Here is a 144,179-nt window from a genome sequence, read left to right on the forward strand (position 1 = left end):
CAGATAAAACTGAAGTTCTTGTGCTCGGCCCCACAAATCTTAGAAACATGGTGTCAAACCAGATATTAACTCTGGATGGTATTACTTTGGCCTCCAGCAATACTGTGAGGAATTTTTGACCAGGATATGTCCTTCAATGCACATATTAAACAAATATGTAGGACCGCTTTTTTGCATTTGTGCAATATTTCTAAAATTAGAATCATCCTTTCTCAGAGTGATGCTGAAAAGCTCATTCATGCATTTATTACTTCTAGGGTGGACTATTGTAATTTGTTATTATCAGGCTGTCCTAAAAGCTCCCTGAAAAGCCTTCAGCTGATCCAAAATGCTGCAGCTAGAGTACTGACAGGAACTAGAAAGAGAGAGCAGATTTCTCCCATATTGGCTTCTCTTCATTGGCTCCCTGTTAAATCTAGAATAGAATTTAAAATCCTTCTCCTCACCTACAAGGTCTTGAATAATCAGGCCCCAGCTTATCTCAAAGACCTCATAGTACCATATCACCCCAACAGAGCGCTTCACTCTCAGACTGCTGGCTTACTTGTGGTTCCCCGAATACGTAAGAGTAGAATGGGAGGCACAGCCTTCAGCTTTCAGGCCCCTCTTCTGTGGAACCAGCTCCCAGCTTGGATTCAGGAGACAGACACCCTCTCTATTTTTAAGATTAGGCTTAAAACTTTCCTTTATGATCAAGCTTATAGTTAGGGCTGGATCAGGTGACCCTGAACCCTCCCTTAGTTATGCTGCTATACCTAGGCTGCTGGGGGGTTCCCATGATGCACTGAGTGTTTCTTTTCATTCACCTCTTTCTACTCTGTTTATACCCCACTCTGCATTTAATCATTAGTTATTATTAATCTCTGGCTCTCTTCCACAGTGTGTCCTTTGTCCTGTCTCTCTCCCCTCACCAACAATGACTGCCCCTCCCTCAATAGCTCCTCCCTTGAAACATTAGGAGAACGACTTTGCAGAGTTAAGATCTTGTAAGAGAACTATGTTGAGATAAAAGTGCATTCCACATTATCCTGTTAAGAAGTTTTTCCTTCCCACTGTTGCCAAGTGCTTGCTCATAGGCTCATAGTCGTTTTGATTGTTGGGTTTTTTATTGTAGGGTCTTTACTTTGCAATATAAAGTACTTGAGACTACTGTTGTGATTTTGTGCTATATAAGTAAAATTGAATAGAATTGAACTGAACTGAACTGAACTGAACTAAATTGAATTGAATTGAATTGAATTGAATCAAATTAAAACCAGGGCCACATGAAAAGCTCAGTTTCATCTCTTTGCCATACGGTACAGTAACAAGAATAGAGCCAAATGAAGTCTACCTTATCACAGAGGCCATAATAAAAGGCAGCTCTGGTGTTCTCCAACATCCCCAACAAACTAATTATTGTAGTTAATCATCGCCGATGATAAAAAAAAAAAAAATGAAATGAATAGCACCAAAAGCAGAAAAACACTCTGGATTAGTGATAATAAATGTTCAGCTTCAAAATGACGGGGCTTTCATATTAAATATACAGTCATCTAATTGATGCTCATTAACAATCATGGTTGCAGGTGAAGGGAGTAGTTATTACAGGAATGGTGTATTGTCACATCATGTATCTCTCCAGCTTTAATGGACTGTATTTAAGACAGAAATAATAAGATTAGCTGAAATGAGCCTCAGACTCAGACTGTATCTGCCAAATTGGCTTCCTTCCTGACCCTCCATCAGCTAACTGGAGCTTTCAAAAGGGAATGTAATTAATAGGCAGCAGTACAGCACGTTTGTCCTCCTTCGTGTGATTATCTGTCAGGAAAGATGATGTAAGTTCTCTGTGTTGATACACTGATTAATTGTTTGTGAGGACACCCTGGACTTACTGACAATTTTACTATTTTTAATGGTATGAACAAATGATTGTTGTTAGTTCAGCTTCACCCAGCTGGTGCAGCTCAATGGGAGTCATGTTTTTTTTTTTTTTTTTTACATGGGTCTGCTGTCATACAAACTGACTCCAGTATACTGACGTATACCCACACTCTGAAACTTGATATGACAAAAGCGTTTGAAAACACCACCAAAATACTATCAAACAGCAGCCTCCATGGCTGAACAAAACTGCAGTTCCTCTGCTGTGAGTCAGTCCCCATAGACTCCAATGTTAAATAAACAGAAATAAACTCGTTTACAGCCTGATACAGAACCTGCTTTGGTCTCTGTAGATAGTTTCCCCCTTCATAACAGCTGCACGGGGGGAGGGATGTTTCTATAACATTAAATTGGATTAAGGCTTAAAGTTTGCATTGTGAGGGGTGTGGCCTCTTTGACTGACAGGTGGATGGTGACACAGGCGGCTGTAGCTGCTAGCTGTCTGCTTGGCTTCACCTCAGCTAACTGGAGTCCCTGAACTGGACCTCTCGACCGTTTGTGCTGTTGGAGCCTTTTGGAGCATTTTTAATGCAGCTATCTGACCAATAATGTAATTGGGTCTCAGACCTGAGGTTTTTGAGTTTGTGGACTTCTGAGGTTTTGTTGCTTTGTTGTTCTGTTATCCCTGGTTTTGGTATCTGCTCCTATGTTTCCTTTTAAGTATGTTTAATCAAGTTTCCAGTTTTTGGTTCTTAGGTTAGTTCCTCCCTTTGTGTTCTCTCGTGTACCTGTTTCCCTGTTTACACACTTCCTGTTTTCCTGTTTACACACTTCCTGTTTTATTTTGACAGACTCCTGTTCCGCGTGTGTTGTGTTCAGTTTTGCTTCCTCCTCTCCCTGGTCCTGTAATTAGTTTCGGCTTCCCTTCCACCAGTTGCTTGTTTCCTCGTTACCTTGTGTGTCTGCTTCAGTCTTCCCTCTGTTCTTTGTCATGTGCTCCTTCAGGACTCTCTCTCATTGTAGATTGTAGATTTTAGATTTATGGTTTGGTTTCTTGTTGCTGCTGCAGTTTAGTGTGTTTAGCGAGTTCTCAGCTATAATGTTTTTCATAAATTCATCTCATCTTCTGAGTCCTTCATTGTGGGTCCATCCTCTGCATTCCACGCAGCCGTACATGACAAATAATACGGCTGAGGTGAAGTGCAGATTCTAGAAAACAATGGACGGTGCTGCGTTCAGACTTTTATAATCACTGCAGTCTGCAGTTGAATCTTTTGGAAATATAATGAAGCATATTGGTTTGCTTTCATGTTAGCGTGCCCACATTACAGGTGAGCAACAAATACCCTCAGCAGTAAGCTCAGTGTGTCATCCTCCCGGTGCTGACCGAGTTAATGGTTAACTTGCTCCAAGGGCTTTAAATTATAAATCAAATGTGGGCACTGTAATGCTCCTCTAGCTCTTGAGCTGACTGTCCTCTTTTTCCTCCACAACACAAATAATTTTGCACAGTCCATTCATCTTTTGTGTTTAGCAAATAAATAAAAAGGAAGCAAAGAAAGGAGCCGCGGATGTGTCATTCTCACTGAGGCAGATATCTTTTTAAGGCAGTGTGAACTGTTGTATAATAAAACTGGAAGATGGACTGCTGAGCCTGAGGCCAGTCACACAGCAGTGATGGAGCGAGGTGAGCTACAGCCATTGTTGGGCCAAGTGAAAAGAATGCCTCGAGGGAAACTGCACCTCTCCAACTGTAGGGGGGTTTAAGAAGCAATACTAAGTCCCCCTGCAGGTCTGTGATTAATCAGTATGATTGCTGAGGACTGTGCGGAGGAATCAGCAGCTGACGGGCCTCTTTCTCTGCTCTGGCTCTGACAGGATAAAAAAGCAGAGGAGTGAAGGTGCAGGAGAAACCAGAGCTGCGTTTGGAAATACTCAAAAACCTGGAGATCGGTATACCGTGCTTCACACGTCTCATCAGGCTAATAGGTTTTAATCATTTGTTGTACATCAACAAATAATCATTTCATCAAGTGGGGGCTACCTGCCAGATGGTGAAACAGCTTCAGAAACACAACACAAACCACTTTAAACAAATTAATGTGCAGCACATTGCACACACATAATAATAACATATAAAACTAAATATAATCTAAATTACCTGCTCTGAATGTTATCAGTCCATTAAGTGTCAGATCTACTCACTCCAATGGATGGAGGCAGAAGTGGTGTTATTTTCCATTCTGACACTTTATCAACTTAAAGCAGCTCAGAGGCCTGTACGACAAAGAAAGTCCAACATGGATTCTGTCTTCATTCATTTCTGCTGAGCTGTCATATGAAGGTGGTGATCATCTCCATAAGTAAGCTCAGAAGTACACAAAAGCAGCAGAACTTACAGCTTATAAGCAGTTACAAAGACGGGCAGGTCGACCGGGTGCAGAGCAGCGTTTTACAAACGAACAGCAGAATTTAATGTCAGAAAAATATGAAGAGGCTCAAAGAAGCACAGCTGCTGCAGACAAAGCAGCAACTGTTTATGATTAAGACACTCAAAGATCTCACTGTAGTTACAAGTGTGCATTCATGAAGGTATTCCTACAGAAAATAAGAATATATGAGCTTTATCCTTTTAGCTGCAACCCAGATGATGTTAAACTTGAAAGTTTTATATAAGCTCACAAATATGAGACTTACAGCGTGCTGTTTTAGGACCATGTCACTGTATTAAGGGTTACAGAACAATTAAAATGCTTTAAAGTGACTTGCAGTAAACAGCACAGAATGGAATAAAGTTGCTCCTGAGAATCTCTTTAACGTCGGGGTTAAACCTGAAATTATCTCACCAAACCACTGATCCTGCTGCAGAGTACAGACGTGTGGTACCAGCAGCTTTACCAAACACAGGACAATGAACGGCAGCAAACCTTTTTGAGTGAAGACTAGTGCGCGTCCCAATCCATGGAGGCGCTCTTTCACTCCTCCACACACCTCTGCAGCCACCTCCGTTGGGCCTCCTGCTCGCTCGTACGCTCTCAGAAACCGACCAACCTGCATATTGTACGCTCTGATTTTCAATTGATCTCAAATTTTCCCAACTATGCAATTTGCATTGAGCAATAAGTCATGATCTCATCCTCTCTTATTAATCTCATATGTGATTCAAGCTGTCACAAGACTTGAACACAAGTATCTGTTAGCGGCTGTCTCTCTCCCCCCTCAGCAGATGACCCCCCCTCCCTGAGCCTAGTTCTGCTGGAGGTTTCTTCCTGTTAAAAGGGAGTTTTTCCTTCCCACTGTCACCAAGTGCTGCTCATAGGGGGTCGTTTTGACTGTTGGGTTTTCTCTGTATTATTGTAGGGTCTTTACCCACAATACAAAGCGCCTTGAGGCGACAGTTTGTTGTGATTTGGCGCTATATAAATAAAATTGAATTGAATTTTCTACAGAGTTGGATATCCATTACATATTCCATGTTTCATGTATTTTTGTTTACAGTCACAACACAAACACCAGCTGTTCTGGGCTAAGACTAATACATGAACTCAACAAGGTCTTGAATAATCAGGCACCATCTTATCTCAAAGACCTCATAGTACCATATCACCCCAACAGAGCACTTCGCTCTCAGCCTGCTGGCTTACTTGTGGTTCCTCGGATACTTAAGAGTAGAATGGGAGGCAGAGCCTTCAGCTTTCAGGCCCCTCTTCTGTGGAACCAGCTTCCAGCTTGGATTCGGGAGACAGACACCCTCTCTATTTTTAAGATTAGGCTTAAAACTTTCCTTTATGATAAAGCTTATAGTTAGAGCTGGATCAGGTGACCCTGAACCATCCCTTAGTTATGCTGCTATAGGCGTAGTCTGCTGGGGGGTTCCCATAATGCACTGTTTCTCATTCACCTTATTTACTTTGTTTATACTCCACTCTGCATTTAATCATTAATTGATATTAATCTCTGGCTCTCTTCCACAGCATGTCTTTCTCTCCCCTCAGCCCAACCGGCCGCAGCAGATGACCCCCCCTCCCTGAGCCTGGTTCTGCTGGAGGTTTCTTCCTGTTAAAAGGGAGTTTTTCCTTCCCACTGTCACCAAGTGCTGCTCATATGGGGTCATTTTGACTGTTGGGTTTTCTCTGTATTATTGTAGGGTCTTTACCCACAATACAAAGCGCCTTGAGGCGACAGTTTGTTGTGATTTGGCGCTATATAAATAAAATTGAATTGAATTGAATTGAATTGAATTGAATTGAATTGAATTGAATTGAATTGAATTGAATTGAATTGAACAGCCACCCACTGGAGAAAATCCCCACCAAACACATTAAATTCTCATCCTTCTCATCAATACCAAAATACCAAAACACAGAACCACTGTCTACACTTAACTTTTAACCTCAAAGAAACAGCTTAATTACCTCTCAGATGAGGTTACTAAAATGGATACACTGGCTTCTTTGTTTCCTCCTCCCTCTTTTTTAGATCTCATGGCGTGTTCAGACTACTCTCTGGGTGCTTAGTGCTTTCTGTGGGATATTTTAGGGGACTGCATTATTAAAACACATGCTTTCTCTGTTTAATTTATGGAGGTTATACGAGGTATACACTAAATCACATGATCGTATCTCTGTGATGATGTTCTGGCACTTGATCAGCTCTTTTATTTTGAGCTCCCTGTACAGATTTCAGCCTGAGGTGCAGACTGTAGATTATTCACACGAGTCTTAGTCAGATTTTTATAAGGTGTGAAAGTGGCCACTTCACACTACATTGAAAGTGCCAGAGGTCAATGAAAATGTCTTTGGTCTATGTTTTATTCAACGACTCTATGACAGGAAGATATGCTGAAAGAAAAGGTCAGAGAAGCGCTCAGGTTTCTGCTGAGCGACGAGAAGAAACGGAGTCAGAGACGCAGCGTGACGACAAGAGAGACAAAGAGTGAGACAGAGAGAGGGAGAGATTTGCTCCAGGCAAGTCAAAATGGAGTAAAAATGGAGACAAAGGGTGAAGGCAAGAGTGGCAGTCCATTCCCATGGTGTCAGAGTGTGAGCCGGGTCCTCGAACAGAAGGAGAGAGGGAGGGATGGAAACAGGGCAGGACTGTCCAGCCTATCACTTCAATCTCTGACGCTGTTCAGTGAGAACCATCTAAAGGCCAAAGGGAGACGTCTGTACATGCTGCCAGTGACCTGCAGAACCCTCAAGCTCCTCTGACAGGTAACATCTCTGTTCTGTGGACCTTTAAAACTTTTAAAAGTCAACTTTGTGGCTTTTTGAAGAAACTTTGACAGTCATGAAATGATCAGTGTTGTGGGGACATCAACACTCTCAAAATCAATCAGACGGACTCAGCAGAAAGGAGCAGAACGACAGCGGCTCAGTTAAAGGTCGAGACGCACTCAGAAAACAGGTTATAGGGTCCAGGCTGGGCAGTAAACACTCTGCTACCAGCTGACTGTGAAGACACACCCGCGAGCATATCTGTTTATTCTGCTTTATTTGATCGTCGAAGCACCGCAGAATAATGAGGACTGATCTGGCATTCAGCCATGCAGCTAACAGGGCTGGAGCAGACTCGGCTGATAGGACCTAACGAAGGTAGACAACTGAACTGAGTCACTGATGCAGTGAGTTTCACAGACGAGCGCTGATTTGTGTCATTTCTGTGGAAGCAGGAGCACAGTCACTGTGACTTCAGAAGCAGTTTGGAGGTCAAAGAACCAACAATCAGAGCAGGAATGAGGGGTCAGCGGAAGTTATAGCTGCTGCTTCTTGTTATTGTACACTCCAGGCCGTTCTCATTCAGCTGGTGGTAAACGATGCTGTTTCTTCAAAGCCACAGGTGTGTCTCAGTCACACAGCAGGTGTTCTTTGGCTTGGGTGCCTTTGTCTGACAGTAAGAGTCGGTCTTGAAATCCTGGCTTATCCTTTAGTGTTACTTTAGTGCATTGTCATAGAGTAGTTCAGGGATGCCATTTTTTGCAGCCCAAGCCTGAAATTAGCATTGCCCCAGTCCCTCATAGTCGTGCATTAAAATTTTGGCAGTGGCACAAAATGATGATTAATTCCTGTTGATCACAGTTTGTGGGTTTCTGCTTGTCCTCTCATGTTTGAAGGACTGAACAAACTAAAAATGTCCTCAAAGGCCAACTCCAGTGTTCCCAGAGGAATTTTGTGACAATGGCTATGATGGCGTTCCACAAGGTTAAAGTGATAACCGAGAAGCTCAGGGATCATCAAATTAACATTTCAAATCTCTGGCCAGGAAACTGCCCAGATCTTAAAAAGTGAGTGGACATGCAGAAGCCCAGAAACTGTGATTAACAGAGAATGGCAGGATATGAGGAAGTAGGACGAACACTGTAAATACGCTACAGATATTTCATTGGTTTGCCAGTAAAATCTTTGGAATTCCTATGATTGTTTTTCACTATATAAAGTCCATGAAATACAAAATGTATGCACTGCCAAAATCTTTGACAATGGCCTTTGGAAAACTGCAGAAATAACCTCTGTTTGAATTAAAAGAAAGATACTCATGCTTCATTCAGCAGAGTTATCTTAAATGAATGCACTTTATTTCTGGCATTGAAACAAAAAGCAGCACAAAATACCCCCCCAAAATTCAAGATTATGAAATTGTGAGTGGCAAAAGGTTAACTCAGCTCATCCCTGCAAGACTCCATAAAACTCAATAACCCTAACCAGAGAGAGAAAATATTAAAAAGCAGGTTAAAACAAAACAAAACTGCAAGTGTGTGTGTGTGTGTGTGTGTGTGAAACAGGATGTGAGCCGTGTGATCGATAAACCTGTGTGTGATCCACCGCCATCCTAACACTGAGTCTCTGGAATAACACCCTTATCTGCTTCAGAAGTGGACTGTGGACCTGAGCCGTCTGAGTGGGATTTGGAAGTCAACACTAATGAGGCGATTCTGCTGTGATCTGTAATCTGAATATAAAGTATTGATCTCTGAATATGGATATGCAGATATCTGGTGTTTGGATATCTCTTTTTCTTGTGAAAGGGACAGTTGTTAAATTCTCACCCACCTCTGGCCTCCTTTTACATTTGCTTCCTGTTTGCTTCCACCCTTTATCCACCTACTAGAGTCGAGACTGCCTACCCCACCCGCTCACCTGCTTCCCATTCCCTCGTCTGCCCTCAGTATATGTACCTGCCATCTTCCCCGTTTTCTGCCATGTTGTCACATCATTCTTGTTCCTGATGTTTTTGCCTGTAAGCTGTATTTTTTCCATCAGTTTAATAAAAGCACTGAGCTGTTTCTGCTTCGGTTCTGCACTTGTGTTCTCCTTGTTTTCATCAGACACAGAGTCCCAGGATGTGATTTCCAATGTATCCCATGGTGTATCCAAGCAAGCACAGTGGGATGTCTTCTCAGGCATAAAACCATCCATCACACATCAGCAGGTGACAAGAAGCCATCAGCATCATGTATCATATATGTCTGCGGTCCATCAGTGCAGTGTGCACTGACACAACCCACACAGCTCCTCAGAAGTGCGCTGACCTCGTCTTGAACCTCCTCTAGACTCTGTTAATCAAATATGCTGATTTCCCTGAACAAACAGATCAATTATAGTTTGAATAGATTGATTGTTAATTAGAGCCTCTGTTTACCTGCAGCTCCTGTTGTCCTCTCTGTCCAGCTTTGTCTGCTAGAGCGCAACAACAAACACCTTCACCACCCACAGAAACAGCAGACACAAAAGACAGCTTTGGTGAATGAATCCATCTGTTTTATATTAGCTACTTAACAGCTGCAGATGGACTGAAACTGTACAGGGACACCACAAATCTATGAAGGATTTCAGTGGAGCTCATTTCCATCAGGCTAACAGCGATGTTAATGTCTGACTTCCATCAGCTTCAGCTCTCCATTGTGTGTCGCCGATTAGCAAATATTAGCATTCAAGCACAGGCTGGACCTGATTATGGGAGGACAAGGCACGGCCGGTTTCCTTTCACTTTAAATGCATTTCAAATGTAAAACAAGTAAATGATGAAAAAGAGGTGGAGGTGGTGGTGGGGGGGCACAGGCTAACTAGACTCGTGTGTGTCTGACAGTAAAACCAACCAACGACCCCGCCGGCCCCTCAGACACCAGTTAGATCGGGATTATCTTTGTCAGCACGTTAGCGTTTAGCACAAAGCATGTTGTGTGCAACCCTACGAGTTAGAATGTCACTCCTCAAACGTGGACGTGTTCATATGCTTTAAGTCACAGTATGTAAACAACATAATGATGTGTTGAATTGTGTTGCTCAGTGTCACGGTCCTGGCAGGCCTGGGTTTGTTTTTCCCTCTCTCTCACTATCACCTCTCAGGTGGAGCAGTGGGCGGGCACTTATCAAACATGCAGTATTTAAAAACGAGCTCAACCATCCACACTCCGCCAAATCGCCTCCTCCTCAGTGTTGACAGTGTGTTTCTAGTGTTTTCTCTCAACTCCTTCCTCCACCTGAAACTTCAATAATTGTCTGAAAACTTTCTTTTTTTTAAATTGGAATGTTTATTGAACCTTGTGACAAATTTAAAAAAAAAAAGGAAAATTATTTGCATATATGAGTTTTAAATTGAATCATTTTTGCTACATTTTTGTGCTATTTATTGGTCACTGTTTGTTTATTGTTTATATTAAAGAAACAAAAACATACAAAACACATTTTAAGCCATTAAAATAGGAGTTCCCTTTTTCAAACTTGGTAAAAATATCTCTGTAAAATCACTTGTGGGTTACTGATTGATGGCAGCCATTTTGGATGTCTCAGCTGACCTTCTGTGTGTGAATTGCAGAGCCCTGGTGGATTATCCATGCACTGCATGTGTCTGATTCTATAAATCAGGTTTTTCAGGGAATGATGATGTAGAAAATGTGCTTTAAATATGATACGCTTGGCATTACAGGGCTAGCCTGGCTCCAGTCTAAACTCCTCTCTGAACCTCACTTCCAAGTGGAAAGTTTCTGCATCATTCCTGCAGTCTCCTCCTGAGGGATGGCCTGGTAGCACTCCTGATGCCGAAGTGCTACCAGGCCAAATGGGACACAGGTTTTCCTCAAAGGTTCACATTCCCAGGCAGAAATGGTGTTTTTTTTTTTTTTTGGTAATTTTTCAGAAAATATGAACGATAACAAAAACGTTCCTTTCAGTCGTGGTTAGTGGTTGGATGAAGCCATTCATTACACTGGTCAACAACAAATTTGTTGTCTGTGTTTTTTCAGCTGATTTAGGATGAATCTGATGCGCTGAATCCAAAAATCACATTGGTTTTGCTCAATCAGGTCAAGTTTTTGAGCTATGGCCACATGTCGTTTTTTATGTTTTTGTTCACATGTACGCATGTGTGGAGCATTTTAGAAGAAGTAGGTGGGGTAAAATGCGATGTCGAATAATTGTTTTGATTGGAAATGATTATTTTAATGACAAGAAGTATTCAGGTCCGGTAGTTCTGGGTGATTATGTTGAAAAGGGATCAGTTTGAAGTCATAAAACCTCAAAGTCTTCCAAAAATTGGTGCGGCAAAGCATAAAGCTGGTGGATCAAAACTAAAGTTAATGGGGCAGCCACCCCACGAAGTGTATAGGAAAGTTTGCCTCTGTACCCATCGCTCACTCGACTACACTGAAGGAGAAGTTTGAAGCGGTGAAATATGTGCTGGAGAAAATTGGTTATGGTCAGCATAAGTGGTTTATTTGTGTTGACCTGAAGATGGTGAACTTTTTGTTGGGACAACAGTCTGGCTTCACCAAGTACCCATGTTTTCTGTGCATGTGGGATAGTAGGGACCGTGCTCAGCTGTGCGGGAGGAATTGGTGCCTTGCAAAGAAAGGAACATCATCAACGACCCTCTGGTGGACAGAGACAGAATACTCTTCCCACCGCTTCACATCAAGCTCGGATTAATGAAGCAGTTCACCAAGACTCTGGACAAGGATGGTGACTGTTTCACTTACTTGTGCCAGGCTTTTCCAGGATTGACCATGGAGAAGTTGAACGCTGGCATCTTTGACAATCCTCAGATCCATCAGCTCATCAGAGATCCAGAGTTCGAAAACTCAATGAATGAAGTGGAACTGGAAGCGTGGAAGGCATTTGATCTGGTAGTGAAGAACTTTCTTGGCAACAATAAGGCCGGAAACTACGCAGAACTTGTCAACAACATGCTGACCTTTCAGAAACCTGGACTGCAACATGAGCGTCAAGATGCACTACCTATTTTCACATATGGACTGGTTTCCTGAGAACCTGGGTTCAATGAGTGACGAGCAGGGGGAGAGATTCCATCAGGGCATGAAAGAGATGGAGTCCCTGCCACTGGGCATTCCAGGAGTTCGAAGAAATGGAAGTTCAAGCCCTGAAGTTTGAACAATGGTGAAGCAACATGCAATTTACGTGTACTTACCTTAATCATTGCCCACCATTCAGTTTACAGTAATCGGTGTTTCTATCAGGTAATCAATATATGTTGTTGGAAAAACATTTTTTTCTCTTAAAAACATATTTAGGATGATATGTGTTGACAAAAATCAGCTGATAATGCCACAAAAATGTAATTGATTTTGTCACAAGATCTGATTTTTTTTCAAATCAACTTAGCACAAAAACCTAACCTGATGGAGAAAAACGGATGCCATTTCCTGATTCAGCAGGGCAAAAATACCCTAAATCAGTTGTAGAAATCTAGACAGCATTCAAAAAGTAAAAAATTGTTGCCCAGTGTTGTCAAACAATTGTGTTTGACCTTTTTAGATCATAATAAACTACCCAAATGATCCTGATCAAAAGTTTACATACCTTGGAAGTTTGGCCATAATAATACATGCACAAGTTGACACAAACACACACACACACACGTTTTCCAGGGTATGTAAACACTTGAGTACTAATATCTCCAGCAAGTTCTTGATCTACTCTGTGGTCTCCCAGCTGGGCTTTCCCAGAAACCCTCCAAAGGGTCGCATCCAGGAGGAATCCATCGAGATGCATGGACCACCTCAGCCTGCTCCTTTTAACACAAACAGCAGCTCTAATTCAGCTCCAGATGTCCAAGCTCCTCACTTTATTTCTAAGGCTCCAGACACCCTGTGGAGGAACTCACTTTGGAGACTTGTATTCACTACCTTACTCTTTGAGTCACTCCCCAGATGACTGAATGGGGTGAATCAAAATCTGGTACAACACCTTCATCACTGCCAATGCTGCGCCAATGCACCGTCACTCAGCCCCACATTTGGCTGCTCCAGTCCATGCTGAAGGTCGTACTCCGATGAAGCAGACAGAACCACACTGTCTGCAAAACAACAGGGATGCTGTTCTGAGGTTCCTCACCCCAGCTATGCCTTGAGATCTGTCCAACGAGCACGATGGGAGACAACCCTGCTGGAGTCCAACACCCACTGAAAATGTCAGTTTATCATCTAGATTTCTTATTCTGCATGTCAGCATGGACCTGTGTTTTGGCTCTACAGTGAGACTCAAGCACAGCACAGCTGCTTGTAGATGGTTCATGACATAGGAGGGGGTTTCTGAAAGTCTGTTCCTTCTAAAGTGGGTGACCAATCTGCTATAACATGTTCAAATGTTCTGCTTGACATCAAGTAATGTTCTCTAATTCAATTAATATGGTATATGGTAATATGGTAAATGGTATCCACATTTTATACACTTCATCTGCATCTCCTGAAGGAAAGTCTGGTCTCATCATAAACTCCATAACAGGATCAACATAAACATGGTTTTGAGACAGAAGAAGAAACAACACATTGATGGAAACATTTTTAAATGTTTGCACATTTAAAAATCGCTGCAGATTTTCCTGCTTCTCTCTGGCTTCACATCTGAATCTGAGCCATAACTAGTCAGCTGGGAGAAGAACTCAGTTTTAGAACGAGAAGCGGCCAACACGCAGGAAACCGGGACCGAGACGTGGACAGTAAAACGATGAAATCAAGGAGAGAGATGGAGAGATCAAAGTGGATACAGTAACAGGAAGAGAGCAGAGAGGAGAGGCTGAGGGTGAGTTAAGCAGAGAGCTGCTGGCTGATAAATCTTCAGGGCTTAATTATTGTCTTCTTCACACATTGCTTTCTCTCACACATTATTCTATCCATCACAAGGACAGTACACAGCCGGGAGGATTACACAGTCATTTCTCCTCGCCTCATTCAGAATCTTTAGAGCTGTGGGGCTATAAATACCACAGAGCTGCTGCCTGCTCCACTTTCCCTGTGCCCAGTTTGAAATATAAGATAAAACAGCATTAATTATCGATAGCTCAATAATTAATTACCACCGGATAAAAAATGCTTTCTTCTCTGAGATTCTGTTAAAATCACCTGACAAACACGGCTCTGCGTCGATGAAACTGAGATGAAGAACCTGTTGTTGACGGTTAACGGCGGCTTTCATTGGCAGGTTCATGTTAGAATAAGAACACCTGCTGTACTGCCCTTTAGCATTCATTTTTTATTTCTCCCATGATTTGTATTAAAATATCTTTCTGCTTTTAGACCCCTTGGGCGAGGCTCTGAGCATGAATCACGATAGCAGCTTTGCAGCAGGTTTGGAGATAGCAGCATGTGGCTCAGACAGAAAACACACTCCATCTCAATATTCCCTGTTTACCTCGACTTTATCTTCATTACTCCGTGCAGTGTGGATTTACTGATAAGATGCACAAAAGAGATACACGGATACAATTCTGTGACAAGATACTCTGCGCTGTCTGTTCATCTCAGATGGCTCCGTGATTAGACCCTCGGTGTGTGTTTATGGGTGATTTTTCTCTGTGTGCTCGAGAACAATGAAAATTCAGCTGCTGTGCTCCAGACTCATGAAAGGGCCCCGACCCTCCTGCTGAGGAACGGTGCCCCCAGATCGAAGGAGACAAAGTCATGTCATTTGCAGTCTATGACATATTGTTTCCTGCTCAGCGTGTGTCTGTTTAATAACCAGATTGGATCTCCTCGTGTTTCTCTTGCCTCTCTCTGCAGCTGTTTGCATCTCTTTGTAGCCATTTTACTTCTCATTTTGGTCATTTAGCTTTTGTCTCTGCATTTCTTTGTGTCTCTTTGGTTTGCATCTAATTTCAGTTTGTGTGTTTCATTTTAGTTTTCATGCATCGCTCCCATCATTTATCCAGGTGTGAAGCATGGATGGAAGCAGAGGTTCTCAGATGTCCCTCTCTCTAGCCTGTGTGTGTCCAGGATCTCCTTTCTGTTGGAAAAGCCTCTCCTAGGAGGTATCCAGAAGAAATCCTGGTCAGGTGCAGAATCGCCTCAACTGGCTCCTTTCGTTGTTGAGGAGCAGAGGCTACACTGTGAGATGCTCCTGAGTGGCTTAGCCCCTCACACTCCAAAGTTAAGCCTACAGCCCCCCCAGGAGGAGGAAGCTCATTCCGGCCACATGTATCCTTTTACAACCAAACACAGATTCCAGGCTCAGAACTGGGAACATCAAAATATTACACCAAGAAAAAGGGATCATAAATATGTAATTCATCCTCAAGAGATCGTGTTCAGAGATCAGGGAATCTCAAGTCTTCATCATCTGGAAACCATGAATGGGAAAATATTTAATCTTCTTTCTTCTTCTGCCTCTGACGCACTACAGCATAACACATCCACCTGTTTACGTTCATAAGCAGCTCATTCATTGACGTGCTCGACTGCATTAAAGCATCAGACTCCTCAAAACACGTTCAATAAGCCCACGGGACTCCTGCAGGGAGCCCATATGTGTGCTGAAGTCGATGAACATGAGCTTCTGAACAGAACTTCCTGTAGCAGAGCTGCCTCTGCAGAGGGCTGCACAGACAAGCAGATATAAACAAAAACCATCTTCTGAGTGCATCTGTGGGGATGCTCCTGTTGCCTGCATGTGTGGGTGTGCACAAACATCAGGGGGATTCTTCTTTATATTAGCACATCACGAAGTGCAGCGCTACGAGGCACGAAGTGCAGAAGAAAATGTGGTAGGATGAGAAGAAGAGGGAGAGAGCTGTGAGGGGGAGGGCTTGACTGTGGAGAATCTGATTATAGGGAAAATAAAAGAACACGGATTAGGGACACAGCAAGGGGAGGAGATGTAGGCAGTGGGAGGAAGAGGGCGAGGAAGGAAATGAGTGCAACTGGACAAGACAGGAAAGGAGGGAGCAGAGGACAGACGGTGATCTGAACAGGATGAAGCAGGTGATACGAAGAGGAGGAGAAAGAAGAAGAAAATAAATGGCAATCTGGAGACGGAAGGGAAACCGAGGAAGAAAAAGTTCAAGGAGACAAAAGTGCAGAGGCACTGAGGGTGTAACAGGACAAAGGACTGCAATTCAGACACCAGAGATAGGATTACTAAAGAAAAAGAAAGCATTACTGAGCTGATAACACTTATATAACACCCAGAAAAAGAAAGTTATGTTTTAAAGAGACATGAATCAAAAGGAAAAGGAGAACATTAAAAAATGCAGTAAAGGATTTCATTAAAAATCACAACAGGGATAAATACCAGGACCAGGATGATTAAAGCAGTCAGGCTTTAATCATCTCGGTCCCACACGATGGTGCAGCAAAAGGCCCGTTCCCAACAAACGCACAGAAAGACCCATAAAGTGTGCAGCAGTGGAAACATGTCATCATATATGACCTGGAACGCTCGTTTGGAGCAGCTGCTGTTGGGCTGTGTTATGTGAGAGAAGCATAAATTAGCAAAGGGTCACAGCCAAGCAGGCCTGATGAGGGTGTCAGTAATTTATCAACACAACAGCACAGACTGAGGTGGTGCAGCTGAAAAAGAAACTCTAACATTGATGGTTGAAGTTGGAGGTGGAGTTTCAGTAAGCTCCAAACTGTTTGGGCAGGTTAAATGAAGCAGTGAGTTAGACCTAATTTAGACTTACGTGCTGAATCTGCGTAGAGCTCTACGTAAGTGATCGACGTCAAGATCGGCATTTGTGTTTGTGTGTTAATCACTGTGCAGTTGTGTCCTGGTGCCAGCCAACAGAAACAAATCACATGCCGAGACTTGTTCCCTCCTGGGTGCTCGCTCTTTGAGATGGTCAGCTTTTTTTTTTTCCTGTACAAACACGACTGTCCCTCTAGCTTTTCTGCTTCTTTGTACATTCATTCACGTCCATTCCAATAGTTTCAGCGATCTCCCTCCAGGAATTTGCTGACATTGTGAGTCCTTGTATTCAGAATTTGATTGTTTTTCTCTCACTGATAAATTCAAAAACTGCAGTACAAAGACAGCTGGAAATGCACAGGCGGAATCGATGGTGCTGAACAGGCTGATCAGAATCTTTGCGAGCTGGATCGACCTGACGTGTAGTTACATTTCCTGGGAGGTGCGCATCAAGTTACACTGTAGGTTATGGTGGAAGTCACAGTGTCACAGTGTGGGGTTCAGAGGGGTTTCTGGTTACAGTGTAGAAATCATGGTTAGTCCCTGTAGACTCCCACGTTAAAATGGACCTCTGCACCGTGCTTGCGCTGTTGGAGACTCTTGGAGCATTTTTAATGCAATTATCTGACCAATAATAAGGCTGCTGTGATTCATTTAACAAACAGACTATCCAAGAACTCTGAGCTTCACGTGACTGAAATTCTAGGATTTTATTTGCTACTGAGGACTAATAATCTCACTGTGTGATATAAGTCATGGCTGCAGATTGCACTACCCGTTTGTCCAAACATGGTCGCTTCTGGCACCAAAACGCTTTAAAAAGTGGAGTCTAAAACCAGCAGCTGACATCAGGAGTTAGTGATGGGTTTGGTGAAGTTCCTCTTTGGGAAACTGCACCTGCCAGCACCTGCACCGAATCACAGAAAAACTCTGACCCTCTTATTAATAACAAACTACGACCAGAGCAGTAAGAGAACGCTGAATGCTGCTAACAGAGGCAGGAGCAGAGCCAGAAGCTCCTGAGGCAACGTCTGCTGGTCGTATCTGCTGAGAGTTGCACAGAGAGGAGGACAGCAGGTGGAGCAGCATATCAGAGACCGCAGGTAATCATCCATCTTCGTTATGGGCTTTTCATATCTCTTTATGGACATTTTGCTTCTCTTTCTGTGGCATTTGGATATCTATCTATCTGCAAATCTATCTATCGAGAGATTTTGGCTGTGAAACAAGATCCATTTACCACCTGGCTGAATTAAAATGGGAAAAACTGATCAAAGCTCAAAAGAAAGTTATTTGCTCTTTGCACACATATAAACAGTCAGGCAGCTAAATTGGCCCAAGCTGGTGGATCATTAATGACCCCCTACTGTTTGCCCCCTCCTCAGGGCACAGGCGAGAAAACCCTGCATGCTCATCAAAGACGCCTCTTTGCCAGAGTCCCCCTGCCATCTGTCATCATGAAAACAAAGCCCGAGGAGCGTCCGATAAAGCATCCCCAAAGTTTGTGTAAAACTGAAAAGAAAGCCTTAAGATTAGGCGGCGAGGGAGAGGAGAAGATGGTGGAGGTAAAGAAACTCTGGTTGTGCGATAAGAGCAGGACATGGTGAGTCAAAGACGGGGCACAGGACTCCCCCGGACAGCCGACGGGCTCCTGTGACCATTTGATGGAGACAAATTAGACCTCAGCAGACTTCAAAAGCACCTTATTAGCTGCTTTTGTTATGTGGTGCAGCAGCTAAAGCGAGAAGAGGTCTGCAGGCAAATCTGCTCACATGGTAATTATTGTGTTAGATAATGCAGTAACATCAAAGCCAGTAGACCAAAATACACAATGTGCTGATAGAGGGTTCACTTAGAAAAACACACACATTCTTTTATGTTTCAGCACGTCACAGCTCGGTCACTGCTCCACTTTGGCTGAAAATCTTTGTCCTGCAGTTTTCACTTGTGCCCAATTTCTGGCAAATATGGCTTTTGAAAAGATGACGGATGAACCGATAGTTTAACTTGTTGAATGGCTGAGTGAGCCAGCCACCCTCCCATCAGAGGGTTAAACTTGGCCGATCATTTTCTTGGACATGTGCAGACATTTTTAGCTCTCCCTGCACATTGTGTCCTTGAAATCAGCCAAATACAATTCAGGTACATGTTTTTCATTATGTTCTGATGTCTGTCACTTTTTGGTCACACCTCAGAGGGACCTACCCTGCTTCCAGGCTTAGAGGATCTCACAAGTTATGGGTGATTTTGAGGTATTTTTGGCATAAAAATGAGTAAGATGAAGAGCAAAGAAGCCCATTTGGGAAGTAATACATGGTGGCACAATGGGTTCATCCCACCCCCACCCCCAGCTCGATGTCTCTCAGCCATCAGTAAAGGATGAGAGGAACACTTTCAAAAGTTTTACAGTCACACATCATTTCAGCCAACCAGGATGTGCTGCACGAGGAAGTGGAAGTGACAAGCGTTGGAGTAATTGATGTTAAAGTGCTTTTACTTGTTTTTCGAGCTCTTAATGGGCTCGAACCAGACTGTCCTGCTGACATTTTGGCTTGCTGACGTCGCCTCAGGTCGTCTGCTGTCCATCTGTTCGAGAGGGGAGAAAAGTTTAGTAAAGTTTAGTGTGCTGCTTTGTTTTTAAGAACGCGATTTCATGGATATTTTATCATGACACATCAGAGAGGTCAGCTCAGGAGTTTGTTTTACAAAGCTGCTTGTATCAATCATTTCTGGGACTTTGTTTTAGTGTCCTGAATTTATTTGCATGTGCAATATGAACATTTTGCACATACAACTTGTAATGTTTGGACACCTCTGGGAACCATCACAGATATAAAACAGTCACTGTAAAAGGGAAAAATCAGAAGAAGACAAGAAGAGTTAAATGTGCGGCTCACAGAGGCACTAAGTTGGTTGAAATAAATTGGATGGGGTTAATTTGTGGATGTGATGGGGTGGAGGACTGATCAGCACCCAGGATGATGCACACAGGACAAAGACAGTGAAATATTAATTGTGTAAGTCACTTTAAAGAAACAAGCTCAGCGATGATAACAAACTAAAACTATATATGACACTGCAGAGAAGCCCATTACCTACCTCCAACGTGCTGAAAATCAGAGTGATATCTGATCCAAATACCAGCTCAGTACCCTCTTAGTAAAGATGGGAATGGAGCATCGGGTCCCACTGTGAACCACTACCAAACTGTTTAATCCAAGCTTCCAATCATTCCTTTGAAAAGCCCACTCAGGAGCTATAAAGGAATCATCAATGATCACTGACCTATTGACAAATCAATGCCATATTATTCCACCAGTGCATATTCCTGCATGTCCGAGTATGCAGTGCTGTGTTGACGTGTGTAAACTGATGGTTAGCTAATGCAGCGTGTCCCTGTGAATGTGCCTCTGTTGCAGTTTCTTCAGCACCAGGAGCATCGCCTCCTCCAGTCTCAGCTCCTCCTCGAGCTGCTTAATGATGCGCTCCCTCTCAGCCAAGCTGCACAGCGGCGCGTACTCCACACATTACAAAACACAAAATACTTTCAGGTGATTTTTTAAAACTTTTTACTTTTTTTTATTTAAAAAATCTGTTTAGGATTTTGGCTGTTCTGCTATGCTGGAGCAGTTTTTGGCAGAAAGAATTCACCTGCTGTTGCTTTTCTCCTGTTTTTGATAGAGATTGTCTCTATGATCTTATTTTTGTGTCAAAGCTGATTAATTTCTTCTGTTGCAGAACAATCAAAAGTGAATTTGAATTATTTTGGCTTTAACGTCAGCAGTGTTTTGGTGATGCCTCTGGTCCCTGTCTAAAGGAATGGGGAGTGAGCCTCAACTTTATTTTCCAAAAACTGCAGGTCTCATCGGATACAAGTCATTTTTTTTTTTTTTTTTTTTGAAGTCCATCTTGAGGATGTTGTATTTTCAACCCAGCAGATCCTCCGTCACAGAGTTACGCAGTCTGTCAGAGCAGTCAGATCCTCGGAGCACCAAACTTCTCTTTTCCTGAGTCTTAATCCTCCTTCACATCCTTCCTTCATGCATCCTATTTTCCATTAAGGTGAAGAAAATGTAATTGAGAAAAGACACATTCAGTCACTGCTACTGTGTAGTCTGCGGTGGTGGGAGCTGGAGAGCCACTGGAAGTGGTTTCACAAGAGTCCCAGAAGCTGCTCAGCGTCGATTAAACGCTTGTTTTTGTGTTACCAAAAGCAGACTTTCTTGGCTCTTTGGGAGCAGAACCTTTGAACTGGCCTTCCATTACATGGAAGCACATCATGCACGTGATGTCAGGTATTAAAGACGTCAGCACTGATGGGTGGCATGAAATCAAACATCTGGTTTGAATAACCAATCAACCACTGCAGTTTGGTTTTTACCTTCTGTTTTCTAGTTCTTGTAAAAAATTCTGCTGTTTTAATAAAACATGTCATTTATATTTGTGCAGTGTCATGAGACATGAAAAAGCCTCAGTTCTGAGCAAATGTGTGGCACTGAAGCTTTGTAGAGTGGAAAACGTTGCCTTAAAGGCATCTGTGTTCTGTTTCTGTAAAACATAAAGATGTGGCCACAATTGTATTCTTTATGTTTTTATCACAGCTCTTCTGTATCTTCTAATAATGTTTTTCAGGTGTTTTCCACCAACACCTGAGCGTCCACACAGCCAGCAGCTGTCCACTAAAAAGCTCGGTCCTCCTGGTGACTGACCAGCTCAAGCAGTCACTGATAAAGTGCCTTGCTCAAGGGCATTCTCACAGGCAATGAGACCATTAATCAAGCCCATCTCTCTGTCACATTCTTCCATGTTGTTCATCAGTTTGGACCTGCTGGACATATCGCCACAGAGCACCTTCTGAACACCATCACTGCCTCCCAAAGCTGCAAAATCTTTACTGGAGTGTAACTCAGATCAAACTTTTTCACATCTGTGAGACTGCACTGTATATTTGACATGTGTGGGCCACTTTTCACGCATTTACAGCCTTGCAAAGGCCCGAACTCGCTTCTTGGCAGAGAGCAGCTGTTGTGATTGAAAAGTTTTCACACAAACAGACAAATCGTTCATTTATTCTCAGAGTCTCTGGCAGCTGTGAGCTTTTGTTTGGAGCCCTCAGTGCCAGCAAACAGACAAAGTGAAGAATGGGTTTGAAATCAGTGCCAGTTCAGCTCAGTGGGACCAGGTTTGTGTGCACCTTCATTTACATTCATTTTCCCCTGTTTGTGCTCACTATTCGTTCAGACCAGCCGCTCCACACTGCCTGGCTTTCCCGCCTTCTGGGTTGAACGTGTGCAACGGTGGTCTGAAGCCTGATGAACCCTGAATATCACACCCAATGAGTCAACTGCCATTTGTGCAACCATAGAGACTGTATATAAAAGATGGCTGTCTCGCATCACCTTTTTTTTTTTTTCTTATGCCATATTTTAAAATATCAGTGGGCTAAACTAACTTATGAAAGGACCCAGTTTCCCAGTTCAACTGTTTTCAGACCACTGAATGACCATTATAGCTGTTATACCTCCCATGGACACAGAGACACAAAAATAATTTTCATTTGTGCAAAATTAGAGGACCAGAAAATGTGGCTCATCTATTCTGAGTGATAAAAAGGCACTTAGATTATTTAAGTAACCTCATTTGCTTGTTTTAACAATTTCAAGTAACCTTCAAACTAAACTCAAACCTCAAAACCAAAATTTAACTGAAAACAAAAAATCTAAAATTTAAATTAAAACTAATGAAAACTATGATAATCCTGCCTGTTAAATCTTACAAATACTTAAAGTATCAAATACTGCAAATGCAGTGCAGTAAAAGTAGATTTCACACTGACTCTAGTGTAGAGTAGAAACACTGCAGTGGCTCCGTGCTGCTGTGTGGAAGTGAATTGCTGTCGGCGTGTTTGGAGTTCAGCCACGTGAACGTGCTCCTGTGATTGATCCTCGACTGCAGACGCAGCAAACAGACAAAGAGGAGAGAAAACAAATGTTGTCTTGCTCCAGGCTCGGCTTGACTCTAATACATGAGTCAATATTCATATCGACATCACTTTCATGTCGCCTCATTTGCTTCCCCATTTAAACTCGCATCAAACACAGAGCACTTTGGAGAGCTCAGCGTGCAGACAGAAAGAGCAGTGTGATGTGTGCATTTATTAGGTGTCAGTGATGAGAAAGAACAAAACAGGCTGTAAGGCTAATAAGAAGTCTCAGAAAGCCCAAGGTGTCAATGTGGCAATAAACAGCTTCTGCAAGTCTGAACAAAGGGGTGGAGTCACATGAGTATGTTCATAGTTTATATCCAGTTCTTACCCACAATAAAAAAATGTTTTAACAAGTAAGGAAGGACTAACAGCTGCAGGCTAGATCCTGACAAGATTCTTACAGGTTATATTTTAGTTACTGTAGTTTCACATGATAGCTTATTGCATTAATTTAACTTGTTGCTAGTGTCAGTTTAAATGAACCATTTCTGAAATTACTGACACCAACTGATGGGAAGGTAGAGCTGTGGTGTTGAGAGAAATTGCCAAGAAGGTGTTTGGTGTATCTTCTGGACAGAAGACAAGAAGACAGAAAGACTTGGTGGTGGAATGAGGAAGCACAGGAACATATTCAGAGGAAAAGGTTAGCAAAGAAAAGGTGGGATGCTCAGGGAGATGAAGAAAGTAGAAGTACGGGGAGGCTAGGCATACAGCAAAGAGAGACAGCAAAGGAAAAAGCTTGAGGTGAGTTGTATGTGAGGATGGACACTAAGGATGGAGAAAAGGATTTGTCTCAATTGGCTACAGAGAGCTCAAGCTGGAAAGAATATCCAGCAGGTTAGGGCAGTTAAAGGATGGACGTACTAACAAATGAAGAGAGTGTGCTGAGAAGTTGGAAGGAGTACTTTGAGGAGCTGATGAATGTAGTTTTCTACAGAGAGAGAGGACGGATGGAGGACAGTCTAAATCAGGAAGTGCAGAGGATTGGTAAGGAGGAAGTGAGAGCAGCTACGAAGAGGATAAAGTGTGGAAAGGCAGTTGGTCCAGATGGCATACCTGTGGAGGTATGCAGATGTCTAGAGGAGAGGGCAGTGGACTTTTTAGTCAGACTATTTAACCCTACTGATTATCACAGTCTTGGAGAGTGAGAGGAGACTTGAGAAATGGAGAAGTGCTGATAGATAAAGTTGACGAGTCATACCATGAAGATATGGGAAGGAGTTTAGCTCGGTTAAGAAGAGCAGCAGGATGGCTTCATGCTGAGAAAGACACTACAGATGAGATGTTTGCTTTGAGAGTGTTGATGAGGAAGTATAGAGATCAGAAGGACCTTCACTGTGTCTTTGTGGATCTAGAGAAAGCAGATGATTGGGTGTCTTGTTGTCTTACTGTCGTCATACCACATGTGAGGACAGCGAGACAGTGGTGAGGTGTGCGGTAGGAGTGACAGATGGGTTTATGGTGGGGATGGGATTAAATCACGGACCTGCTCTGAGCCCCTCCTTGTTTGTGGTGGTGATGGACAGGCTGACAGATGAGGTCAGGAAGGAGTCTCTGTGGACTAAAATGTTTGCAGACGACACTGTGATCTACAGTGAGAGCCTGGAGAGGTGGAGCAGAGGCGATTGCTCTAAGACTGCAAGGGAAGCTCAGCTTCCCCTAAAATGTCAAAAAATAAGTGGTCAAATATATACTGTTGTGTGTACATGTCACTGACTAAATATTCGCTACAACGCGCTCAACTTTTGTTCTGAATCAGCTTCTTATCACTGGTAACGACGCGGCTTTCCTCTCACTCGTTCCCGCAGCTTCGCAGCGCTTTAAACAGCGTGGCCGCTGAGCGTCCGCAGATTTCAATAGCGAAGCTAAGACTGCAGCGAAACGAGACGAGTCATTGGATAAATGCTGGGCTTTGTCCCGCCCATCGGACGCTCAGCGTCTCTGGGGGTCTATGGGGCAGTGGGCTGGCCTCGGCTGGCCCGGACGCTCAGCTTCTGCATGATGATTGGATGATCTGTCTGAGGCTGAATCCCTTTTTGATTGACAGCGAAATGAGCGAATCAGCGATCTTTTGGTGTAAACATCCGTGGGAGCATTTTCATTCTGTTCTGAGTTGAACAGGAGACTTTCCTAATCCTCTTAGCGGCATTTTCTTTGTTAAAAACGACTAGCGACAAATCGTGCTTCTATTTCTGGTGGGTTTTTTGTAGCTGCTTGTGTTTGGAGACTGACTTCCATCACTCTTTCTGACTTCTATCGCAGTTTCTGTCCAGCGGGTGCTGCTGTATAAATAAACTGACACATTTTATGATGTAGGCCGAAATTGAGCTTCCCCTCATTGAAAGACCAGCATCCGCCACTGAGGTGGAGGTATGCTCTGGAGACATGAAAGGAGAAGGAATGAAAGTCAATAGAAGCACGACAGAATCCATGTATGATATACATGCACGAATAAGAGGGAGGCAGGTGGAAAGGTGAATATGAAGGAGCAGAGGGAGTGGAGGTATGAGTTTGAACACCTGGGGTCAACCATCCATAACACTGTGGACAAGAGAGGTGACGAAGAGAGTGCAGGCAGGGTGGAGCGGGTGGAGACGAGGGTCAGGGTGATCTGTGACAGAAGGAGAGCAGCCAGACTGAAAGGGAAGGTTTACAGGATGGTAGTGAGACCTGCTGTGATGGATGGTTTGGAAATGGAGGCATTGACACAGACAGGAAGCCTAGCTGGAGGTGGAGGTTACAGAGCTGAAGATGTTCAGATCTTCATTGGGAGGGACCAGGATGGACAGGATTTGAAATGAGTCAGAGGGACAGCTCAGAGTCAGAGATGCGAGTCTGAGATGGTTTGGACATGAGCAGAGGATATACAGGATATACTGGAGCTGCCAGGCCGGAGGAGAAGAGGAAGACCTCAGAGAAGATTCATGGATGTCGTGAAGGAGGACATGCAGAGGGTTGGTGTGACAGAGAAGGATGCTGGATTAGGGGGAAATAGAGGCAGGTGATCCACTGTGGCGCCCCCTAAAGGCAGCAGCTGGAAGAAGAAGAAGATGAAGCTGCCTGCTACAAAGGAAAGGACACGGTGTGCATTTCACTGCTCTCTGTTTATCATAAGCACAGAAATACATTGTGGTTTAAAAACTGTTTTTAAAATGAGTTTTTGTTATCCAGGAGTTTTCATTAACTGAGCAGTAAATGTGTTCTTTTTCAACTCTACTAATTTGACTTTTGTATGCGGAGCAAAAACCTTGAACTGAATCAGCTGAATTTCTCTTGTCTTTATACACAGACCTACAACACAGTGATTCACCCTGTCACGTGTACAGACAACATGTCACAGGATTTTTTAAAGAACGGAGATCTTCCAGGGTCTCGTCTGCGTAACCACAATTAGAGTCCTTTTGAGATGATTTCTCATCATGCTCCTGGTGGAAATTTCCAAGATGAAAAGCTGTTGAATAATGGAGCAGTACCAGAAGGAGCTTTTGGCCACAGCTGCCCTCATATGGGAAGAGGTTTGCACTGGAAAGAAAACAGCAGAATGAGAACACAGCATAGAAACACCCAGTTTTATTTTAATGTAAAGGATTTGAGACAGCTCTGAGCGTGATGACCATCTTACATCAAACGATCCAGATGATGGCCGCGAGCCACGAATTATCAACCTGCTGTGATTTTACTGCGACTTTGGACGTTTGTGTGCGACACAGAAATGCTTTGAGAGGTTGTTTGATGTGAGGCCGATGTTTGTGGTAGACACACTGTGGCTCTTCTTGCTCGGGTTTTGGTATGAAAAACTTTCATTTTCCAGCCTGTGTTTTGCTGATTTGTTTCATGTATAAATGTCCTTAAAGCGTGTTTGTAGCTGAGAGGTTTTATCGTGTTGCTAACAGGCATGACTCCAGCTGCAGACTGATGCTAAACTGAAGCTACAGGGACCAGAATAACTTGGTGAGGCCGATTCAGAGAACAGAGCATAATGGCTTTCTCTTGTTCAGTCAAAAACACTGCAGGTCATCTCCAGGTAATTACTATCTTGGGAAAAATGGGGTCAGGATGGCTGTAAACTGACAATAAGAACACCTCGGGAGCTTTGATCGGTTGTTTTTTTACACTCAGCACTTGATGGAAGGAACACTCAGCTGTAAATGGTCACTTCTCACTGCTCCATGTTTTACTAAATTGCGATCTGATTGAGTGTGTACTCATGTAGGTCAAATGGTGGTCAACACTCCCCATCTACACATCACTCTCAACAAAAACTATTTATTCCAGGAAACATTTTCCACAGCCTCAGTTATCTTCTGCTTTTGTATTAAATGCCCTTGAATACTGTTTTCAGCATCTGCAAACGTCACATCACAGTACAGGACTTGAACTTTTGTGATGTTTCTGGACTTGTTGACCTTCAAATATCTTTCAAACTCTTGTTTCTCAAAAGCATGTTCTACAGCCTGAACGTGCCTGAATTTGATGCCTTATAAGTGTTATGAGTGTGCATGGGAAGATGATAAACAGTTAAAGTAGGAAAGCTTTTTTAACCTAAACTACTGAAAAGAAAAAGCTTTTCTCTAAGCTACTCCATCCTTGTCTATAGAAGCCTCTGTCTGTCTATTTTCTCCTGCTCTGGGTCATGGGGACAGCAGTAAAAGCAGAGATGTCCAGACACCTCCTCCAGTTCTTCCAGGGGGAATAATAAGACTTTTCAAGCCAGCTGAGAGATGTAATCTCTGCAGTGTGTCCCGGTTCTGCCCCCGGGCCTCCTCCTGGTTGAACAAGCTCGAAACACCTCACCTAGAAAGAGTCAGAAATCAAGAAGCACCTTAACTGGCTTTACATTCAGAGGACTAGTTTTTTTATGCGTCCCTCTTATCTGTGTGCACATATGTGTAAAAACTACAAGCAGCACAGCCCACGCACTCACAGTATTTTACAAATGTTTGTCCCCAGAGTCCGAACAGAATTAGGAAAAGGGCTTTTAAACATGCTTGTCCTGTTTCCTGGAATAACCCGCGGAATGACCTGAAACTGTCACAGCTGGTTATGATGGCGGAGTTATCGTCCATTTTAAAGAATGGAGAGAATACCTCTCTTGGTCAGTGTGACGGCTCTTGAAGTTGCTCTTATAGTGATGTGTTACTGCGTATGAATCAAATGTTTGTGCTGAATGTCAGTTTATTTATTTCTTCCTCCCAAATGACCAACCTCTTCACCCTACCTCCAAGGCTGAGCCCGCACGGTCTTCAGAGGAAGGCCAAAGGTGAGGGCTGGAACATAGATCAGCAGGGAGGGTAAGCCCACTTTAAATACTGAAGGACACATGCACAGTATAACAAGTAGTTGAAATAACAGAGATTATTTTTAACCACTACAATCACTCAAACCATTTTCTGTGACTGAATGCTGGCTCTGCGTCAGCGTTCCGTTAAGGCTCATTTACACCTGAAGCCAGCTATGAATCAGCCAATTACAAGCAAAATAAGTGTTTCTGCCCTTGAACTGTGGACTTCTTTGTCTTTTACTCCAATTCTCTGTGGTGTTTGAGAGCAGCTCAGGGTGAATTCTCCTCTGTGTGACCTCCAAACAGACAGTTCGATTAGACATGCCTGTCTCTGCTCCAGGCAGTCCAAGCAGTGAGTCATTAATAACTTCTCGGCTTAACAAGCAATCGAAAAGTTACGCTTCACTCTCAGCTGAAATGGAAATTGTTCAACAGGAATGAGTGAGTAGGTGTGTGATTGAACTGTCTGAAGGGAAGCCAGCAGTTTCTGTGGAAAACCTGCAGCTCACGTAAAAGGCACAGTCCAAAAAGTGGACAAACCGACACATTCAAGCATTTCTTATTATTTTTACTGTTTATTAAGCAAAGTTGAGTACGTCTCATCTCCTCCGCTGTTCCAGCAGGGGCTCAGAGGTCAGGTGAGCATTTTCATACACTGCTTTTTACAGCCATGGTGTCGCCCCCTGCTGGACCTTAGAGTGCAGGTTTAACACACTTCAGCACTGACTTCGCATTTCAGAAGTGTAAGCTCTGTGTCTCTGCTGTCTGTGGTGGTGCAGGGGTTAGCACTGTCGTCACAACATGAAGGTTCTGGGTTTGAATCCACCCATCAGCCGGGTTCTCCCTGTGACTGCGTGGGTTTTCTAAGCTTCCTCCTATCGTTCAAAGATATGCACGGACTTTGGTTAATTAGTGATTCTAAATTACCCATAGCTATGAATAGTGTGTGCCTCCACCTGTTGCTCAGCGATAGCTGGGATAGGCTCCACCCCCACTATGATCCTGAATTGGATAAGTAAAAGGAGACGGATGGATGGTTAAAGTGTGAAGGTGCAGATAGTTGGCTGCAGTTTCCTCAACCTGTTCATCTAAACATGACTGAAGTCATTTCTTACAGATAATCAGATTAAAGCATCAACAATGAAAATAGTGTGTGCTCATCCTGCTGTCTCTGTCAGAGTGTTAGACCATCAGACTGACGTTTTGTAAACCAGCACTTCAAAGGTCAGATTTAAGGTTAAGACTTGGTTTTAATGTGAAAGTTAGACTTGGGCTTAGTTTAGGGTTAGGATAAGGCTTTGGCATTTACAGTAGTTATGATGGTTAGACGCAAGAGGCTTGAGATTAATATGAATGAATCCCCAAACCAGTGAGAGTGTGTATGTGTGTGTGTGTGTGTGTGTGTGTGTGTGTGTGTGTGTGTGTGTGTGTGTGTGTGTGTGTGTGTGTGTGTGTGTGTCCACACAGACACTGTGCGGGAACACTTGGACCAAAACGTGACGGCCGATAATCCAGAAGACTTCAAACTCAGCTCTGCACTTCCTCAGGTGCCAGAAACACACCTGCCAGGTCTGGAGTGGATCAGATGACGGGTTGTTGAGACAGGTGAAGAACAGACAGACAGACAGACAGATAGATTATTATTCTGCTCTCCTTCACTGCAGCCTCTCGCTGACTGATTAATCATTCAATTCAATTCCTGTTTTTTATATAGCTCCAAATCACATCAGCAGTGGCCTGAAGTCATGGCGCTGCTGTTGCTGTTCACTCTGTTAGGCTCTGTTTATGTGGAACACAAACGTCTAATTCAGATCAGCCTGCTCTTTATTTGTTCTTTATTCATGCACATTGGCTTTGGATGCATTTTCCAAGAGTTCTTTGCAGAAGATGCCGGGTTTAGAATTGATTGCAGCCTCACCTTCATTTCTCTCTCTTCTTCACTCTCACACATTGTTTAGTCTGACCTTCCTCGGTCTGCACAGGCATCATTAGCTGAGGGACTCCAGCTTTGCCACACACACACTTTAAATAATTGAAACTGTTGTTGGACTCCTCGATTTTCAGACGTTGCTGTCTGGCAGGAGTTGGGAATGAGTTGCACACAATGGGTGTGTTTCTATCCTCAGGATTTTATCAGCAGTTTCAATTTGCACATAAACTCAGAGTGGAATCAATGAAAGGAAAAAAAAAGGTTTTCACACTCGGCCAAAGTTGGTCAATGAAAGAAAGTGGGAACAAACTGAAGATCTGGACAGAAAATGAGAAGAAAACTTCAGGTGTGTGTGGAGCAACGAGGAAACTGACCTTCCTCGATTCAGTTCAGTTTCCTTCAGTGTTATTTGTACAGCACCACACCACAACACCAGTCACCTCGAGGTGCTTTTAGTCTGTAAGGTAGAGATCCTACAGTAATACACATCACTCACCTGAACCAGCAGGTGTGTCTGATTTCCAGCAGCTTCTCTGGAGCTTCTCGTCTTCTTTCCATAAACTGCAGCTGCAGAGCCACCACAAGTTTTCGTTTTGTTCTTATTGTGGACACTGGACAAAACCTCACTTCCCAATTTATTTATTTCATTTTCATTTGAATTGAAGGTTATTTCTGAAGTTCAAGAAAATCAATACCCCCCCTTCCTTTTTCCCCCCTGCTTTTTCAGCTGTTAACGAGGTCATTTCTCCACCCTGATAGCAGGTTTATTTGTCCAGCCGGGGTTTTTTTCATAGCACTGAAGGTTGTTGATTGTGTGTCTGTGTAAGTGTTTAAAAGCTTGACTGCAAACAGCTCTGACACAACTAAGTTCAGGCCTTGTTGGAGTCCACCATATTTTTGTATTGTGGTGTTCAAATGTGCCAACCAATCACTTGTGGATGTGCAAGCTGACTATTCTGCCTAATCTTTACAAGCCTCAGTGGAACCTATTTTACCCTGAAAAATGCTAGTTTTTGGTTCCTCATTAAAGTTCTAACTTTAGGAGGAGAACAGCAGGGGTTATTCTACCTTCACTCCACTGCAGCTCAACATAACAAGGAGATTTGACTTTGTGTTGATATTCAACAACTGCAAATTGTTTGCAAAGCTGAATTCCAAATGAGGCAGAGCACAAAAAATCACCTCAAACAGTCCACAGGTGACGGCCTCATCCAGCCACTACCAGCGCCCAATCGCCCAACCCAATCTGTCAGTGATGAGCACCATGAGAGCTGCCGTTTGCTTTGGATTACATTTTATTTGGAGTAACACTAATGAAGAAAGTACCAACATCTTATCATATTTTACAGATTAACCTTTTAGGAAAGGTCCCGTTAAACCAACATTTCCATAAGGAGCATTAAAAGGAGATGCTGTTCATAAAACTGAGTAAACACGTGGAGATGTTATCATGGAGCTTAAACGAAGCGTGTTAATAAGAGAGGAAAAGGCTTCTGAGGCCCTCCTGTGATTTGTTAAGACCTGCAGAGGTCATGTGTGTTATTAATCAGGCGAGAATCTGACCGCTCTGTAATTTGTTAAGTAAACACTTCACTGCAATTTACCTTTAATTCCTCACCAATGCAGAGGTCATCTGATCATATCAGAGCCGTGCGCGGCTGCTTCTCATCAATGTACTTTTTTCCTGCCTCCCTCCTCTGGGTGAAGAGTTACTGAAGCAGTGCAGGAAATCACCCAGAAGCCTGTCGACAGGATCCGAGCAGCGACACGCTCCGACGTTCCACTAACACGGCAAGCGAGCCACAAAAATAACGTGACTGTCCGTGTTTAGCCGTGCAAGCCAAAGTGCTGCAGAGGAGCGCTCAGGCAGAAAACAGGTTCTTACCTGGCGTCGTTCGGCCTCCGGTCTCATATCTGTACGTTTATGAAACAGATAACGCCCGAGGATACACATGAATTTTTCAGTCTGAAACATTTTGAACTCAAACAGACGTGTCCACGTGCCTTTATGTGCTAGTTTTATAAGTAATTTATTTCTCATGTAGTCAAGGGGACTGTGTTAAATCTGCTGGCTGTTATGAGTCCCTCATTTTTTATTGACCACAGTAAATACTGTGTGTGTGTGTGTGTGTGTTTGAGAGAGAGAGAGAGCTCCGCCTTCTTGGAGAGACTGCAGTGAAGCCACAGCAGCCATATTATTGGTCACATAATTGCATTAAAAATGTTCCAAAAGGCTCCAACAGACCAAACACGGTCCAGAGGTCCAGTTCGGGGACTCCAGTTAGCTCAGGTGAATGTTGTGTGCATAATGCTAAGCACAGAGAACCAGAAGGTGAGCATCGGCAGAGCTGTTTAAAGCCTAGCAGACAGACAGACAGCAGCTACAGCCGCCTGGGTCACCATCTACCTGTCAGTCAAAGAGGCCACGACCCTAATAATGAAAACTTTATTTAAGCAATTCTTCCGGTGTTGTGCGAAATTCTGTTCCCCCGTGAAAATCTGTTCCCCCTGTGTTGGGAGCACGAACTGCAGCCGGAGAGGCGGATCGGACTGTCTTCATGGAGCTTCTGATCGATTTCTCGAGTAAAATGACACTGTAAAAGACTTGCTGGTAAATTAATTTGTTCCCATGCCATGGAGGGGGAACACAATATTTTGGATGGCTGAAATATTTCGTTCCCCCCCATGTAACTTTGGCAAATAAAAAGCAAATGTTTTCATGTTCACAGGAGCTGTTGTTCTTGATGACAGGAATAAACACTGTAAAAAATTTTACCGAGAAATTGATCAGAAGCGCTGTGAAGACTGTCGGATAGCCTCTCTGTCTGTGCTCTCCCGACACAGGGGGAACAGATTTTCATGGGGGAACAGAATTTTGCACAACAACGGGCGCTTCAGCGGCGATTGCCTGGCGTTAAAGGGCTACCATGGGAGTCTATGGGGACTGACTCACTGTGGTGCCTCTGCTGGACTGAAGAGGAACTGCAGGGTTTGATAGCACAGCATAAATATGAGTATTAAATATCTTGAGACGACTGTTTGTTGTGATTTGGTGCTATATAAATAAAAGTGAATTGAACTGAATTAAATTTAACTTACACAATAAACTACACAGTACAGAGAACATACAAGCCACGTGAATCTTTTAAAGAATAAAGATATTTCAGATATTACCAAGTAAAACCCCAAACAGAAAAACAATGTTTAAGCCAAAAACTGGCAAAAATGCAAAGAAAACAATGGACAAATTAAAGTTGTAAAAAATGTCAGCGTGAGTATCTCCTGATGAGCAGTTAAAATCTCTCCATAAGCTGCAGAGATGGGGTGACTCATCTTTATTGTGCAGCTCCTTTCACCTTTCCCCTTTTCTGCTTTCACGCACAGGAGATGAAGGCGAACAAGCAGAGCTGTAGCAGCAGAATAAACCGAATATCAAACGCTGGAATCATCAGTTTGTTTGACATTTGGAGCAGAACCGCCGCTGGACAGAAAGAAGGAGCACATGAACTGAGACAAAACTTAAAAAAAACATCAATGTGAAAAGTTTTTCCTCCCTTTGGAGCTCATCTCTAAATTAACGTATTGATCAAGCTTGTGACTTTAAATAAAAGTGTCTCAGTGTTTATGAGGAGAGCATCGGCAGGCTGCTCCACATAATTAGCAGGCTTGTCTTCCACAGACCCTGCAAGCCTCGCCGGGCTTTTATGAAGCTAATTGCTTGAGCTACAAAGGCGGCAGGCGTCACTACCCTCCAGTGGTAACCAGCTGGTGGGTTAAATGACCTGTGCATACCACACACAGACAAACACAAGGCAGTACTGACAGTCTCAGACACACCAACAGAAGCATGCGAGCAGACGTGGGCTGAGAGTGACTGTCTCCAACGATGGTTTCTCTGAGTCTGTAAAGAGAAAAAAAATCAAAGTTTCCTTCAAATCTGGTGACCTCTCACACTGAACATACACGTGTGGTTTGGTGTCTCTGTGCATGTGTGTGCATAAACTGTATGGAAAAATTCCCCCACTGAAGCCTCATGCTGAGCGTTTTTGCTGTCATCATCTTGGTGTTTTGAAACCAGACGTGACGATGAAGGCGTGGACCGAAGGATGCTGCACTCAGAGGGATCATCATCATCATCATTATTATTATAAAACCTTCACGCGGAGTTTGTAACAAAACAAAGAATGCTATTTTATGCTATTTTGTGTTTAAAGCTCTTTGAAATACTGTAGAACTGTATTTTCGCTCCTGTGTAGTAAGTCTGACATCACCGCAACAGGAAAAGCTGTGAAATTTTTCATGACCTCACTGCATCTTTCACACTCTGCAGAGCCAGAATGGACCGCTTTACCAGGCTGGTTGTGGCTCCCAGGGTGCATGTTTGCCACCCCTGATACAGACACTTAAATACTGCCTCCCTTCCGCTAAACTGCTGGCTGTGCATGAGAGGAGAATCCATCTGAACATCTAACACTCAGGAAAAAAACATTTCCCAAAATGTCAAACTGCACCTTTTATCTTCCACCTTCCACTCCCGGACCAATGAAGACCAAATACTGATGAAAAATTCAGACATGACAAGATGATTTTGGAAAAGATGATTTTGGATTATTTTTGTTTGACTCTTTGTGTTGTTCACATAAAGCTGAACTACACAGTAGAGCGTTCCTGTGCAGCGCTCAAAGCGACTCACAAACAGGCTTTTAAACTGCACTGACAGTTTGGTGTTACTCTGCTGGAGGAGGAAGTCGGCAGCCCCTCGGAGTGGGAGGAAAGTCGAAAAGGAGCGAGACCAAACCAAAGTGAAGAACAAACATGTTCCACAAAATGGAGGGCAGAAAATGTCAAGCTGGTTAGTGATGCTGCATTCCCTCTGCCAATACCAAAGTGGAGTCTGGAAAAACACTAAATCCCTCCAGAGTTCAGTGCAGCGCGGTCACACTGCTGCCTGTTAGCGCAGAGGATGCTTCCAATATCTGTGGAAAAGGATCCTCATTCTGTCATGATCACTTTTTAAATGAGTTCTTTCTTTCTGATTTCAACTTCTGCTCACCAGAAAAATCATTTACTTTACTAAAATCTGAACCAATAATTATGACACATTTTCAGTCTCACTTTAGCAGATGATGGGAAACCTCATCCCTGTTTTCTGCAGGATTTTAACTGCCTGTATTTCAGAGCAATGGGCTTTTTCACTCATTTGGAAATGCAAACCTGACCGCTGGAGATACAGAACCAGCTAAAGACAGAAAAATAAATCTGTAGTTTGGTTTAAAGCAAGAATGCATGAAAGTAGATTAAACAGTGCCGTTTGGGTTTGTTTTAAATATCAAAAATAATAATGAGACCTGATCAAATGCTGGCAGTGACTCCCACTAAAATTTTAATGTGCAAATTCAATGCAAAACTGTAAAAGCCTCTGATGAGAGCAATGGAGGAAGATGGTTTAAAGTGGACTTATTCTGCATTTTCATATTTCCTGTCATATATCTCCAGTTGTTCCAATGGTGGAATAATAATAATAATAAATTGGTAAATTGGAGTGTATGTATAGTAATCCCCGTGAGACAAAAAGGATGCTGACTGCACTACACACTCTGTTTATCACAATTTTTTCTACTGTTGGATCTGTGTGATGTCAGAGAGGAGGCACTGAGGCCCAGAATAAGATAAAGAAGGATTATTATGAACTGAATCATGCAAAGCTGCTCTAGAAGCATCCAAGAACAAAATGTGACTCTGGAAATGAGCAGAATATGTCCTCTTTCCACACATTTACCTGTTTTGACATTTACTGAGGTACCAGTGACTGTTGCTTGGTGAATGTCATCCTCTGGTTCTTTCAGGGATGTTCCAAAAAAAAATAAAAAGAGAGCCTTCGGATGACTTTTGTTGTGAAGTGGTGCCAAATAAATAAAGCTGAAGTGATGTGAACTGAATATGAATCTTTCTTGTTGGAGCTGAATGACCAACAGAACATACATGAACAGGAAAAAACAGCATCACTGATTATTCCTCTTGTTTCTGTTACTGACCCAGAGGCAGCAGGCAGCCACCACATGTAGATGTGACCCTGCATTAGTTAGTTTGCTTCCAAACATCCTGTCATTATCAACAAGAGTGTGCTCAGTGTCTCCTCCCTGATGAAGATATTATAGTCTGAATATCCTTTGAGTCGGAGATGGAAGCAGTGCAGGAATTTTAAATGATGTGTTTTGCAAACTAACTCTCTGATTCTGAACGCTGCCAGGAGCATAATAGTTGCCATTTGGTGGGTATGTTTGTTCAAAGCGCCTCAGTGTACCACGTGTGCCTACATTTGCAGCATGTATAGCCCCAGTGGGAGATGAAGCCCAAACACTGGCAGAGTTAGCGCCATGCTCCATTAATTCAGCTCCACAGGACAGCGAAAACTTTCCTACTTTTGCCATCCTAGCTGGTGGAGAGTGCAATCAGCCATCGTATCCGCCAGCAGAACACAACAAACACTGCCTCTGCCCCTTCCACCCGATCAAACAAATGCCCCTATGTGGAAAGAGAGGAGCATATGTCAAGCTGGTCTCTGATTCTGATTCCTGATGTATTAAATAAACTGCATTTTGTGCAGAGGACAGTGGATTTCGAGAACTCTGAGGCAGCAGTGGAGTTTTCTTATTTAAAGATAACTAAGTCTTCACTTATCCCATGTAAACTGACACCCATTTGCAATCCAGATATATGTCAGAAAAAGAAAGTACTGAATTTTCTGTCAGAGCATGAAAAGGATACAAATAACCTAGAGCATGCTATTGATGATGGAAACTTTATTCCATTTCAAGAACTTATATCAAAATATGGAATCAGCAACAGTAGAGTTCTGGAATATCAGCAATTGAGGTCCATCATACAGGCAAGACTTAATTTAAAGGATCTGAACTTGGAAATGCCTTTATGGGTAACAGAATTTCTAAATCTCTGTACCCCTAAATTGCTATAAAAAATATATAAGTTATTGTTAAAAATTAATGATTCAATTTCCCTCCCAACTAAAAGATACTCATTGCCTCTGGCTCTCTGGGCTCTTGCCCGTTGACCGTGGGGGCTCCGTCTCGGGTCTTCCTCCTCTGGGGTGTGCGCACAGTTGCCATCGGGATGTGTGGCCTCAGGTCTTCTGAGCTCCTGGTGGGCCATGGATGACCCGGGTCCCCTGGGTCTTTCCCCGCATGCCTCTAGATCTCGAGGCAAGGAAATCAAACCTCTGTGAAATCAAACTGTCCACTTAGGAAGCAACACTGATTGACAATCAATTTCACATGCTGTTGTGCAAATGGAATAGACAACAGGTAGAAATTATTGGCAATTAGCAAGACACACTCAATAAAGGAGTGGTTCGGCAGGTGGGGACCACAGACCACTTCTCAGTACCTATGCTTTCTGGATGATGTTTTGGTCACTTTTGAATGTTAGTGGTGCTTTCACACTCGTGGTAGCATGAGACGGACTCTACAACCCACACAAGTGGCTCAGGTAGTGCCGCTCATCCAGGATGGCACATCAATGCAAGCTGTGGCAAGAAGGTTTGCTGTGTCTGTCAGCGAAGTGTCCAGAGGCTGGAGGTGCTACCAGGAGACAGGCCGGTACACCAGGAGACGTGGAGGAGGCCGTAGAAGGGCAACAACCCAGCAGCAGAACCGCTACCTCCACCTTTGTGCAAGGAGGAACAGGAGGAGCACTGCCAGAGCCCTGCAAAATGACCTCCAGCAGGCCACAAATGTGCATGTGTCTGCACAAACGGTTAGAAACCGACTCCATGAGGATGGTATGAGGGCCTGACGTCCACAGATGGGGGTTGTGCTCACAGCCCAACAGCGTGCAGGACGCTTGGCATTTGCCAGGGAACACCAGGATTGGCAAATTCGCCACTGGCGCCCTGTGGTCTTCACAGATGAAAGCAGGTTCACACTGAGCACATGTGACAGATGTGACAGAGTCTGGAGACGCCGTGGAGAGCGATCTGCTGCCTGCAACATCCTTCAGCATGACCGGTTTGGCAGTGGGTCAGTAATGGTGTGGGGTGGCATTTCTTTGGAGGGCTGCACAGCCCTCCATGTGCTCACCAGAGGTAGCATGACTGCCATTAGGTAGCGAGATGAGATCATCAGACCCCTTGTGAGACCATATGCTGGTGCAGTTGGCCCTGGGTTCCTCCTAATGCAGGACAATGCTAGACCTCATGTGGCTGGAGTGTGTCAGCAGTTCCTGCAAAATGAAGGCAGGTCTGGGGACTGGCCCACCCGTTCCCCAGACCTGAATCCAATTGAGCACATCTGGGACAACATGTCTCACTCCATCCACCAACGTCACGTTACACCACAGACTGTCCAGGAGTTGGCGGATGCTTTAGTCCAGGTCTGGGAGGAGATCCCTCAGGAGACCATCTGCCACCTCATCGGGAGCATGCCCAGGTGTTGTGGGGAGGTCATACAGGCACGTAGAGGCCACACACAATACTGAGCCTCATTTTGACTTGTTTTAAGGACATTACATCCAAGTTGGATCACCCTGTAGTGTGTTTTTCCACTTTATTTTGTGTGTGACTCCAAATCCAGGCCTCCATTGGTAATAAATTTGATTTCCATTGATGATTTTTGTGTGATTTTGTTGTCAGCACATTCAATTTTGTACAGAACAAAGTATTAAATGAGAATATTTCATTCATTCAGATCTAGAATGTGTTATTTGAGTGTTCCCTTTATTTTTTTTGAGCAGTGTAGATATAGCGCTTGTACTGCATCCCTTCGTACGCTATGGCATCACCCAGACTTCTCTTCGGCACCGAGGGGGAAAACTCCACCCCCCCAGACCTCAATTTGTCCTTTAGCAACTTCTAGCAACTTTTGAGACAGCCGACACTCTTCTTACACAACGTTTGGAAACAGTGCCGGCTGCCAGTCACCAGATTATACACAAATATACGGGCCAGCATAGATGAAAACATGCCAGGAACATGTAGAATTAGTGTACATACCTGCTGAATAAAATCCATCTGTGGCAGGCAGAGTAGGACCTCAGAAATGCAGACTCTGGAGGGAGCCTTAAACACCAAAAAACACATGGAAAACAGAAGCTCACAGATGGACAGAAATGCACACAGCAGGAACACAATGATGACATTCCCAAAATAACAAGACACTACCAAAATAAAACAGGAAATAATATGAACAGGATAACCATACAGACTTGACACACAAGGCACTGCGGAACCAGAAATCAATATATAAACAATAATACCCAACAGGACAGGAAACTATGATGACAACAGAATCAAAAAAGAACTAAAACACAAAATTCTGGGCCCGTGGCCCAGGACCAGGACACCATCATCCAGCGTCGATGCCTCGGTCACTGATGGTCAGGTGGCAGTGCTCAATTTAGATAGTTCCAGAGGTGGGAAGTAACGAAGTACAAATACTTCGTTACTGTACTTAACTAGGTTTTTTAGGTATTTTTAGGTACTTTACTTGAGTATTTATTTTTCTGAGTACTTTTTAGTTTTACTCCCTACATTTATCTGTACTTTCTACTTCTTACATTTTCAAACAGACTCGTTACTTTTTAACACGTCAGAGAGAAGTTTGCATTTCCGGTCAGTGCGCCTTCAAACATCAAACAATCTGAGCCTAAACGGAGGAATAATAACGTATAAGAGACAATCGTACTGGCGTATCCTCCATCACCTGGGCTTATCGGATGCAAAGGGATTAAATACGCAAACCCCTATAATTAATGTATCATTTATAGCGCTATAATCAGAGGTTAGAGCGGGCCGGACCGAGTCCGTAAGTTGTGCTCGCGGGACATAAACAGCTTAGCTAGCGCTACTTTTCCTCTTTTCCAACTGACATACCCAGCTGGCTATGTTATGGATTCCTGTGGAGAGTGGAAGATGACGTGCCTGGCTGAACTGTCGATTGAGGACATGGCATATATTGGCTTATTGATGCCAGGATTTCTCCTGATTGGACTTGGGGATACCTAGTTTATCGTGAAATTTGGGAACTCTGGGCAGCTGTTCGGGCCTTGGTAAGGCTGCCTGTGAAGGATGCAGCGCAGTACAAACTCAACTCAGACTCAATATATGCTAGAACTGAATTGGAATAAATTAGATCTTGGAGGAGTGTCTTTTTCTGCACAGAGAGGAATGAACCAAGAAAATTCGGATGATTGGATTTTTCGCCATTGAGAGGTACCAGAAAGACTGTAAGGCTGTCAACAAATTAATCAGTTATGACAGCCTGTACCAAAAGTAATATCTGAAATTTGGCTCCCTGACCGGCCTTGGATAGCTGTGTATCTTATTTTTCTCCTGGATGTTATTTAAACAGATGCTCTACGCCCCCGCTTGTCCCGTCTTCTCACCTGTTTGAACTCATATCCCTAGACCAAGTTGCTGATTAACATTCCACCTCATATCAGGAACTGTTAGCTGAGGGGGATCTGGGTCGGCTCAACAGTAACCCGAACCCACTTGCCTCCGCTGGCACCATTCCATCCCCTCCGTTCCCATGCAGTATACTTGCTTACACTATGCTATGCAGAGGTTTTTTTTAACCTCATATATTGCCCTGGTATGGGACAAAGTATGAGATGCTTTATTTTTCTCCTCACTTACCCATTGTGTTCACTATGTTTCCATCTTCTTTTTACGGCAGCGCTTTTGATGGCTGCAAAGCCGCAGACACTTATCTCCCCTGTTTGCTTGATTTGTTTGTCTTCTTTTGGATGGGTGTTCTGGAACATAATTTCATTGTGTACAATGACTAATAAAGGAAACTTGAACTTGAAGTCTCTGAATAATAGCCTGGCCTGGCCTCCAGCCTGTTACATGACAAAATGCGAATTTGTGAGTGTGAGAGAAAAGACAGCATTAAAGACAGAGTCATGCCACAGCAGAACTCACGTTGTGCCTTCAGTCTGTCAGTCTGCAGGCAGACTCTGAGCTGTCCTCATTTCTCCACAAAAAAAACAGAGAACAAGGCCTCAACCAAACAATGCCCTTAATTTCTTCTCATCAGGAGGATTCCTAAACTCCTCGAGATCAGCTCTGTCTGGGGCCGGAGTCCTTTAATCAATGGGACAACAAAGCCTATTGTCTGGGTTTAATGAGAAGCCCCTTGTTCAGTTGTTGGGAGTGGATGTAATGTAAAAATGCAATCATTCAAAAACTAAGTTCAAAATAATAAAACAGTTCTTAAAACTAAAAATTGTGATTTATTTTTAATCTGCTTGCTGAGTTAAATGTTAGCAAAAAGTTGGTAGAGGAGCATGTTTCCATCAGCTCTTCTTTAACAGCACTCTGCAGGTGACTGATGGCCTGATGCTTCCCCTGCAGACAGAAATGTGTTTCCAGCCTGCTTTAAAACAGGTTTTGGTCTCTGTAGCTAATTTCTACTTCTGTGTAATACTGCAAATTGTGGTAATAATCAGATATCAAGCAAATACAGAGCCAGTATTACCAATACTTATAAAGGTAGGGGAGAGCAGTGTGTCATGATTTATGAGATGATTTATCATCATCAACTTGCAAATTCTGAACACATTTCAGTGAGCACTAAATCACTGATTTTTTTTCACTTTCCACAATAATAAGTTAACACAACAAAACACACCTTTCACCTTTTCATGCACTTTGAAACTGGCTTTTGGAGACCTGTGATGTAAATGTGTGTCTTTGAAGCACTTAGGGTCAGTCAGCTTCTTGCCTAAAAATGTGCTGTATAAATACAAAAGACTTGACAGTAAACACAAAAAAGGCTATTATACTCAGACATGATATATTCATAGTTTGTGTTTGAGGTATATTGTTTTCAGTTCCAATGAAGTCATTTCCATCTATCCATTTTCTTCAACTTATCCTTTTCTAGCCTATCCCGGCTGCTGTAGGGCGAGAGGCAGGGTACACCATGAACAGAACACCACCTGACATCAACACTGGTCTAATTACTCATATTGAAATAAGTTGAACCATTAAACAACTAAAAAAAACATGGATAAGCTCCAGGAATCAACCTGGAATATACCTGCAGAAGCAAGAGGGTGATAAGATTATTGAAGATGCTTTATAAACCCTCCTGAATGATATTCCAGAAGATTGGTGTCATGGACTTTTAGTGAAGATACCAAAGAAAGGTGACACAGTGGTCTGTAGACAGGCATAACTTTGCTATCACTCCCTTCCAAAGTATCATCCTATTCAGAATGAAGAAAGCTGTGGAAACAACACTTAGAGATGAACAAGCAGGTTTTCGACAAGAGTGACCAAATCAGTACTCTAAGAATCATCATAGAGTAGTGTATGGAATGGCAGCTTTTGATAGTGTTGATCATCAAGTTCTCTGGTGAGCTCTGTCATTATGGTGTTCCAGCAAAAAGTATCAAAATCATCCAGAAGATTTGACCTGCCAAATCATCCATGGTCGATTACTCACAGTCATTCCCAGGGACTATGGGAGTGAGACAGGGGTGCCCCCTATCATCCCTCTTTAATCCTACAAACAACCAGAGGGGGTCCAGTAGACACTCACAAGACATCTTAAAGACGTGGACTTTGCTGATGACATCTGCACTCTATCCTGTGGTCTATAAGAGTGGGACTCCACATCAATCAAAGCAAAGACTATACATGTAAATGCCAGAAACCAAAACAGAATCACTATTAGAGACACAGAAGCTGAAAGTATTGAACAGTGTACTTACCTTGGCAGTATAGCTAGATTATCTGGAGGAACTGATGAAGACATCAGAGTCAGGAAACAGAAAACACAGCAGGAATTCGCAACATTGAGAACTATATGAAAGAGCGAGGCACTGAGATTAAACACCAAATTCAGGATATTTAATACTAATCTAAAGTCGATGGCAAAGAACCAACCAGCTAACCATTTTACACAATATTAGAATCAGGCGCAGGAAATGAATATGACATATGCTCCAAAAAGACCACAACAATATTAAATGCCGATCGTTGGGATGGAACCCTGAGGGCCAAAGAAAGAGAGGTCGCCCCAAAAACATCTGGAGGCGAAACCTTGAAGCCCACTTGAGATCTGTTGGGTTGTCCTGGGGAGAGATGAAGGCCGTGTCGAAGAACAGAGTCAGATGGAGAGCCACTGTAGATGCCCACTGTCCCCCATGGGACAAAGTGGAGTAGACAGATATAGATATACTGCTGAAGAACCAACATGAGCGATGACTGAAACATCATCTTCACCACTACATGAGCTGCCTGGTTATTCTTTACCTCTGTGACAGTGGACTGTGTCTCTGTGCTGAGGGGTCTGGGTCTGTCTGAGGGATTTCCTCCTCTGTCTTCTGCGACCTCTGTCTCCTGAGGTCGCAGAATATTTCTCAAGAAGTGATTTCAGGGACTGAATTTGGGAGCGTGACAAGTTTGTTTCATCTATTTCAACTGGTGGGGTCAAATCAGATACAGGTGAAGTTGCACTCGGACCACAGTAGTACCATTCTGAACTTCACTGAGAGAGTGAGCCACAGTAATGTCACAAACTGGATTTGGCATTAGGACACCATAGTAGTCTGTTGGCACAGGAGAAGTAGGTGTGGCTGCTGACACATAGGCTGTGATAAGAGTTTCACTCATAGCTGAAACTTTGGTTGGTGCTAGCACTGAAACATTACAGCAGGCAGCCACCTCATGTCATTTAGGTAACAGGGGAATTTTCATGTCCCACAGTTGCAGCACTTTGTTTCTGAGGTCAAGAAGGGCATGGTGTCTTTGCAGAACATCCCAACCTAATATGACTGGCTGGTAAGCACCGCTGAGAACTTCAAATTCTTGTTGCCATATCTGTTTCCAAAGCCTAATCCCAATGGTTAATTGCCTAGAATTTCCAAATGTTCTCCACTGACTGAACGGGCTGGCACAGAGGATGCTGCTCTAGGCCTATTTTTTCTAAAAGCCCGATGAGAGTTTTGAAAATTTTCACTCACAAGGGAGACAAAGGAACCAGAAAGTTTCGCTGTTGGTTGGAGTTGAAGCTTGCAGACCTTTCAGCAGACTGGAAGCGAACACTGCTTCCAGTGGGTAGAGCTGCTACTCTAGAAGCTGGGACTGCATCTGTATCTGTTGCTGTCAGTGTCAGGGTGATTATACCTGGAGTATTGGGAGGATGGTTGTGGGGGGGCTACTGGCATTGATTAGGTTTATCAATGTCAGTAGCCCCCCCACAACCATCCTCCCAATACTCCAGGTATAATCACCCTGGAGTATTGGGAGGATGGTTGTGGGGGGGCTACTGGCATTGATTAGGTTTATCATATTTGTCCCACGCAGTACATCTTTGATGAACGGGGGAAGGTGAGTAAAATTCTCTCAGGTGTTATGGAAAGATAAAGGGGACGCCCTGCATGTGCTGTACTGAGCATCTGAATAAGAGGATCTATCAGGTCTTGAGTCCAAAGGTTGGACGAGGTAACTCTGTTCCTCTCGTAGCTGCTGTACTTCATGTTTCAGACTGGTAACAGTGAGTGTAAGCTCCTCGACTGCTTGAAAAAGTTTATCATCAGCAGGCTTAGGGTGAACCATAGCTACCTGCTCTGAAGATTGAACTGTGGCAGTCAGTTGCAGTGCTGCACATGCCCTCTCACAACGGCTGGTAATGCACACTGCTTCCTCAAGATCCTCTGCACCCATCTCATGTATTTTAGACTGCAAAATGGGGTCCAACCCAGCAACAAAGCGACAGAATCTTTCTCCTTCTAATGCATTGTGGTCATAGTGTGGGAAAGCTTCAAGTACAAGCGATATCTGCACTGTATGCATCCAAACTTTCACCAGGTTTACGAGGGCGAGCATTCACATATGTTTGGAAGAAGGGCAGAGAATACTTTGGTCTAAAATCTTCCCTTTCCCTTTCTCTCTCACTGAGTCATAGTCTTTCTGGGTTGATGAAGGCAGGCTGTCCCAATGCAGAAATGCTCGTGCACAAATTCACTTTCATCAGCTGACATGTTGCAAAAAAAAAAAAAAAAATCCACCTAAAAAAAAAAAAGGTAAAAAAGCACCAAAGAGTGTGAGAAAGGTTGCAAAAAATCTTCACGATTTCCAAAACTAAACGTTTTCCAGTTAATCAGCTGTTCACTAAGAGGGAAAAGTTCGGCAAAAAAAAAGTGTCGATATCTGAAGCTCGGGGGAGTATAACTCACCACATACACGAAGCCCCGAGACAGGAATCCCACCGCTGCCACCAACTGTAATGTGAGGGTTCGTTATATGCCACTGATTCTCTCTCAGCTAACACACACAGCACGATGGAGACAGATAATTTTCTCAGCAGCCTCTTTGTTTACTTCTCCACACTTGTGTATAATACAACTTCCTTGTGTGAACTTCTCGTGTGACTCACACAACCAATCAGAAGCCAGAAACTCCTAAACTTAGGTAAATGTGGGGAAACCACAGAGGTAGATTCATCACAGAATCATAACTGCACTGAAAGGTGCGTAAATAAACATCCAGACATGTACATACCAAAAACATGTAAACACTAAATATAAATGCAAATATGTATATACTTAGTTCTGTAACCACATCTCTATAAACTAACTGACGTATAAGTTTCACTCTAAACTTTACACTGATATCAATACTATCAACATTTGGATCAATCCACCCACCCCTACTAATTTCCCCCCTTCACCCAAGACTCCCTTGTAACAGAGATTTTGAATCTCAGTGGGGTCTTTCCTGGTAAAATAAAGGTTAAATAAAATAACTGTCGTGGTGTTGTCTGTCCCTCTTCCTGTTCTACATTGTAACACTTACACAGCTGTCAGTTTCCCTCCTTTGGGAGGCCTCATTAGTGTCACCTGCATTTAGTCTGCCTCACCTGTTCCCATTGAGCTAATTACCTGTGTGTGTGTGTGTGTGTGTGTGTGTGTGTGTGTGTGTGTGTGTGTGTGTGTGTGTGTGTGTGTGTGTGTGTGTGTTACTGCAGATGTCCCTGTAGATTTGGGGCTATTCTTGGATTTTGAATTTTGCTGGATTTGTTTTTTACACTGACGATCACCTGCTAAAGACCTGGGTGGGATTTTGAATTAATAATTAATCTGCCTCCTGCAGTCCCACCTCTGAGTCCCCCTCCTGTGGAGAATCTCACAATAACAACTGTAAGGGGGGGTGGGCACTCCAGTTTTGGTGAGGATTTTATTTGGATGTTTCTGAGTGCTGATTAGTGGGTCTCTGTGTCTGTGTGATGCTCCTGTACAGTCTGCAGTGCAGTTTCTCTCATCCAAATATGGTCACTTGTAGAAGCCAAAACACTAAAGTTGAGGTTTCAAAATGCAGACCACAAATCCATTCTCTTCCACTTATCCTGTTTGGGGTTGTAGGGGGGCTGGAGCCCAGCTGACATAGGCGAGGGGCAGGGTACACCTAGGGCCAACACAGAGAGACGGACAACCATTCACACCTATGGGCAATTTAGAATCAACAGTTAACCTAACCCAGTAACTGCAGGTCTTTGGATTGTGGGAGGAAACCCACACAGAGAGGCCCGGGCCAAAGTGGAATCGAATCCAGACCCAGTCACTCAAGCTTTGAGGTAGCAGCGGTAACCACCACGCCACCATGCAGCCCCGTATGGTGGTGATGTCCATCTTTTATATACAGTTGTGAAGATGGACCTTCCATTGTTATGACATCATCACCATTAAATTCTAGGTTGTGTATTTTACAGATTCAAAACTAAAGTACAGAACACCAAGAATAATTCATCTTCTCTGTAGAGACAAGGACACATTTGCACAGCAGAGGCCTAAAAGTACACTTGAAATATGAATGTAATAATCTAGTTAAAAAATGAATCCCTCAGCGCACAGATAACATGGGCTGTGTCAGAAATACATATTCAAACAGAAGATGAGAATCGCTGTGAGCAGAATGAGGCTGACATTAAAATATATTTCATTGCAGGTATCCACAGCTTGCAACAAATATCACTTTAAAATATCACGTTTCAAAGTTTTTTTTTTGTTTGTTTGTTTTTTTTATTACATTTTTGAACATCAGGGTGGGAGGATAATAAACTGAGAGATAAAATGATCATTCTTTGCTTTGTGTGCAGGCTGTTTGTCTAAATACCCGAGCAGATGTACAGAGTCTGACAGTAATGGATGTAGTTTTTGTTTTTGTGCTTGCATTGCTGCATTTGTATAATTTTATTATATTCTTATTGTTTGATCATCTGGATCATTGTGTGTCTGCTCATTATGCTCTCATGCTGAAAGAGAGATGGGGACACCCCCAGCACAGAAGAAGAAGGAGGAATCATTTAGTGGGTGACAGACGTGGAGCCATCATTACAGACAGAAACACCCACGGCTGCAATCCTGATATTTATTCAGTCATGCTTAACCCCGCACACCCCCAATATTCTGATATCAAAATCTAATTGACAAGCAGCCACACATCACTGTCTGAAATAATCATTTGCAGTTATGAGCAAAATCATAACTAAATTGTATGAATTTGGTTTTAGAGTCACTCTGTAGTGCAGTTCTTTGGGTGGTTTGTCTACATGCAGCTGCCCTATCCCAGAATGAGCTGTAGCTGTCAGATATAATTAATATCAAACACTTTATTTCATTAAAAAGTATTCAAGTGGAAAACTAGGGTGGAAGCGTATTGTACTTGCTGGCTTTGCTTCAGGTGTTGATGGGACAGTTTTTAATGTTACATCACTTTAATTATAATGCTTCACTTCAGAGAGGACCGCACGAACAGGTAACATTAATGTCAGCTCGTCATTTTTGATGCAAATGTGTTGATAGAAATAATATTTAGTAAAAAAAAGTGAGTAATCTCCTGCAGTGGAAACGGTTCTAGTGAAAAACGGCCGATGTGCTAATCAATCCATCCAGTTCATGGGGGTCACTGTGGGGCTGGAGGCAATCATGGGCTGAAAGACGGGTACATCTTGAACAGGTCACCAGTCCATCACAGAGAGATGGTTCGCACTCACATTCACACTTACAGCCAATTTAGAATCACCAATTAACCTAACGAGCATGTGTTTGGACTGTGGGAGGAAGCCGAGGAGAATATGAAAGCTCCACACAGACGACCAAAGAAAACCCCGGCCAGCTGAAGGAGTCACACCCAGGATACTGCTGTGCTACCCATGATCAGCAATCAAACCTCACCAATAAAAACTGAAATTTACCCTGAAAAATAATGAAAAGCACATTTTCTCAGTGGCCAAAATGTTGGTCATGATCCGCTGACAGAAATATTTTCATTAGCCTGTATTACATTTGTCGGAAAGCCAGTCGTGATATCTGAGCCATTTCTGTTTGCCTGTAATTAACGTGCACAGCAGGAGCTCTCATTTATTAATGAGGAAAGTGTGACACTGTACTTGCTCAGTGGAGGGGAGGGGTGGCTTGGGTTTGGCCTCAGAATACAGGAAGTTATTTGAGGTCAATGAGGAAATAAACAGCCACAACAGAAGCTGTTAGTATCAGCAAAGGAGATCAGCAGTTACACTAAATAGAAAATGCTTTTTTCTATTCTGCTATAAATTTCATAACAAGCACATAATTCTCTGCTTCCCACTTTTTGGTCTCTCAGTACATAAACCTATGCAGTGTATTCTAATGCATCACTGTAAAAACAATGAAACCAAAAATGTTTTTAAATATTTTACAATAGCTGGAAATTTCTTGGCAGTCGCTGGATCATAAATGTTTGACACCCCCCCCCCCCCCCCCCCCCCCAAAAAAAAAAAAGAAAGGAAAAAAAATTATGAGTGTTTAGATTCAGGCTTGCACCATCCACACAGATGGAGATGATGACTTGGGAAGGATGAAGTCCTGATCAGAAAAGGGTTAAAGCTGAGGAGGAGAAGACACACTGACTGATGTGAATCTTTCATCCTGCCCTGCTTTTCTGTCTCCAGCCTCTTAGTGTAGATAAATTCCCCCTAATTAATATGTAAATGTGGTGACATTTACCACAGAATTTTGTTTATTCAAGTGCTGGCGTCTAATGACTACACCCATCAAATGCTGCTTTGCGTTCTGTACACTAAGTTCTCCTCTCAGTTATATGTAAATTTCAGCGGGGCAGCAAATGAGGCGTCATGAAAATAATGTCGGCTAATGTCGACTTGTAGATTAGAGCCACTCGGTTTGTTTGTCTGCATGTTCACATCGAGCTGAGATTCAATGTGAGTGTCACATGAATGGATGAATACACACACACACACACACACACAGATCCTGCACCGCCTGCTCATGAATTCCAAATATGCACAATTATTTGGGCTTATTATACAGTGAAAGTGAAACACACCTGCTGCTTCTCTTTATTCTGCACCGAATGATGTTTATCTGCTCTCATTACTGATGGAAATCCTGTCAGCGACATTCATCTGCACCACACTGGTGATTTCGAAGGAATTCAATTTTAGGAGCACTTATATTTGAGGGGAAAACCTCTCCATGCTAGCAAACATTTATAATTTCAATTTCAAATTTTCATTCCTAGTCTGTCTGAACTGCACATTGAATGGCTGGACAGCATAGGCCACCACGGTGATACACCCCGGCAGTACAGAAAACCCAAGTTTGACAAGGCCACCATCTTTCACAGCTGTCCTATCCACAAAGCGTCGGAGCCCTACAGAGCCCTTTGAAATCACTGCCTACTGACCAATCAGTTGTCCAGAAAATTGTATTACCACTCCTGAAAAATCCCTTGGGCCTCTGCATGGAGAGCAGGAGGGTCTGAAGTCTGATCAGTCTGAAGAATAGAATTTGAAATCCTTCTCCTCACATACAAGGTCTTGAATAATCAGGCCCCATCTTATCTCAAAGACCTCATAGTCCCATATCACCCCAATAGAGCACTTCACTCTCAGCCTGCTGGCTTACTTGTGGTTCCTAGGATACTTAAGAGTAGAATGGGAGGACACCAATCTTGTGTTTGTATCCACTTGTCTCAGATCAACAATCACTCTGCGGAGACTATGCTGTAGTCACGCGAGACTTTGTGAATCTCGGCAGTATCGTTAATGGCGGCGTGACTCTATCAGCAAACATTTGCGTGATTAGCCTTTTTTTTTTCCGCCAATTTATAACTAGACAGGCTTAAAAAACTAAAAAATATAGGTAGTTTCTTAGCCTAACTTAAATTATTTTCAACAATCTGGAGGACGGTGAAGAGGACCTGGATAGTTTGCTGCGGTACATCGACGGGTGTTTTGAGCGAGTCGTCATGGGGAAAACAGACAAGACGCCGACTCCCTCCACCAGCAAAGGAACGCCGTCCACAAAAAGAAGCCGCCCAGAAGATTCCCCAGAGGCAACTTCGCCACCCACCACCAATATTGTGGACATTCTGGAGTCCATTAATAACAAATTGTCCAGCTTTGACGCCCGCTTGGCCCTGGTTGAAATCCTCCACAAGGAGTTTCAGGCCCTGCGGGAGTCAGTCGAGTTCAGCCAGCATCAGGTGGAAACACTGGCTGCTGAAAACGCTGTCCTCAGAGAGTCGGTGAATTCCCTCACCGAGGAAACGACCCGGCTCTCAGAAGAAAATAAGAAAATTAAAGAATCGATTATCGAGCTTCAGGCCCGCAGCATGAGAGAAAATCTTGTGTTTTCAGGTAGGCAGAGGAGGACCCGGAGGCTACAGTGAAGGAATTTATCCAAACTCACCTGAAGCTCCCGGAGGACGCCGTGAAGACCATCGCCTTCCATAGAGTCCACCGCCTGGGAGGGAAGCGACCCGGAGCACGCAGACCCAGACCGATCGTGGCCAAATTCGAACACTTCAAAGAAAAAGAGCTGGTGAAGAGCCGCGGCCGGGAGCTGAGAGGGACGGACTTCAGCGTCAACGACCAGTTTCCAAAGGAGATTCTGGAGCGACGCAAGGCTCTATTCCCCATCCGGAAGAAGTTCATGCAGGGAGGCTCCCGGGCTGTCATCGCCGTGGACAAACTGTATGTAAACGGACAGCTTTACCGAGACAAAAACACCACGCCATGGCTCTGCTGATCGATCAGGTGATCTGTGTCCATATTAACGTTCTTTTCTGAGTTTTTTTTTCAACCATCTAAACAGTACCATTAAATAGTCTAAATCTGTCTAAGTAGTACCATTAACGCCGACGAGTCAGCATAGTACCGTGATCGTTTGTTTGTTTGTTTGTTCTGTTTTGTTTTCCCCTCATCTAATTTCATTCTTATGTCACTTAGGTCACTTTTTACACGTCTTTTTTCTTTCTGCACTCAGCAATATGTTTACGTCACTTACAATGCTACAGTTTACTACACTAACATACAGCGCAGATGCACACACACCAACATACAGCGCACATACACACGCACACATCAATATAAAGGGCACACGCCAACATACAGAACATATGTACACACACACACACATCTTTAGTGAGCACACAACAGTCCATCAGTTAGTTTAAATATGAGCACACTCAGATTTGTCTCATGGAATGTGCACGGGGCTGGTTCGAGGGAAAAGAGACTAAAAATTTTTAATCGGTTAAAAGACTTAAAAGCAGATGTTGTTTTTCTACAGGAGACACATGTGTCCAAAACATCTGTGCTCACTCTTTCCTCTCCACAGTTCCCTCACACGTACTCAGCCTGCTATAACTCCAAACAAAGAGGTGTAGCTATACTGATTAACAAGAAGATAAACTTTAACATTAGCAACAGTACAATAGACCCTGAAGGTAGATTTATAATACTTAATTTATCTATACAGAATACAGATTTATGTATTGCTAGTATATATGGACCAAATGTTGATGACCCCTCCTTCTTTCATGCTTTGTTCACTTCACTCTCAGATCACTCTGACACCACACTTGTAATAGGTGGAGACTTCAACCTGGTACTTAATGCAGATATTGACAGGCTCAGTACAGCAGTGAGTCAGAGGAACTGGCAGTCTGCAGACATTCTTAAACAGTACATGAAGGATTTTGGTCTTTGCGATGCTTGGCGTTCACATCACCCTACTTTGAGAGATTATAGTTTTTTCTCACCAGTACACAAATCTCATTCCCGCTTAGATTACTTTTTAGTTAGCAGCTCCATAATGAGGGATATCACAGACACTCAGATTCACCCTATCACTATTAGCGATCATGCACCGGTGTCTATGTCTCTGACACAGAAAAGAGTCACACCACCAATCAGGAACTGGAGATTTAATACATCATTACTTAAAGAAGAAGATTTTATTAATTATTTCAAAAAGGAATGGTCAGCATACTTAGAATATAATGATATTCCAGGAATATCACCATGTGTTCTTTGGGAAGCAGGAAAGGCAGTAATGCGGGGCAAAATAATATCTTACTGCTCGCATAGGAAAAATAAAGAAAAAGCACTTGTGTTAGAATTAGAACAAAAAATTAAATCTTTAGAAACTGCCTATGCCGCTTCACCACAAGAACATACAATTATCAGCCTGAGGAAACTGAAACTGGAGCTAAATGAAATAATTGATAAAAGGACACAATTTATGTTGCAGAGGCTGCGTTTGGAAAACTTTGAGCATGGAAATAAATCTGGAAAATTCCTGGCCAAGCAATTAAAACTGAATAAAGAAAAAACAGCTATTTTTTCTATTAAAGACTCGACTGGTATTATTACTCATGACCCACAACAAATAAATAACTCTTTCAAAGACTTCTATGAAGCCTTATATTCACCACAGATTAACCCATCTGATACTGAAATTATAGAATTTCTTAATAATATAAATCTACCAAAACTAAATGACAGCCAGGCTGCAGCTCTGGATTTACCTCTTTCATTGTCTGAACTTAGTGAAGCCCTACAGCATCTCCCAAATAATAAAGCCCCAGGCCCAGATGGTTTTCCAGCCGAGTTTTATAAAGAATTTTGGTCTGAGCTAGCTCCCATTTTTTTCAGAATGGTAACTCAGATTCAGAATGACCACATCTTATCTCCAACCTTAAACTCTGCTAACATTAGCCTGCTTCTTAAACCAGGCAAAGACCCCACACTCCCATCCAGCTACAGGCCAATCTCTCTCATTAATGTAGATCTTAAAATAATTTGCAAAGCCCTTGCCAAAAGATTAGAAAGTATTACTCCATTTATTGTACATCCAGATCAAACAGGCTTTATCAAGGGTCGGCACTCAGCCAATAATACACGTCGACTGATAAATATAATAGACTATTGTTCTATTAACAAATTAGAGATGACAATCGTGTCTTTAGATGCAGAGAAGGCATTTGATCGGGTAAATTGGAAATTCTTACTAGCAGTTCTGCAAAAATTTGGATTCAGTTCATCCTTTATAAACTGGATCAGAACACTACACAGCTCTCCGAATGCGCGTGTTAGGACAAATGATCTCATTTCACAAAGTTTCAGTCTGCAGAGGGGCACTAGGCAGGGCTGCCCACTCTCTCCCTCTCTTTTTGTAATTTTCATTGAGCCGCTGGCAGCAGCAATCCGTCAAAATGTAAATATTAAAGGGATTCAAACTGAAAATATGGACCATAAACTTAGCCTTTATGCTGATGATGTATTACTTTTCCTTGGGAATTCACAAGGCTCTCTTTTGAAGACTATCACACTGATAGATAAGTTCTCATCTATATCTGATTACTCTATCAATTGGAGTAAATCAACAGTTTTGCCTCTGAATTGTAATTTCCAGAGAACCTCTAGGACCCCACTAAAGTCAGGAAATATTAGATATTTAGGCATAAATTTTTCCGCCAGGCTCTCAGACTTGGTACGATTAAATCATATCCCCTTATTAAAAACAATAGAGGATGATCTCACACGTTGGAACAGTTTACCTATATCACTCATGGGGAGAGTTGCTGCCATTAAAATGATGGTTTTACCAAAAATTAATTATCTATTTTCATTGATCCCTAATAAACCTACTCTTCCTTGGTTTAAGTCACTAGATTCAAACATCTCAAAATTTTTATGGAAAAACAAACCGTCAAGAATAAGCTTAAAAACTTTACAAAAGCCAAAACACAGTGGAGGTCTAGAATTACCAAACTTTTATTACTATTTCTTAAGCAGTAGATTGCAGTATATTTCAAAGTGGATCAAATCCAATTCATTAGACAACCCATGGCTGGATCTAGAACAGGCGTTTTGTGGAAAAATAAAAATCTCAGATTTACCTTTCATTAGTTCCAGTATTAAACATCATAACTGCTATAAAGTCCTTAGTATAAATACCTCTCTGACAGCCTGGTGGGAATTTTTAAAAATAACTAAGTCTTCACTCATCCCCTGTAAACTAACACCCATTTGGAACAATCCAGATATTTGTCAGAAAAAGAAAATGCTGAATTTTCCGTTATGGCGTGATAAGGGTATAAATAACTTAGAACATATTATCCAAGATGGAAATTTTATCACGTTCCAAGAACTTATATCAAAATATAGAATTGGCAACGGTAGATTTCTGGAATATCAACAAGTTAAGTCCGTCCTACAGGGAAGATTTAACCTTAATCAATTGAATCTAGAAATGCCTACTTGGGTAACAGAATTTCTTAACCTCTGTACCCCAAAATTGTTATCAAAATTATATAAATTATTAATAAAAACTGATGATTCAGTTTCCCTCCCAATTACAAAATGGGAGCGTGATCTTTCTGTCAACCTGGATCAAAATTTATGGACAGAAATATGTTTAAATATCTTCAAAATGACTAAAAGACCCCAAATACAACTTGTACAATATAAGATTCTCCATAGAACATACTACACTGGACAAAGGATGTTCCAAATGGGCCTTACACACTCAAACATATGCACCCACTGTACAAGCAATTCAGAGGATAATCATCTACACGCTCTGTGGTCTTGTGTACCAGTTCAGAGATTTTGGCAGAGGATTTGTGAAGATCTATCCACATGGTTTAGCTGTCGTATCCCAACTTCCCCCAGACTATGCATCTTAGGTGATGTCAGTGAATTAATTATGGAGTTAAATATATCACACATAGTTCTTACTGCCTTGTGCATCGCTAAGAAGATGATCCTCATGAACTGGAAGACAAAAAATAAACTATGTATTACTCAGTACAGAAATTTATTAGTAGATCATGTTAGTTTAGAGAGAATGTCTGCTTCTTCTAAAAACAAATTGGAGGAATTTGACTCTCTTTGGTTCCCACTGCTCAGCTCCATTACTTAGTGGGGGTGGTGGGCTGCGGGCTCTGCTCCTGATGTGCTTTGTGGGGGGGTGGGGGGGGACTCCGGGGGCCTGGGTAGCTGGTAGCCTCCTGAGACTGGGGTCCTGGGGCGACCTTCTGGTGATGTCTGTGTGCCTGTCCTGGTTGATGGTGGTGGGGGCTTGGATGGTGCTGCCTTCGGTCCTGGGGTGTGGGCGGGGTGCTTGGGGGGGTGGTGCCGGCCCTCGGTCGGTTGGCTGGTCTTCCCTGTATGGCTTGGGGGCTGGGATCTGGGGCCCCGGCACTGGGGCCGCGCCGGCTCCCGGTGGGCCCCCCCTGGCGCGGGGGGGGCCTCTGCTGTCCCGGCCGCGCCGCCGGGTGGGGTGGGTTGGCCTGACGTCGGGATGTCCGGTCTACGCTTTTGGGGCCCTGGGGTGCCTGCATTGCAGGGGGGTGGGGTGGGGGATGGGGCCGCGGTGGGGTGGTTGGGGGGGACTGGGCACTGCATTTCCATGCCCAGGCCAGTATGTCCTGTCGCCTGTTTGTGTCTATTGTTGAGTGAATGGGCATCTAGGAGGAGCGGGCCGCCCTCTGAAGTGGGGGCGAGGGCGCCAACCTCGGGTGCTGCAGTGCTCCGGGATGCTGTCACCGCGGCCCCGGGCTCACCTCCCCCTGCCCTGTGCTGGGGTGTGGGAGGTCGGGGTGCCTATTGAGCCAGCGGACAGCTGGCTCTCTTCTTCCAGGATTTTTCCTGGTCATATGCCCCCCCCCTCCCCCTCCCCATACACAAACACACACACACACACACACACAGAATACACATCACTCACAGATGTAGGATGGAGAGGCCACGTGGAGAGCTGCACCACCACTTGCCTCTCCGTTTTAATTGCACTTTAGTCATTATAACTCACAACACATACACACTTACAACCTGATACACATAGGACCTTTGGGGCAGGCATGTTACTCAGAGGTTGATGAGATGGGCCGCTGAGGTGGCCCCACTCGGATCCTCGTCACTGTCTGTCTCCAAATTTTATTTGCACTTTAGACATGGAGGGTTTTGGGGGGGCGGTGTGGGCAAGCACTGACGACCAACAGTTGGCGCTTGTGGCATAACTGTCCCCTCAATTTTAACTGCACCCTATACACCTCATTCACTCACAAACATTAACACATAGACCTACAAGTTGGGGAGGAGGAGGGGTGGATGGGTCATCTTACACCCCGATTTCTTGCGTCTCGCCCGGGGTAGGGGTCGGGTGGTTCCTTGGGGACCGGGCTGGTGGCGTCCTGGGGTCGCTGTTGGCCCTGGGGTGGTTTCCACTTGCCCCGCCTTCAGAGGGTGGGTAGCTATGGATGAATGTGTGTCTTTGTGTATTTGTCACCGTCTCCGTGAGTATGGGTGGGTGAGTGAATGTGTATGTATGGCATATCTGTGTGTGGGTAAGTATGTATGGGCATGTATGAGTATCTGTGTATAAATGTGTACACGGGTGTCTGGGTGTGTTTGTATGTATGGCTGGACCTGGGTCTGGGCCTTGTGCCTTGCCTCCTGGCCGCTCCTTGCTGGTTGCCTCCTCCCCCCTACCCCCCTGGGATGGGGGTGCCTCGGGGTTCCTGGGTGGGGCTGGGTGTTCTGGCGTAGGTGCTGGCCTGCCCCCCTTGGGGGTGCGGTGCGGGGCTGCGTTGGCTTCTTCGGCGTGGGGGGGGGCTCTGTGGAGGGTCGGGCGGTCCTTGGGTGCCGTGGGCCTGGGGGCCCTGCCGCCGGCCAGTGCAGGGGGCTGGCCGCTGGTGGGGGGCTGGCTTCTCATCGCCTTGGGTTCCCTGGAGCCCTCGCTCCTCGACTGGGGGGGCTCCGTCTGAGACCACCCTCTCCCGTCTGCTGGGGTAGGTGTGCGGTTGTCTTTGGACTGAGTGGCCGGGGGTCTTCCTGGCTCTTGGTGGGCTGCTGGTGGCCTGGGTTTCCGGGGGCTTTCCGTACCTGCCTCTGGCTTCTGATGGGTGGAGCTGCAGCGTTTTGCCCTCATTGGTAAGTACGTTCCATGACACAGACACAAACATGACACAGACACAAACGCCCACTCAATCACAACTCAACAAAATTGTTGGTGTGCGTAACATGCTTTGTTAGTTTTGTTTTTCACACACAAATTTATTTTTGCAAGTATTGATAGTATTTTTTTATATGTTAAAGTGATGAACTATCTGATTAATAGACTTGTGCTCTTTCCCCTTTTTTTTTTTTGCTCCCTTTCTCTCTCCCTTTTTCTTCTCTTTATTTTCCTCTTCTTCAGCCTGTCAGCTCTGGCTGTTACATAGTATGTGGAAAAATAACTCAGATAAATAAAATAAAGGGTTAAAACATCAACAAGAAGAGCCTATTGAGAACCTATAGAGCTCATCTTGAAATAGCAAATATGTTTGGCACAACAACGCATTCAGATCACAGTTCTGCTTGCAAGCTCTACCAGACATGACAGGCTTTAAAAAAAAAAAAAAAAAAAAAAAAGAGTAGAATGGGAGGCAGAGCCTTCAGCTTTCAGGCGCCTCTTCTGTGGAACCAGCTCCCAGCTTGGATTCAGGAGACAGACACCCTCTCTATTTTTAAGATTAGGCTTAAAACTTTCCTTTTTGATCAAGCTTATAGTTAGGGCTGGATCAGGTGACCCTGAACCCTCCCTTAGTTATGCTGCTATAGGCCTAGGCTGCTGGAGGGTTCCCATAATGCACTGTTTCTTTTCATTCACCTTATTTACTTTGTTTATACCCCACTCTGCATTTAATCATTAGTTATTATTAATCTCTGTCTCTCTTCCACAGTGTGTCTTTTGTCCTGTCTCCCTCCCCCCCCTCAGCAGATGACCCCCCCTCCCTGGGCCTGGTTCTGCTGGAGGTTTCTTCCTGTTAAAGGGAGTTTTTCCTTCCCACTGTCACCAAGTGCTGCTCATAGGGGGTCGTTTTGACTGTTGGGTTTTCTCTGTAATTATTGTAGGGTCTTTACCCACAATACAAAGCGCCTTGAGGCGACTGTTTGTTGTGATTTGGCGCTATATAAATAAAATTGAATTGATTCTCTGACGAGCATCAGTAAGAATCAGACTGATACAACAGTTTTATTGTTCTGTAAGCATTCACAGAAGTTCCTAAAACAGGACACTTACACTGTACTCACTGACCTCAGATCAGATTGACTGAGCCTATGTTTGAATTCTTTTATATTTAATCTTTATTCTAAGACCTTAAACAGATGCAAGTCATCAGCTGAGAGAATGAAAACTAAACTGTCAGCAGCAGGTTATGTTCAGAGTATCAGCTGGAAGCGCCACGTTTTCACTGACTCTTTCATTTACAGCATGTTTCAGTGTGATGTAGATTCTCTGCTGGGGGATGTTTTATATGTGCAGCTTGTTAAGCCGTGCTTTACTGAAACCACTGAAATGTGAGTCACACTGTCACAGGAATGTGCGTGTATTCATTTGGTGAGTTAGGAAATGTATGAATGTTGTTGTACTTGACTGTGACCTGCTGCTGAGGCTCTGCTGGAAACACAGACACACACCAAGAACACCTGTTCAATCAGTCACATTCATTTTGCTTTGATCTCTGATTTCAGCTTTAATGTTTTAATGGATGCGGTTTAAAGTTTCAGAGCTCTGATGAGCAGCTGTCATTTCAGAAATAAACAGCAGCACTGAGAGCGAATTAAAATTTGTTTTATCGTTCTGAGCCAGAAATTACCAGATTAATGATTTTCTGCAGCACTCATCTGTTGTCCTGCGTTTTACTGTTCTTTGTCGATTTTTATCACCATTTGATAACATCTGTGGTGTAGGTGGCATAGGGATCATTTTCTGTGGAAGAAAAGTCTCACGACCCATGAAACGCTCCTTTTAGATTAGGTTAGATACTGCCAGCGCCGACCCATCTGAACACAAAACTTCAAAATGAAAAACTTTTTCTTTCCCTGACAGGATCCTTAGGACAGCTCTTCATTCTGTGCGTCCTCTATGAATATTTGATGTGTTACATCACATGCTAAATAGGTAAATTATCAGAAATTATTATTATTAATAACCTTACAATGTAAAGTGCCTTGAGGTGACTGTTTGTTGCGATTTGGCACTATATAAATAAAAATTGAAATTAATAATAAATTTTAAAAAATTGTATTTTCATATTTTTGGCATTACAGTTTTTCTGTTCTCCACGTTAACAGGTAATTTTTTTTTTTTTTTTAAAAAGGAGGGGTGTCAAGAGATTAAGGAGGAAGAACTGAAGCACTGATGCGCTGGTTCAGCTCCAGTGAGCTCAATGTGAGCAAGTTTCTGATCCTTTGTAGGTCTTGATTGCAGCTTACAAAAGGTGAGATATTTAATCTGGAAAAGGATTCACAAACACACGGTTCTTTGGGGTTCTGGCTCGCTGGGACCTCTGAAGATGAGTGAAGAAACAAAGGAGATACCGACACAGTGAGGGAGATGATTAATCAGTCATTTAGTTAATGAGTGAAAACAGACAGCATCACAGGAGTCACATTTTTAGGGTCTCGTCTTTGTTGCTGCTTCTTTGGTCTGCCCCAGGTTGCCCTTGGCTGTGCACCATTATCTATATTTCTATTATGTTCTTCCATTTGCAGACCTACGGGTGATTAAACACTGGCTGTGTTCTGTTAAAATTAAACAATGTTATAAAATCCTTAAGCTTTGCATTTCAAAGCATTGCGCAGCCACATTAAACAGCAGACAAAAGCAGACACAAAAATTAATTGTGCTTTCATTTGCATTGTCAGGCAACCATGACGCTGACAAAAGTAAACGGAACAGAAAACGATGCCTGCCAGAGGCACACGAACAGTCTGCAGATGAGCTATAGAAAGCTTTGCTAAAGTGACTTTAATGGAAATGTGCTCAAACGTGCAGAAACACCTGTGACAGGGCAAATGTGAAGCCACCGAAAGACAAACTGCCTGAAACGTTGAACAAAATAAAGTCTGCCAAACAAGCTAAGTGGTTTCCGCTAATTCATAAAGCATGGCTCATAAAGCACTATGAAAGCTTTTACCTCACCATTTTGATCAGTCGCCCTTTACAGCGCGGTCACATGTAAAAAGTTTTTCCATTGCATTAAATATCCATTTTAACAACACTAATACAAGGTGTTTCATGATCCTGAGTGCTGAGAATAACAAAGGTTTCAGATTGGAAACACAACTTTTTTTAATGCCCTGAATGTTGACTGAAGTATTTACCCTTCACAGTCATGATCCACAGCGACCCTGAGGTCCAAAGCACGACAACACAAATGCAGCATTACAGGAGATGGTTTATGGGATGGAAAAATCAGGGCTGATATTTCTTGTTTTCTGTTAAAAATCTGGCCCCCTGATCTACCCGGCCAGTGAGAAAGAGGCGACAGCTTTCTGTTTCAGCTCCTTATCTGCACGACCTCGTGGCCAGTTGCACCCATACACTCCCCTCCAAAAGCAGTGAAACAGTGAGGCCAGTCCTTTATATTTTTGCTGTACACCAGTGGCCACTTTCTTCTTCAGGACGTTCCAAATGATGGTCAGTGTTGTGCTAATGCCAGCATGCAGACCTTGTGTGAAAGCTACCAAAGCGCTTCTGAAGCAGGTCCATGTGTGACCTCAGGGAGCCACGGCAGCTCTTCTGGGCTGCTTTCAGACAACAGACTGGAACGTGCTGAAACAGGCACCAGTCACCAGAAAGATATCCAGCCAGTTCAGGGGCTGGGGATTCAGACTACAAACCCAACCACAGATCTGTGACAGTGTGAAGAGATCTCTCTCCAGGTTCAAAGCTTGCAAACCAGCTGGTCCAGACAACATGGCTGGGTGCTGAAAGACCACAGAGGAGCTCAGAGATGTCCTCACAGGCATCTTCATCACCTCTGAGCCAGGCAGTTGTCCCCACATGCTTCAATGCTACAACCATAATCCTTTTTCAGTGGCTACTACCCTGACCCCCATCATCATACAGGCAAATCATGCAACAGATCAAATCCATCCTCATCAGCAACAACGATGAGATACACTACTACACTAGGAGGTGAATCGACTGGCCATCTGCTGCTCAGTCTCTTTACTTCTCTACGGGAGCTACTTCCTCCACAACCTGAGGAGAGTGAGAGCCCCTTCACGTGCACTTTCTACTGAGGCACCACTGATAGCATCCTGAACATCTGCATCACTGTGTTGTTTGGAAACTCCACCACCTCCATCTGCAGAGCCACGCGGTGCAATGTAAAAACAGCAGGTAGGATTGTTGGTGCCTCACTCCCCTCCCTCCTAAAGCTACCCCACCCACCCCTCACAGAGCTTTCTCAGGGAGAAGGTACCAGAACCTCTGTGCCTCCTCCACCAGACTGAGAAACAGCTTCATCCACCAGGCTGTCAGGATACTGAAATCCCTCCCTCTCTACTCACTCCCACACTCTGCTGTTAAAAAGACTGTCTCACTTTTACACACACACACACACACACACACGCAGACACACGCACACACGCACACACGCACACACACACACACACACACGCAGACACACACACACACGCACACACACACACACACACACACACACACACACACACACACACATGCACACACACACGCACACACACACACACACACACGGAGACACACACACACACACTGTGTCTTCCATCCAGCCTTTGCTTCACATAAAGGATTTACTGCTGCTGTTGTGTACAGAAGACAAACATTGCTGCTTTCTACACATTCAGTCACATCCTGATGATTCCTCACTGACTTTTTAATAATTCCCTTCTATAAAAATATCACGTATAAAGAACTGCAATAATGTATATAGGCTTTGATATATGTTGTGCAGTTCATGTCTATACTTTACCTAATATTTGGTTTCATACCTGAATCTCATATTCTTAAGGATCTCTGTTTTACTGAAGCTTTTTATTAATTTTAGTTGCACATTGTGGGTCAGGGGGAACATTTGTTCCTCTGTATGTCCTGTTACAGTGTCCTGTTCATGTTTCAGAACTGACGATAAAGCTGACTATGGCTTTTAGTATTTGGAGTTTGGTCTTGTGCTATGTTTGGACTTTGTTGATCTGTTGGGATTTTTACAAATAAAGGCATGTTTTTAATCATTTTGCCTGGCGAGGTGTCCCACATCACATCACCTTTGATGACAACAGATTCCAGCTTTTCTGTATGAATATGGTATTATTTACTCTCATTTAAGAAAGTGTGGGCATGCCTCATTTTGCAAATGTGCACTGGCCTCATACAGCTGATGGAGTGGGATTTGTCCGGTCACAGGAATAATTTCTTCATAAACCGGAACATTGTGTTTTTAGTTTTGTTATGCACCTCAGGACCACCGTAATGATCCACTGCCACAACAAAACTTTACAGTAGATCAGTTCACACTGCTGGAGGTGTTTACTGCTTCCAAGTATGAAGAGAAAAATGAAATCAACCCTCAGAGAGTTGATAGTGGGAGAAACACTTCATCACTCCTGCAGGTGACTTCTTCAGTCTCAGCTGGCTGCAGGGTTCCCAGCCTTGTAAACAGGACAGCTGCTTCATGACAAAAACTAGCACCACTGACTTGCAGTGAGTCACGTGATCAGTTTCATGATTATTAATGTTAACTCATTGTCATTGTGCACACAAGGTACACAACAAAACGATCATTCCAGATCACTCATCCAGAGACGAGCATCTGCTGTCACGCAGCCAGAGACCGGCGCTACCATTAAGCAATGTGGTTTAAGTGTCCTGCCCAAGGACACAACGCAGCGCAGGGACTCAAACCTGCAACCCTCTGGCTGCAAGGCGAGCACCTACCCACTGCACCAATATAATGTGCACCTTGTCATGACCACTGATCAATAGCTCTGAGTTCTGTGCACAGAGAGTTGGACTGTCTGCAGTCACGGCCTGTAAGCTGGTGACAGAAGCACTCTCAGACCTCCTCTTCAGTGATGGTCGCTCCCTTTCCCTCCCACTGAAAACGTGTCCAGATAAATCGACTTTCTGGGATTTGCTTACCTGGATTATTGAGCATCCATCAAGACATTAAATGAGCCACCTTCTAGAGCAAACACTTACACTCTATTTCCACCCATTTTACTTCCTGAATTCTTATGTAATGAAGAGTGATTTTGATGAAGAAACAATGTGTTCCAGCAGATGTTGAAGAATAAATACTGAGTCTGTTATTCTTCATAAATCAGAGGGAACGGCATTAAAACCAACAAAAGCTGCACACATTAAACAGCAAACCAGCAGAAGCATTCTTTAAAAAATGAGCCACATTTCTGACTGATCAAATTTAAGAAGGTAACTACTAAAAAGCATGTTTCTCCTTCTGTGAGCCAAACTGATCACCTCTCTAAGAAAGAGCTCAGATGCACCTTGCAGTATTATGAAATAAGTTTTCTCTTGTAGGTAATGGAAAACATATTTAAAAGATGAACATAATGGAGTTTCAAACTAGAAGAGAACATGAAGGGGCTGATCCATTATTCTAAAATGTACCCAAATCTCTCCTAGCCTTTATTCAGACTGAATTTGCATATCCAGATATATTTTGAAAAGTCTGAACAAGCTTTAAATCTTGTTGTTGGCTCAAGAAAGCCACAAAGCTGGTGTCCCAGCACACATCAGCTCACAGCTGGCCGATGGCACACGGGGGGGGGGGGGGGGGGGGGGGGGGGGGGCTGTTTAAGCTGTTGTAGCGTTCCCACAGTTGCCCCTTTTCATGCTGATTAGTGAATATCACGCTGCGGCAGGTTTTTAGGTCAAAGAAAAATATCAGTTAATAAAAAATGGAAATGGCTTTTTAATTGTGTTTTAATCGTGAGACGTGGCATCTGTAAATTGAGTCCACATTTGGGAATTTGCTTGGCAGTCAGGATGTGGCCTTTAACGTCAGACAGACCCGAGGCGGAGGCAGTTTCCAGTAACTCCCACACTGCCATTAATGGAGCACTGTGGAGAGCACCAGTCTGGACTGACGCTGAAGTAAACGGTTTGCATGTTTCAAAGCTACGTCACTGATGCCTTTGATATTACACAGAACCCCACCTGCTGAGCCGATCTGCAGCCTGATTAAGAAACACTAAACTTGAACTTCCTCCTAAGGACATTTCAGCGCTGACCATAAAAACCTTCCCAGTGCAGATTAAAAAAAATCCCATTTACTCGCCTTTAAATCCCAAGTCAGCACAAATCAATGTCACCTGCCTTGTGATTGGCTGTTTAATAAAAATTCAAGCACAGGTGAAGGTTTAGATAAAATCTATGGACCAAGATAGAAAAGTAAACGTGCAGCGTTGCCACTGCAGAAAAAGAAGACAGCAGTTCATCACAGGCTTGTGCACATATCAGCAATTCCTCTGCATAACCAGCAGGAAAATTGACTAAATCGAGTCTAGACTTTATTAGAGATAAGATCATTTCCATGCAATGTAAAATTTTTTCTGAGTTGGTTTCAAGTCTTGCATGAGATCAAAACTTCTGCAGATGTGAGGAAGAAATCTGATTTGCCTGCAGTCTGAACACAGTCCACACGATGAAGCACTTTTTATTTGCAGCATTTCCCATTAGAATGAAACCCACTTTCCAAAACAAATGATTACTTGTTCAAAAAACATTGTTATCTGCACATCAGCCAATCTGCAGTCGTACGAGTGGGAATGATCCTTCACGCTGCTTTCAAAATGTAGGACATCTATGCTTGTGTAACAGTTGGACAAAAGAAGTGAACAAACCCTGGAAAGGACACAAATGCTCACCTCTCACTGACTGGTTTCTCAAGCAGAGATAAAACACAGATTCATATGGGGAGACGATGATGCAACAGGCTGGAAACGAGGAAGACAAAAGATCTGTGCAGCTGCTGGAAGCTGAAAGGTCCTCTAAAGACTCGCCGTGCCATTAAAGTCGACTTAACGTTGAACTCTTTGAGACGAGCAATTTAGACATAAAAGCTGTCACTTCCAAAGTGACAAAGACTATTAAAATCTATTTTCCCCACTTTCTAACTTCGCTTGAGAACTTTACAGTGGAGTGAATGTGCACAGAAACCTCTCAGGATGCTGCAGTGAAAACATCCCTGATTTCAGATGCAGGTCGCGTTCACGCTGCACTGAAAACATATTTAACTCTGTCCTTCACAGGCAGCTTTTAACCCTCTCCTTTTAATGAGCCACGCTCACTTAAACAGTTATCTGTTCATGAATGACAGCAAGGACAAAATAAAACATCTCGATAGCTTCATGGATGTCAGGGTCTTTTTCACGAGTGAGGTGAGAGTGGAGCGGGAGTGTGGGATTGGTGTGGTGTCTGCAGTGATGTGGAAGCTGCACTGGTCTGTTGTGGTGAAGAGACAGCTGAACATGAAAGTGAAGGTGTCAATTTACCATTCAATCTACGTCCCTGCCCCCACCATGACCACGAGCTGTGGGTAGTGACCAAAAAAATGAGATTGTGGACACAAGTGGCAGAAGTGAGGCCCAGGCTTGGAGATAAGGTGGGGAGTTCAGACTTCCAGGAGGGGCTCAGAAAACACCACTTTTTTAGCCCTTAGATACATTTTTTTGTATACTTTGAATGTGTCTAGGAGTGCAGAAAAATTTAATTTATCTAATTCAAGATATTCTTTTTGGGTCATATTTTTCAGTCTGTTCAGTTTTCTCTATTCCCTATTATGTTTGCTCCCCCTGTGGGAGCAAATATGTCCCACAGGGGGTGAGGTACAGCAAATCCCAGACCCAGGACCATCCATACATGCACACACACACACACACACACACACACACACACACACACACACACACACACACACATACCACGGGGCACACATTTCCACTCATTAACCCATCTTCACACGCGTGGGCAAATGAGTGCCCCCAGAGCCAGCAGTCACTCCAGAGCGCAGCCAGCCCCATCCCTGACACTTTAGCTAACCACCCTCCCGGGTCCGATCGGGAGTAGAAGATTACCCCTGGAAGGAGAGAGCCAGCCAATTGGCTCAGTAAGTACCCCTATTTCCCACACCCTACCTCAGGACAGCTCCTCCTGCCACAGCAAAGCTGTTTGGCACAACAAACCGTGCAAACAATAATTTTTCATGCTTAAGCTGCTGGACAGGACAGGGTGAAAAAAAATAAATAAATAAGATAATCTTATCGCTGCTATCAAACTACAAAAATAGCCAAATGGGGTGGAGTGGAACGCTCTGCAACCTTTAGGGGGTGGGGCATGAAATGTCTCATTCACATTTAAAGAGACCGCACCAAAATGAGCTGCTCTAAGATGTTCCTCAGAACAGGGGTAAACGGGGGGTCTGTGGAGCTACAATAACGAGGAATTCAGACCAAAGCATTGCAGTTCTACTTTATATAGACCACAAGTGAATGATTTACATATGAAAAGGAAGGACTTAAAAGCACGATATGTCCCCTTTAGACGAGCCAGTTGAGGTGGTTTACGTATCTGACTAGGATGCATCCTGTGCCTCCAGACGATGTACTGGGCAATGTGCTACCGGGAGCAGACCAAGGACACAGTGGACAGATTATGTTTCTTGGTCGGTTTGGACAGCGTGTGTTGGAGAGCTGGAGGAGGTGACTGGGGAGAGGGAGGTCCATGACCTGGACCAGGGGTGGGCAACTCCAGGCCTCGAGGGCCGGTGTCCTGCAGGTTTTAGATGTGTCCCTGATCCAACACACCTGAATCAAATGGCTGAATTACCTCCTCAGTATGCAGTCAAGTTCTCCAGAGTCCTGCTAATGACTTCTATATGTGATTCAGGTGTGTTGGATCAGGGACACATCTAAAAGCTGCAGGACACTGGCCCTCGAGGCCTGGAGTTGCCCACCCCTGACCTGGACAGACACTTCAGTTACTTTGACATTGACCTTTTTGGTGCCACATCTGTGTCCAGTTCATCACTTACATCAGAATAACTTTAACACCAGCTCTCCACCTCACACTTGCCAGATTGCCACATTCTCTCATAGAGCTTAGAGCTTTCCTATAGTGTTCCTTGTGTTTTACATTACAGAGGTTTGTGTAATGTCCACAGACGTGTCATCATGTCCGCACACAGGACACAGCACAGCAACACAATCTTCACTCACCACCTGCTCAGTTTGTTAGATTAGATCTCCCTTCAACCTCGTCCACTTAGAAAATTAGGTTGATTTTTTTTCTTTATGTTTTTGGAGGAGATCCCCTGTAGACTGGTGGTCACAATGGGCCCTCCACTAAGAGGAAACAGCAGCTGTGTTAAAAACAGTCCAATAGGTGACTCTAAACGAGCGATCGGTTCCAAAGGAACCCAGGATAACTTGAAAGCAGCTAAAAGTCTCTCACACTGACTTATTTTCATGCTCAGAAGAACAACAATGGTGTGTTAAAACGGCCGTTCTGATAATGTTTCATGATGCATGAGACAAAAAGAGCAGAAAACACGATGCTGGTACCGCATCAGGTGTTACTGCGTCTGAGCCAGGCTGGATAGAGCGATGAATTATGAATGACACGAGCAAGAGGAAAAATTTAGAGCTTAATGTAACGTCAGAGGGTTCACAAACTATTCAATAAAAAATCATGTTTTAAATGAAGTAGAAATCAAAGCGAATATTCCTATGGATTTTGCAGTATACAGTCAAAGATACATGCTGTTCCTTTCTGATGATTTATTCCTGTTCTCCTCTGCATTAAAACACTGTAATTCCACAGTACGAGTGACACCTCTGTGCAGGCCTCTGTGTCTTCATTACACTGCATGACCACGAGCACTTCAATCCCGGCTTCATGTGTAAATTTGTTTCTTCAAAAATACCAACTTCAAACAGCAGGAAAAAAAAACAGGTTTGTGAGTTTTGTGGGGAAAAAAAACCCTTCAGTTTAAAAAAATTACAGCTGAGGGGGAGACTGAATATATTCAAAAGATTTCAAATTTACTGCCTCTTTTCTCAGCTGAATTAATTATCTAAGGCAGGTTTTTTTCTCTGGCTTGCCTTGAGGTTTTTGGAATATGACTGATGTTTTGTTTTTTTATCAGCAGCGACACATTGTTGTTGCAAACTTGCTGCTACAAAGCCATCTGTCAGGGTTTCAGCAGTTTACATCCTTCTTCTGCCTCTTTCTCACTTTGGTGATTAACAGCGTTTCCCTGAACCTGTTTCTGCAAACACTGAAATGAGCAGGTACCGAAGTCAGAGGCTGAAACAGCTTCGGTAAAGTTTAATGAGTTAACTGCTTTAATAATCATTTCTCATTTTTAATGTTTCAGCTTCTCAAATGTGCATTCCTGAGTACAAATATTCAAATATCTTGTGTTTCGCTACGAAATGAAAAGTTACCCCTGAGCCTGGAGGATACACTGAAGCAAAGTTGTAAAGTTTTCATTGGAAGGCTGCCATGTACACTCAGTGGACACTTTATTAGGTACACCTTGCTTGTACCATGTTAGACCCCCTTTTCCTTCAGAGCAGATTTAACTCTTCATGACTCAGATTCAACAAGGTGCTGGAAACGTTCCTCAGAGATTCTGGTCCATGTTGCATCCATGATGAGAATCTCCCGTTCCACCGCGTCCCAAAGGTGTCTGCTGGACTGAGATTGTGGCTGTGGAGACCGTACAGTGAACTCATTCTCAGTTTGAGATGACCGGAGCTTTGTGACATGGTGCATTATCCTGCCGGAAGCAGCTGTCAGACGATGGTACTTTACACTCAGGTCATAAAGGGCTGGACATGGTCAGCAACAATACTGAGGTAGGCTGAGGTGTTTAAACGATGCTCAGTTGGTACTAAAGGGCCCAAAGGGAACCTGATACAAGGCAGGATGCATCTATGCTCTCATGTCATTTACACTAAATTCCAACCTACCATCTGAACGTGAGCAGAAATGGAGACTCATCAGAGCAGGAAATGTTTCTCTGAACCTCTGCCGTTCAGTTCTGATGAGCCTGTGTGAACTGTTACCTCTGTTTTCTGTTCTTAGCTGACAAGAGCAGCACCCGTTATGACCTTCTGCTGCTGGATCCCATCTGCTCCAGTGTTTGACGTGTTGTGTGTTCAGAGATGCTCTTCTGCATACCAGGGTTGTAATAAGTGGTTATTTGAGTTACCGTTTCCTTCCTATCAGTTTGAAGCAGCCTGGCCATTCTCTTCTGACCTCAGCAGGACATTTTCTCCCAGAAAGCTGCTGCTCTTTGGATATTTCCTTGTTTTCAGACCTTCTCTATAAACCACAGAGATGGTTGTGCAGGAAAATACCAGCAGATCAGCAGTTTCTGAAACACTCAGACGAGCCCGTCTGGCACCAACAAACATGACATGTTCAGTGTCACTTACATCACTTTTCTTCCTCATTCTGATGCTCAGACTGAACTTCAGCAGGTGGTCTTGACCATGTCTGCATGCCTACATGCACTGAGTTGTTGCCATATGATTGGCTGATTAGAGATCTGCAGGAACAGGAGGTCAAGCAAGCGGGGGACATTTCTGACTGGTTCAGCACTGATCCTGCTGGACTCAGGTGGAGCAGATTGTTATGTTGTTACATGCAAAAAAACAATAATGAGCATTTTGCATTAACTGGACGACTTTTTCCTGTTTTCTCAAACAGCTAATCTTATTAAACATAGCATAATTTACATCATTTTTAAAGTGGCAGTCATCTTATATTTGAGGTTAAAAACACCCAAGGTTTTTTTATGGAGTAACTTGTATGCTGCTAAGCAAGAAAGAGTATTCAGTGTTAGTTTTATTCTAAGAAAAATAAAATGTGCCTTTGGTATGACTCAGAAAGAGAAACAGACCAGGCTAGAGTTCATTCAAGCATCCACAAAGACTCAGGTAGAGCTGTGGAACAAAAATTTCCGGGCTCATGATTTTTAAAGAGGATAAATAAAGGGAACACTCTGTGAGCTCACATTAAAACAAATGCGTCAAAACTAAGTGGGAGCATTTAATCATTCAGCAGGACAGCGGTCACTCGCATACATGCAGAGCAACTTCATTTCTTTTCAGGATGGAGAGCTGGAACTCGGCACACTTTTTGTCCACTTAAATTTGAACCTTTGGCTCCATGAAAGGGCTTTTTCTTCTTCTTTCTATATTGATGCTCAAAGTGAAGCTAAGACTTTAATGCAGTATCCCTAATTTTATTCCAAACTGAACATGCTGAACAAATAATGTGTAACTTATGCACTGTAATGCACCAGAGGTCACATTCTTTGCCTGTATCCTCACAGTCCTTAAGTCCTAAAGTTGGACCATTTGAACACCCTAAAGGAAATCTTTTAGTACAAAAACTGTAAATCTCAAAAATGTATAAGACAGTTTACCATGAACTGCATATTTATCATGTGGCTACAGCAAACCCAGTCCTGACCCTCACTCTCCCAGTGACTGTCAGACTGAGTGTGATGGGAAATGAGTTTAAAACAATGGGTAGAAAAGGGTGTGAGAGACTGAAATCAGCAAACACAACATTAGGGAGTGTGTGTGTGTGTGTGGGGGGGGGGCGTATCAGAGCTCTGGGCTTCAGCCACAGGGCCGTGTAATAACTGCAGGGGGAATTTGAATGGTTTCAAAGCCCTCTAACATCTCTGCTCAAGCCTCCTCTCACTCCATTTATCTCCCTCTGTTAAACCACCACCCTGCTCCATTTCCATTCAGCAGATTTCCACTCTTCTCCTTCCTGTCCTCTCTGCTCAGTTACGGAGAATCAGCTCCGAGGACAGTGTGCTTTAACATTAATTCAGAAAGGTGTAAATCCCACATTCTCACTGCTCCTCACATTCTGGATTTCCTACACCGTAGATGGAAAATAAGTGTAGAGACTGACTCTCTTGGTCACCGTTACTTCACATCTGGCAGCTGTAATTGTGCTCTGCAGTGTTTCTGGTGAGTTGGTGAATTCATCTGAGGTGCATTTAGTTAGAAAAAGACTGTTTGGACCTACCTGAATGACCAGTTTCTGTGAACCTGTTCACTGGAATATTTTTCTTGAAGTACCATGACCATATAAAAGATGTGCACAGCCACCATAACGTCACCCACTGGTTTTGGACTTAATGTGTTTGTTTGCTGCATTTTAGTTTTCTGGCGAAGAAGTAATGCACTCCGAATCTATCCAAAGAAGCCAACCCAGTTCCTCTACCGGGCTGTGAGCATGCTCATTTCTACTGTAAGTTTGGGCATTTTAATAGGGGGGTCTATGGGGACTGACTCACTGCCTCTGCTGGACTGCAGAGGAACTGCAGCTTTTGGGACTTCAGCGTTGGATTATTTTTCATCCTGGATGTTCCCACTTGGTCATGATTTATAATTGAATCTCACTTCCCTGTTTTCCACAGAGGTGAACACAAAAACCAGGTGTGTGTGTGTGTGTGTGTGTGTGTGTGTTGGCTGTGATTCCGATGAAGACCTGTCATTGCTGTGGTTCGTCTGTGGTGATGAATCGTATTACGAAAACGTGCATGAGGAGTTTAAAGTGGGAAAATTGTTGCACAGGAGTATTCCCACTCTCTGTCTCCACCTTCATGACTGTTGGATCTCTGGTGATTTCATACAGTTGCCCCCTCAAAGCCAGCATTGGCATATTGGAATACACATATTCCTCTAATGGCAATTTTATAAAGCATATTATATGTACACCCAATGTGCCTAACAGAGAAGAGAAAAACATGAAAACCTGTGAAGTTTTTACATTGCCTCAAGGTAGTAAAAAAAAAGCCTCACCTGGTTTACTCTGCCTGCCAAAGCTGTTTACATGGGCACATCATGCTTCAGCTTCTTGGAGCCACAGGTGAGAGCTGAGCGCCAGGTGGGAACCAAAACAGGACAAGCTCCTCCAAGAGGGGGCATGTGGGGGTTGATCAATTATTTCCGTGCAGTTTGCTTTGGATGAACGTGTTAGAGAGCAGCCTCTGGAGCGCTCAGATGTTTTAAAACTCAAACACACGTAGGGACAAACTGATTCACATCCTGTTGTCTGAGTGAAGTTTCTGAATGAACTCAGTTATTCAATCTCATTCCAAGAAGCCAGCACATATGTGTCTGAGCATCGATGGGATTTTTTAGATAAAATGAGGGGCTAAACAAAAGCTGCGCTCCTAAATTGTAGCTCACATTGCAGCCTGTGAGCTCTTATTGACACATTCTCTGTACCTTTGTCCATTTTTCTTTGTGCCTCTCTATTTCTTTCTTTCTTCCTTGCTTGCACGGAGAATTAGTGAATGTCACAGTAGCTAATGAGATGCCTCGGCTGCTGCGGGATTTCATCCCCGACTGCTCAAACAGCACCGACACCTGCTCCGATCGATTCCCACTTTCACGTCTGTCGTTAAATGAGCAGTCCAATCTCAGCCGCTTTAAAATGTTATTTTCAGTTTTGAGAAGAAAACCGAGGGATGAAAGGGTGCAGAGGAGTAGGAGGTGGGGGGAGAGAGAGCAGGAGTCACCCAGAAGAAAAGCAAATATACTTCTGAAGAAACTCACCTGATGTATTTTAAGAAAAGATTAAATCTGACTGGTGCAGCATGGCTGTCTGCACAGACACATTATTCACGACACATGCAGGGTGTGTCTTTACTCCCCTCAGGCTGCTGTCTGTTTTCATGCTTCTTTATTTTCATACGAAGAGCTCCACTTCTCTGCAGCAGCACCAGCTCCAGCCCTAGTCTGTGTTAGACATACTTTCATTTAACAGGTCGTTTTCTTAATGAGCCAGAGTCCAGCAACAACCACCTGTAGATCATAAAACTACAAACTTGCTGCTTTGCTGCTGCATGAAAAAGGCTGACCTGACTAGAGTGAAGCTTCAGAGGAAAACATATTTAATCGAACAAGACGTCATTTTTATTCTGTCAGAAATAAACTTAATTGTGAAGTGGCCAACAGCATGCTTAGACCAGATTCCACCCAGCGTGACAGGAAATCCTGTACAAATGCCAAATGTAACCAAAAAAATATCAAACACATACAGTCCTGTATGTTTGATCCATTTCGGGTATGATAATGTATTTGAGCTGCTGCTTCAGGGTCCCAGTTTTCCAGCTGCCTGATGCTTTTTCTGCCCTGTGGACGGCTAAAGAAGACTAAAACAACAGGAAATCTGAACACAGAAAAGTTAAAAACACTGTCTGAAAAAAGAAGGAAATCATTAAAAACTAATTTTTATAAATATTATTTGTCATACTTTCTGTTGTAATCTCATTTGTCTTCCTTTTCACTGGGCCTGCTGTGTTTCCTTGTCTGCTTAACCTCTTCAAATTTTTCTAATATTATTAGTTTTATATTCTTTATGGAAGTGGCTGCTCTGCAGATGGATATCTACAGATGGATATCTACAGATGAATATCTACAGATGAATATCTACAGATGAATATCTACAGATGGATATCTACAGATGAATATCTACAGATGAATATCTACAGATGGATATCTACAGATGAATATCTACAGATGAATATATACAGATGAATATCTACAGATGGATATCTACAGATGAATATATACAGATGGATATATACAGATGAATATCTACAGATGGATATCTACAGATGAATATATACAGATGAATATATACAGATGAATATATACAGATGGATATCTACAGATGGATATATACAGATGAATATCTACAGATGAATATCTACAGATGAATATATACGGATGAATATATACAGATGGATATCTACAGATGGATATATACAGATGAATATCTACAGATGGATATCTACAGATGAATATCTACAGATGAATATATACAGATGGATATCTACAGATGGATATATACAGATGAATATCTACAGATGGATATCTACAGATGAATATCTACAGATGAATATATACAGATGAATATATACAGATGGATATCTACAGATGGATATCTACAGATGGATATCTACAGATGAATATATACAGATGAATATCTACAGATGGATATATACAGATGGATATATACAGATGAATATATACAGATGAATATCTACAGATGGATATATACAGATGAATATATACAGATGAATATCTACAGATGAATATATACAGATGACTATATACAGATGGATATCTACAGATGAATATATACAGATGGATATATACAGATGAATATATACAGATGGATATATACAGATGAATATATACAGATGAATATCTACAGATGAATATATACAGATGGATATATACAGATGGATATATACAGATGGATATCTACAGATGGATATATACAGATGAATATCTACAGATGAATATCTACAGATGGATATCTACAGATGAATATATACAGATGAATATATACAGATGAATATCTACAGATGGATATCTACAGATGGATATATACAGATGAATATATACAGATGGATATATACAGATGAATATCTACAGATGAATATATACAGATGGATATATACAGATGAATATCTACAGATGAATATATACAGATGGATATATACAGATGGATATATACAGATGGATATCTACAGATGGATATATACAGATGAATATCTACAGATGAATATCTACAGATGGATATCTACAGATGAATATATACAGATGAATATATACAGATGAATATATACAGATGGATATCTACAGATGGATATATACAGATGAATATCTACAGATGAATATCTACAGATGAATATATACAGATGAATATATACAGATGGATATCTACAGATGGATATATACAGATGAATATCTACAGATGGATATCTACAGATGAATATATACAGATGGATATATACAGATGGATATCTACAGATGGATATATACAGATGAATATCTACAGATGGATATCTACAGATGAATATCTACAGATGAATATATACAGATGAATATATACAGATGGATATCTACAGATGAATATCTACAGATGAATATCTACAGATGGATATCTACAGATGAATATCTACAGATGGATATATACAGATGAATATATACAGATGGATATCTACAGATGAATATATACAGATGAATATCTACAGATGGATATATACAGATGGATATATACAGATGAATATATACAGATGAATATCTACAGATGAATATCTACAGATGGATATCTACAGATGAATATATACAGATGACTATATACAGATGGATATCTACAGATGAATATATACAGATGGATATATACAGATGAATATATACAGATGGATATATACAGATGAATATCTACAGATGAATATATACAGATGGATATATACAGATGAATATCTACAGATGAATATATACAGATGGATATATACAGATGGATATATACAGATGGATATCTACAGATGAATATCTACAGATGAATATCTACAGATGGATATCTACAGATGAATATATACAGATGAATATATACAGATGAATATCTACAGATGGATATATACAGATGGATATATACAGATGAATATATACAGATGGATATCTACAGATGAATATCTACAGATGGATATATACAGATGGATATATACAGATGGATATCTACAGATGGATATATACAGATGAATATCTACAGATGAATATATACAGATGACTATATACAGATGGATATCTACAGATGAATATATACAGATGGATATATACAGATGAATATATACAGATGGATATATACAGATGAATATCTACAGATGAATATATACAGATGGATATATACAGATGAATATCTACAGATGAATATATACAGATGGATATATACAGATGGATATATACAGATGGATATCTACAGATGAATATCTACAGATGAATATCTACAGATGGATATCTACAGATGAATATATACAGATGAATATATACAGATGAATATCTACAGATGGATATATACAGATGGATATATACAGATGAATATATACAGATGGATATATACAGATGAATATATACAGATGGATATATACAGATGGATATATACAGATGGATATCTACAGATGGATATATACAGATGGATATATACAGATGGATATCTACAGATGGATATATACAGATGGATATATACAGATGGATATCTACAGATGAATATATACAGATGGATATCTACAGATGAATATATACAGATGAATATCTACAGATGGATATCTACAGATGGATATATACAGATGAATATCTACAGATGAATATCTACAGATGGTAGGTGGCGCTGTCACTTGGTGTTGGCTCTCACTGCGGTATTGTATCACTTCCTGTTCCTGTTTCGGAGCACAGTGTTTTGCTGTCTGTTAGCTGTTATATCTGTATAACTCGATTTATCTGAATAATAACATATTTTAGTGTAATCTTCACCTACTTTAAATAGCATACTCTTTGCTGAATCACCTGTATTCACATTACTCACTTTATTTGTTTTTAGAAATTCGCTAGCTTAGCTCAGCTAGTAGCTTAGCCCTTAGCCGACTCACTACCAGCATGGCTTCTTCTCCTGTCTCTCCTGCACTTTCCTGCTCTGGGTGTCACATGTTTAGTTACTCCTCGGCCTCCTTTAGCAGTAACGGTACTTGTAATAAATGTAGTCTGTTTGTAGCTCTGGAGGCCAGGCTTTCTGAACTGGAGACTCGGCTTCGCACCCTGGAAAATCCTACATCTAGCCAGGTCCCTGTAGCGGGTGCGGACCATGGTAGCTTAGCCGCCGTTAGCTCCCCCCCAGCAGATCCCGAGCAGCAGGGAAAACAGGCCAGCTGGGTGACGGTGAGGAGGAAGCGTAGTCCTAAGCAGAAGCCCCGGGTACACCACCAACCTGTTCACGTCTCTAACCGTTTTTCTCCACTCGGCGACACACCCGCCGAGGAACAAACTCTGGTTATTGGTGACTCTGTTTTGAGAAACGTGAAGCTAGAGACACCGGCGACCATAGTCAAATGTCTTCCAGGGGCCAGAGCAGGCGACATTCATGGAAATTTGAAACTGCTGGCTAAGGCTAATCGTAGATTTGGTAAGATCGTTATTCACGTTGGCAGTAATGACACCCGGTTACGCCAATCAGAGGTCACTAAAATTAATATTGACTCGGTGTGTAACTTTGCTAAAACGATGTCGGACTCTGTAGTTTTCTCTGGGCCCCTCCCCAATCAGACCAGGAGCGACATGTTTAGCCGCATGTTCTCCTTGAATCGCTGGCTGTCTGAGTGGTGTCCAAAAAATGACGTGGGCTTCATAGATAATTGGCAAAGTTTCTGGGGAAAACCTGGTCTTGTTAGGAGAGACGGCATCCATCCCACTTTGGATGGAGCAGCTCTCATTTCTAGAAATCTGGCCAAATTTATTAACCCTCCTAAAAACTGACTACCCAGGGTTGAGACCAGGAAGCAGAGTTGCAGTCTTACACGCCTCTCTGCAGCTTCTCTCCTCCTGCCATCCCCCCAAAACCCCATCCCCATAGAGTCGGTGCCTGCTCCCAGACCACCAAAAACCAAAGCTAAAATCAGCAAAAAGCTATTTAAGCATAAAAATTCAAAAACAATAAATAATACAGCTTCATCAACTGCACCAAAAAATAAAACAATTAAATGTGGATTATTAAACATTAGGTCTCTCTCTTCCAAGTCCCTATTAGTAAATGATTTAATAATTGATCAACGTATTGATTTATTCTGCCTTACAGAAACCTGGTTACAGCAGGATGAATATGTTAGTTTAAATGAATCAACACCTCCGAGTCACAGTAACTGTCAGAATGCTCGAAGCACAGGTCGAGGAGGAGGATTAGCTGCAATCTTCAATTCCAGCTTATTAATTAATCAAAGACCCAGACAAAGTTTTCATTCTTTTGAAAGCCTGACTCTTAGTCTTGTCCATCCTAATTGGGAAAATCAAAAAGCTGTTTTATTTGTTATTATCTATCGTCCACCTGGTCCTTACTCAGAGTTTATGTCTGACTTCTCAGACTTTTTATCTGATTTAGTGCTCAGTTCAGATAAAATAATTATAGTGGGTGATTTTAACATCCATGTAGATGCTGAGAATGACAGCCTCAACACTGCATTTACTCTATTGTTAGATTCAATTGGCTTCTCTCAAAATGTAAAGGAGCCCACCCACCACTTTAATCATACTCTGGATCTTGTCCTGACATATGGCATAGAAACTGAAGACTTAACAGTATTCCCTGAAAGCCCCCTCCTGTCTGATCATTTCTTAGTAACATTTACATTTACTTTAATGGATTACACAGCAGCGGGGAATAAGTTTTATTACAGTAGAAGTCTTTCTGAAAGTGCTGTAACTAAGTTTAAGGATCTAATTCCTTCATTGTTATGCTCTTCAGTGCCATGTGCCAACACAGTGCAGAGCAGCTACCTAAACTCTGCTCCCAGTGAGGTCGATTATCTCGTCAATAGTTTTACATCCTCACTGCGTATAACTTTGGATACTGTGGCTCCTCTGAAAAGGAAAGCTTCAAATCAGAAGTGCCTGACTCCGTGGTATAATTCACAAACGCACAGCTTAAAGCAGATAACCCGAAAGCTGGAGAGGGAATGGCGTCTCACTAAATTAGAAGATGCTCATTTAGCCTGGAAAAAGAGTTTGTTGCTCTATAAAAAAGCCCTCCGTAAAGCTAGGACATCTTACTATTCATCATTAATTGAAGAAAATAAGAACAACCCCAGGTTTCTTTTCAGCACTGTAGCCAGGCTGACAAAGAGTCAGAGCTCTGTAGAGCCGAGTATTCCTTTCACTTTAACTAGTAGTGACTTCATGGATTTCTTTACAAATAAAATTTTAGACATTCGAGAAAAAAAAATTATTCATAACCATCTCAAAGATTATTCTTCATGTTCGGCTGCTTTCAGCACTGCTGGTATTTGTTTAGACTCTTTTGCTCCAGTTGATCTTTCAGAGTTAACTTCAATAGTTACTTCCTCCAAACCAGCAACATGTTTGTTAGATCCCATTCCTACTAGACTGTTCAAAGAAGTCTTTCCAATTATTGATGCTTCAATCTTAAAAATGATCAATCAGTCTTTATTAGTTGGCTATGTACCACAGACCTTCAAGGTGGCTGTAATTAAACCTCTGCTTAAAAAGCCATCACTTGACCCAGTTGTCTTAGCTAATTATAGGCCAATCTCCAACCTTCCTTTTCTCTCAAAGATTCTTGAAAGAGTAGTTGTAAAACAGCTAACTGATCATCTGCAGAGGAACGGTTTATTTGAAGAGTTTCAGTCAGGTTTCAGAATTCATCACAGTACAGAAACAGCATTAGTGAAGGTTACAAATGATCTTCTTAGAGCCTCTGACAGTGGACCCATCTCTGTTCTTGTCCTGTTGGACCTCAGTGCAGCTTTTGATACTGTTGACCATAACATTCTATTACAGAGATTAGAGCATACTATAGGTATTAAAGGTACTGCACTGCAGTGGTTTGAATCATATTTATCTCATAGACTCCAATTTGTTCATGTAAATGGGGAGTCTTCTTCACACACTAAGGTTAATTATGGAGTTCCACAGGGTTCTGTGCTAGGACCAATTTTATTTACATTATACATGCTTCCGTTAGGCAGTATTATTAGAAAGCACTGCATCAATTTTCATTGTTATGCAGATGATACTCAGCTTTACCTATCAATGAAGCCAGATGACACACATCAATTAGTTAAACTGCAGGAATGTCTTAAAGATATTAAGGCCTGGATGACCTCTAATTTCCTGCTTCTAAATTCAGATAAAACTGAAATTCTTGTTCTCGGCCCCACAAATCTTAGAAACATGGTGTCTAACCAGATACTTACTCTGGATGGCATTACTTTGGCCTCCAGTAACACTGTGAGAAATCTTGGAGTCATTTTTGACCAGGATATGTCCTTCAATGCACATATTAAACAAATATGTAGGACCGCTTTTTTGCATTTGCGCAATATTTCTAAAATTAGAAACATCCTTTCTCAGAGTGATGCTGAAAAGCTCATTCATGCATTTATTACTTCTAGGCTGGATTATTGTAATTCATTATTATCAGGCTGTCCTAAAAGCTCCCTAAAAAGCCTTCAGCTGATCCAATATGCTGCAGCTAGAGTACTGACAGGGACTAGAAAGAGAGAGCAGATTTCTCCCATATTGGCTTCTCTTCATTGGCTCCCTGTTAAATCTAGAATAGAATTTAAAATTCTTCTCCTCACATACAAGGTCTTGAATAATCAGGCACCATCTTATCTCAAAGACCTCATAGTACCATATCACCCCAACAGAGCACTTCGCTCTCAGACTGCTGGCTTACTTGTGGTTCCTAGGATACTTAAGAGTAGAATGGGAGGCAGAGCCTTCAGCTTTCAGGCGCCTCTTCTGTGGAACCAGCTTCCAGCTTGGATTCGGGAGACAGACACCCTCTCTATTTATAAGATTAGGCTTAAAACTTTCCTTTATGATAAAGCTTATAGTTAGGGCTGGATCAGGTGACCCTGAACCATCCCTTAGTTATGCTGCTATAGGCCTAGTCTGCTGGGGGGTTCACATAATGCACTGTTTCTCATTCACCTTATTTACTTTGTTTATACTCCACTCTGCATTTAATCATTAATTGATATTAATCTCTGGCTCTCTTCCACAGCATGTCTTTCTCTCCCCTCAGCCCAACCGGTCGCAGCAGATGACTGCCCCTCCCTGAGCCTGGTTCTGCTGGAGGTTTCTTCCTGTTAAAAGGGAGTTTTTCCTTTCCACTGTCGCCAAGTGCTTGCTCATAGGGGGTCGTTTTGACTGTTGGGTTTTCTCTGTATTATTGTAGGGTCTTTACCCACAATACAAAGCGCCTTGAGGCGACAGTTTGTTGTGATTTGGCGCTATATAAATAAAATTGAATTGGATATATACAGATGAATATCTACAGATGAATATATACAGATGAATATATACAGATGGATATCTACAGATGAATATATACAGATGAATATATACAGATGGATATCTACAGATGGATATATACAGATGAATATATACAGATGAATATATACAGATGGATATATACAGATGGATATCTACAGATGAATATATACAGATGGATATCTACAGATGGATATATACAGATGAATATCTACAGATGAATATATACAGATGGATATATACAGATGAATATATACAGATGGATATATACAGATGGATATATACAGATGGATATCTACAGATGAATATATACAGATGGATATCTACAGATGGATATATACAGATGGATATCTACAGATGGATATATACAGATGAATATATACAGATGGATATATACAGATGAATATCTACAGATGAATATATACAGATGGATATATACAGATGGATATCTACAGATGAATATCTACAGATGGATATCTACAGATGAATATATACAGATGGATATATACAGATGGATATATACAGATGAATATATACAGATGGATATCTACAGATGGATATATACAGATGAATATATACAGATGGATATCTACAGATGGATATATACAGATGAATATATACAGATGGATATCTACAGATGATATATACAGATGAATATCTACAGATGGATATATACAGATGAATATATACAGATGGATATCTACAGATGGATATATACAGATGAATATATACAGATGGATATCTACAGATGGATATATACAGATGAATATCTACAGATGAATATCTACAGATGAATATATACAGATGAATATCTACAGATGAATATATACAGATGAATATATACAGATGAATATCTACAGATGAATATATACAGATGGATATCTACAGATGAATATATACAGATGAATATATACAGATGAATATATACAGATGGATATCTACAGATGGATATATACAGATGAATATCTACAGATGAATATATACAGATGGATATATACAGATGGATATCTACAGATGGATATATACAGATGAATATCTACAGATGAATATCTACAGATGGATATATACAGATGAATATCTACAGATGAATATATACAGATGAATATATACAGATGGATATATACAGATGGATATATACAGATGGATATCTACAGATGGATATATACAGATGGATATATACAGATGAATATCTACAGATGAATATATACAGATGGATATCTACAGATGGATATATACAGATGAATATATACAGATGAATATCTACAGATGAATATATACAGATGGATATCTACAGATGGATATCTACAGATGGATATATACAGATGAATATATACAGATGGATATCTACAGATGAATATATACAGATGGATATATACAGATGGATATCTACAGATGGATATATACAGATGAATATCTACAAATGGATATATACAGATGGATATCTACAGATGAATATATACAGATGGATATCTACAGATGGATATATACAGATGAATATATACAGATGGATATCTACAGATGAATATATACAGATGGATTTATACAGATGGATATCTACAGATGGATATATACAGATGAATATATACAGATGGATATATACAGATAAATATCTACAGATGAATATATACAGATGGATATCTACAGATGGATATCTAGAGATGAATATCTTCAGATGGATATATACAGATGAATATATACAGATGAATATATACAGATGGATATCTACAGATGAATATCTACAGATGGATATCTACAGATGAATATATACAGATGAATATATACAGATGGATATATACAGATGAATATCTACAGATGAATATATACGGATGAATATCTACAGATGAATATATACAGATGGATATCTACAGATGAATATATACAGATGAATATATACAGATGGATATATACAGATGAATATCTACAGATGAATATCTACAGATGAATATATACAGATGGATATCTACAGATGAATATATACAGATGAATATATACAGATGGATATATACAGATGGATATATACAGATGAATATATACAGATGGATATATACAGATGAATATATACAGATGGATATCTACAGATGGATATCTAGAGATGAATATCTACAGATGGATATCTACAGATGAATATCTACAGATGAATATATACAGATGAATATATACAGATGAATATATACAGATGGATATCTACAGATGAATATATACAGATGAATATATACAGATGGATATATACAGATGAATATCTACAGATGAATATATACAGATGAATATCTACAGATGAATATATACAGATGGATATCTAGAGATGAATATCTACAGATGGATCTATACAGATGGATATCTACAGATGGATATATACAGATGAATATATACAGATGGATATCTACAGATGAATATCTACAGATGGATATATACAGATGGATATCTACAGATGAATATATACAGATGGATATCTACAGATGGATATTCCCCTACAGGAAACACTGCCCAGAGGCAGCTGCCACAGCAGAGGGTTGTACTCCAAGTGCTTCTTGTTTGGTTTTGATTTAAATGATTGTCTGAGGGTTTCCTTTTCAAAGGTGATGTTTCACAATGAGTTAATCATTAATAACATGTTGGGAAATTAATTTTACACCGTCTTTCCCCCTCCCGGGTTCGTGATGAAAGAGCAGAGATCGGACTTTCAGTTTCATTTTTAACAATTTATTAATCACCACACATATTACATAAGGTCAAAAATAATGCAGATTTTAACACAAGCATGCTTGGAGATTGCAGATTAATCTTCCCTTACCGCATTCATGCTGTTGTCTCCCCCTAAGCGCCCTGCAATCTGACTGTCTGTGCACGCCCCCGCTCTTTATGGTTCGGGGCCATAAAACCCATATAAGGATATATGTTTACCTCTCAGGCCAGCTCTGCTCGCTCAGTTATGCGACCCCCACTCTACTCCTTGCTGCACCTCTCCAACTTCTTAAGATAAACACAGTGTGCTCCCCAATAAGCCTTACATTCTTGCGTCTCGCCCGGGGTAGGGGTCGGGTGGTTCCTTGGGGACCGGGCTGGTGGCGTCCTGGGGTCGCTGTTGGCCCTGGGGTGGTTTCCACTTGCCCCGCCTTCAGAGGGTGGGTAGCTATGGATGAATGTGTGTCTTTGTGTATTTGTCACCGTCTCCGTGAGTATGGGTGGGTGAGTGAATGTGTCCATCCATCCATCCATTTTCTTCCGCTTATCCGGGGCCGGGTCGCGGGGGCAGAAGCCTAAGCAGAGAACCCCAAGCTTCCCTCTCCCCAGCCACCTCCTCCAGCTCATCCGGAGGGACCCCAAGGCGTTCCCAGGCCAGCCGAGGGCCAGCCCTCCTGCAGGCCCACCACCCGCAGGAGGTGTCGTAGGGGTCGGGTGCAATGTGTGTCGGGCGGTGGCCGAGGGCGGAGGCCCTGGCGGACCGATCCCCGGCTATCGAAACTGGCTGTTGGGACATGGAATGTCACCTCTCTGGTGGGGAAGGAGCCTGAGCTAGTGCGTGAGGTTGAGAGATACCAGCTAGACATAGTTGGGCTCACCTCAACGCATGGCCTGGGCTCTGGAACTAGTCTCCTGGAGAAGGGCTGGACTCTGTTCCAGTCTGGCGTTGCCCTCGGTGAGAGGCGGCGAGCTGGGGTGGGTATTCTTGTATCCCCCCGGCTTGCTGCCTGTACGTCGGAGTTTTCACCGGTGGACGAGAGGGTAGTTTCCCTGCGCCTTCGGGCTGGGGAACGGGTCCTGACTGTTGTTTGCGCTTATGCGCCGAATGACAGTTCAGGGTACCCACCCTTTTTGGAGTTGCTGGGTGGGGTGCTGGAGAGTGCTCCATCTGGTGACTCCATAGTCTTGCTGGGAGACTTCAACGCTCACGTGGGCAATGACAGTGAGACCTGGAGGGGCGTGATTGGGAGGAACGGCCTGCCCGATCTGAACCCGAATGGTGTTTTGTTATTGGACTTCTGTGCAAACCACAGTTTGTCCATAACAAACACCGTGTTCGAACACAAGGATGTCCATAAGTGCACATGGCACCAGGACACCCTAGGTCGCAGGTCGATGATCGATTTTGTAATCGTATCATCAGATCTGCGGCCGTATGTTCTGGACACTCGGGTGAAGAGAGGAGCTGAGCTGTCAACTGATCACCACCTGGTGGTGAGTTGGATCAGGTGGCGGGGGAAGATGCTGGACAGACCTGGCACACCTAAACGTATTGTGAGGGTGCGCTGGGAACGCCTGGCAGAAGCCCCAGTCCGGGAGATCTTCAACTCCCACCTCCGGCAGAACTTCGACAGCATTCCGAGAGAGGTTGAGGACATTGAGTCCGAATGGACCATGTTCCGCACCTCCATTGTTGAGGCTGCTGCTCAGAGCTGTGGCTGCAAGGTGGTTGGTGCCTGTCGTGGTGGTAACCCCCGAACCAGATGGTGGTCACCGGAGGTGAAGGGAGCCATCAAGCTGAAGAAAGAGTCCTATCGGGCTTGGTTAGCCTGTGGGACTCCGGAGGCAGCTGACAGGTATCGACAGGCCAAGCGGAATGCAGCTCGGGTAGTGGCCAAAGCAAAAACTCGGGTGTGGGAGGAGTTTGGTGAGGCTATGGAAAAAGACTTTCAGACGGCATCGAAGCGATTCTGGCAAACCGTCAGGCGACTCAGGAGGGGAAAGCAGTGCTTCACTCACACTGTTTATAGTGCGGGGGGGGGTGCTGCTGACTTCAACTGAGGCTATAGTCGGACGGTGGAAGGAATACTTCGAGGACCTTCTGAATCCCACTGACACGCCTTCTGTAGTGGAAGCAGAGTCTGGGGATGAGGGGGATGACTTGACCATCACTGGGGGTGAGGTCACTGAGGTAGTTAAACAACTCCTTGGTGGCAGAGCCCCTGGGGTGGACGAGATTCGCCCTGAGTTCCTGAAGGCTCTGGATGTTGTAGGGCTGTCTTGGTTGACACGCCTCTGCAACATCGCGTGGAGATCTGGGGCAGTGCCATTGGATTGGCAGACCGGGGTGGTGGTCCCCATCTTTAAGAAGGGAGACCGGAGGGTGTGCTCCAACTTTCGGGGGATCACACTCCTCAGCCTCCCCGGTAAGGTCTATGCCAGGGTGCTGGAAAGGAGGGTGCGTCCGTTAGTCGAACCTCGGATTCAGGAGGAACAATGCGGGGATCTTCGTCCTGGTCGTGGAACGCTGGACCAGCTCTTTATCCTCTCAAGGATATTCGAGTGTGCGTGGGAGTTTGCCCAACCAGTCTACATGTGCTTTGTGGACTTGGAGAAGGCATTCGACCGTGTTCCTCGGGGTGTTCTTTGGGAGGTTCTGCGGGAGTATGGGGTGTCTGGCCCATTGTTGCGGGCCATTCAGTCCTTGTACAACCACAGTGAGAGCTTGGTCCGTATAGCCGGTAATAAGTCGGATTTGTTTCCTGTGGGTGTTGGACTCCGTCAGGGCTGCCCTTTGTCACCAATTCTGTTCATAATTTTTATGGACAGAATTTCTAGGCGTAGCCAGGTGGCGGAAGGCTTCTTCCTTGGTGGCCTCAGAGTCTCATCTCTGCTTTTTGCAGATGATGCGGTTCTGTTGGCTTCATCAGGGGGGGGCCTCCAGCTCGCAGTGGAACGGTTCGCAGCCGAGTGTGAAGCGGCTGGCATGAGAATCAGCACCTCTAAGTCTGAGGCCATGGTCCTCAGCCGGAAAAGGGTGGAGTGCCATCTCCGGCTCAGGAACGAGTTCTTGCCTCAAGTGGAGGAGTTTAAGTATCTCGGGGTCTTGTTCACGAGTGAGTGAATGTGTATGTATGGCATATCTGTGTGTGGGTAAGTATGTATGGGCATGTATGAGTATCTGTGTATAAATGTGTACACGGGTGTCTGGGTGTGTTTGTATGTATGGCTGGACCTGGGTCTGGGCCTTGTGCCTTGCCTCCTGGCCGCTCCTTGCTGGTTGCCTCCTCCCCCCTACCCCCCTGGGATGGGGGTGCCTCGGGGTTCCTGGGTGGGGCTGGGTGTTCTGGCGTGGGTACTGGCCTGCCCCCCTTGGGGGTGCGGTGCGGGGCTGCGTTGGCTTCTTCGGCGTGGGGGGGGGCTCTGTGGAGGGTCGGGCGGTCCTTGGGTGCCGTGGGCCCGGGGGCCCTGCCGCCGGCCAGTGCAGGGGGCTGGCCGCTGGGATGGGGCTGGCTTCTCGTCGCCTTGGGTTCCCTGGAGCCCTCGCTCCTCGACTGGGGGGGCTCCGTCTGAGACCACCCTCTCCCGTCTGCTGGGGTAGGTGTGCGGTTGTCTTTGGACTGAGTGGCCGGGGGTCTTCCTGGCTCTTGGTGGGCTGCTGGTGGCCTGGGTTTCCGGGGGCTTTCCGTACCTGCCTCTGGCTTCTGATGGGTGGAGCTGCAGCGTTTTGTCCTCATTGGTAAGTACGTTCCATGACACAGACACAAACATGACACAGACACAAACGCCCACTCAATCACAACTCAACAAAATTGTTGGTGTGCGTAACATGCTTTGTTAGTTTTGTTTTTCACACACAAATTTATTTTTGCAAGTATTGATAGTATTTTTTTATATGTTAAAGTGATGAACTATCTGATTAATAGACTTGTGCTCTTTCCCCTTTTTTTTTTTGCTCCCTTTCTCTCTCCCTTTTTCTTCTCTTTATTTTCCTCTTCTTCAGCCTGTCAGCTCTGGCTGTTACATAGTATGTGGAAAAATAACTCAGATAAATAAAATAAAGGGTTAAAACATCAACAAGAAGAGCCTATTGAGAACCTATAGAGCTCATCTTGAAATAGCAAATATGTTTGGCACAACAACGCATTCAGATCACAGTTCTGCTTGCAAGATCTACCAGACATGACAGGCTTTAAAAAAAAAAAAAAAGAAAAGAAAAAAAAAAAAGATAAACACAGTGTGCTCCCCAATAAGCCTTACATTCCTTAAATCTGCAATAATTAATTCCCTCACACACTTTGCAGCAGTAAGTGTGGCAGAAGGACTCTGCAGTCGGTCATACATATCTTCATGCAGATGTTCCTGCCTTATTCTTGGGCTCTGCAGTTGGCTCTCATATTACATCCCAGACTTTTGGGCTGCTTTTTGATATCCCTGTAAAAAAAGTAAAAACTCAGAAACATGTCACTGGTTTCACAGTTATTTCATAATACAAACATCTTTAATTTGATCTATCACATCAGGTAAGCTAGATTAATGTTGAGTGGCTGACACACAAAATTTTTTTAGAGCAGCAGATGTGTGTTTGTTGTGTTGTTTGTGTTGCGTATGAATTGGAGCTGCAGAAACCTGCAGAGCTGTACTGAGCTATTCACGTGGACGTGTTTTGATGATGTCTGATGACATCGATGGAGCGCAGCGCTGAGAAGAAGAGACTAAATGACTCGTCTGCAGCTGTCAGTTCACATGAGACTTTGATGGCACTGAGCTGCTACCACAGCCTGCTTTTTCACGTCACTGACTCCCTTATTCTTAATTACTAATTACTTTGTTACCTTGTTTTTTAAAAACCTTTTTCATGCTCTTTTTATTTCCAGTGGAGAGCTGTGTTGATTACACACAGGACTAACTGATGGCACTGAACACGCTGGTGATATTGAATGGAATGTTACTGATTATCCCTGAGGAGCTACGGAGGCGATGACAGGGCTACAGAGCTGGAGCTAAGTCAAGAGCTAACAGAAGGAAATATAAAGCAGCCATTCCAGTTGTCATCATGGGGAATGTGAGGTCCAGGTACCCCTGAATTGTAGGCAGGTGTGGCAGGGCAGTGTGGGAAATCACTTAGAAATAAGTTATATAATAACTTGTCTTTTGCGCTCCAGTATATTTTAGTGTGGAGACTGTGGTCAGCTGACCTGCTTCGGTACTCTCATGTTCACTGCACTTTGTAGATTTAACCAACTGAATTCAATAACAGAAGCAGATGTTCTATAAGCTATGATGGCTGATTTCCAACCATCCAATTCAGTTCAATTCAATTCAATTTATATTGCATCTGCTGAGGGGGGAGAGAGACAGGACAAAAGACATGCTGTGGAAGAGAGACAGAGATTAATAATAACTAATGATTGAATGCAAACCTTTCCACACCTACACACCAGAAAAGTAATATAAAAAGTAGAATTTTTTTTTACTCTAATTAGCATCACCATCTTAACACTATCCCTGTTATGGGGGATATTCCAGCAATCGGTGTTTTCACATCATGCAACAATATAACGTTCTGCTCTTTCTTTTTATGTTCATACGTGCCAGTCAAAAGTTTGGACACACTCATTTGAATCGCAGCACGTGCCCAAACTTTTGACTGGTATGCATACAGCAGTGATTACAGATTCATGAATCAGTTCAAAACAATAGCTAATATCTGATTTAAAAACTCTCAAATGAATAAGAACATTACATATAAGCTTTAAACTTCAAATGCCACTGAGTAGTCCTTACCTTTAAATCAAACCGCTCTTCTTCTTCCTCTCCATCCTCTCTCCATCACTGAGGGACGTTCTCTCACATTCTTTTCTCTCTCTGGGAAATACAGCAGCTGCACCTTTAACTGAGTAACAAACTGCACACAAACAGTGTTTACTGATACCTGTTGGGCTGATACAAATGCTGCATTTGAAATTACCTGCCACTTAAATAAACATTAATTGCTCCTTTTCTGTGGCGCTAAATGCTGAAGTACTGTACCTTGAACACATCACAGGGATGAGAAATAAAAAGGAGATGTGTTGAGTGTGTAAGCAGGCATGGGATGTCATTATTTTCTTATTACTGAGCAATTATCTCCATGTCGTCACTGCAAGCAATGCGAGGCTGCGGCACACAAAAAATGAACTAATTTGACAGTAATATGCATTAACCTACCTGTCTGTCACATTTAACTGCACGGTAACTCAAGCTTCCGGAACACCATTCCAGATTGTTCCAGGCCACTTTCACAGCTACTTACAGTTACGAATATGCAAGTGGCCGACACTGTTACACCAGTGCAAGACATGCAGCCATGTTTCTGTGGAGGCGCACATCAGGTTACAGTGCACAGTTACAGAGGGGTTTGTGGTTACTGACGTGCCTGTAGCGTAGATCTAGTATAAATAAGTATAAGTATAAATCCCCTGTCAACATATTACTGTGACAACCTACATTGCTAATGTATACAAGTATCATACATATCATTTTAGCATCATGTATGACTATCAAGAGAGCTCTGTGAGCATAGGAGCTGAAAGAGTCAGAGGTGAAGCGGAGAGAGGTCAGTCTGTGAATTATTCTGTACAGCTCTCACCACTTCCTCTGCACTTCACTGTAATCGCTCTCCAACAGCAAAACAAAATCTCCTCTTAAGCTCTTCCTCTCCCTCACATGTGGCTGCAGAAACGCTGCGACCTCCGCCTGCCTTTGGCGTGCTGTTAGTTCCTTTTGAGTGTGGTGGCGATTCAGACCTGAGAGCTTTTTATTGACACCATTGTGCTCATTTTCAGCTGTGCTTCACAACAGCGTGAGTCTAATGTCTGCAAGTGAAGATAAAAAGCAGGAGAGTGTCAGTTAAATGTCTGAAATGTAAATTTAACTGTCACGAGAGACCGAGGGCAAAAAAGGACAAGAAAGACCTGCAGAAATGTACAAAGAGTGAATATCAGCAGGCAGAACCACACTCCATGTTGTGTTATTTAATTTGGTTTAATAAAGATAAAGTAATAAAGGTGACTCACCCCGGTTAGTCGAGTCGCTTAACCGGGGCCGTAAAAACATTAATTTATGCTTTCCAGGTGCTGCCAGGAGAGAATGTGAATGTTCAATAATGTGTGCTTCATATGCTTAAAGAGCAAACTCTGGGCTGCATTACAAAACACATTAGCTCCTGCAAATTGGCTGTAACTGGATAGAAGAGTCTTCAGCTGCTTGAATTGGCAGGAAACTCTCCCAGCTCATTCATCAGGCCAAAACAGGAGCAGCTGCGTCTTGGACAGGATCAGGAGAGCTGGGTTTACGTACGGAGGGGCTCGTTAAAAGGCTTCATGTTTATGTTTAGGATTCTGTGACAGATTTTCTTCAAAAAAGATTCAGTTTTTCCTGACACTAGATTCTCATCACCTGAACGTCACTTTGAGATGACACTGCTGTGCAGCTGTACCCACACACTCGCTTTGCAGGGAGTTCTTAGGATCGGCGAGTGAAGCAAAAGGTGAAATGGATGAAATATATTTGTATGTACAAAAATGGAAATTAAACACCCTGTTATTATGTTACCCAGCTACTTGTGTAATATGGCAGGGATGATATTAATATTGCTGTTGATTGGAGAACACTTGAAACCTCACTTCAAAGCTGTTATGATTACAAGGAAACATGTCACTTAACCCCAAACCGCAGCATACTGTTTTTATATTGTTTTTATATTGTTTTCATGTTCAGACCTTCAGGATTGAAAACATTTCCCACAGACTCCCATGTTAAAACTCTCCACCAGAAATCAACATGTTTACAGCCTGATACAGAAACTGCTTTGGTCTCTGTAGATAAACCCCCCCCTCACAGCAGCTGCACGGGGGAGGATGTTTCACACCTGTTTAAATGGGATTGAGGATTAAAGTTTGCATTATTAGGGGCGTGGTCTCTTTGATTGACAGGTGGATGGTGACACAGGCGGCTGTAGCTGCTAGCTGGAGTCACTGAACTGGACCTCTGGACCGTGTTTGTGCTGTTGGAGCCTTTTTATTATCAGACCAATAATATGTCTGCTGTGCACCTCATTGGACTAACAGACCATCCAAGAAGGCGGAGCTCCAGTTTGATGAGTGAAATTCTGGGATTTTATTTGAATGTTACTGAGCACTGATTAACAGGTATCTGTGTGTGTGTGATGCTCATATCCAGTCTGTGGATAACCTCAATAACATAACAAATAAGGTCCCTTCTGGCTCCAAAAAACATGGTGATGGCCAAAATGCTAACCTTGAGGCTTCAAAATGTGGAGTCCAGAAACCAAATGATGACATTTATATGCAGTCTCAGGTTTGGTGTTCATCCACGCTGGCTTCAGATCAGCGCAGCTGTGTGAAATAAGCAGGTGGCATCAACCAGGATCAGCGAGGACTGTGCTGGGTTTGGTTGGTGTCACTGTGTGAGAAGTAACAGCAGCCTGTGCAACATCAGAAACATGAAATGCATCAGTCTGACATGACAGTGAAGACACAGCCTCAGATTCCCTTCAGCTGAAATGTGAATCTGTGAGCAGATATAATGCATATTTTAACATTTTAGTTTGGTATGTTACAGAGAGAAGAAGATCACTGTACAAACAGATAATGGAAACGGGAAAACACCATGAGTGCCCCACCCATGTGATGGCTGTGTGTGTGTGTGTGTGTGTGTGTGTGTGTGTGTGTGTGTGTGTGTGTGTGTGTGTGTGTGTGTGTGTGTGTGTGTGTGTGTGTGTGTGTTTGTGTGCGTGCACGTTTGCACTCTGGGGCCTTTCAGTATTGACTTTATACTAATGTCTGTTTTATAGACAACATCGCAGCAGTGTTTCACAGCCACCATTACAATCATGAAAGGCAATAAGAGCAACGAGGAAACCTAAACGCATTTTTATGACACTCGTACATCTTCATAAAACACTCGGCGACAGCTTCTGCAGCCATAAAAGAAGAGAGGCAGGAGAGTAAATGACAGTCGTGAAGCTTTTAAAGGTTTATTAAATGAAAATGGACTCCCTGCTGTCGTGTTGTGCGATAACTCCCATTAAGTTGTGGATATTTGGAGGCAATCACTTTACGGCTGCTCCGGTTCACCCATTAAGTGTATGGATGTGCTGTATGTTATATGTGAACTGACGGATTGCGCTTGTTAGTGTAAATCCCATCATGCATCAGAAAGGCTCACACACCCGCCCACTAACTCACCTCATGTGTTTTTCAGAGCCTGAATGCGAGCAGATGGATTCTGGGAGTGCGGCGTGTCTGCATGTGTGTAGGAGGAAATCCTCTTTTTTTTGCCACTGTGATATCATGTTTGTGTTTGTGCATGTAGGTGTGACTTTTACAAACAGTGTAATGAATACATGAAGATTTAAAGACGGCAGGTTGGAGCGAGCGCAGGGTGAAGAAGGTACGGCGGCATTTATCAGTGTGTGCACGCTCGGGGGAGGAGCGGTAACAATACGATGTCTCCAAACATTTGTGGGAGGAAGTCACATTCAGGATGTATTTATAGACACAGTAAGGAAGCTGCGTGATGCAGCCTGTACTGGGGAAGAAATACTAAAGCCAAGTCACACCGTTTATTAAAAGGGAACCTTTAGCATCCTGTGAGCTTCAGCTTTGAACATTCTGATCAAAAATAAAATTGATAATTGACTGGATAACTAACGTGGTCATGTACCTGAAGTTATTTCTGAAGGTGAAGTGTGCTAGTGTGGTTCGGTAATCTGACAGTCGACTGACGTTCGGTGGTACAGCAGCACGGTCTGTAGCACGTGCCAGGTGGCAGCAGCTGAACGCTGTGGATGGGTGGACATCTTCTCACTGCTATTACTGCTACTACTGGGAAACTTTCATCACCTGATGGAGAGCCTTCTGTGCACATGCAGTCTACGATGCTTACAGTGAGGATGCTTTCTGATGGTGTTATAAGTTTAAAAGAAGTTGACTCAAGAGTCTTCCTAAGTTTCTGTAAATTGAGCCTACGCTGCTCATTTCCACCTCCATGTCTGTATTCTTATTCTTGGGCTCTGCAGCAGCTTTCCTTCCTTCGTAGATCAAAATAATCCTTTAGCTCACGCTGCGTCTTGGTGCATCCCATCAGTTCATCCTCTGTGTGAAACAAGCTGTTTTACCTCCTCCTCCTATAAGGCCACTTTCTTCTGATTGGCTACCTCTTGCAAACCGAAGGTTTGGGCAACAGGTGGGTGGGGCTCCTCTTGGCCTGACATGGCCATATAAGGCACAGGAACTACTTGTGCATACACTGACTTCATTAGTATTGGAACAGAAGATGATGGGAAAGTAAAGAAAAGCTCTGATGGCGGTCCCTGAGCTGTGAGCCTGCAGAGCATCAATAAACAGTTCAGATGGAGGTTTTGTAAACAGCTTCCTCTTGACCCTAAAAAACACCCTGCAGAATTTACGCTGGTACATAATGGATGTGAAATTAATCTTCATGTGCTCTATGTTGCATTTTTAATCATCAATTTATCATTGTCAAACAAAGTGATACCTCGGTGTAATTACCATAAACAAATGAAACCAGGGTTGAATGATTGATGGCTTCTGTCTCACACCACTGGGACTGTGAGATTAAAGGACGATCGCAGTGGACATAAATCCCGGCTCCTTGGTGTCGTTTCCTTCAAATAATAAAGCACTGAAAAAACTGGAAAGCTTCCTGTTTTCTTTCTAGAAAATCACTTTGACTGTACTGAAGTTTATTTGTTTTGTTGACAACTGTAGTTTTCATATGTGGAAAAATACAAAATATGAAAACAAATATGGCATATGTGACCAAATAATATAAAAAGAGGCCCTGTACAGACACTACATGATGTACGACAGTGTTTCGCTTGTTGTCGTGCTCCTGATCCACACATTCTTTACACACACTACCCGGTAACCCCTTTTACACAAAAATGTCGAGCCCCACGCCCCCCGTATTCTCCTTTTTCGCCTTCTATAGTCATTCAGCTGAATAATAAAGGTATTTCTAAAGTTTATGCTCTTGCATTACACACTGAAACTGAGTAAAATGCATATACGGTTCGCACACATTTACACAAATAACACTTCACAAATATATACTCAGTCACAACACACAATTAGGCCTACATTTCAGTTAGTAACATGGAGCATGCATGGCAAGACAAAAATATCAACCGGCTCCATCAGCTCAGTGCAGCTGTACTGTAAGTCTGCCAGACTGTGAACTACAGCACCTCCGACTGAACACTGACAGACAGACAGTGAGAAGCATCAATTGTAGTGCGTAAAAGATTAATATCTCACCAACACTCAATTACCACAGACCTCAAGGGGTAGCATGTCATCATTAATGCAACTATACACAACTCTAAATTGACTGTAGTCAGTGTATACGGACCCAACATTAACAACCTCTCTTTTTTCCATTTTCAGTACTGAATGAAATCAGACACTGTGAGCAGTGATCAAAGGAAAAATAAGCTCATCATGCAAGAAGAATAAACAGGTAAAAGTAGAAAATCAGCTGGAACAAAGGATCAAACAATTATCAGACATGTGCTCAGGGAACCAAACACTACCGGAGCTGAGGAACTCTCACAGCAGCCAGAAGAAATCATACATTAAAACAGTTTATTATGCAACAGCTTAAACATCACAATTTTGGAAGGAACAATAAATCATGCAAATATTGTAAAAAGGCCAAAACAATAATTCATTAAAGTTTCATATGGAGAAACTCAAGATTCTTTAGAAATAAATAATATTTTCCACACATTCCACAGCACAGTATAGTTATCAGAACAAAAACCACACCCAGAAGACATCCAGTCCTTACTAAATAATTCTGACTTACCTAAATTATCCAAGGAAGTCTTGGTTCACCTTTATCACCAGAAGGACTCCATAAAGCCCCTCTCCAGGTGCCAGACAGCAAATCACCTGAACCTGACTGCTTATTACAGACTTCTGGGACATGCTATCAGCAGTGTGCAATAAACTGGTGAAGGAAATTAAACACATATCACAAATTCCCATGCATATGAATACAGCTGCTGGATCCATGTTACCCCAACAGAATGAAGACCCAACACAACCCTCATTAATGAATACAGACCTGAAAATAATTACCAATGCATTATCCACCCAAATGGAGACAGTTACCTCAAGTTGAATCTACCCTGATCATCCATCAAAAAAAGACATGCTACAGATTACATTAACAGGCTATTTAACCTGATTAACACCTCCCAACAGTACAAGTAATACATATACAGCATCACTGGATCCTGAAAAGGTCAACTGGACATTTTCCATACAATGCATAAAGGTTATACACCTCACCCAAAGCACAGGGACCATAAATGGTATCCTGTCAGCCACCGTCACACTTCACTGAGGAACGCGACAGGGTGCTCACTCTCTCCTGCACTGTTACCCATCTTCATAGACCCACTCACAGCAGCAAGACGGTAAAATAACACAATCAAAGAAACTTAAAATAAGTCTTTACACAGATGATATTTGATTGTAACGACAGATCCGTAAAGCCTCACTCCAAGAAACCTTTGAAGTTATCAGTACCTTCTCTAAAACATCAAACTAGTCCACCATGCTTCCACTCTCTGCCAAGGCTCTGAGATTCTGTAGATCAGGATTCACTCCCACCACTGAAAATACCAAGTTTCTGAGTACCCCCCCCCCCCCCCCCCCCCCCCCAGGCTGTCAGAGATATTCTCAGTCAAATACACACTGTTGCTTAAGACCAGAGAAGATGCTCTCAATGCTGGATGAATCTCTCACTCTCATTAACAGGGTGCATATCAATCATCAAAATGAAAATCCTCCCTCAGATGAATTAATTATTTTCAAAGCTCCCCATCATGCCCACAGACGAATGGTTTCAATCACTCAACAACTCACTCACGTTTGTATTAGAAAAACAAACAAAAAAAAAAGTGGATTAATCATGAGTAGGACTGAAAGCCCAAAATTTTCTTTATTATTATCTTGCAGACCAAATGCAATATTTAGTAAAATGGTTTCATCAAAGTTATAACAACAAGTCATGATAGAACTGGAACAAGTAAGCTGTAAGAACCTGTCTTACCTTCTCTCAACACCTCACTGAAAAACCACAGCTGCTTTAAAACTACAGTTATTTCTCCAACTGACAGCCTGCTGGAAGCTTTTAAAAATCACTAACTCTGCTCTAACACCTTGTAAAAACACCCCCATTTGGCACAATCAAGACTTCCACCTTCACAAGATCCCTATCCACTGTCACACATGGGAACAGAAAGGGATTACTCATCTCTATCGCCTCTTTCACAACAATCGCCTCACAGATTTAGTCCAGAAATTTGGAACCCAGCAGATTTGTCAATATATGCAAATCAAATCAATCATTAAAAGCAGACATCATAGTAGATATAGATGGTAGACATATAGTAGAAGATATAAGTCAAATCAAAGATAATAAAGAAATACATTTCTAAATGAGTCAAACAGTGAACACAGACAGCGCTGTACATGTTCCCACAACCACATTTAACCAGGGTCTATCAACGCTGCTCACTCCAGAGTGTCATTGTGAGTGTGTTTTTACTGATATCAATAAAAACGCACTCACAACAGTAATCTGCAGCTCATCCAATACAAAATAAGTCACAGAACTCGTATCAACCAACACAAAAACACAAAATGGGATGAGTTATCACTGACTTCTGCTCACAGTGCGTCGTGGCTTGTACAGGTATTTGTCTTCATGCACTTTGGACATGTTCACCTGTTCAGGAATTTTGGCTCACAGTCAGACAAAACTCTCCACCATCTACATTTCTCCCTCTGCTCAGTGACCTGACACAGATCAGCACACTGACCAAGGCGAGAACAGTTTACTGACTTCTCCAGCTCATCATCATCATCATCATCATCATCATCTTAGCATGTCATGCCACTGCTGGCAGATGGCCTCCACAACTCTTGCCACACACTCCGATTCTGTGCCAATTGCATCCGCATGCTGCGTCCCACCTCTTCAATATCATCGCTCTCTATCTTCCCTTTGGTCTCAGTCTCACTCTCTTTCCTTCTCTTGTACACAGCAGATGGTGACAGTGGACAGTTTCTCTAGTCGCTGTGCTGTTAACGTTTCCTTGTTCTGCCATCAAAATTAATCCAATATTCAACCTTTGTTCCACATGACTTTTCATTTGCACCCAACCTGTCAGTTTGAGAAACACTGTGTTAGACCTCAGTGAAGTGTTCGATACTGTTGACCATAATATTTTATTACAGAGATTAGCGCATGTCATAAGCATTAAAGATGCTGCGTTGCAGTGGTTTGAATCATATTAATCTAATAGACTCCAATTTGTTCATGTAAATGGGGAGTCTTCTTCACACTCTAAGGTTAATTATGGAGTTCAACAGGGTTCTGTGTTAGGACCAATTCTATTTATACTATACATGCTTCTTAAAAGGAATAGCATACATTTTCATTGTTATGCAGATGATACTCAGCTTTATCTATCCATGAAGCCAGATGATGCACATCAATTAGTTAAACTGCAGGAATGTCTTAAAGACATTAAGGCCTGGATGACCTCTAATTTCCTGCTACTAAATTCAGATCAAACTGAAGTTCTTGTACTCGGCCCCACAAATCTTAGAAACATGGTGTCTAACCAGATACTTACTCTGGATGGCATTACTTTGGCCTCCAGTAACACTGTGAGAAATCTTGGAGTCATTTTTGACCAGGATATGTCCTTCAATGCACATATTAAAAAAAAAAAAAAAAAAAAAAAGCAGGACTGCTTACTTGCATTTGCTCAGTATTGCTAAAATAAGAAAAAAATCTTGTGTCAGAGTGATGCTGTAAAACTAATTCACGCATTTATGCATTTTACTTCTAAGCTGGACTATTGTAATTCATCACTATCTGCCACTTTGCTGCTGAGTCCTTCGTGCTCCACCACTGTTTCTTTGATCTTCTTGTTCACCAGGAATCCTCCTCCTCCGATAGACTCCTCTCCTCCTCTGGTATGCAATACATGTCCGCTGTCCAGCTGTTCTAGTTGTTCTTCTTTCCCCCCAGTCTCCGACAGTTCAATGAACTCCCACTTGAATCCTGTCTCACTCAGCTCATGCTCCAACTCACGCAGTCTCTCTTGATCTTTGAAACTCCTCACATTGTATGTTGCAAAATGAATATGAATATTGGAATCCTAATGATTTTCAAAACCCTCTGTCTTTCGGCTGCCAGGGACTGAGGGCCGAATCATCGTGTGTATTGCGATGGTGTGGGGCTGAACCATTAACTCACCACACTGGTTCAGTGTGTGTTGGTGAGTGCGTTCATTGCCTTTTATGGTTAGCAGCCCAACTATGCGGCAGGTTGCACAGGGTCGTATTTCTCTAACTATCCAAGAAAATGATCCTCCAAAACTGGAAATCAGTACACTCTCAGTCTGAATCAGTGGACTAACTTAATCTGCAAAAACATTTCTGTTCCAAAAGTCACCACTTTCCTAAATGGTGACATGTTGCCCTTTGAGCCAATCTGGAAACTGTACATTTACTATTTCAACCTTCAAATAATGATGGACTGATGCCACGATTCAATAATACTGGTACAAACATACACACAAAGAGACATACACACAAATATACAAAACCATTTACTTTCTACCAACTCCTTTCTAATACCCTTTCTAATATTATTATTATTATTATTATTATTATTATTATTATTATTATTATTACTTTTGTTGTATTTCTTTTCTTGCCTTGTTATTGTTATTGTAGCTGTCATCATCTCGGGGATCATCCAGATGTTTTTTGGCTATTATGGTCAGCAGTGGTTTTCTTCTTCCATGGAGGCCATTTTTGCCTGGATTTTTCTTATTGTTGAATCATGAACTCTGACCTTAACTGAGCCAAGTGAGGCCTGCAGTTCTTTAGATGGTGTTCTGGGTTCTTCCATGACCTTCTGGATGAGTCGTCAATGCGCTCTCCTAGTAATTTTGGGAAGGTTCACTTTGTCAGACAGGTTCTGTTTAAGTGATTTCCTGATTCAGCAGGTCTGGCAATAGTCAGGCCAGCAATGAACCTGAACTCAGCTTTCAAAGAAATGTAGTTAATCACAGTAAATTCATCATTTAATAAAGGGGAGGGTACCACTTCCCAGAGGTCCAGGTAGGTTTGGATAGCTCTTTCCCTTAATTAATGAAATCATCAAAAAGTACATTTAGTGTGTACTCAGGTCATCTAAAACATGTAAGTATGATAAATATGCAAAAATATAAGAAATCCGATACTTTCTCACAGCTGGTTGTAAGAAACACCAAGCACCTGCTGCGCGTAGGCTCAGTGAGAAAGAAACCGCTCTCATCCACAGTTCTGCATGACAAAGACATGTTTGTCTTGTTTGTTTTAATGAATTTTCTATCAAAAAAATGATTTTGCCCTTAAGTAATGGCTTATGAGTCCCACCCCTTCTATACCTGAACCTGTGCTTTCTTTGACAAAAAGAGAAAAAAAAATCAGCTGATGTTTCACAGGCCTCATTCTCAGATGTCTAAGGAGCACAGAAAAGCAACAAAAATAACTGTTAGTAGGCTTCTCAGCAATTTCAGTCACACAGTCCAGGGCTTCTGTTTGGAAAAGAGTCAGTTAAAGCTAAAGTTAAAGATGAGACCTGAGAAAAACAGTTTCTGTGCTATAAAGTTAATGTTAAGCTCCATCCAAACACCTCCAGCAAACAGATGGAGGGGCAACGGTATCTGTTTGGACTGCTGGTCCCCATTCTGTGTGTGTGTATTTGTTTAAAGCTGTTTTGCTGAACCCACAGACTGTATGAGACAGATAGATGTAGCTTCCAGGTCTGAAGAATGAAGCCAGAGAAAATCCTTAAACCCGCATTCTTTTTAATGTCCTGCAGGGGGCAGCTCTTCTGGGTGTAAGAAGTCTATGAGACCGGGGGTCAAAAACACACACGACAGAGCAAGATTGTATTTTTGTGTAGCGGTTTTTGTTGTTCTCTCTTTCAAGTGCTTTTTTTTATTTTAATAATTATTTATTTATTGAATAAAATACTTTTTTATTTTCCCTTTCTTTTTTCTTGCTTCTCTTCTCATTTTGCTAATCTGCCCCTCCCCAGCTATCAGCTCTGGCATTGCAAAAGTACACGTGTGAATAATGGAATAAATAAAGGGAAAAGAGGAGTCTATAGAGTCTATCGAGCTCCTCTTGGCAGAGTAAATGTGTTTGGCACAACCGAGCATTCATTAATTTTGCTTAATCCAGCTGCTGGTCCAGAAAGGATTTTTTTTTTACAGAAGTCTATGAGAAATGAGCCTGATGTACTTTCTTCATCTATATCATGAGAGAGAACTATCATTTTTTTTGTCTCACTCCTTCTGGAGCTAAAGGGGGACTTCATATTTATGGTGCAGAAGAACAACTGAACGTGTTTTTAAAGGCATGTTCGGCCCACGAATTCCCCAATCGAAACATAGATTTGTTTAGGATTTTGTTGGCGTCACAGAGACTGTGCACGATATCAGCACCAGATTGGAGCCAAAGGTGGGGCCTCGGTGACTCCACAGCGATGCATGCCCTAACAGTACACAGCTCTAGGCTTATGTGCATGTCTGTTATTGTGGTACAGTGGCGGGGGGGACTGTGTCAGAAGGCTTATCGGTTGTCCAGTTCCTTCAGTAATGTTTGGTGCCTTAGTACAGTCCCGGCCGTGGTGACACTGCAACGATGCATCGCCAGCTGGTAAGCATAACCTCCCCTTACAAACATGCATGGGGTACTTTACTTGTGAGTTTATATTCTCAGTTTCTAGTTTCATGCTAGCTAGCATCAACTGATAACTCATAACATTAGCACTGTTATCTAAATATGGTCACGTCTGTCTCCAAAACAACCAACATGATGAAACCAACAGAGACTTCAAACTGGTCCAAAACCAATGGATGTCATCACACTCCACCTTTCATATAGAGTTCATATAGTTATACTCATTCTGTTCTGACCAAATTTAGATTTTCAATTATTTTTTTATCAAGAAGGTTTTGAATAATAATGGGATTATGAAGACTTAAGAAAACCATCAGCCATCAGTAAAATCGGTGTATTATAACTGAAGTAAAGACAGTAAAGTGCAGTGATGCTGTTTTTGTGAGTGGCTCCATAACTGATGATTGATAAAGCTGTAAGATTCCTGCTTATGCACTTTAGCCATTCCTCTGCTTTCCTGTCCAGGTCAGCGGGCATGCTGAAAAGGTTGTAGAGAAGATGGCATCACCACCAGACTAATGACAAGACAAGCTGACAGTGAAACCAGTAAAAAAAAGACAGCAGCACTGTTTGCTGCTAAATGTGGCTCTGATGATAATTTGCTGACTCCCCGTGTGAAGTCCTGCTGGCTGTGTGTGGGTGGCCTTCATGAGTAAACTGAATGGCCTAAGGGTCAGATGCATGAATCTGTCGACTCTTTGTAGATTCGCTGTGTAAAGTCGTGCCCAGGAGTGGTTCTGTTTTCTGAATCTTAATTAGTGTTGGGCAACACGGCCGACAAAGCAGATCTCCTTTCACACATGATTCAAAGTTTCAACTTTTCTTTCTGTCTACTTACAATCGAGATGCTTAAAAAACAGTTTTTAAACTGCACGGTTTCCCCCTGCAACAGAGCTGGATGTGCAAAGACTGCTAACAGGGCTGATGTTCTTTCACTGATATACTTGTAAAGCCTGCATGACTTCACTGCAGATTATTACCAGCATTTAAAAAGAAACAGCACTGCCAAGAAAAATCTATTCATATTAAATACAGCTGTTAACACAGAGAGACATGATTTACTCTTCTATTCTCTTTTGTGTGTCTGATTTCAGGTGTGAGACAAAGTGGAATGATTTCTGATATCGGGCTCCTCTGTGTCTTATGGTTGGTGATTTAACCAATTTAAATGTGCATATTTCACCTGTTTATAAGTGAGTTTATCACTTCCTGGATTTGAAAGCTCAAGGCCCTGTACTACAAAATACATAACGTATCATAACATATCTGGATTCACTAACCCTAACACTGGCAATCAGGATAAATGGTCACACAGAGCTGGTTATTCAGTTCAATTCAATTTTATTCATATAGCACCAAATCACAACAAACAGAAGATAAAGACCCTACAATAATTACAGAGAAAACCCACCAATCAAAACGACCCCCTATGAGCAGCACTTGGTGACAGTGGGAAGGAAAAACTCCCTTTAACAGGAAGAAACCTCCAGCAGAACCAGGCTCAGGGAGGGGGGGTCATCTGCTGAGAGGGGGGGGAGACAGGACAAAAGACATGCTGTGGAAGAGAGACAGAGATTAATAATAACTAATGATTAAATGCAGGGAGCCGATGAAGAGAAGTCAATATGGGAGAAATGTGTTCTCTCTTTCTAGGCCCTGTCAGTACTCTAGCTGCAGCTGAAGGCTGCCTGCACAGAGCCCTGTGGAACTCTGTAATTAACCTTAGTGTGTGAAGAAGACTCCCTATTTACATGAACAAACTGGGGTTCATTAGCTAAATATGATTCAAACCACTGCAGCGCAGTACCTTGAATACCTCCTTGCATTTCCCCCTCCTTCATCATCTGACAGTTTGCCAGAAAAAAGGCTAACTGGGGGTCTTGCTCCATGGATGCACTAAACTCATCCTACACCCAAGTTTTTGCCTCAGCAACTGCCAAAGCTGCACTTATCTCAGCCTGCTGGTACCTTCCAGCTGCCTCCAGAGGCCCACAAGCTAACCAAAGTCAGTAGGACTTGTCCTTCAGCTTGATGGGCCCTTCACCTCTGGTGTCCACCATGGGTTTTGTGAGTTGCTGCCACAATGATAGCCAGCATCACTCAGTGCCCCTAGCCTCCTCAGAACGCTGTCCAAGTTCTACTGGTAGGGGGAGACGAAGCTCTCCGAGTGTCCAAGATCACTGACTTGTTGCCCAGGATGACCACTCTCATGCTCCAGCATGATGTTTATTATGGACAAATTGCGATTAGCTCTGAAGTTCATTAACAGAAAACCAGGTTTGCTGTCAGTGTCCACAGGAACATTGAAATCCCCCAGTGGAGTCTCTAGTTGAGTCACTTTGCAGCACTCCGACTTATTCTGAGCTGATGTTTGGCACACAATCCCGTTCACCAAGCCAAAGGCACAGGGACGAATACCACTGAATGGATGTGGTATCAGAGGAGAGGCTGTGCAGCTGCTGACTGAGATCACAACATTTTCTGTGTGGTGGGGATATTTACCCCTAATGATCCCGAGCTTTATCCTTAAATTCATATTTTGGGAATAAAAAAGACCCACTCCAGTCAGGAGCATTTGTCACTGAGTGACAGAAAGCATTTTTTTTTTACATTTTCTTGGAGAGGACAAATGCATGCATTACAAATACCTGAATTCTACTCCTTTCATTACAGAGGAAGATGTCTTGTTGCTTGGCTTTTCATTCAGTCACAAATGACTGCAGTCTCCTGCCTGGAAGTGAAGCTTGGAGAAATGAGATAAGGCATTTAAATCCTGACAACATCAGCTGTGAGTTTTGAATGAAGTGAGTGTCACTATAACACAGCCTTAATGCTGCTGGGCTACAAACCAGCATGCAGCTTATCTAATTTTCCGTCTCCAGCATCCATCGTTATAGTACACTGTGCAAATTGTGTTTTTATAAATATTGGTTTGTGTTTTGGTGCATGTTCATTGTATGACATTATAATGCAGTACAGTTATTGTACATTGAGGTCCTGCAGGCGCTCTGCAGTAAATCCTTGTGAGAGTCTCTGATGTTATGTTTCAAAGCTGAGTGTGAACACAGTTTGTGTCTTTTGTGGCATCTTTCAGCAGCAGGAGAAGCATCTGGAAGAGTAATTCGTGTGGAACGTTGTGTTAGGAAGTGAACGCGAATGTCGATAGTGACGCTAATGTCTGCTGGAAAACAAAAAAACATCAGCAGATGAGCAGGTTTCAGTCTGTAGCACGGCGAGGAGGCGGCACACTCAGGTGAGTCAGAAGAGAAGAAGAAAAAGACAGAAAGCTTTATGGGATGGAGTAACTGGGAGGAGAAGAAATAAATAAGTTTGGATTTTATGAGGGTTGAAATTACACCCTGGAGAGAGCAAGAGAAAGAAAGTGGATGCAGAGACAGCAGGTAACATGAAATGTGTTGATTTTCCAGAAACCACAAATTGCTCATTGTTGTGATGCTTTTTTTTTTTTTTTAAGGTATAGTGCGAGAAAATGAAGCTAATGCATAAACTGTAAATGGCAGCGAGCCCTGGGGAATCCACTTGTGTGCTAAAAGGCTAATGCTCATGCAGAGTGCTGATGAAGCGTACTCAGACACAAAAGGTTAGTGTTCAGCTGAAGGATGAGTGAAGGCAGTAAGTGGATAAATATCACTCTGAGACATCATACTGTGGAGAAAATATGCAGAAACCCCTCGGTGTGAGTGGCAGTTAGCAGATTGTCTCAGACTTTAAACTGACTCAGTGCATTTTAGCCCCAACGTGTCCAGTTTTAAAGTTTCTGCAGTTTATGAGCTGGGAGAAGAGAATAAAAGTGGAGATGACAGGATGATTTTAGAGATTATTTTATGGAGTTCTGCACAAACCAAAAACTGAAACTCAGACTCTATGACAAACTCACATTTCCTCCCTGAACCTTACCGAGTTTAGCTGAGGTATTTTTTAATCTTTAAATACAAAGTTACAGGCTGCATTTATCACACATACAAGAGGACCTTTTTGAAATGTCAGTGACCAGAACACATCCACTTCTTTAGTCACCACAGGTATTTTGAATTATTGAGTTACAAACACTAATTCGAGTCTCTGTGAGGACTACCATGTAGAGACGAGAAATCGGCATAAGCATCAAAACATAACATGAAATAGAACCAGAAATATTACATTTCCATCATCTTCTATATGCTCTTCTTCACCACTCAAGTTTCAATTTCAGATTTTTGTGTTTCATGTTGTAATGGGTGTATTTTAATGTTAAACTTCTACTAAGCATTAAATATTTGGCAGTATTTGATATTCAAAACTTAAAAATGGTTCAGTGCTCACACACTTTTGGTCAAAAGTCCTGCATGTTTACCTGTTAAGGTGGACGTTTTCCTCAGTTAGCGTTGAAACTCCCACATACCTGCCACATGTGTTGTTTTACATGATAGGAGCGACCATATTTAGAACAATATTTAGAGCGATGCTTCCTAACCAGGAGTAACCAGCCTAGGCCAAACTTACGTGGACAGATTAGCTCAACTAATCTGAAAAAAATAAACAAATTAAAAATAATAATTATAATGCTGTAGTAGATGGAACAGGTGTGAACACAAAGGTTACAGCTGGAAAAAGTCAAAGTAAATGTATAAATTATTTGAGTAGGAAATGGTTAAAAAAGATATAAATAAATAAGTTGAAATACAATTTCAATTCAATTTTATTTATATAGCACCAGTTCACAATAACAGTCACCTCAGGGCACTTTATCTTGTGCAGTGAAGACAAACCCCTGTGAGGAAGATCTTGGTGGGGAGGAACCCCCCCCCACACACACACACACACACATCTCAATTTAAGGCCCAATATTTGTTTAATAGTGAGGTTACTAGCACTGTTCAGAAGGAGTGAAGTTAGTTTTGTGAATCATTATAAGTTCTTGAATAAAAGCAGTGAGCTGGTGTTTGATGAGAGCTGAGGCTTTCTGAATGGGAGCACGATGGAGCCAGACTCGCTCAGTGGTGTTATTGCTCTTAAAGGAACTTCAGCACAGACTTTAATTTCCAGCAATGCTGTTGCTGCTTGATGGAAGCCCAGCGGGTGTTAAACTCTGCTTAAAATGAATGTTTAATTAAATCTAAATAAAAGAGTAAAGGAATGCAGGGTGATCCATCTGAGTGATGAACTGTAAAATCAACTAAAGTATAAAAATATGCTACGGAGAAAGGGCAGATACAGGAGGGACTGAATGAGATCAGCTGTAATCGGTGTAAACTCTCTCTCTCTGCTCTGAACGGCACTGCCAGTAAATTCTCCACATCCCCTCGTTTGAGGAAAAACAACTCCAGCAGGAAATGAAGGCATAGCTCAAAAAGCTGGTGGGGAAGAAAACAGCGTGGCAGCACTGCAGACATCTCATTTGGGTTAACAGAAACTGCTGTATGGTTCAGTAGCACCGCTAATGACTAGACTGATAGTGCTGAGTGTGATGGATGGGGCCGAACTTGTGCTGATTGGATTGGTATGCAACAATAGGCTGAATTCCACCAGTGGAGGCAGCGGGGCCTGTATTCCCTGTTAACTCCACATTTCTGCGAGTCTGTTTGTGTTGCTGTTTACTGTTGGCTGCTTGATGTGTTAGAAAGCACAAACTGAAGCTGCCGTCCATTTTCACCATGTCAGCAGACGAGGCAAACTCGCGGACTTTTTTGTAAGAGCTGCGAAACTTGTTAAAGCTGGATTATCAGCAGTTTTTGTCAGCTGAGATTGAAAACCCCTCTGAGACAAACGGAGAGCATTTGCCCTGAAACAGGTTAATAACTGAGCTGATCTGCTGCTGTAAAAAATAAGATTCAGTCATTTTACCATAACCTTGGTGGTGTTCTCAAGCTTCATGAAGACCTGGGGGAGCACTTGGTGGTATCTTAGTTTATTTGAACCGTATGAATCCAGTGAAGATGGAGCAGATTCTCTGTTCAATCAGTGCAACATCATTTCTGGAGTGCACTGGCTTCAACCCACAGCACACCATCGGCTGACTTGTGGTAGCATAGCAACAGATGCGGCTCATGTGGTACTCTGGAGGAGTGTGTTTGCTTGTCAGACACACACAGATGTATGCACAGCTAGTTTGTACTACAGTGGGTGCAACAAGCAGCATCATGTGGGCATGGAACTGTAGCTCAGGGCAGGATTATAATCCTCACTGTGTTTGCACAGGTCCTACATGTAAAGCATCTGTTTGGGAAGATGTTTGAGTGGGTCTTTTGTAAGTAGACGTCACGGGTGAAGGGACTGAAGGACAGAAGCTGTGCATGCAAACACAAAATGTCTTTCCTCTGCAGGGACTCTGAGCAGCAGCGACGTGCCACAGCGGTTTAGAACGAATCACTGATCGGTCCTTTCAGCTCCTGTTCGATTTAACGTTACTTTCAGCCACAGCGTCAACGCAACAAAGGCCATAGCTCAGGTCCTGACATTAGTTATGGCTCTGTGGACTGCAGTAAGATGGACAGTGGGGCTGAGTGGGGTCGTTTACTGTTTGTTTGTTAGCCTGTAGCGACTTTCACTTCACTGATGTTTGAGAGGAGAAGAAGAAAAGCTGCTTGTTTCAGAGTTTAACAATCATCACCTGGCATCACCTAGCATTTTAAGCTTTAACCAACTGGTGTGTTTCTACTAATGCTTGTGTATAAAAACATTTTTGTACACACTATATTTTAACATATTTTAATAATATCAACACTTAGCAATAAATCAGGAATAAAAACTGGATATGTAAGAATAAATTATTTTGTGATATTTCACATTTTAACCCTGGAACCATCGAAACACTGACCGGCGTTCATCCAGTGAGTGCAACTGTTTGCCGGGTGTGGAGGAGGCTGTAAATGAGCTGATGAGTCAGTGAAGGTCACTTCTGTCCGATGACAGAGACACTGAGGTGAGTTATCGAGGATTTCCAGAACGTTTTTCATTTGTAAGCAATCCTGTTTTGCTGGTGGTGTTACTGAAACTTTGCTCCAAGTGGATCTAATGTTGTGAACAACACTTAGTGAATAAACTTTCATACCATGTGAGAATGTAATCAAACTGTTTATCAGAGGGAAAGTGTGTTTTTTAGGACACTGGAGCCTAACATTAGCTGCCATAATGTGAGCTTTTAACAAATGCAGTCTGGAGACAGGAGGGTCACAGGTCTGATCTATTGAAAATCAGGAATTTTTCATTCCCAATAATATTGGGAATGAATAAGCATCTTTATGTTTTTGCCCTGACTTCAGTTCAGGAGATCAGGCTTGCGTTGAGCAGGAAGAGGATGAAGAAAAGGAAGAGGAGAAAGAAATAATGACAAAGAGACAATGAGATGTACAAATCTTAAATGGTCATTTATAGTTTAAAAGAACGACTTGTGATCCGCAAATTAATACTAACTTATAATTGACATTTTACAGCAGGATAAGTGGAAGAAAATGGATGGATGGATGGATGGATGGATGGACTTAGGTGTTTATCAGATGTCCCCTTTCTTTCTGAATTCTCAGGACTCTGAAACACTGACAGAATTCTGTTGGGATCTAGAGGTCAGTTATAGAAACATCTTCCCACATGCAGCTGTTATGAAGGGAAATTATCCACAGAGACCAAAGCAGTTTCTGTATCAGCTATAAACATGTTGATTTCTGCTGGAAAGGTTTAACATGGGAGTCTGTGGGGACTGAGTCACTGCAGAGGAACTGCGGGTTTTGCCTTCCATTCTGGCTTCATTGTTCAGCTGCAGAGGTTGCCTCTTGCCCTTAAGCAAAGATATGGTGACTCCTATGTGCTTAAAGATATGGAGCTTTGTGTGTAAGTACTTCAGCACAGCAATCTCATGCACAAACTGAAGGCGTGACAAAGGCTGTTTAGCAGCTGTGATAAAGAGAGGTCATAGACTATCAGCTGTAATAGAGTCTGTGTGTATGATGCAGTGGTGCTCCTACATTTGGTTAACTTCTACTGTTTGAACTGTTCAAAAAATATTTTGCTGCCTTAAACTGTTGTGTGTTAAGGTGTAAACCGGCAGCTATCAGCAGCTTTTAAGGTGGAATGTTTTCTTGCATGTTATTTAAGTGCTGATGTTATAAATCAATGAATGCCTTAAATTTTGACCATCTTGGCCAGCAATCTTCTATGAAATATGTTTTAGTGATGAATACATTTTAGCTGGACTTTTCTAAATCTTGGAGAAAAAGTGGCAGTGAGTTTTGGATCCTTAGAGTTTGGGTTCTGTTCAGCTTTTTCTGTAATTTCAGTGTTTGGAGTTTTTATTCTTCTGTTTTGCAGGTTTTTTTATTGTATGGTTTGAGTTCTGGGTTGAATTCTCTTATTCTCAAAACAACATCGGAGGGGGAGATCTTGGTGACGAATGTAACTGGGGTGAATTTCCTTGCTAAAATTGTTCCGATGTTAAACATTTGTTCCGCATGACTTTTCTTCCAGCTCGTTTGTGCCCCATCTGTAATGACCCCGTGCCCCAAGAAAGGGGCATGCCCCACACTTTGAGGAACACTGTGTTAAAGAAAGAAAAACCCACAATGATCCCAGAGATGACTTGAAACTGACAAAAGTAATAATAAATACAATTTTACTGAAAATTAACTCATGAAAATTAGAGAGGCTTTTGAATTATGGGTCAACAGAATCATATAAAAACTAACTAATGAAACTGGCCTGGACAAAAATGATGGCACCCCCCCCTTTTGAGGCAATGATTTCTGTAATTCTCAGTGAGACTTCTGCACCACAGGTATTTTGGCCCACTTCGCGTGAGCAAACTGCTCCAGCTGTCTTGGGTTTGAAGGGTGGCTTCTCCAGACTGTTTCAGCTCCTTCCACAGAAGGATTTAGATCAGAGGTCACAAAGCTTTCTAACACAGGGCAGCACACTTCAGAATTCCTTGATAGTCTTGAGATTTAATTGTATCTGCAGAGATTCAACTCACCTTGTGCCAGATGCAGCAAAGCAGCCGCAGAACATATCTGAGCCTCCTCCATGTTCAACAGTACATACAGTGATGTTTTCTTTGTGAACATAGAGCTGATGTCACTTTCCAAAAAGCTCCAATTTTGTCTCATCTGTGGCTTGTCAGTATGCATGTTGACAAATTCCAGTCTCGCTTTTATGATTTGCTTTCAGGGCATGGCGTCCTCCTCGGTCCTTGAGCTTGGAGTTCACCTCTGACCTCTTTGGAAGTTTGGAAGTCTTTGCTCTTTGGTTACCGTTCGTTTATCCATCACTTCAATTTGTCATCGATTTTCCTTTTGCAGCCATGTGCAGGGAGGTTGGCTACAGTCCCGTGGACCGTAGACTTCAGAATAATCTGTGCAGCTGTGGTCACAGGAACATCCAGCTGTTTGGAGATGGGCTTATAGCCTTTGTCTTTAATATGTTCATCAATAATTGTCTTTCTCATCTCCTGCGAGCTCTCTGCTCAGCTGTCTGTGGTCCATGTTCAGTGTGATGCACACCTTGATACCAAACAGCAGTGATTTCTTATCAGCAGGCAGACTGACTGTTTGCAGGTTAGAGCACACCTGTGATGCTGATTGCATCCGTATGGTCAGCTTATTTTTAATCTTTTCTAGAGGTACCATCATTTCTGTCCAGACCAGTTTCATTAGTTTTTTTTGTTAGTTTATTTAATAATTCTGTTGAACCACAATTCAAGAGCAATGTCTGATTTTCATTAACTTTCACTAGTTTTTTAAAATGTATTTATTATTATTTTTGTCAGTTTCAAGTTATTTCAGTGACCATTTTTCTTTAACAGAGTGGTTCTCAAACTTTTCCCATCATGCCCCACTGGATGAAATGTTGTCATGCCCCATGTGAAGGGAGGTCGTTTGAGGACTAGGTGTTTGTTTCTGGCTCCACCAGGGCCTCCAAACTCCCTCATTCTTGCAGTCTCTTTCTGACCCTCTGAAAGGAGACTCTCTTCTTGTTTTCCTCCACATACACCACCCATCAGTGCATGAACTGCACTGCTGATTTGCAGAAAAATGTCTTCTGCTAAATTCCTTATGTTTTCATAAATAAACTCCTGTTTTCTTTGTCTCTCATATCTTATCTCATTTCTGAAGCTGAGTGCTTGCATGTTCAAGGACCCTTGCTACCATCACAGGAGGGGCGGCAGGGGTCTCAGATTGAAATCAGGAACTTTGTCTCATATGTTTGAGCATCTCTTTAAACATTTTCAAGGTTGCCATGGCGCTGGTGATCATCTGGGGTTTGGGGCATTTTCTCTCTGGTGTTTGAGGGGAAATCAGCTTTTGTGGTTCTGTGGTATCTAATTATTAATTATTAAAAACACCTTTTTCTCTAAAGTCTCATCTCAAAGTTTCAGTTTGAAATTTATTTTTTTTTAGATAATTTTCATTTTATACTTTTTTCTTGGGTCATATTGAGTCTATGGATGTTTCCTTTATTGTGTGTATTTTTAGCTGAAAAGTAATCTCAGCATTTGATCTGTGGCTTTCATGCCCACCTGTTTTCCTCCCCCTTGATACTGTCTGCCATATGTTCAGTATGTTGTGTCACCACATTAATTTAACCTCATGTCATTTACCTTCTCCTTCCCTTTTTGGGGGCCTTCTGTTTGTACTGAGATACTGACTGAGTTTCCCTTTTCACTCTTTCTGCCTCTTCTCTCTCCCCCTGTGAAGTTGGGTGTTGCTAATTTATCGTTTCCACTTACCTTACAGTAAACAATTTATGCAGATTTAATTTTTTTAGCTGTCTCCTAAACTTTCTTCCTTCATTTCCAAAAGAGTGCTGCTTGTTTTACAAGATAAAATGGTTCATCTCCTACCGAACACAGAAGCCCGGGGAACCCCGAGTGAAACTCATGCAGTTGTTGTTGTCACTGTGATGGTGGATGAACCTGACAGCTTTGTGGATGTGTTACCAATAAGACATAAAATGAAACACTTGACCAACTGCAGCACGTGATGTTACAGTTTACTTTATAATAATGATTGAAGTAATAAATTGGATATTCCTCTTGATGCTAAGTTAGTGTTATAAACCCAGTGCAGTTTTAGATTCTGGGCTACTTCACTTTGTATTAAATTGTGATTATTAAAACAGTGTTGTTTGTGTATACATCACTGAGTTACTTGTTTAGAGAATTTACTATTTGGACACAAATATTATGACACTATTTTATGCTTTTTCTTTTCCTTGAATGTCGTATTACCCTTCAGGATGTGTTTATATGCAAAATATTTTGAGATTATTTACATTTCACTGCACTGCAAAAATCGACTGTCTAACTAAGTCTCATAATCTTATATTCAGCCAAAAAAAAGTATTTTTGATCTTGTTTTGAGAGTGATATACTAACCAAGAACTGAATGTGTAAGATTATTAAATGTGTTTGTCTAAAAACTAGATATTTACATTTGATTATAGTCTGAATCTTTTCAAAGTAAGTGAAATAATCTGCCAGTGCAGTAAGATAATTACACTTGGTAAGATTTCCTGAAATAAGAAAAAAATTTAGACCAAACAAATTTAATAATCTTACACATTCAGCTCTCAGTTAGTATATCACTCTCAAAACAAGATCAAAAATACTTTTTTGGCTGAATATAAGATTGTGAGACTCAGTCAGGTTTTGCAGTACAGAATTCATCACAGAAACAGCATTACTGAAGGTTACAAATGATCTTTTTACAGTGGACTCATCTCTGTTCTTGTCCTGTTGGACCTCAGTGCAGCTTTGATACTGTTGACCATAACATTTTATTACAGAGATTAGAGCTTGCTATAGGTATTAAAGGTACTGCACTGCAGTGGTTTGAATCATATTTAGATAGATTCAACTCATTATCATTGTGCGCACAAGGCACACAACGAAATGATCGTTCCAGATCACTCATCCGGAGACGAGCATCTGCGGTCATGCAGCCAGAGACCGGCGCTACCGTTAGGCAATGTGGTTTAAGTGTCTTGCCCAGGGACAGGGGCTCGAACCTGCAACCTTCCGGCTGCAAGGCGAGCACCCACCCACTCCGCTCGCCACTGCAACAGACTCCAATTTGTTCATGTAAATGGGGAGTCTTCTTCACACACTAAGGTTAATTATGGAGTTCCACAGGGTTCTGTGCTAGGCAGGGTTCCCATTAATGTAAAAAGATGAGTATAGATGGAGGAATTACTAATACATTATGCTCATGATTTTTGATATAGGATTGAAATGTAGAGTATACATTTTGACGTTTAAAAATATTTTTTGCTATTAAAGAAAATGGGGAAGGGGAATAGTGGTGGAACCTTGTTTCCACCACTAAAAAAAAAAAAAAAAATAGCCATGCCTTATTTTCTTGAATTTTTGATTTGTTTTCTCAAAATTTTGAGTTAATATGTCAAAATTTTGACTAATTAACTCAATATTTCAAGTTGTTTTCTCAAAATTTTGAGTTAATAAGTCAAAATTTTGAGTTACGTATCTCAAATTTTTGTGTTAATAACTCGAAATTTTTATGCTTAGCACTGCCATTGTTACCCAGAAGCAGATCCCACCAGCGCATGCACACTTAAAAATGGGGTAGCCACAGTATCAGTGAGCTCCCAGTTTCTAGCAAACATGAACAAATTGTCAAAATGTCTTCTAGCAAAAAAGAGCTGCATGAAAGGTAAGGAATCTATGTTTTCATGTCGATCTGTTGGACAGCTGATACCTTCAGCTTCCTGCTTCCGGTTAACAAGGAAATGATGTACGGGTCACTGAGCTTCATGATTCAAAATTTCGAGTTATTAACGAGTTATTATCGAGTTATTAAATTTGAGATACTGGAAATTTCGGGTTGTTTTCTCGGTTGTTTTCGAGTTACGGATGGTGATTTTTTTTTTTTTTTAGTGGGGGAAACAAGCTTCCATGGGAATGTACCATCACAGCATCAGCATGATCTACAAACTGTGAAGTCAACCCCATTCTCACAATATCAGTAACCTTGGTCACCAATGCTGGTGTGCAGTAACATTGTGCACAGAAGGATTTTAAATTCTATTCTAGATTTAACAGGGAGCCAATGAAGAGAAGCCAATATGGGAGAAATCTGCTCTCTCTTTCTAGTCCCTGTCAGTACTCTAGCTGCAGCATTTTGGATCAGCTGAAGGCTTTTCAGGGAGCTTTTAGGACAGCCTGATAATAATGAATTACAATAGTCCAGCCTAGAAGTAATAAATGGATGAATTAGCTTTTCAGCATCAGTCTGAGAAAGGATGTTTCTAATTTTAGAAATATTGCACAAATGCAAGAAAGCGGTCCTACATATTTGTTTAATATGTGCATTGAAGGACATATCCTGGTCAAAAATGACTCCAAGATTTCTCACAGTGTTACTGGAGGCCATTGCTGTATCTTTGATGGGTGTGTTCTTGAAGAAAAAACCTCGCTGACAAAGTCTTGATGCATATTCAGAGTTTATTGCAAAAAGAAGACAGTGTCAAAACAGATAGAATAATTGGAAAGACTTCTTTGAACAGTCTAGTAGGAATGGGATCTAATAAACATGTTGCTGGTTTGGAGGAAGTAACTATTGAAGTTAACTCTGAAAGATCAACTGGAGCCAAAGAGTCTAAACAAATACCAGCAGTGCTGAAAGCAGCCGAACATGAAGATAAATCTTTGAGATGTTTATGAATAATTTTTTCTCTAATGTCTAAAATTTTATTTGTAAATTGAATCTTGTCTATAGATGTAAATATTAAAGTCCTCAGGTGCATGAAGAAATGTCACAGCACTATTAATCTGAATGCAGTTCCACAGATTATTTATCTACCTGCTCACTCCCTTTCTTCTGTTATTCTCTTCAGTCTCTTCTGGAGCAAAACAAACCTGGAACACATTTTGGCAATCTGCTGTACACTGAGGGCATGTGTTAGTTTTCTCTCACTGATTCGTTCAAATACATGTGTTTAATCAAAGTGTGTTACATGTTCGGCAGTACGGAGGGATGATGGTTAGCACAGCAGTTCCTTGGTTTGAATCCATCATGTGGCAGGGGCTGTTCTGTGTGGAGTCCGCATGTTTTCCCTGTGTTTGTGTGTTTTCTTTGGTACTTCGGTTCCTCCTCCAAAGACATGCACGTACTCGGGTTGCATTAATTGGTGATTCGACATTACCCATAGGTGTGAATGGTTGTCTGTCTCTCTGTGTTAGACCTCTGACAGACAGGATTTTAGCCATGTGTTTTTAAGGCAGTGATAGGCATTTCAAGGAAGAATACTCTGATATTTACTGGGAACTTTTCAACTATTCCACACAGTTGGAGTGGACTTGGGGCATGCTAACTTGATGTGTTTATACTGTATCTAATTTTCATTGAACTTTTAGAACTTTCTGACATCTTTGTTTTTGTGTGTTTCTCTGTTGTGCAGTAAATTATGCATTTTTAATAAATTTATCTGACCAGTAATATGGCTGCTGTGCACTTCATTGGACTAATAGACCATCCAAGAAGGCAGAACTCTTTTTTTTCCCTGCTACTGTAACACAATGATGTCCCTTGTGGGATCAATAAAGTATCTATCTATCTATCTATCTATCTATCTATCTATCTATCTATCTATCTATCTATCTATCTATCTATCTATCTATCTATCTATCTATCTATCTATCTATCTATCTATCTATCTATCTATCTAGAAGATGGTCACCTCTGGTTTGAGAAGACTAACATGGAAGCCATAACGCTAGCAAAATTCAAAATGTGTCCAAAGTTCAGTAATCAAAGGGTTTTTGCTTCTTTTATACTTTCTTAAAGTTTTTACAAGAAATGCTCAGGACCTGGCAGCATGGTGGTACAGTGGTTAGCATTGTTGCTAGCAGGTTTTTGTGGTTCTGTGCCTGCATTCTCTCCTTAACTGGTGATTGTAGCTTGTAGGAGTGAGTGTGAGTGTGTTAGCCCTGGGAAGAACTGGTGACCTGTCCAGGGTGTACCTCCACCTCTCACCCCTTGATAGCTGGGATAGGTTTCAGCCTCGCTGCAACCCTGAACTGGATAATCCATAGAAAATGAATAGATGGTGTTCAGGACTTCTGTGACTATAATATAAATACTTCTGTATTTATGGTCATCAGAGAGCTGTGCTGTGGGACTTCCTGGTGTGGAACCACTTCTAGACACTTGCACAGTGTTGCTTGATAAGATGTGAAGACAAGAAGAAACTCGCATTCTTATTGTGAAGCACTTCCTGTTTTACTGTATTTCCATCTCATGTCCAGAAAGAGAGGAGGAGGAACTTTTGTTGGCAGCATTTTATGTGGGAGTTATTTTGGTGGACAATGAAAGAATGTTTTCAGTGTTTAAAATTACAGAATAAATGTACTTCTGTTATGGTAGATGGATCTTATATAGCGCTTTTCTACTCTACACTCAAAGCGCTTCATACAGTACAACATGCCTCATTCACACAAGCATTTTTTCTACAGCTCAGTACTTTCTATCTAACATTCATACTCCAACAGTTGCATCGGAGAGCAACTTGGGGTTCAGTATCTTGCCCAAGGACACTTTGGCATGCAGACTGGAGAAGCCAGGGATCAAACCACCAACCTTCCGATTAGTAGGTGACCTGCTCTACTGCCTGAGCTACAGCCACGCTTCTCTACTTACAATGCAGAAAATGTTATGCTTTTATTTTCAGGAGCTTTCGATGTTTCCTGTAGGTACAATACTGTGTTGATGTCTCAGGTGTGGGAAGAATGTATTGGTATTCTCTGAGTGACCTTGTTAGCCTTGCAGAGCAGGCTGAGAGCCAAACACGAGTCGTATCACCTTTTTTCTCCTGCCGGTGCTCAGTCACTCCCGACAGATGGCTGTAATTAGACCATTGATTGGTGACAAGTGTGATGCAAAGAAGCGCCGCGCAGACACACAGTGAAGTGACAGCCGGCAGCGATGATGCATACCTGCGTCAGACTCGCAGCATAAACAGATATGCAGGATGGTGGATACAAAGACGAGGAGAGCCAGCGACGGGAGTGACAGACAGATGAAAACAAGTTAAAACAGTCAGGAAAAATACCTGCTCCTCTGGAATATGCCTGTGATACATGTCTGATCAATATAAAGAAATGAAACATTTCCTGTTTACTCTTATTATTATTTATGAGGAAAAACAAACATTAATTAATGCTGAAGTTATGTAAATTTGTCAGATTTAGCCACAAGGCCAACTTTCATCTGTCATCCCTGAGCAGGTTTCTGTTAAAAGAAAAAAGGAGACAAAAATAAAGCAAAGATAAGAGGATAAAACATAAATGGATATAAAGCCTGTGAAACCCTCCTGCTGTCACAGACAGTGGGAAAGTGGACCTGTGCTCCATACTTTGAGTCTTGGGCTAAAGTAGCTTTCAATGATTCACAGTTCGAAATAATCCCAGGTTATATCATGCTGGTCCTTTAGTCAAACATCTCAATGCATCCTCTGAAACAACCTGTTTACCTCCTCCCTCTCGAAGCCCTAAGTCCTCTGATTGGCCGCCCCTCTCGAGCAGAAGGTTTGAGCAGCAGGTGGGTGGGCATTCTGTGCTTACAGCCAGAAAACAGGAAATGAATTGGTATTTTTGCACTTCCTGTTCCCTCATCTCAGAGAGGAGGGGTTTGTAGTTCGCTGCCTGAAATGAGGTCTGTGCTTTGCGTGTTTTAATATTTTGTCTTCTAACATAAAATCATCAGCATACACGAGTCAGCACGGTCCAGAGGAAGACGCTAACAAGCTGCAAGCAGCGATATGAGACACCAGAAGTGGACGGTCAGGATCATCACTCCGAACACGGCAGCTTAGTGGTGGCATTAAAGTCATAAAAACAGATTTCTTCTGGTGTTTTATTTACTTCCTTTGATTGAATTTAGTTTTAAAAAATCACAGAGGTGGTGTCTGTTTATCTCGCTGAGCAAAACCTGTAATGATCCAAAACCTCACCAAATCCTGCTGGGATCTGGATATGCTAACTTTACGATTGCCCTTCAAAAAAAAAATATATATATATATATATATTATTAATAATAATAATAATCATCATCATCATCTCTGTACAGAGCCTTTCGTGATTATCATTAAGTTAGAGCCAAAACAAGTAGATAAACGTGTGTGTGTGTGTGTGTGTGTGTGTGTGTGTGTGTGTGTGTGTGTGTGTGTGTGTGTGTGTGTGTGTGTGTGTGTGTGTGTGTGTGTAGATTGGAAGCTGCCACAGTGAATCATTTCTCTCTGCATCTTAAGGGCGCCTGCTGTATTCTTATTTCCGGTTGCAGTCAGATTGGAAGCTTCGTCTCTGCTCCATCGCTCAGATGATTCCACAGATGACATGAGGATCCTGGACCTGAATACTTTATATGCAAAAGTTGCTTTTCCCACAAATGCTTCTCTTGCTATTTCTGAGTGAATCATTGACTGATGTTTGTTAGAAACACGGGAAACACCTCCTCCACCTTTCACGTGCTAACACTGACAGATTCACCGGAGGATGTATTTTTAGAGCAGCTGTGTGAATTTCAAATGGTGCATCCATCTGGTTCCTGGTTTGGCATCACGTTGGCTAATCTGAGAAGCTGGATAGAGAATCGGTACATACGACAGTCGTGCTTCTAGATCAAGTCCAGATGCATGCTTGTGCAGAACCTTGTGAACTTTTTAATCTTCCTCCTTTTTCGCCCAGACAAGTTAATGAAGTGAATTTCTATCAGCTGGAAATGTCGTCAGCTACGATCGAGTGTGCGAGGAAGTTCAGTGAAAGCAGCAAGAGCAGTTTTCTCCAATCTGGGCTGCGTTTAGTGGGGATTTATTACTCTTAAAGGGCAAGGAGACGCGTGATAAATCATTCTGAATGACATTCAACCTGAAGGGAAATATTTCAGTTCTGTAGGAGGTAGTCCAATGAAAACCCAGCAAACATGTCTCTTCAGAAAAGTGAATGACAGCAACAAAGCAGCTCTGCAATCTTTTTCTGAAGCACCAGAATTGATGTAGGTTAACATTCAGGGCGCTTCCACCAACACTGCTGCATCCCAGAAGCTTTCCATCTCACTTGTTCTGAGTTTCCTTTGACCTTTAAGTAGTCATTAAAATAGTTACAGGTGGCAAAGAAATAACAGTGCTGCCTGTGAGCACTGATCCCGTTCCCTGTTTATTAGATAGAACTTCTATAGGCAGGTAAGATGTCCAGTGCAATGACCTCAGGATCACGTCTTTCCTTTTTGTGGATGGCTTGGTCCTGTGACGACCTCCAGCTCGTACTGCAGTGGTTAACAGCTGAGAATCAGCATCTCCAAGTCCGAGGCTGGTAAAGTGTGTCACAATGTACAAAACCAACTGTGCATCTGGGACATCTCACGATGGGGAGAGCAGCACTGACTGTGGCGAAGAAATGCAAGATTTTACACAACAGGCAGAAATTATGGTGTTAAAGACCAAAGAGAGAGGTTCTGATCCAGGAGTTCTCAGTATTACTCACTCCAACACACACACACACACACACACACACACACCAAAAAAAATCTACCACTGCCAGCCTTGAATATATTTAATGGCATTCAGCTGAACTGAGCCTCTGCTGCAGCATTAATGTTCATCATCTCAGCGCTGACCTCAGAACACTGAGCTCAGCTTGGCAACAAATGCTTTTTTATTTTCTAAAACATGGACATGGTGGCATCTTGCAGCAGAATTGTTGTTAAAATCCCAGAAGCCACGGTGCTGGCCAAGAGCTCCATAAGCCATACATACATTAGTCATTTATGTGACTACTAGCATGTCCATGATGAGTTTGATATGAACCAGCTGAGTCCTGTGGGGTCGGACTCAGATTCAGTAATGTGTGGAGAGCAGCGCGGTGACTCAGCACAAACATCTGAACGGAGAAAATGTCACCAAGTCACGATGTCGGGGGCGGCAGGAGGGCCAGCTGAGCTGACTTAATGTTGAAGGAGCCCAAATGTGGTCCATGTGTCACCACTGGTTAGATAATGATGACAGCGGCAGGCAGAAGTGGGATCTGGACGAGTTTCTGAGAGCAGCGTTCAAGGTGAAAGTTTCACCAAGCAAGATTTCAGACTCTGAGAAAAAACAAACTTAACTTTCATCAGTGAAAACCAGTTTGACTGCTGTAGGAAAGAATAAACTCCAGCTGAATTTGAACATTTGATTTTAAAATGACTGCGCTCAGAGCTGCTGAAATTAAGGTTTACATTCACAGTCACATTAGGACGTCTGTGAAGGGAGTAAAATTAGACTCCTGCTGTGCAAGAATTCCCTAAAGCCCAGCAGACCCTAAGAGTCTGAAAGGCACTTCCACAGGTTGCTGCTTGGCTTCAGCCAAGGTCTTCAGAACCTCTCGTTCTGCAGTTAGTTAATGGCCACTTCAGTAAAGTTCTAACAGCTCCTCTTGTTTAAGTTTCCAGCAGAAGAAAGTTTGTATTCAAGAACTGTTTTATTTTATCAATTAGAACAAAATGAACTGCGTGAGGAGTGCGTCAAAGGTGTGGGAGCAGCTCAAACCCCCGGGAGCGATGAACTGATCACAGGTTTATGATGATGACATCACGGGCAGAGAGACAAAGCTTGTGACAGTTTGATACGTTAATTTCACCATGCAACACATGAGACAGACTATGCATGAGAAATATGTAAATGATCTTAAACTGGATGAAACAGGTGATGTCAAACCATCAGAACCAAACTGAAGGAAAAGAACTCATCAGCCTTTGCTATTGGATGACAAGTTTTGTTTGTATTTTATTATTTTATGACCTATAAGGAGGACGTTTCAGAACAGCCAGTTTCCCTTTAACGAGGAACAGTTAGTGCTTTCTCTCGAATTTATCTGCATTAAATCTTTGCTTGGCTTTTCTGTCACCAGCTTTAATCTTTCATGCCCCCCCCACACACACACACACATGCACACACACACACAGAGCCAATTCACAGCACAATGTCCCCTATAATTATAACTGAATTATCATCACAATCAAAGGCTCCATTATCACTGTTGTGACTTTGGCCTCTTAATTCTTCTTCTCTCTTTCAGCTTTTCGCAGCTTGGTGGTGAAAGATGGAAGGTGAGGGGAGGGATGAAGAGCCCCCCCCGCTCAGCTGTGTCCTTGCCTGACAGATTGCAGCAGTAATGAATGTATGTGATTCCTCGGCACTCGACACTCCTGGCATTTTAATTGAATTTTTTATTTCTGCACTTGAGGAGGACTGTGAGGGACAGAGACCAGGATGAGTCAGTGTGGGGAGGCGAGTAGGTGTTTGTGAGCAGGTGTGTGTGTGTGTGTGTGGGTGCGTGCTTCTGTTAAATATAGTGTCTGAAATGTGTAGAGTAGGAGTGACGGCTGAGTCAGTGAGTGTGTTTCTACTGTACACGATGCCCCTGCTGTCCTTTGTCCTGCTAATTGAGTGTTTGCTACATGAGCTGACTCCACTTCACTTCCATCACGATTTGTCGGCAGCTTCTTTTCCATTTCTCTGCTGCTGCTGCATCCACAGTTCCGTCCTCTCATCTCTTTCTCTATTAAAAACAAAAATCTTACTGAGGAGTGTCTTATTTCTGTAGAATCGAAATGTTCATCATACTTAATGGCTTTGTGCTGTTAAATGATTTATTAAGAGCTGTTTGATATCACACAGCTATCAGGGATCATGTTAGCTAGCCTGGGAAATGACTTCACCAGCTGACAATTATCTTCGCTCAGATATGACACTGGTACCAATATTAATATGTACAAGTGTTTTAACCCTGCATTCTTTCTAATGATCACCTGAGGGTGACCACTGTGGTTGCACAAAAATCAGGATCTCGCTACCAAGGCACGTACCCTGCCTTTCGCCTATGACAGCTGCAATAGTTTCCATCACCTGAAAACGATAAGCAGAAGAGGATGGATGGATGGATGGATGGATGGATGGATGGATGGATGGATGGATGGATGGATGGATGGATGGATGGATGGATGGATGGATGGATGGATGGATGGATGGATGGAGTTTGATATGAAGGGTGCTGTAACGTGAGCCTGAGCTAGCTAGTCTGGATAAATACATGTAGAGGGGACTGTAGCTAGATAAAGATGAAAAATAATTGCAGGGCTGGTCGGGTCAGGGATGGGATGTTGATCTGGGTCAGTGCAGGGAATGTGTGATGGAACGCGAGGAGAACCAGGAGCGTTGCTGCCATGCTTACACAGTATTATTTGGTTGCTCACTCCATCATTGGATCTGCTGGGTGCTCATTTGAGCTGCTTTTGGTAGAATTATTATTGAAATGAAATGACTGTGTGTATCACAGCAATTGCAACATCACACTTTTTCTCCATAGCCTATAAAATGAATTAAATCTTATTTTTTTTATATTTTCCTGCTGGGGAGGGTCTCTCCTTCCATCCACACGTTTAGGATTTCTATGACCAGAGAAAAATTCCCTCCATCCATCACATATGATCTGCAGATCAGCACCAGTTTGTTGGTTTTTTTGGTCGTTTTCATTATTGATCTGATGGTGTGTTGCTATTATCTGTAGTATGGCCTAATGCTCCTCTCCTTTCATAAAGGGATCGGTCATGTAGTATGCCAAAGGGAGTTAAAATGAAAGCACCAAAGTGCCTTTCCTCAGTTTCTGGAGGACTCAAACAGCTCTCATTATGGCTGCCACATGCATATTTCTGTGTCAGTCAGTTAGGGGCTTTCCTAACCCCCAGTGCTCCTAGTGCTGTTGGCTAGCAGTTGTTTTTATGTAAATCCATGTCACTGTGCTAGTTTGTTGCCCTTAGATGGAGTTTTTGTTGGAGCCAGTGGTTTGGTGGCGTTGGTGATTTGGACTTCAGTTCTAAGCTAATGTTGGCTATCGTTTCCACTGGCAGCAGAAGGAAGGCACTGAGGCAAACTCTGCTGCACTTTCTAAAACAGCAGCCTACAGAAAATGGCCAAAAAGGAAAACCACGGGAGACTGAGTGTGTCTATAAATGTGTATCCATTTACCATGAGAGGATTTTTGCATTCAAACAGAATCACGCGTGCAATCATCCACACAGCAGCGGGGTCCCTAAGTCATGAATGTGTGCAAACACTACAAAAGATGTCCAAATACCGAAGACAGGTACTTCATGAAATACTGCAAAATTTATTGGCAAATTTGTAAAGCAACAAAGGCCAGAATGGCCAGCAGAAGGCAATGATTTATGCCATCATGAATCTTTGACCTTATATTTTTTCATGCCATCATTATTTGACTTGACAAAAAGGGACGTGTTCACATTGTTCAGCATGTCTCACCGTCTCTCACCTCCATCCTGCTTTCCTCCTCCTGCCTGGTGTCGGCTTTAAAGCAATAAACGCGGCGCTGCGCTGACTCACTCTAACTGTGCTCTGTGTCCTGTGAGATTTCTGTGCATTTGCTTTCTCACCTACATATTAAAAAACACACACACACAGTTTACCACATGCATTTTATGTCCTCAGGGGATCGTGCCAGCATGTGCGTTCATCCTCAGATGTTTTTGTAGTTTCTGTAGGAATGAAGTGAGCACCAAAAGGCTGCGAGCTACATTAAAAACACCCCCCAGCTGATGAGCACAGATGCAGGTGTGTAAAGTGTCAGCTGAAGAGCACAGGAAGGCACCTATACAGAGCTTTATTTACTGACACATCTGCCAGTGTTTGCAGAAACCTAAAGACACAGACATAAGGCGACATGCAAACAGCCACTGACCACCCCCACCTGCCCGGCAGTAAACACTGGAAGGAGATGCAGGAAAAGAACTGTGTTTATGGCCTGCGGGTCTGAAGGACCTGATGAGATGAAAGTGTGAAAATGAAGCCGCGTCCTCTACCGAGCAGCCAATCTCTCAGCTTTAATAAACACGGACATGGAAAATGGAAGGTGGGATTTACCCCACTGGTCCGAGTCTAACCTCTGAAGCAGCTGCTGTCTTATTGCTTTATTAACTTTTATGTTTTCATACACACACACAGTTACTGTGAGATGGGCTGCAGTCAAACCAGCTCATTAAAATACATGAATACAATACACCCACCAGTTAGATGTTTCTGGATTTAAAAGATGGATGTTGCCAATATGACATCGCAAATTAGACTGTACAAAAGTAGCAGCATCACACCTGATAATGCTATTTATCATCCAAATAAAATCCAAAACTGGAGCTCAGATTTATTTATTTGCATCAGGCTGTAAACATTTCTGCTGTTAAGCTGGACATTTTAACATGGGAGCCTATGGGGACGGACGCATGTCCATTAGAGGAGCTGCAGCTTTTGAGACTTTAGCGCTGTCTTTATTGTGTTTTTAATGATCATGCAGGTCTTTTGAGCTCGTTTTCATTCCTGGTGCATAAAAAAAGGCTGTTTTGCCAAAGCTGCTGGTGTGTCTCAGTTATGAGGTAGTTGGTATTAGGTGGTGGAGTGTGAGGCACTGTGTTATGGTCTATCACGCTTAATTCATCATTTTGCAGGATGCTTTTCCTAAACAAGTATTTTTGCATGCCTAAATCTAATCAGTGAGTAGAATAAAAGGTAAAAATTACATGAAGTAAAATGAATCAGAAGAGATAAAATATGAGAAAAATGCAAAACAGGATGAAAACAACGGCTGATAAAGCTGTGACTTACCTCACAACCAGTCTTTCAGCCTCCCTGAAGCCAATGTTACTTGTGTTGAGAAGGTTCAATTAATCTGTGCTGTGAAAGAAAGTTTAAAAAAAAAAAGCAACTTGTATATAAAATTTTATTTCTGAAAGTCTGTTAAATGCTAAGTGTACAGGTCTGTCGTGTTTTGCAGGAGTTCTGATGTTGAGGCCGTCCAGAGAGCAGAAATCAAGATTGCATCTGATAAAAGTCCAAAACATGAATCCAAAACCTAAAAAACCCAAAGCGTAAACAGAACAAAATACAAAGCAGGGAAGTGAAACTAAAACCACTCGAGACAAATGACTATCAAAGTAAAACAGGAAATGTAAAGCAGAACAGAAATGCAATGACATGACCCTAACACAAGGAAAATTAAAAGCACTGAATGAGTACCAGGAAAACAGAGCTACTCACTAATGAAATAAAAGATAACAACTTAACAATTAGTAAACCAAGATCTAAGACCACAGACATAAGAATCAGTCAAATCAATCCATCCAAGCACTGGGACCCAGACGCAGGGATCGTGACAGATTCCTGAGTTCAACCATCCCGGTGCTGACACTGCAGAAGCCAGCTGAGTGTACCTCACACACCAATCTGATTTAAGGCTGAAAGCATCTCAAGTTTTCTCTCCTCCACAGAGTCATCATAAAATATATTGTTTCATGTACATCAAACACACATATCCACCAATAAGGGACCAGCTGATGATGATGAGTCTGAAGAGAAGATGTCAGAGAGCTGGTAGTATTCCTCCTGATGGATGGAGGGCTCCCACTGCAGGTCAGAGGTATTTAAATCAAACTAAAACATATACATCAAAGGTAAAAATGAAGTGAGAACAAAAGTAATCAGAGAGGAGAAAAATGCAAAACACAAAAGTCCAAATGGGATGAAAACCATGCCTGATAAATCTGCGACTCACCACCACCGGTTCAGCCTCTCATGGGCAGAAAGTATTACCAACAGACCTCTTGTCCTTTGTGTCGTACACAGTGCCATTCATGGGACCGCTCAGGTTTTATGGTTTACACTCTTCGCTCACGTCGGCACAACAACTCAATACGCAAGTCAGCCAAGGAGAAAGTAGCTCTTTATATCTGAACTGGGTAACACATGCTTCTGATTGAAAGCGCATCCATATTGTCGTAAAGTACAATAATCTGATCCACTGGAAGCCATAAAATGATTCAGGGAGTCGGAGATAGGATGGAGGAAAGTGATGGAGTAGGAAAATGCTGGAAAGTTGAAGACGCCCAAAGGAAAAGTAAAAGGAAGAGGCGAAGAAATGACCCCTGAAAGACTCGAGTGCGCGTGTGTGAGAGGAGGATTCCTGCCTGCTCGAGCCTCAGCAGTCCAGAATCACGCCCCGGTGAAATATCAGCTCTGCTGAATATCAAGATCATTTTTTTGCTTCTGGAATAATAAAGTGAATGGAATTTTCAAATGAGTCCTGCTGGAAAACAACAAACTATCATGTTTGTGTTAGGATGTTTGTGAAGCTCTGTTCAGAGTATGTTATGCTGCTCGATTCATCACGCTTCAGACCCGGAGCGCATCTGATCTATATAATAAAACGCTGTCAGAATCACAGGCTTTGTTTCCTCCTGGGCCTGCCGCTGCTCTCAGCTGCTCACTGCAGCGCTGTGCTCCACATCAGTCTACAGGAACAGCAACAAAGACACACTAAAAACACACAAACTACTAATACAGTCTGTAACTCTCACTGTAAATGACCAGGTAATGTTTTCTATTCATTCAGTCCCACAGACGTGAAGTGAGGCGTCTCTGTTTGAGTGACATCTTTACAGTGTCGCTGAGAAGAGCCAGCAGACTACTCTTGGATTTGCATGATGTCATGAGGGGCACAGAGCCCCCTGCTGTTCCAATGTTCTGTTTGTGGGAGGAAGCCAATCAGAGGAAAGATGGTTTAAAAACAACAGAATGGCCCCAAAGTGGGAGGAGCTAAATATTTCAGCTCAACAAATCCAGGTTTTCTTTGCATTAGCTGCTCTACAAAACACCCCAGGTGGAGGTAACGGGTATCACCATGGTGATTATCAACATTTCTGTTAGGCTGGGCGCTCTGCGCCAGCCTCTGAGCGCGCTCAGATCAAAAGGGACGTTTCACGGGCCACATGAAACGATCCCTGTGAGTACTGCCTATTCTAATCAGAGACATTATCAGATGATGATGATGATGATGATAAAATGTGATAAAAATATATATTTTGTATGTTCATAGATTTATAGAGATGAGATCACTGCTGCAGAAAATTGTTAATCTCATGATTTCATGCACAGAGCACTAAAATAAATATAAGTTTAAAAGTGAAATTAATCCAATGACTTTAATTTCACCAGTCAAATTAATCTGTTTATTGTACTAAATAAATATTTCCTGGAAATAAAAATCCAAAACTATGATTTACAGCAGGGGTCATCAACTACATTTGTCCAAGGACACTGTGAGGGCCAGATACTCTCTAAAATAATATTGTATCCTAAGTAATATATTATCATGTGATATATCAATTTTCCTTTCAAATTTATACTATTTTTAATGGTGTGATGTGCAAATCTGTTATGTTGATGGTTGTTATGGAGAAACTACAATTGTGTGCAGTTGTTCTCATTTTAGATGATGAGCACGGAAACAATAAAATGTTACAGCGAGTTTATCTCTGAACATCTACTGTACTTTTGTTGTAGATTTTTTTTTTTTTTTTTTTTTTTAGCCTGTCATGTCTGGCATCTTTCACAATCGGAATGATGATCCGAATGCACTGATGTACCAAACATATTTGCTTTGACAAGAACAGCTCTATATGTTTCCTATAGGCTCTTCTTGTTAATGTTTGCAATTTTATTTTTATTTATTTATCTTTTTATTTAGTTATTCATGCCAAGTCTGACAGGCAACAAGGAAGGGGCAAGAACAAGAGGTGGGGGGGAGAAAAGGGGGGGGGGGGGGGGGGGGGGGGGGGGAAGAAAGGAGATAGAAAAAAAAAAAAATAAATAAATAAAAATAAAAAAATAAAAGGGGTTGATATACTCACACACACACACACACACACATCCATACACACACCCATATGCACCTACATATACACACACACACACACACACAAGTTTATTGTTTGTAGTAATGTGTGTGTATGCGCCTTTGTCATGCAATGTATTCGATAATGAGGGCGAGAAACTGCAACCATGCCCCCCGCGATCCAGAGGCAGATAGGGAAGGACCCAGGGGACCCAGGCCATCCACAGCACAGGAGCTCAGAAGACTTGGGGCCACACATCCCGATGGCAACCGCGTACACTCCCCAGAAGAGGAAGGAGGGAGGCTACAGACGGAACCCCCACAATCCAGGGGCTAGAGTCCAGAGAGCCAGAGGCGACGGGCAGCCCACCCCCCCCGGCAGGCCGGCACCCCCAGCACGAGCCAGGCATGCGGCCCCCGAGGCCCCAAGCGCCCGAGAGCAGCCCGACACCTGGCAGAGCCCCCCCACGCGCCAAAGAGGCCCAAGCCACCCCCAGGTCACGGCCGCCAAGGGAGCAGGCCAAAAACCATGCCGAGACATCCGGCCACACATCCCGGGACCCACGGGCACCCACACCCCAGGGGCGGCAGTGACGACCAGTGGGGAGCAGCGTGGAGCGGTAGGGAGGGGTTACTCCCACCCTCCGTGTCCCACGGGTGCCAAGGCTCGGCAAGCCACCAACCCAGGCCCAGCTGTCCACACACACACACTCTCACAAGCACGCACGTACACACACACACACACGTACCAGTCATTCCCTCATGTACACACACGCACGCACATTCGCATGCACCAGTCACACACTCATGCATACACACTCACACTCACACGCACATACACACACACACACACGTACCAGTCATTCCCTCATGTACACACACGCACATACACACGCACGCACATTCGCATTCACCAGTCACACACTCATGCATACACACTCACACTCACACGCACATACACACACACACACGTACCAGTCGTTCCCTCATGTACACACACGCACATACACACGCACGCACATTCGCATGCACCAGTCACACACTCATGCATACGCACATGTAACATACATGGACACCTAATGTGGGAGAGCGGGTACCAGCACCAAGCCAGCGGCAACCCAGGGAAGCAGCCAACCCAGCCCCGAACAATGAGCCAGTCCCCATCCCAGGCGGGGTGCATGGAACAGGGGTGTGAGAAGGCCCGCCCGCCCCCTCCTCCCACTCAGCGTGTTGGGGGGGTGATGTGAGTGTATGTACTGAGAAGAATGTGTATGGCTGTGTGAAAACTACAGTGCTTTTAAAATTGGAGGGACAGATGTAATATGAGCACTGAATAACAGCGCCCATCTACACTGTCCCCCCAAGGCCCTCAATGTCTAAAATGTAAATAAAATTGAGGTGCAGGCAGCAGTGAACAGACAAGTGGGGCCACCTCAGCAGTGCCATCCACTAACCACTGTGTGACACACCTGCCCCCCAAGGCCCTATATGTACTATGATGTGTTGTGAGCTGTATAATGCAATTAAAAAAGGAGGAGTGGGACATCACGCAGCACAGCGAGCAGAGCCGAGGTGATGGCCCTACTCACTGCAGCACGAGCCCCCCACCCCCGAGAACCTATGTGTGCATAATGTGATGTTAAACTGAGTGGGAGGAGGGGAGGGGCCAGGATAAATATGACCGGGAGGCAGAGGACTACCCCCCGGAGGAAGAGAGCCAGCTAGCTACTGGCTCACTAGGCACCCTAGTTCCCTACACCCCCCCGCAGCCCAGGGAAGGCAGGTCCAGGGCCTGAAGTGACCGCACCCCCAGAACGCCACCGTACTCCAGGCCGGCACCCACTGCCCCCACTGCGAACAGGACACAACACACACCCCACATGCATACAAAGGACAACAAATATCGCACACACACACACACGCACGTACGCACACATACACACGCACGCACACACACGCACACACACACAGACAGACACACACCCCCACACACATACTCACACATACACACACACGCACACAGTGGTCCTGAGTCAGAACCAACCGGCCCCGTGTGGGGCAACTGCTGCTCCCTCACCTGAGCGCCCCACCACCCCATGGGGGAAGGGCACCCAGAATCCCGGAATGCCAGCCAGACACCCCGACACAGCCAACCCACCCCACACGGCGGCGCGCCCAAGGGGGCACAGACCCCTCCAGCGCAGGGAGGGGCCCAGCCAGGAAACGGGCAACCCCGGGCACCAGGGCCCCGACCCCCGCACCCCGGCCCCCACAGAGGAAGCCGGCCACCCGGACGGGGCCAGCACCGCCACCACGGGATCCCGAGCCCCACACCCCACGACCATAAGAGCACCATCCAAGTCCCCACCACCAACAACCAGGGCCCGGACACAGAAACCACAAAACGGTAGCCACCGCCTCCAGGCCAGAGCCATCAGACACCCAGGCCCCCCCGGCCCACCCCCAGCCACCTACCGGGTGCGCCGTGAAACTAGACCACAGCTTGTCACCCCCATCATGCGATGGAGCTGATCAGTGGGGACCAGAGAGATTCAAATTTTGCCAGTTGATTTTTAGAGGTGGCAGACATTCTTTCCAAACTAATGTGGTCTAAAAGTAGATTCTTATAGTGAGTAATGCATAAATCATTTTTTGATTTCCAATTCATGAGGATAGTTTTCTTAGCGATGCATAAGGTAGTAAGAACTATGTGTGATATATTTGTTTCCATGTTTAATTCACTTAAATCACCTAGAATGCACAGTTTTGGTGATGTTGGGATATCGCAATTAAAACATGTGGATAATTCCTCACATATCCTCTGCCAGAACCTCTGAACAGGTGTACAAGACCAAACTGCATGCATATAGTTTTCAGTATGGTTGCCTGAACAGTGGGTGCATATATTTGTGTCTCTGAGGCCCATTTGGAACATCCTGTGTCCTGTATAATGTATTCTATGGAGAGTTTTGTATTGTATAAGTTGTAAATTCGGACTTTTAGTCATTTTGAAAGTGTTTAAACATATCTGTGTCCAGAAGTTTTCCTCTGGGTTAATGGAAAGATCTCGCTCCCATTTTGTAGTTGGGAGGGATATTGAATCATTAATTTTTAATAATAACTTATATATTTTTGATAATAATTTAGGGGTATAAAGATTTAGAAATTCTGTTACCAGTACAGGGGTTTCTAATTTTAAATTATTTAAATTAAACCTTGCCTGTATGATAGACCTCAACTGCTGGTATTCGAGAAATTTGCTATTGCTAATTTCATATTTGGAAATAAGTTCTTCAAATGAAATAAAGGTCCCATCGTGAATAACATGTTCTAAATTCTTTATTCCTTTCTCTTGCCATGTTGAGAAGTTCAGTACTGTCTTTTTCTGACATATATCTGGATTGTTCCAAATGGGTGTCAGTTCACATGGGATAAGTGAAGACTTTGTTATCTTTAAGAATTCCCACCAGGCTGTCAGAGAGGTATTTATGTTAAGACTTTTAAAACCGCTATGATGTTTAATACTGACGCTAATGAAAGGTAAGTCAGAGATTTTCACTTTTCCACAGAATGTTTGTTCTAAATCCAGCCATGGGCTGTCTAAAGGGCTTGATTTGATCCATCTTGAAATATACTGTAATCTATTGGCTAAGAAATAGTGATAAAAGTTTGGGAGTTCTAGACCACCACTGCATTTTAGCTTTTGTAAAGTTTTTAAACTTATTCTTGAGGTTTTATTTTTCCACAAAAATTTTGAAATGTTTGAGTCCAGAGATTTAAACCAGGCAGCAGAAGGTTTATTAGGGATCAGTGAAAACAAATAATTGATTTTAGGCAAAATCATCATTTTTACTGTGGCAACTCTCCCCATGATAGATATAGGTAGAGAGTTCCAAGGTGTGAGATCATCCTCTACTGTTTTTAATAGAGGAATATGATTCAACCGTACCAGGTCTGACAGCCTGGGGGAAAAATTAACACCTAAATATTTAATATTGCCAGATTGTAGTGAGGTGGTCGTGGTGTTCTGAAAATTACAATTTAGAGGTAAAACGTTTGATTTACTCCAATTGATGGAGTAGTCTGATATAGATGAGAACTTATCTATAAGTGTGATTGTTTTTAGAAGAGAAGTTTGTGAGTTCTCAAGGAAAAGTAATACATCATCAGCATAAAGGCTTATCTTATGGTCTGTGTTTTCTGTTTGAATTCCTTTAATATCTACATTTTGTTGGATTGTTGCTGCTAGTGGTTCAATGAAAATGACAAAGAGTGAAGGAGAAAGTGGGCAGCCCTGTCTGGTGCCTCTCTGCAGACTGAAGCTTTGGGAAATAAGATCATTTGTTCTAACACGTGCATTTGGAGAGCTGTATAATGTTCTGATCCAGTTTTTGAAGGATGAACCAAATCCAAATTTGTGTAGAACTGCTAACAGAAATTTCCAATTTACCCTATCAAATGCCTTCTCTGCATCATCTTGTAGATTTTTTTAAATGAAAATAGAAACATGAAGAGTTCAGATGTAAAACCCTCTAAATCTGCCTGGACTCTTTTCTTTATTGAGAGCATTTTTTTTTTTTTATCTGGATCTTATGGTAAATTTTAGTAATTTAATTTTACAGGTGATGGTGAGGTGCCTTTTCTTCAAAAATGTGAATATAGTAATTTAACTACTTTTTAATAAATAATATTTTGTTTTGAGGCAAAACAGCAAACTCTTCAGTCCGTCCTCTGCCCAGTGTGAATGAAGGCAAAGGTCCAAATATCAGACTATGATAAGAAGATTTCAACATAGGCTCACACAGTACAACCACAATGGCACAAAATGGCAGCACATTCATTTTAACACTAACAGAATAGTAGATACTTGATTGCAGGGTTTTTGACAACCGGAGGACGGACTCATTCGGGAGGCTGTGACCGCATGCGGGTACACGCCGAGCCGCCGACCCACCTACCCGTCCCTCAAGCAGACTGTGTGAGAGACCCTCACAGCAACATTTTTTCTACACAAAACAAATGACTCACCCTCAGCTGTATTTGCAATCTGAGAACCACCAACAAAAGCCGGATCCTCAGTGAGGTGCTGAAAATACTTGAAGTCACATGGTCTGATCTCGCATTCTTATTGGTTCTAGGGACATGGAGGCATTTACGGGCGTGGGAGGTGGCGCTGGGAGGCTTTTGATAATTCAGATTAGTCAGAGATGGGTATTTAAAGGGTTATGATGTGACATGGTGGATTGGCATACAGTACCTGTGGAACAGACAGGCGTTTAGCGGCTTTTGCACCTGAACTCTTCATATTTTTCCTCCTCACTAGGCTACTCTTGATTTCAGTAATATTCAGAGGGCCAGATGGAAAGCTCTGATGGGCCAGATGTGGCCCACAAGCCACCAGTTGACATTCACTGGTTTACACAAAGGCAGAAATTCAGACTGTTAATTGTGCATTTCATACTACAAGTAATGTAACTGTGCCAAATTATACCAAAAGAACAACTACACAATATATGTGTATTACTGACACAGTCCCGAGATTACACTGTGACATCAGTTGTAATTACATGTTTATTATTACATCCCTGTGTCAGACAAGCGAGGGGCTGCACCAAGAAAAGACGCATTATTTTCATGCAAAGCTGCTCAGCTTTTTCTCAGAGCAATAAAGGTTGCTGTAAATGACAACGTTTCTGTTCAATTTCTACGAGCTGAAGAAAATATTAAACATTTGAGCATCAATCATATTTTTTACATTCTTGTTACGTCGTAATGTTCAGATAAGGACTTCAGTGAGAGATGCTGAATAAGTCTTTCCAGTGTGCTGTGTCATCTTTGTGTATCCATAGTTCTGTTGTTATCCTCAGTTTTCCCTTTGTGTTGCTGAATATTTGTTCTTGTTTCTTTCAGTTTACTTCCTATTTTATTTTGAAAGATTAATCTGTTTTAACTTCCCTCCTTTGTTCTTTTCCTGCTGGCATTAGTGTCTGATTAATTTTCATGCATGAAATTCATCAGTTTGTGTCAAATAAGCAAAGACTCATCACCCTTATTGAAGGTGGACCGATCTCTGTAAAGGCATGGATTTCCCTTATTTTAAGGTCATATCATACAAGAAAATATAAATAAATAAGTACATTTTATATCAGATCACCACAGCGCCACTATGTGAAACACGCTACTCTTTGTCTCTGATGAGCAGCAGTCGCTCCTGATGTAACGCTGATCAGACACTGTGTGCAGTTATTCACACATTTTGTGTGTGTGTGCTTGCGTGCATGTGTGTGTGCGTGCGTGTGTGTGTGTTCTGTTCTGTACATCCCTAAAATCCATCCATGTGCATTTGTGTGTGTGTGTAAATCAGCTCATGGGGCAGAAGCGGGACTCTGCGGCGCTGTACTCGACTGTAACCATAGCAACGTCGGGTTAAGGTGAATCTCATTGTTGCAGTGGTATGATTTGAATGGCTCAGAGGGTCGCGGCTGCACAGTATCCATCGGGGAGTTTGGGACGTATTGATGTTTACACGCGGTAATAGAGCTCAGATTGTTGTGCAGGCAGTGGGAGAGCGGCAGGCTCAAGTGTTAAAGGGGAATTTTAATGGAAAAGTTTGGCCCTCCACTGTAAAACCAATCTGTTTTTCAGCATGTGATGGTTCTCTGTTTGCAAAGTGATGTGAGAATGATTCGTAATGTCTGACGGTCACTGGAAATAAAATACTTTTGGTAAACAAATGGGTGTTAGAGAGCCAGCAGGCAGCAAGCAGCGACACGGTGAATTCAAACGAACAAAACTCACACATGGGGAGGGAGGAGATTGTGAACCGTTAAAGCTGCGCACACTTCAGTTCATTGAGTCTTCACTGAATGAAATAAAGGGGAGATTAAGCCGGAGTCGTGTGGTTTAATACTACAGCAAACAGCGAGCAGCTGCTGTGTCTCTTTGCAGTGCAGCCAAACAACCTGACCGAGTTTTAATTAAGGAATCGATTAACAAACTGATTTCCCATCAGCTGACTCACCTTCTGAGGCAACGGCCAAGATTCCTGGGTTTCAGGTGGAGTAAATATGAATCAAACTATGGTGCAAGATTAACAGGTTAGTGAGTTACGTTGAGATTTAAGTCGGAGTTTTCCACACAAGGTGGCTGCTGAGATCAACACGATGACTCACACTGAGCACAACCCCATCAGGAGCAGGTTACATTCACAGGTTTAGTTCTAAAACCAGCTGAAAGCTCCTCGTTTACACTCAGTCTTTTATTAACAGTGTGAAAATATGGACGGTCCTGAATGAAGCCGAGCTGGAAACCTGCAGAAGATGTAAAAATGATTCCTGAATCTGCTGCTAAGTGTCTTCTACACTGCTGGAAATGCAGATGCTGGAACACAGATTAGAAGACAGATCAGTTACATTTCTGTTATTTATCACCAAGAACGTTCAGTCACAACAAACCATCTCACTTTGATTCCCACGTCTCCTTTATTGGACTGAGAGTCAGCCCTGAATACACTCAGACACCTGTCCGATTGTCCTCACCTGTGTTGATTACATGCATTTGTGTCCCATTCCCTCCCTGTTTCTAATCCCTGTCTATATATATATATCTTCCTGTTTCATCAAGATGTCTGTTATCATCATTTCCTGCTGGTCTGCTTTGTGCCTGTGAAGTCTGATGTTCTTTTGCTTATGGTTTGTTGGACTTTCTGGATTTCATTTGGGACTTTTTGAAGCACAGTGAAGACTCTCTGTAAGTTCATTATTCAGCCTGTGTTTGAGCAGGAGCAGGGGTGAAAGTAAGCTGGTACGGTCAGGTACTGTACACCTGGAAGAGGGGGAGCCGCTGTCTGCTGTAAAGCCGTCATTCAGAACCGGTCACGGCTGCACTTTGGGTCAGAATAGATCCGCTAGCAATAAGCAGTCTAAAACACGACTTAATCAGTTAATAAATAGCTTCTTTTTTTTCTCATTTCAAATTGTTTCTGAACTGTTCGTGCTATCCTGGAGCCTCAGTTCTCCAGCTTCTCTCCCGTCTGAGCTCGAGGCTTTAAAAACGTTCACCGCTACGTTTAATGTCGTCTGCTCCTTACAAAATATCCCAATTAAAAGCAAAGAGAGATTTACTGATTGTGTTTCATCTTATTCTGCTCAATTTCAAAAACACAGCACAGTTCAAAAACACTGATTATGACCAGAGAGTTCATTTACACTACAGGAGAGCGCATTCACCTCCAAAACACAGTGGATGCCAAGAGGACTGAGGTTTGAGAAAGTTTGGTGATTATTTATTTCCAGAAGTTTTTTTATTGGTGGACAGAGGCAGAATGAGTGGAGGTGGTCATCAGTTGTATGAAGTGTACAGTGTGTGCAAACATCTTTCTTAACAATTGAAAAAAATATGCTCCACATTGTCAAGTGCCTCTAATTTCTACCTTATACAGGTAGGCAACAGTAAAGTAAAATATTGATACACATGTATAAATATATATACACACACAGTTTTTGTCATAGTACCAGCAACAATTTAAAACTACTTTCACCCCTGTGTTTGAGTCCACCCCACAGTGGGACTGCATGTTCTCCAGTTTTCTCCTGGCTTCTTGTGTTTGTGGATTTTTGTTATTTTGACTCTGTTCACTTTGAACTTTAACAGCTTTTTTTGTCGTTTCTCTGTACAGTAGCATTGGCAGACAGTGGCTCTTGAACCTGACACCACAGACTGGTTCTCGTGCTGCTGCAGGAGGTGGAGCGGCGAGTTGGGTGAACTTCCACGTCCAGCAAGGATTCTGGAACCAAATTCCAGAGAAATGCTGGAGCTTGAAGAAGCAGCCCAAGAATAGATGCACAACACAGTTGGGATACTCACAAACCCCCAGATGGGTTTTCCCTGGGGAGAGGGAGAGGGCCATCTGCCAGATTTAGTAACATATCTGCAGTTCTTGAAAATCAAATGTTGATAGTGAAACCAAACCGATCTGTCAGCATGGCCTCTTTTGGATATGATCGAACACGTGAGTGTATTCAGACTTTTTTGAATAAGATGTGACTCTGTTTCTGACACCGTTTCATACCTGAGCTGCAGCGGTCCCTGAAGACCACAGCCCTGCCAGATGGACTTCATCATCCATCAGCTTTGAGAACTTCACCTTAAACTGGATGCAGTTAAACGTGCAGTGGCTGCACTCCCTGTAGTCGTGTCTGTGCGCTCACTCCTCAAATTCTTAATTTCTTTCAGACTTTTCTGCAGTTTAGCAGAACGCAGCAGGTTCTCCTGTTGCTCCTGACATTTGGCTAATAAGTCTGTTTTAACTGCTTATTTTTAGATAATGTTAAAGATCTGATCATCTTTTTTTTTTTTTCCAACTGAATCATTAAGTCTGTATATGTAGCTGTACTTGTTTGCCTGCACTTTAAGTCACATCATGCAGCATTAAAGACGTGAACATGCGGTGTGTCTGAATCAGATTCTGCTGCTCTGCAGTGTCCCCACATTGGCCACCGCTGAATGTCACACTGAATGCCAAAGAGGGAGCAGCTCCTGCTCTGCAAACAACTGAATGAAAGTTCATCAAGAGAGTAAAACATCTTCTTCTACAGAACATGCTGAACTCCGTCTGCGGTTAAGAAGTTCAGTCAGAATGAAGAATGTTCGATAACGGCAGTTTATCCTGCCCGGATCACGGAAACGAGCAGAGGATTAATCAGGAGAAGTATTTTTGTCCCTTGATGGGAAGCCACTTCACTGGTAAATAAAACCGTTCCCACTTTGGATGAGACGGTTCTTCAGTGAAGACCGAGGTTTCTCTGACTGTAACATTCAAATATGAGTCGATGGTTTCTTCAGCAGAATTCATGAGACTACGGTGAGGTCAAAAAATACAGAAAAATTAAAGGTAAAAATGTACGTACTGTACATACGCAGTGGTCTTTCTGACCAATCAGAGCACAAAAAATATTTTCTGTCTGAGTATCAGGTGCTGATACTCGAAAAACAGGAGCCCGTCACAGGGCTGCAGTGACAGATTTACCGCCTGACTGCAACCTCAGAGCCTCACATCACTACGCCTGCTCTCCATCTTCCTCCTCCATTGCTTTTATTTTTGTCTTATTTCCAGCCATTTTTTTATCCCTCCTTCTCCTCTTTTCTCTTCCTCCATCTCTTCATCTGCTGCCGCTTCTCTTTTTCTCCCCTCTCTGTTTTCAGTGGAGCTTCTCTTTGACAGTCTTCCTCTGATTACTCTTCTTCATCACTATTTGTGCTCTCTCTCACTCCCTCCCTCCCTCTCTCGCTCCACTTGAAGTAAACAAGTCACTGAAATGATGCTGTGAGCTCGAGGAGCTCTGCCTGTTTGTTTGTACCTGACGTAGATTCGGAGATGCTGCTATTTAATGTGTGGACACATGAGTTTATTTACACGGCTGCTTCCAACAGGTGAAAATATGAGCGAAAATAACAGGACATAAATAATATATAAATCTAGTTTGATACAATAAAATAAACACTGCAAGGTAAACAGATTCACGTGTTCCCTGTTACAGTGTATCCTGTATGCTTCTGTCCATGTTTTTATGTTGCACATGTTTCAGTCTTCACTTTAATCAAACTTTGTTTACATCTACAGTGCACTGTCAATAAAAGCTAAACAAAAAATCGAATCTAACCTTACCTTACTTGACCTAAGCCTAACCTAATCTAAGCCTAACCTAGCATAGTTTTATAGAATTTAAGCCCAAATTTAAATCTATCCTAAACAAATTCCAGATTATAATATAATCTAACCTAAACCTGAATTTAAATCTAAATGTAGAACTACCTTAAACTAAACCTGGACTATACCTTTATTTAAATTAAAGCTATCAAAGGCAACATTTGATGTTTGATGACAAGCTGTAAACAGTTATGTGCCCGTCAGTGAAACATGAATAGAAATCAGAGCGCTGAAAACAGTAAAGATGGCAATTGCATCATGTTGGCTACTTCCATTTTTTATATACAGTCTTTGCTGTTTTGCAAATTATTACCTGCACAGACAGTGAGATGGGACATAAAGGCACCTGCTAATGCACGTAAGCCACATGTACATGTACAGCACGTCAGTCCCCTCGTGCTACTTTTGCACACAAGCTTCGAATTTGGAAAGAAAAGGACTTGAGCTGAGAGCCGGCCTCCTAAAATAGGTCTCACACAATACCTCTATCCCATCTGCTTCAAAGAGCCAGACAGTGTAATGAGGCTGCTGAGATTCTTTCAGCAGAGCTGCAGAGGTAGTCCTCTGAGAGAGACACAGTTCCACATGATGAAACAAATCCTACAAATAAGTTAGACACAAAGCCTTAACAGGGGCCCACAGCCATGTTTCTCCCCTTAAAACAAGTTGATCGGTTTGTACGTTGATTCCTTTTGGATGTAATGAAGATGAAAACGGCTGATTAGATCAGGGTTATTTAAAGATTTTTTTTTAGATTTAAAAGGACACAATGAAATGTGTCACAGGGAAAAATGTTTCATGCAGTGAAGTTTAAATCCAAACAAACGTGCGTTACATCCACCTGTCAAATCACCAAATTAAAGTTTTTTAATGCATCAGCAGAAATGAATTCACTTTAAAGATGAAAATCCAATAGAGACCTAAGGTCTAAACAGACTGTTTACATATATTTAACGATAATTCCTCCCAAGAATCAGCGGAAGTACACTGGCATGAGTGCGGGTCCTCAAACTGAACCTGGTCTGTGCCTTAGCCATAATCAGGTAAACAGATGTGGGTCACAGCTGCAGCTTCATAGTGGACAGTAGTGGTATGTGTATATGATACCAGCCTTTTTTCTGTTGCATTCTGGCATTTGTCTAATCACTGAGTGACCACTTATTGTTGCAACAAACACAAACCTTCTTGTACTTCTTACCTTGCAGAGGGTCTTTGCTGAAGTGCTGTGCTGCTGGGAAAGTTGAGCTACAGCATTAAGAGTTAAACAGGGGGCTCTGCAATGAAACAAAATGACAAGAAAATGTCAAGCTATCCGTCATCTGCTGGGTATTGTTTAATAATTTCGCTGTGTGTGGCTGTCTCGGCGTGAGTCGGGACGTGTCTGTCAGGTTTTAAATTGCACCCCGAGATGTCACAGTGCGTTTAGAGCTCAGCCCTCAGACTGCGCTGTGGCGTTTGACAGACAGCACAACTTAACTGAAGGGGAAATCCCAAAGGTAAAATGTACAGGACAAAAAATCCAAACCCGAGAATCACTCACAGAATTTAACTTGAAGACGAGTGGCACCACATGGATTGCATTTGATGTGAGCAATAAAGCATCTTCAAAACCAGTTCTCAGTGCAGGATCACCTGCAGGTATTCATCACCTCAATGACTGAGAGACTCGAGCCCTATTTGCAGGATTTATTTATTATCTGTCCCTATGTCTGCAATCAATTCAAAGTTCCAAACCAAATTTCCTTTCATATTTCACTGAGGACGAAGGTCCTCTGATAATATTAGTCCAGCGCAAATGAGCGCCTCTTTCTCCTTCCTGAGCAGGAACCACGGAGGCTGCTTTGGCCGTTAGAGCATTTCAGTGCATATTCAAGACACACATGGAGAGTTAATTATAGAAAGAAGATCAGTGCAGCTGTGTCACTGGTTCTCTATAAGGCAAATATCACAGCAGCACCTTCAGCTAACATGTGCAGTTAGCCTACCATGCTAAAATTAGGCAGGCATTCTCCATCTTAGTGTGCAGGCTACGTGTGTGTGTGTGTGTGCGTGTGTGTGTGAAGTTATTCTTTGTGTTTTATTTTGAAAGTGTTACTTTCTTTGGTGTGTGTGTCTGCTCTTCCTTGATTGTGTTCACCTCTCTTTTGGATCCATTTCCTCTGAATCTGGAGCTTGAGTAGCTCCTGTGCTTTCTGGTTCTGGTTCTGAAATCATTTGGAACAATAAATCTTGCTGTTTGTTTTCATTTAGATTCTCACTGATTGCATCTTGATAGTTAACAAGTTAACATTAACTAATTAGCATGAAACCAAAAGCATAAAAGCCTAACCTAATGGATGCACCAAAGTCGCTGAAGTCCTGAGGAACCAGAGAAACCCGAGTTACTCACAGCACTGACAGACTAATGTTGTATTTTACCACCTGATGTACAAATTAAAGACGACCTGTTCTGCTCATTTCCAGCTCTAACTTTTTTATTCTGCAACTCCATGAAAATATTTTAGCTACCCTCTCATTCTCATCAAACCCATCTCTAAATCTGCTTCCTACCACCAAAAGAACACCTGGAGACTTTAGCCTTTACTTTCAGACTCCACGGCTGAATCCATCATTCTGCCTCCATCACTTCCTCTCTAGACTCTTGCAGTAGTTTACAGTTTTGACTGCTCTGGATGAGTAATTCCAGAACTCAGTCCTGTCAACGAACCGCCCCTTATGCACCTCCACCGGCTCCTGGATGGTCAAATCCTGTAAAATCTGCTTCTCCTCACCTACAAATCACTGCATGCCTGTCCTGGTGCCCGGGTCTTCCTTGGCTGACCTGCCTTTTTCTTCTTTTTTTCTCCTCAGTCTGTGTGCCTGTGTGTTTGTGGGTGTGTTTGTTCACCTCCATCAGGGGAGGCACTTCCAGGTGTTCCCTCCTCCCGTTGAACCCTCACCTGTTGTAGATTTGCTTAGCTGACTCGTCTGCTGCGTATGTGAGCTCATTAAAGACGGACTACTCAAAGCAGAAGAAGTCCCTCGGTTGGTTTCATCTGTTATACAGAACTCTGGCTCCCATCCTGTTCATGATCTCTCTTTTCGGTCCTTGCATTAACTCCTGTTTCTGTGCAGACCTAGTCAGTTATGCTTGAAGAAAGTGTGTGTGTGAGCCCACAGACCCCGGTCACCGACCCGGCCCAGTTACAGAAGGATAATTGCAATCCAGACGGTTTCTACCTGTTCCAAACTTTGCTGAAAATAAACCTGAGTTAACCTTTTACTCTGTGTCCTGCAGGTGAGTCCTTTGATCAGCTGACTGCCCTGCAGTACTAATCAGACCTCCTCTGCTACACCCTGTCCCAACTCTGTGCTCCTCAGTTAAAGGCTTACTCTCCACCTGCCACACTAGACTTCGGGGGCAGAGCTTTCAGTGCTGCTGCCCTCTGAGATCTGCAGTCTTTGGGCATTTTCAAAAAGCAGTTGAAATGTCACCTATTCACTGAAGCCTTTAACCTTTGACTTTTTTGTATAATGTCACCTTTTATCTATAGCTTACTTATTATTCATTATTATTGCTATCGATTTAAGACTGAGTTTGTTCTGATTGGCCAGTTTCTGGAGGCCTGTTGAGGGGCACCACTCAGTACTCAGCTGTACATGCTTTATTTAAACACGCCCTGTCTGCTGATAACAACGAGCTGACGCTGAGGCTACTTCCTTAGTTTTAAGCACTCAGGGTAAAGTCATTTTTTCTAAGCCTCTCAGTAATTTACAGCAGTTCTCCTGTTTTCATGGCTGAGCTGAGATCAGTCATTTAGCTCACACTCCTCCTCGGGATCGTGGCGTGGTGCCTTTCACAGAAGTCCTGAAGGCAAACAGAAAGCTGCGAACAAAGTAAACATGTTTCTGCTCTTATTCTCTCTCTCATGCAAATACAACAGGATCCCAACTTGAGGTGTTACATAAGTGGGTTACATTGACTTTTAATGACTCACACGGTAGAATGAGCTAATTAAAAGCCTTATGAGTTATTTATGTGGATGTGAGTTAAAGCGGGCGAAGGAAGCTGGATTCAAATAGCAGGCAATTTAACAAACGAGGCCCTGAAAGCATTTTATTCCCCTCATTTAAACCGATAAGCAAAGAGGTTCTTCAAACCGAAGTGAAAGGTTGAGCTCCATGAAATGGGAATGGTTGCCCAGGCACTCGTCTACAATTAATATTTTGCTTGCTTTTATTATTCATCACAAAGTGCAGCAGAGTGTTTTCACCGCGGGAGCTCAGACACGCGGCGAAAATGATGAAATGTCATGTTTCTTTGTGTCCTGCTCGTCTCGTTCGCTCCATCTGAGCTGAGGCTTTCAGCTGGAGATCCGGACAGACCCAGCAATTACAAATATATTCACAGTCTGACAATCTGGACTTCTTAAGCTCATGTATTTGTTTGTTAACCTTTTTAATGCCATCATTTGGATTTTGGCATCTCAGTAGAACAATAATGCAAACACCCCAGACTTTACATTTAAAGCTGATTTTACACAGAATATTCAGTAATAAAGTCTCTCAGCTGATCCTTTAGCAGTTTAAAGTTTCAGTAAAAATCCCAGGTTCAGCACTGATGTCTTATTTGTTGCTGTCAGAGTTTAATTTCAGTCCATTCAGCAACAGACAGGCGTGAGCGGTGCACATTTACCCAAATGGAACAAAGGTGGTCACTTCATTACTCATGAAGATGAGTCATTTTCTTTGTCAGCTGCACACACAGAAGATTTGATCTGATCGGGAAACAAACTGAACTGTATTGATGATCAGTAATTCCTGGTTGCAGAGCAGCTGATGTGACACACCCTGCCTGTAACACGCTCTGCATCCCTCAGCTCCAGCCATGGAGCCCGTTTTCCTCACCTGAAGCTGTGGAGCGCGTGATGTTCTCTCATTCGTTTGAGGATAACACTGTCGTGGTGTCCTCGTCAAAAACTGCTCCATTACGGCTACCTTGGCTCTGAAAAAACTAACAATGATATTTACACTAGATTTGTTAAATAATCATTAAGAAAATATATATTACTTAGCTCTTGAATCTTTAGATGGATGGCAGATTGATGGAGAGAGATCAAAAACATAAAAACCCAACACATACCTCATTTACATTTGGCTGTTCAGCATTATCTTCTTGTGCGCTGCTTTCCATTTTCAGTGCAGAAGCTTTTTTTTTGT

Source organism: Archocentrus centrarchus, unplaced genomic scaffold, assembly GCF_007364275.1.
Source record: "Archocentrus centrarchus isolate MPI-CPG fArcCen1 unplaced genomic scaffold, fArcCen1 scaffold_29_ctg1, whole genome shotgun sequence".
Classification (NCBI taxonomy): Eukaryota; Metazoa; Chordata; class Actinopteri; order Cichliformes; family Cichlidae; genus Archocentrus; species Archocentrus centrarchus.